Here is a 128,699-nt window from a genome sequence, read left to right as displayed (position 1 = left end):
TGTATCCTTCAACTCTATAGCGGGTATAAGGCTGAGAGAAGCTCCGTATCCTCCGTCTCTATAGCGGGTATAAGGCTGAGAGAAGCTCCGTATCCTCCGTCTCTATAGCGGGTATAAGGCTGAGAGAAGCTCCGTATCCTCCGTCTCTAGAGCGGGTATAAGGCTGAGAGAAGCTCCGTATCCTCCGTCTCTGTAGCGGGTATAAGGCTGAGAGAAGCTCCGTATCCTCCGTCTCTATAGCGGGTATAAGGCTGAGAGAAGCTCCGTATCCTCCGTCTCTGTAGTGGGTATAAGGCTGAGAGAAGCTCGGTATCCTCCGTCTCTATAGCGGGTATAAGGCTGAGAGAAGCTCGGTATCCTCCGTCTCTATAGCGGGTATAAGGCTGAGAGAAGCTCTGTATCCTTCAACTCTATAGCGGGTATAAGGCTGAGAGAAGCTCCGCATCCTCCGTCTCTATAGCAGGTATAAGGCTGAGAGAAGCTCTGTATCCTCCGTCTCTATAGCGGGTATAAGGCTGAGAGAAGCTCGGTATCCTCCGTCTCTATAGCGGGTATAAGGCTGAGAGAAGCTCGGTATCCTCCGTCTCTATAGCGGGTATAAGGCTGAGAGAAGCTCCGTATCCTCCGTCTCTATAGCGGGTATAAGGCTGAGAGAAGCTCTGTATCCTCCGTCTCTATAGCGGGTATAAGGCTGAGAGAAGCTCGGTATCCTCCGTCTCTATAGCGGGTATAAGGCTGAGAGAAGCTCTGTATCCTTCAACTCTATAGCGGGTATAAGGCTGAAAGGAGCTCCGTATCCTCGGTCTCTGTAGCGGGTATAAAGCTGAGAGAAGCTCCGTATCCGTCGTCTCTGTAGCGGGTATAAAGCGGAGAGAAGCTCTGTATCCGTCTTCTCTGTAGCGGGTATAAAGCGGAGAGAAGCTCCGTATCCATCGTCTCTGTAGCGGGTATAAAGCTGAGAGAAGCTCCGTAATCTCCAACTCTGTAGCGGGTATAAAGCTGAGAGAAGCTCCTTATCCTCCAACTCTGTAGCATGTATAAGGCCTCCTTCACACGGGCGACAACACATCGCTGCAATCGCATCGCTGCACCGTGCGATATCGCTGCGATATTCTCGCAGCAATACCGCGATTTTGTAGCGCTACAAAGTCGCATGTGATGCGACAAAATCGCGCGACTTTGTAGCATCACGTGCGAGGACTTTCGGGGGGGCTTGAAATATAAGCTCTACCCCGAAAATAAGCTGTAACTAAAGGAGAAAAAAAAGTATACATCACCTATTCCGCGCTGTCCGGGGCGCAGCCGCAGCTTCTCCCCAGGTGCGGGCACTGACCTTCTTCATTCTCTGGCCAGGAATTGAAAAATCCCGGCTGCTGGAAGCGCTGGCTGTGATTGGCTGACACTTAGCCTATCACAGCCAGTGCTCGAAGAATGGCTGTGATTGGTTCAATCACTGCCATTCATCGAGCACTTGCTGTGATTGGCTAAGTGTCAGCCAATCACAGCCAGCGCTTCCAGGAGGCGGGGATTTTTGAATTCCCAGCCAGAAGAGAAGAAGAAGATCAGTGCCGGGATCTGGGGAGAAGCTGCGGCTGGACTGACAGCTCGTCTAAGGTGATGTATGTGTGTTTTTCTTTTTTGCAGCAGTTAGGGCTTAGATTATTGCTTTGACAGTAGCATTTGCTACTGTCAAAGTTGCATCACATCGCATGCAAACCGCGTTTTCGTGCGATGCGATGCAACAGAGAGCAAGGCTCCATAGGCTAACATGGGCTACAAAACCTCGCGTGTCGCGGGCATATCGCCGGACCTGCGAGGTTTGTGTGTCGTTTTGTAGCATGCTACAAAACATCTCGTGTGAAGGAGCCCATAGGAAAGCATGGGCTTCTAATATATGCGATTTGTAGCATTGTAGCAACGCTACAAAATCGCGTGACTTTGTCGCTCGTGTGAAGGAGGCCTAAAGCTGAGAAAAGCTCTGTATCCACCGTCTCTCTAGTGGGTATAAAGCTGAGAGAAGCTCCGTCTGTGTAGCAGGTATGAAGCTGAGAGAAGCTTGGTATTCTCCGTCTCTGTAGCGGGTATAAAGCTGAAATGAGCTCCATATCCTCGGTCTCTGTAGCGGGTATAAAGCTGAAAGGAGCTCCGTATCCTCGGTCTCTGTAGCGGGTATAAAGCTGAGAGAAGCTCCGTATCCTCGGTCTCTGTAGCGGGTATAAAGCTGAGAGAAGCTCGGTTTCCTCCATCTCTGTAGCGGGTATAAAGCAGAGAGAAGCTCGTTATTAGAGATGAGCGAGCACCAAAATGCTCGGTTGCTCGTTACTCGGGACGAAAATTTCGCAATGCTCGTGGGTTCGTTTCGAATAATGAACCCCATTGAAGTCAATGGGCGACCCGAGCATTTTTGTATATCGCCGATGCTCGCTAAGGTTTCAATTTGTGAAAATCTGGGCAATTCAAGAAAGTGATGGGAACGACACAGCAACGGATAGGGCAGGCGAGGGGCTACATGTTGGGCTGCATGTCAAGTTCCCAGGTCCCACTATTAAGCCACAATAGCGGCAAGAGTGGGCCCCCCCCCTCCCAACAATTTTTACTTCTGAAAAGCCCTCATTAGCAAGGCATACCTTAGCTAAGCACCACACTACCTCCAACAAAGCACAATCACTGCCTGCATGACACTCCGCTGCCACTTCTCCTGGGTTACATGCTGCCCAACCCCCTCCCCCCCCGCACGACCCAGTGTCCACAGCACACACCAAAGTGTCCCTGCGTAGCCTTCAGCTGCCCTCATACCACGCCACCCTCATGTCTATTTATAAGTGCGTCTGCCATGAGGAGGAACCGCAGGCACACACTGCAGAGGGTTGGCACGGCTAGGCAGCGACCCTCTTTAAAAGGGACAGGACGATAGCCCACAATGCTGTACAGAAGCAATGAGAAATATAATCCTGTGCCACCGCCATCAGGAGCTGCACACGTGGGCATAGCAATGGGGAACCTATGTGCCACACACTATTCATTCTGTCAAGGTGTCTGCATGCCCCAGTCAGACCGGGTTTTTTTATAAATAGTCACAGGCAGGTACAACTCCGCAATGGGAATTCCGTGTGCACCCACAATATGGGTGGCTCCCTGGAACCCACCGGCTGTACATAAATGCATCCCATTGCAGTGCCCTGGACAGCAGAGCTAACGTCAGATTAAATGCAGGTGGGCTTCGGCCCACACTGCATGCCCCAGTCAGACTGGGGTGTTTTATTAGTAGACACAGGCAGGTACAACTCCCTATTGTGAAGTCCGTGTGGACGAACAGCATGGGTGGCTCCCTAGAACCCACCGGCGGTACATAAATATATCCCATTGCATTGCCCATCACAGCTGAGGTAATGTCATGTTTAATGCAGGTGGGCTTGGGCCCACACTGCATGCCCCAGTCAGACTGGGGTTCTTTAGAAGTGGACACATGCAGTTACAACTCCGTGTGGACCGACAGCATGGGTGGGTGCCAGGAAGCCACCGGCGGTACATAAATATATCCCATTGCAGTGCCCAGCACAGCTGATGTAACGTCAGCTTTAATGCAGGTGGGCAAAAAATTAATTGGATTACACTGTAGGCGAGGGCCCAAAAAAATTGGTGTACCAACAGTACTAATGTACCTCAGAAAAATTGCCCATGCCCAACCAAGAGGGCAGGTGAAACCCATTAATCGCTTTGGTTAATGTGGCTTAATTGGTAACTAGGCCTGGAGGCAGCCCAGTTAAAATAAAAATTGGTTCAGGTGCAAGTTTCAACGCTTTAATGAGCATTGAAACGTATAAAAATTGTTTACAAAAATTATATGACTGAGCCTTGTGGGCCTAAGAAAAATTGCCCGTTCGGCATGATTACGTGAGGTTTCAGGAGGAGGAGCAGGAGGAGGAGGATGAATATAATACACAGATTGATGAAGCAAAAAGGTCCCCGTTTTTGATGGTGATAGAGAACGATGCTTCCATCCGCGGGTGCAGCCTACGTATTGCTTAGGTATCGCTGCTGTCCGCTGGTGGAGAAGAGAAGTCTGGGGAAATCCAGGCTTTGTTCATCTTGATGAGTGTAAGCCTGTCGGCACTGTCGGTTGACAGGCGGGTACGCTTATCTGTGATGATTCCCCCAGCCGCACTAAACACCCTCTCTGACAAGACGCTAGCCGCAGGACAAGCAAGCACCTCCAGGGCATACAGCGCGAGTTCAGGCCACGTGTCCAGCTTCGGCACCCAGTAGTTGTAGGGGGCAGAGGCGTCACGGAGGACAGTCGTGCGATCGGCTACGTACTCCCTCACCATCCTTTTACAGTGCTCCCGCCGACTCAGCCTTGACTGGGGAGCGGTGACACAGTCTTGCTGGGGAGCCAGAAAGCTGTCAAAGGCCTTAGAGAGTGTTCCCCTGCCTGTTCTGTACATGCTGCCTGATCTCTGCGCCTCCCCTGCTACCTGGCCCTCGGAACTGTGCCTTCTGCCACTAGCGCTGTCGGATGGGAATTTTACCATCAGCTTGTCCGCCAGGGTCCTGTGGTATAGCATCACTCTCGAACCCCTTTCCTCTTCGGGTATGAGAGTGCAAAGGTTCTCCTTATACGTTGGGTCAAGCAGTGTGTACATCCAGTAATCCGTAGTGGCCAGAATGCGTGTAACGCGAGGGTCACGAGAAAGGCATCCTAACATGAAGTCAGCCATGTGTGCCAGGGTACCTGTACGCAACACATGGCTGTGCTCACTAGGAAGATCACTTTCAGGATCCTCCTCCTCCTCCTCAGGCCATACACGCTGAAAGGATGACAGGCAAGCAGCATGGGTACCCTCAGCAGTGGGCCAAGCTGTCTCTTCCCCCTCCTCCTCATGCTCCTCCACCTCCTCCTCCTCAACGCGCTGAGATATAGACAGGAGGGTGCTCTGACTATCCAGCGACATACTGTCTTCCCCCGCCTCCGTTTCCGAGCGCAAAGCGTCTGCCTTTATTCTTTGCAGGGAACTTCTCAAGAGGCATAGCAGAGGAATGGTGACGCTAATGATTGCAGCATCGCTGCTCACCATCTGGGTAGACTCCTCAAAGTTTCCAAGGACCTGGCAGATGTCTGCCAACCAGGCCCACTCTTCTGTAAAGAATTGAGGAGGCTAACTCCCACTGCGCCGCCCATGTTGGAGTTGGTATTCCACTATAGCTCTACGCTGCTCATAGAGCCTGGCCAAGATATGGAGCGTAGAGTTCCACCGTGTGGGCACGTCGCACAGCAGTCGGTGCACTGGCAGATTAAACCGATGTTGCAGGGTGCGCAGGGTGGCAGCGTCCGTGTGGGACTTGCGGAAATGTGCGCAGAGCCGGCGCACCTTTCCGAGCAGGTCTGACAAGCGTGGGTAGCTTTTCAGAAAGCGCTGAACCACCAAATTAAAGACGTGGGCCAGGCATGGCACGTGCGTGAGGCTGCCGAGCTGCAGAGCCGCCACCAGGTTACGGCCGTTGTCACACACGACCATGCCCGGTTGGAGGCTCAGCGGCGCAAGCCAGCGGTCGGTCTGCTCTGTCAGACCCTGCAGCAGTTCGTGGGCCATGTGCCTCTTCTCTCCTAAGCTGAGTAGTTTCAGCACGGCCTGCTGACGCTTGCCCACCGCTGTGCTGCCACGCCGCGCGACACCGACTGCTGGCGACGTGCTGCTGCTGACACATCTTGATTGCAAGACAGAGGTTGCGTAGGAGGAGGAGGGTGGTTTAGTAGAGGAAGCATACACCGCCGCAGATACCACCACCGAGCTGGGGCCCGCAATTCTGGGGGTGGGTAGGACATGAGCGGTCCCAGGCTCTGACTCTGTCCCAGCCTCCACTAAATTCACCCAATGTGCCGTCAGGGAGATATAGTGGCCCTGCCCGCCTGTGCTTGTCCACGTGTCCGTTGTTAAGTGGACCTTGGCAGTAACCGTGTTGGTGAGGGCGCGTACAATGTTGCGGGAGACGTGGTCGTGCAGGGCTGGGACGGCACATCGGGAAAAGTAGTGGCGACTGGGAACTGAGTAGCGCGGGGCCGCCGCCGCCATCATACCTTTGAAAGCCTCCGTTTCCACAACCCTATACGGCAGCATCTCCAGGCTGATAAATTTGGCTATGTGCACGTTTAACGCTTGAGCGTGCGGGTGCGTGGCGGCGTACTTGCGCTTGCGCTCAAACACTTGTGCTAGCGACGGCTGGACGGTGCGCTGAGAGACATTGGTGGATGGGGCCGAGGACAGCGGAGGTGAGGGTGTGAGTGCAGGCCAGGAGACGGTAGTGCCTGTGTCCTGAGAGGGGGGTTGGATCTCAGTGGCAGGTTGGGGCACAGGGGGAGAGGCAGCGGTGCAAACCGGAGGCGGTGAACGGCCTTCGTCCCACGTGGGAGTGGTGGCTTCCCGGCTGATCTTGGCGCGACAAAGGTTGCACACCACTGTTCGTCGGTCGTCTGCACTCTCAGTGAAAAACTGCCAGACCTTTGAGCACCTCGGCCTCTGCAGGGTGGCATGGCGCAAGGGGGCTCTTTGGGAAACAGTTGGTGGATTATTCGGTTTGGCCCTGCCTCTACCCCTGGCCACCGCACTGCCTCTTCCAACCTGCCCTGCTGCTGCACTTGCCTCCCCCTCTGAAGACCTGTCCTCAGTAGGCGTAGCAAACCAGGTGGGGTCAGTCACCTCATCGTCCTGCTGCTCTTCCTCCGAATCCTCTGTGCGCTCCTCCTTCGGACTTACTCCAATTACTGCTACCTGAGTGATAGACAACTGTGTCTCATCGTCATCATCCTCCTCACCCACTGAAAGCTCTTGAGACAGTTGCGGGAAGTCCCCAGCCTCATCCCCCGGACCCTGGGAACTTTCCAAAGGTTGGGCATCGGTCACAACAAACTCCTCCGGTGGGAGAGGATTCGGAACCATTGCTGCCCATTCTGGGCAGGGGCCATAGAACAGTTCCTGCGAGTCTGCCTGCTCCTCAGAATGTGTCATTGTAATGGAGTGAGGAGGCTGGGAGGAAGGAGGAGCAGCAGCCAGAGGATTCAGAGTTGCAGCAGTGGACGGCGCAGAACTCTGGGTGGTCGATAGATTGCTGGATGCACTTTCTGCCATCCACGACAGGACCTGCTCACACTGCTCATTTTCTAATAAAGGTCTACCGCGTGGACCCATTAATTGTGAGATGAATGTGGGGACGCCAGAAACGTGCCTCTCTCCTAATCCTGCAGCAGTCGGCTGCGATACACCTGGATCAGGAGCTCGGCCTGTGCCCACACCCTGACTTGGGCCTCCGTCTCCTCGCCCGCGTCCACGTCCTCTAGGCCTACCCCTACCCCTCAGCATGGTGTATTACCAGTAGTGCAGAAACAGAACGCTGTAATTAAATGTGCCGCTTATTGGCCTGTGGTTGGAGACTGACTTCGCTTACGGAACGCACAGCAGAGCCAGGAAAGAATTTTGCGCAAGCCTGCTGTAACACTTAGCTGGCTGCGTATTAATTAGAACTACTACCCCCAGCAGAGACGCAGTACACTCAGGACGGTCACAGGCAGCCCAAATAGAATGTTTTTTCCCAAATGTTTTTTGGAAAAGCCCACTGCCTATATACACAGTATATCTCTTTCACTGTCCCTGGCTCACCACTACTGGCCCTGGACTATGTAAAATTACTGCAGACTGTTTCCCTCACGACAGGATGACAGCGGTGATGTGTAACGCACAGCAGAGCCAGGAAAGAATTTTACGCAAGCCTGCTGTAACACTTAGCTGGCTGCGTATAAATTAGGACTACTACCCCCAGCAGAGACGCAGTACACTCAGGACGGTCACAGGCAGCCCAAATAGAATGTTTTTTCCCAAATGTTTTTTGGAAAAGCCCACTGCCTATATACACAGTATATCTCTTTCACTGTCCCTGGCTCACCACTACTGGCCCTGGACTATGTAAAATTACTGCAGACTGTTTCCCTCACGACAGGATGACAGCGGTGATGTGTAACGCACAGCAGAGCCAGGAAAGAATTTTACGCAAGCCTGCTGTAACACTTAGCTGGCTGCGTATAAATTAGGACTACTACCCCCAGCAGAGACGCAGTACACTCAGGACGGTCACAGGCAGCCCAAATAGAATGTTTTTTCCCAAATTTCTTTGGAAAAGCCCACTGCCTATATACACAGTATATCTCTTTCACTGTCCCTGGCTCACCACTACTGGCCCTGGACTATGTAAAATGACTGCAGACTGAGGATGCAATGCTCTGCACGGCCAATATACAAAAAAAAAAAAAAAAAAGTGCAACACTGCAAAAAGCAGCTTCAACAGTACTGCACACAGTCAGATGTGGCCCTAAGAAGCACAGTTGGGGTTCTTGAAGCCTAAAATCACTCCTAACACTCTCCCTATAGCAGCTCCACCATCAGCAGCACTTTCCCTGAGCTATGTCAGAATGCATCTGTGGCGAGCCGCGGGAGGGGCCGATTTATATACTCGGGTGACACCTGATCTCGCCAGCCACTCACTGCAGGGGGGTGGTATAGGGCTTGAACGTCGCAGGGGGAAGTTGTAATGCCTTCCCTGTCTTTCTATTGGCCAGAAAAGCGCGCTAACGTCTCAGAGATGAAAGTGAAAATAACTCGAACATCGCGTGGTGCTCGCCTCTAGTAACGAGCATCTCGAACACGCTAATACTCGAACGAGTATCAAACTCGGACGAGTACGTTCGCTCATCTCTACTCGTTATCCTCTGTCTCTGTAGCGGTTATAAAGCCGAAAGAAGCTCTGTCTCTTTAGCGGGTATAAAGCTGAAAGGAGCTCCGTAGCCTCTCTCTCCATAGCGGGTATGAAGCTTAAAGGGGTTCTGACAGCCATTGTTCCCTGGTCTGCCTAATGGACACAGGGAACCTACGATTTAATGGCTGTTAAAGCATAAAAACATAATACTTACCTTGTTTTCAGTTGTCGTCATCAGGGGGGTCATCTCCCGGCAGGCTCTGTTCTTCCTCTTCCTCCACGAGCCACGCCGCTCCGGGATTGCGCGCATGCGCAGTGGAGAGGTGCCCTCTGACAGGTGTCAGGACGGGCCGCGTCTCCACTGCGCACGCGCAGAATCTCGGAGTTCAGCCAGGACGGACGGGCCGCCCACAGCAAGCATTGCTTGTGACGTGCTTGCTGTGGGCGGCCCGTCCGTTCACCTTGGAAGTGGCTGACGGACGGAGAAGAGCAGGAAGCGGTCATTTTGACCGCTTCTGCTCTGCTTCTACAAGCCACAGAAGATGATGCCGGCTGGAGGGGACATGCCTGGCGATCGGTCCTGGCCAGGCAAGGTGAGTAATTTTTATTTTTTTAAAATGTCAGAACCCCTTTAAAGGAGCTCCATATCCTCCGTCTCTGTAGCAGGTATAAAGATGAAAGAAGCTCTGTGTCATCAGTCTCTGCAATGGGTATAAAGCTGAGAGAAGCTCCGTTTCCTCCATCTCTATAGTGGGTATAAAGCTGAGAGAAACTCGGTGTCCTCCTGTCTTTGGAGCGGTAATAAAGCTTTAAGAAGCTGTATGCCCTCCCATGTCTGCAATGGGTATAAAGCTGAGAGAAGCTCTGTGTTCTCCAATCTCTGTAGCAGGTATAAAGCTGGGAGAAGTTCAGTATCCTCCATCTCTGTTATGGGTAAAAAGCTGAGAGAAGCTTTGTATTCTCTGTCTCTGTAGCGGGCATAAAGCTGAAAGAAGCTCGGTAGCCTCCATCTCTGTTGCGGGTAAAAAGCCAAGAAAAGCTCTGTCTCTGTAGCGGGTATAAAGCTGAAAGGAGCTCCATATCCTCCGTCTCTGTAGCGGGTATAAAGCTGAGAGAAGCTCTGTCTCTGTTTTGGGGGTATAAAGCTGAGAGAAGCTTGGTATTCCTCATCTCTGTTGCCGGTATAAAACTGAGAGAAGCTCCGTTTCCGTAGCGGGCATAAAGCTGAGAGAAGTTCGGTGTCCTCCATCTCTGTTGCGGGTAAAAAGCTGAGAGAAGCTTAGTATTCTCTGTTTCTGTAGCGGGCATAAAGCTGAGAGAAGCTCGGTATCCTCCGTCTCTGTAGCGGGTATAAAGCTGGGAGAAGCTCCATGTCCTCCCATATCTGTAATGGGTATAAAGCTGAGAGAAGCCCCATCTTCTCCGTCTCTGTAGCGGGTATGAAACTGAGAGAAGCTCCGTGCCCTCCAGTCTCTGTACTGGGTATAAAGCTGAAAGAAGCGGTGTCCTCCGTCTCTGCAATGGGTGTAAAACTGAAAGAAGCTCTGTGTCCTCCGTCTCTGCAATGGGTATAAAGCTGAAAGAAGCTGTGTCCTCAGTCTCTGCAATGGGTATAAAGCTGAAAGAAGCTGTGTCCTCAGTCTCTGCAATGGGTATAAAGCTGAAAGAAGCTGTGTCCTCAGTCTCTGCAATGGGTATAAAGCTAAGAGAAACTCTGTGTCCTCCTGTCTTTGTAGCGGTTATAAAGCTCTAAGAAGCTGTATGCCCTCCCATCTCTGCAATGGGTATAAAGCTGAGAGAAGCTCCGTGTCCTCCCTGAGGGGGACGTGGCCTGGACGAGCTGGAAGATGGCGGCATAATCTCTGAGCTCCGTGTCGAAACCACCTTATAGCTACTACACAGCAGCTCCCCGCTTACCTCCAGCGGCTGAAGACATCCTCCGTCCCTCCTCGCTGCAGTGATGTCCCGTCGTCGACCCTCTCGCTCTCAACCGCGGCGCCTAGACGACTTCTTCCTCCAGTGTCTTCCAGTTTCAGCGGGGAGGAACGGAGGGGAAATCTCTCGCTCTCCCTCTCTCCCCCCCGCTGACTGCTGCTACTCACCGCTCCCCCGCCCGGCACCCGAACCTTTTGTCTCGAGCGGGCAGGTACTCGCTAAGGGCAATGCTCGCTCAAGCAATTGCCCTTAGCGAGTATACTCGCTCATCTCTAGTAAAAAGCTAAGAAAAGCTCCATATCCTCCAGTCTCTGTAGGGGGTATAAAGCTGAGAGAAGCTCCGTGCCCTCCCGTCTCTGTAGCGGGTATGAAGCTGAGAGAAGCTCCGTGCCCTCCCGTCTCTGCAATGTGTAAAAAGCTGAGAGAAGCTCCATGTCCTCCCGTCTCTGTAGCGGGTATGAAGCTGAGAGAAGCTCCATGTCCTTTGTCTCTGTAGCGCGTATAAATCTGAGAGAAGCTCCATATCCTCAGTCTGTCTCGGATATAAAACTTAGAAAAGCTCAGTGTCCTCCCATCTCTGTAGCGGGTCTAAAGCTGAGAGGAGCTCTGTCTTCTCCCATCTCTGTAGTGGGTATAAAGCTGACAGAATATCCATGTCCTCCCATCTCTGTAGTGGGTATAAAGCTGAGATAAGCTCTGCATCCTCCTGTCTCTGTAGTGGGTATAAAGTTGAGTGGAGCTCTGTGTCCTACCATATCTGTAATGGGTATAAAGCTGAGAGAAGCCCCATCTTCTCCTTCTCTGTAGCGGGTATGAAACTGAGAGAAGCTCCATGCCCTCGCGTTTCTGCAATGAGTATAAAGCTGAGAGAAACTCTGTGTCCTCCTGTCTTTGTAGAGGTTATAAAGCTCTAAGAAGCTGTATGCCCTCCCATCTCTGCAATGGGTATAAAGCTGAGAGAAGCTCTGTGTCCTCCCTTCTCTGCAATATGTAAAAAGCTGAGAGAAGCTCCTCGTCCTTCAGTCTCTGTAGCAGGTATAAAGCTGAGAGAAGCGCCATGTCCTCCCGTCTGCAATGTGTAAAAAGTTCAGAGAAGCTCCATGCCCTCCCATCTCTGCAATGGGTATAAAGCTGAGAGAAGCTCCGTGCCCTCCCGTCTATGCAATGTGTAAAAAGCTGAGAGAAGCTCTGTGTCCTCCAGTCTCTGCAATGTGTAAAAAGCTTAGAGAAGCTCCATGTCTTCCAGTCTCTGTAGCGGGTTTAAAACTGAGAGAAGTTCCGTCACTGTAGCGGGTTTAAAGCTGAGAGAAGCTCCGTCTCTGTAGCAAGTTTAAAGCTGAGAGAAGCTCCGTCTCTGTAGCCGATTTAAAGCTGATAGAAGCTCCATGTCCTCCCGTCTCTGTAGTGGGCATGAAGCTGAGAGAAGCTCCGTCTCTGTTGCCGGTTTAAAGCTGAGAGAAGCTCCGTCTCTGTAGCGGGTTTAAAGCTGAGAGAAGCTCCGTGTCCTTTGTTTCTGTAGCGCGTATAAATCTGAGCGAAGCTCCGTATCCTCAGTGTCTCTCGTATATAAAACTGAGAAAAGCTCTGTGTCCTCCCATCTCTGCGGCGGGTATAAAGCTGAGAAAAGCTCTGTATCCTCCTGTCTCTGTAGTGGGTATAAAGTTGAGTGGAGCTCTGTGTCCTACCATATTTGCAATGGGTATAAAGCTGAGAGAAGCCCCATCTTCTCTGTCTCTGTAGCAGGTATGAAACTGAGAGAAGCTCCGTGCCCTCCCATTTCTGCAATTGGTATAAAGCTGAGAGAAGCTCTGTGTCCTCTGTCTCTGCAATGGGTATAAAGCTGTGAGAAGCTCCGTTTTCTAGAGAAACTCTGTGTCCTCCTGTCTTTGTAGCGGTTATAAAGCTCTAAGAAGCAGTATGCCCTCCCATCTCTGTAATGGGTATAAAGGTGAGAGAAGCTCCGTGTCCTCCCTTCTCTGCAATATGTAAAAAGCTGAGAGAAGCTCACTGTCCTTCAGTCTCTGTAGCAGGTATAAAGCTCAGAGAAGCGCCATGTCCTCCCGTCTGCAATGTGTAAAAAGCTCAGAGAAGCTCCATGCCCTCCCATGTCTGCAATGGGTATAAAGCTGAGAGAAGCTCCGTGCCCTCCCGTCTATGCAATGTGTAAAAAGCTGAGAGAAGCTCTGTGTCCTCCAGTCTCTGCAATGTGTAAAAAGCTTAGAGAAGCTCCATGTCTTCCAGTCTCTGTAGCGGGTTTAAAACTGAGAGAAGCTCCGTCACTGTAGCGGGTTTAAAGCTGAGAGAAGCTCCGTCTCTGTAGCGAGTTTAAAGCTGAGAGAAGCTCCGTCTCTGTAGCGGGTTTAAAGCTGAGAGAAGCTCCATGTCCTCCCGTCTTTGTAGTGGGCATGAAGCTGAGAGAAGCTCCGTCTCTGTAGCGGGTTTAAAGCTGAGAGAAGCTCAGTGTCCTTTGTTTCTGTAGCGCGTATAAATCTGAGCGAAGCTCCGTATCCTCAGTGTCTCTCGTATATAAAACTGAGAAAAGCTCTGTGTCCTCCCATCTCTGCGGCGGGTATAAAGCTGAGAAAAGCTCTGTATCCTCCTGTCTCTGTAGTGGGTATAAAGTTGAGTGGAGCTCTGTGTCCTACCATATTTGCAATGGGTATAAAGCTGAGAGAAGCCCCATCTTCTCCGTCTCTGTAGCAGGTATGAAACTGAGAGAAGCTCCGTGCCCTCCCGTTTCTGCAATTGGTGTAAAGCTGAGAGAAGCTCTGTGTCCTCTGTCTCTGCAATGGGTATAAAGCTGTGAGAAGCTGTTTTCTGAGAGAAACTCTGTGTCCTCCTGTCTTTGTAGCGGTTATAAAGCTCTAAGAAGCAGTATGCCCTCCCATCTCTGTAATGGGTATAAAGCTGAGAGAAGCTCCGTGTCCTCCCTTCTCTGCAATATGTAAAAAGCTGAGAGAAGCTCCCTGTCCTTCAGTCTCTGTAGCAGGTATAAAGCTCAGAGAAGCGCCATGTCCTCCCGTCTGCAATGTGTAAAAAGCTCAGAGAAGCTCCGTGCCCTCCCATCTCTGCAATGTGTAAAAAGCTCAGAGAAGCTCCGTGTCTTCCAGTCTCTGTAGCGGGTTTAAAACTGAGAGAAGCTCCGTCTCTTTAGCGGCTTTAAAGCTGAGAGAAGCTCCGTCTCTGTTTCGGGTTTAAAGCTGAGAGAAGCTCCATGTCCTCCCGTCTCTGTAGTGGGCATGAAGCTGAGAGAAGCTCCGTCTCTGTAGCGGGTTTAAAGCTGAGAGAAGCTCCGTGTCCTTTGTCTCTGTAGCGCGTATAAATCTGAGAGAAGCTCCGTATCCTCAGTGTCTCTCGTATATAGAACTGAGAAAAACTCTGTATCCTCCTATCTCTGTAGTGGGTATAAAGTTGACTGGAGCTCTGTGTCCTCCCATCTCTGTGGCGAGTATAAAGCTAAGAAATTCTGTGTCCTCCCATCTCTGCAGCTGGTATAATGCTGAGAAAAGCTCTGTGTCTTTGGGATCTGAATATATAGATGGGGTTGTTCTGGGGTCTTATATATTCAGATCCTTTATGCAACGTGTGCCATGGAATAAGACCAGCACAACGCACATGTGAAAGAGGTCTAAAAGAACCTGATTTAGTTACCATAGCAACCAATCACTGTGTTGCTCTTATTTTACCTTAGTAGTATAAGTAATGAAAGCTTTGCAGTGATTGGTTGCTATGGACAACAAAGATTTTCTTTTAGACAGTTTTCATAAGAGTTAGGTGCCTGCTACTTTAACCCCTTAGTGACCAAGCTGGTTTGCGTCTTAATGACCAAGCTAAATTTTGGAAATCTGACATCACTTTAACATAGAATAACTCCGTAAAGGTTCTGCATATTGAAGTGATTGTGACACTGTTTTTTCGCCACATATTGTACTTAATTTACGTGGTAAATAGTCTGAGTTTAATAAATATACATAAACGCGCCAAAAACGTTAAAAAATTGTAGTTTTTTTTCACATTTTCAATTGCAATATCTCAAATATGTGCAAACATACTGTACACATTTTTGATATATATATTTGCATCTGTTTACTTTTAGAGATGAGTGAGCACACTCATCCAAGCTTGATGCTCGTTCGAGTATTAGGGTACTCGAGATGCTCGTTTCGAGACGAACACCACATGGTACTCGAGTCAATTGCATTTCCTTCCCCGCATGTTTAGCGCCATTTTCTAGCCAACAGACATGCGGGGAAGGCATTACCACTTCCTGCTGTGACGTGCCAGCCCTCCCCCCCACAGTAGTGAATGGCTGGGCCGATCAGGTGACCGCCGAGTACTTAAACTGGTCCTGCCCGCGGCTTGCCTCAGATGCATGCTGGCAGTGGTTAGGGAAAGTGCTGATGCTTATACAGGGAAAGTTAGAGTAGGATCCTGTCTTCAAGAACCCCAATGGTCCTTCTTAGGGCTACTCCTTATCGTGTGCATTATAGTTGTGGCTGGCTGGGAGCAGTAGTGCACCAAATTTATTTTTTTTTAAAGCATCTAACCCTCTGCAGAGCATTACAGCTATAGCATTCTCAGTCTGCAGTGCATTAGGCAGAGTTTAGGGACAGAGCTGCTGAGATAAGGAAAGTTTTACAGTCGGGATCCTCTCTACAAGAACCCCAACGGTCCTTCTTAGGGCTACTCCTCACAGTGTGCATTATATATGTAGCTGGCTGGGAGCAGTAGTGCACACTTCTTTTTTTTAACGCATCTAGGCCTGTGCAGACCCTTACAGTTATACCGTTCTCAGTCTGCAGTGCATTAGACCAAGGTCTCACCGCAAAACAGTACTCCTAGGCCGCTACAAACCATTTCAGTTATACCGTTCCCAGTCTGCAGTGCATTACGCAGAGGTCTCACGGTGAAACAGTACTCTAATATTTCCTAGGCCACTGCAAAGTATTTCAGCTCTGCCACTGTGCAGAGCGTCTCACAATACCCTTTCCTTGGGGGAGAGGGGGGGTTGAGATAGCCACAGTTACCTGCACTATCCACTGGCTTTAGAGTCTTCACCCACTCCATACAGCCTCTCTTATCTACAAGTCTCGAGAGGTAAATTACCCCTAGGTATCAGCGCAATACAGCGGGTTAATTTTTTCAAGTTACAACATAGAGCCTCTGCTATCTACAAGTCTCTGTGTGTGGTGAATTAAGCCACAGTTGTCAGCGCTGTCTAGTGGGGTAATTTATTTGGGCCCTGCTCTATCCTTAATCTGCCATGATGAGGAGTAGGGGTAAAGGCCGAGGACACGGACGTCCAATTGAGGGTGTGGGCACAGGCCGAGTTCCTGGGTCGAGTGAATCACAGCTGGCTGCTGAAGGATTAGGGAAGAGGCAAGTTTCTGGACTCCCCAGACTCATATTTGCAAGTCCGCGTGGTAGACCCTTATTACAAACAGAGCAGTGCGAGCAGGTCCGATAGAAGACGATAGAAGACCTGGATGGCAGAAAACGAGTCCAGCAATGTATTGACCACCCAGTCTTATACGCAGTCCACTACTCCTGGCCTAGGGACTGTAACTCTGAATCATCTGGCTGCTCCTTTTTCCTCCCAGCCTCCTCACTCCATGAAAATGACATATTCTGATGAGCAGGCAGACTCCCAGGAAGTGTTCTCGAGTCCCTGCCCTGAGTGGGAAAAAACGGTTCCTCTCTCACCTGAGGAGTCTGTCGTGACTGATGCCAGGGGTAGAGGCAGGGCCAGAGCGAAGAATCCCCCAACTGTTTCCCAAAGCACCCCTCACGACAAGCCTCCATGCAGAGGGCTAGGTGTTCAAAGGTGTGGAAGTTTTTTAGTGAGAGAGCGCGGATGACCGACGAACTGTGATTGCGACACAGGTTGCACCAAGATCAGCCGGGGAGCCACCACTACCAGCCTCACCACCACCAGCATACGCAGGCATATGATGGCCAAGCACGCCACAAGGTGGGACAAAGGCCATTCACTGCCTCCGGGTCACACCACTGCCTCTTCCCCTGTGCCACAACCTGCCACACTGATCCATTCCCCCTCCCAGGACACAGGCACGAGCGCCTCCTGGCCTGCACCCACACCCTCACCTCCACCGTCCTCCACTCCATCCAGCAATGTCTCTCAGCGCAGCGTTCAGCTGTCGCTAACACAAGCGTTGGAGCGAAAGCGCAAATACGGCGCCACCCACCTGCATGCACAAGCTTTAAACATGCACATTGCCAAATTACTCAGCCTGGAGATGCTGCCGTACAGGCTTGTGGAAACGGAGGCTTTCAAAAACAGGATGGTGGCGGTGGGCCCGCACTACTCGGTTCCCAGTCGCCACTATTTTCCCCGGTGTGCCGTCCCCGCCCTACACCAGCACGTCTCCCGCAACATAAACCGTGCCCTCACCAACACGATTACTGGGAAGGTCCACTTAACCACGGACACATGGACAAGTACTGGCGGGCAGGGACACTATCTCTTTGACGGCACTTTGGGTGAACTTGGTGGAGGCTGGAACCGAGTCAGAGCCTGGGACCGCTCACGTCCTACCCACACCTAGAATAGCGGGTCCTATCTTGGTGCTGGTATCTGCGGTGTTTTATGCCACCTCCTCCAAACACCCCCCCTCCTCCTCTGCCACCTCCATCTCTTAATTAAGAAGTGTGAGCACATCGCCAGCAGTCGGTAGCGCACGGCAGCACAGCGGTGGGCAAGCTTCAGCAGGCCGTGCTGAAACTAATCAGCTTAGGTGACAAGAGGCACACGGCCCCCGAGCTGTTGCAGGGTCTGACAGAGCAGACTGACCTCTGGCTTTCGCCGCTGAGCCTCCAACCGGGCATGGTCGTGTGTGACAACGGCCGTAACCTGGTGGCGGCTCTGCAGCTCGGCAGCCTCCCACACGTGCCATGCCTGGCCCAGGTCTTCAATCTGGTGGTTCAGCGGTTTCTGAAAAACTACCCTCACCCGATTATGTCACGTGATAGGGGCGGTGTCATGGGGACATACCACTGCCTGCAAGTCCCAAGATATGCTAAAAACATGATTAGGGGGCGTGTATAGAATATTAATAATAAAAACCCCGAATGGGAGTTGATTAAACATGCTTGATGATATGTAAAATACTAATTTAACAGGGGATCCCACGGAACAAGTTAAAAGACATAATTATAATGAATGAAATGGAATATGGAAAAAAGGTTTTATATAGAAAAAATGAATGAAAAAGACTAGATTATATAATAGCCTAATGTTTAGAAAAACAAATGTTTAAACTAATAAAATTTAATTAATAAAATTTATATAGATTATGAGTAGAGATGAGCGAACGTACTCGTTACGAGTACTTACGCACCCGAGTACCGCCATTTTCGAGTACTTCAGTACTCGCGCGCAAAGATTCGGGGGGCGCCGGGGGCGGGAAGAGGAGTGGCGGTGCGGGGGGTAGCAGCGGGGAACAGGGGGGAGCCCTCTCTCTCTCCCTCTCCCCCCCACTCCCCACTGCTACCCCCCGTGCCGGCACACCGCCCCCCGAATCTTTGCGCGCGAGTACTGAAGTACTCGAAAATGGCGGTACTCGGGTGCGCAAGTACTCGTAACGAGTACGTTCGCTCATCTCTAATTATGAGGTGTTTAAAGATGCCTGGCTTTCTTTGGACTCAAAAGTGTTGGAGGCTTTGAAACATTGTCAAGAACACTTGGTAGATATTGATATATCTCTTATCCCTACGATTACAGATAATACAGGAATTTGGGACATGTGTGGATCGGATGCCGGCACGGAAAACAACATGAGGACTATGAGGAAAAGCATCCAAGAGGTTTCGAGGAACTCTTTAGATTTAATCTTTCTCAAAATATATCAAGGGACCAATTTGGTTCCTAGGGGTCTAAGGGTCAATATCCTCCCTGCATTCCCGCAGGATGAGGATTTCTCAGGGGAATTAATTTTAATGTTGAATACTTTTTCTACCCTTATGTTGGAAAAATTGATTAATAAAAGGATGTTATTATTGTCTAAAAGTATTAGAGAAATGGCTCTGACAGAGGAAAGAAGAGATGTTTTATATATGTTAGATTACATTGACAGTATGGAGAAAGAAATTATTACTGGCAAGGTGAAAAAACTAGCCCTTGATTCTTAGGATTTTAAACGAAAAAACATTTTTCCTAAGGATTATAAAAGGAAGAATTTTCGGGTGGATAGACAAATTGACATACACTCAGATAGAGAGCCTGCAGAACAACTGCAAGAGACTACTCAGGGTCATGCCCCTAAGACTGTTACCTCTCATCAGGAGGACATAGAAAAGGACCAATATAGAGATTATAGGGGAGGACAATTTAGACAATAAACATTGGAACCATTCCTTCTATAATCGTGAACGAAATCATCTATCTTTGAGGGATACTCATGATACCCATAGTCCTAGGCATTATCCTCATAAAAAAAGAGGGACCTATATTAAACCCCAGGAACAAAGAGGTGGGAGAACATGGATAAAAAGGAGACATGTATACCCTCAAATAGCGGAAAGAAGATTCAGACCACATTCAACTATCCTACATTCAACTACCCCTCCTTTGAGAAATAGGGATAGATATGGTCACCATAGGGAAAATAAACAGTATAAAATGAATAGTATGACTCAAACTGATAACCCCTACCATACTGTATATCGGATAGAACAAGGAGAAATGACGGTAGGGATAGACACTCAGTGTATTCTACAACAGCACAATTTCTTGACAATAATACTAGTTCCTTGATCACCATAGACTCTACAATATGTAGTACTGGTTATAATACCCCAGCACGTAATATTGATCAACGTAACCACCATATGGGAATGAATGAAGAACTTCAAAGAAACAGGTTATCTACAACAACCAGTACTGCACGGGAAATAGAAACTCACCTTCTAAGATCTCCTATGGCTAATTCCCCTTCAGGGATTCTGGATTTGAGTACATCCAGAACTGAGAAACAACTAGAAAGTCAAACCATTAGTACACATAAAGGAAAGGAGCAGACTTTTTTAGGAGGAGGGGAGCCACCAAACAACACTATAAACAATCAATATCCCAACAGAGAAAGAGAATCCATCACCCCCCCCCCCCCCCCCCCCGGGTCCGGAAAAAAGAAATCCCATCCCGGTAATCCGGTCAAAGATCTCTCAATTTTACCATCCGGTCCGTATGCTGGAAACAAAGAACAAAGGACAGGTCGTAAAAGGAGGGGCAAGAGGGGTGCGCGACGTTCCGGCAAAAACAAGAATGAGGGTCAACTCTCAGGTGAAGAAAGAATAGATTTTAAACAAGCTAAAACGGTGGGAATATTCAATCTTTCCCAACACCTCTTGAGAAGAAGAGAAATGGAGGTCTTGTCTAAGGGATTATCCTTCAGCCCAGCCACTCCATCCAATCTATTTGATCTATTTGTTGACCTGAATAAATTTGTGAGAAAATGAACACTAAATAGATATTACATTATCCAATCTCTCAAAGGAGCAGACAGCAAGAATATGGATACCTATGAAAGAGAGTTTGACCTTGATGATCCTATCATTACAGACCTTAGGCCTAACAGCAAATTTTCCCCATAGAGGCCAAAGGGAAATACATTGAATTATTCTATCAGAGGGTCCTAAAGGAATTTGGAGACATGTGTGATAAAAAAGACAAAAAACAACTTATGAGTAAAGACAATCTAACTAGAACACAAAGAACCACCCTTAGGAAACTGCTGAAAGAAGAATCAATAGTTATTAGGGGGGTGGTATTGACATCCTAGATTATGTACAGTATCATCAAGAGGCCCTCAGAATACTTGATAATCAGGATTACTATGAACCCCTAAAAAAGGACCCCACTGAAGAAATGAAGAAAGAACTATATAACCTCCTACAACATACAGTTGAGTGTAACAGTTTATCTAAACTGGAATTTAAATATATTAAAGAAACCCCTACTGGCATGGCCTACTTTTACCATATTCCGAAGATCCACAAGGATATAAACAACCCACCTGGACGTCCAATAGTTGCTGGGATGACCTCCATTACTAATCGCCTTTCCGAGTACATAGACCAACAACTACAGAAATACGTTATTAACCTTCCGTCTTATGTCAAAGACTCTGGCCATATACTTAATATTGTGAAAGAAGTTGAATGGAAAGATAGTTATCTCTGGTGTACCCTTGATGTTGAGTCCCTTTACTCAAACATAGAACATACGATTGGAATAAAATCTGTGGGAGAAATTTTACATGAAGATCTCCTTATGCCGATTCATCAAAAAGAATTTATACTCAAAAGTATCTCTTTTATATTGAAGAATAATGTATTTGCATATAATGGTACGTATTATCGGCAACAGGTTGGGACCGCTATGGGCACAACATGTGCCCCTAGCTTTGCGAATCTGGTCATGGGCATCTTTGAGCGACACAGGTTCCAGAATCCCAGGATCATTCTGTATAAAGATACATCGATGACTTATTAATAATTTGGGATGGGAGCCCAGAAGACCTATTAGCATTCATTGCAGATTTAATGCTCAATGAGTATAATTTTGTCTTCACTCACAATATCAGTAATACTAAAATTGTTTATCTTGATCTGGAGCTGGAGGCAGAAGGAAATAGAGTCATTACTCGCACCCATTTTAAACAGGTGGACACTAACAGTTACTTGAACTACAAAAGTTGTCACCTCAAGAAATGGAGAACAAATATACCACATGGACAGTTCCAACGAATCATGAGGAACTGCACGAAGGAATCTGATTTTGTTAAACAGGCTAAAATCGTTAAGAATAGATTCGTTGCTAAGGGCTATACCACAAAGATGACTGAAGCAGCATACCAAAAGACACTACAACGAAAAAATGAAGTTAACCTTAATATTCAAGACCCGGACAACCAGACCCCCAAAACAGCTTTTATTACTAAATATAGCACGCAACATACTATTATCAATAAAATTCTGAGCAAAAATTGGAGTATTCTAAAGGAGGATCCGTTTTTGTCCAAACAGATACCGTTTAAACCACGTTGTATCTTTAGGAGAAATAAAACTTTGAAAAATCTCCTAGCCCCATCCTGCCCTAAGAAGGAGAAGAAAAACCAACAAGATATACGAAAAAAAGCAGATAAGGATGGAGGAGTATATAGGTGTGGAAAAAGTAAATGTAAATGCTGTTTCAACATTGCTAAAGGTAGAAAAGAAATCGATTCACAGAATGGGGAGACCCTGAGCATTAAACAACATCTAACATGTGAGACAAAATCAGTTATATATATGCTTGAATGTCCATGTGGGACGAGGTACGTTGGCCGGACCATCAATACATTGAGGGAAAGAATCAATCATAGAAGCAATATCAAAAAAGGCTATGAAAAACAAAGCGTATCGAGACACTTTTCCCTACACCACAATAAGAGTAGTAAAGGTCTCAAGGTTACCCCATTAGAACACATTTATTCCAGGTCCATGGAAACAACTTAGGGAAAAGGAGATGTATTACATCTTCAGAACTAACACTCTAGTACCCAACGGCCTCAATGAAGTGTTGGAGAAGTTATGAATCTGTCCTTATATATTTTGTCATTTTTCTTACACAGATTTCAGACCCTACGGTCCTCTACTTATGTAAGTAGTTCTGTTATTGTAGGATGTTCGTGTTTATTATGTTTGTTATTATCCTATCTTATACATATCCCAGCACTGATCCCTATGAAGAGTGGCTTCTTTTCCTTTTTTTGTTTATGTTAGGTTTTTACCTATTGTATTCTATTTTTATTGTATTTCATATTTAACATGATAAGCATTGTATTATATAAATTTCATTTTATTTATTATATATCAATTTCCACATAGGAGTATATGTTTGCTTATATGTTTTTATATATATAAAGTTTTTTAGTTTTTATATATTTTATACATACGTGTGTACACATATGTATGCTAAATGTAAATTATATACATATATATATATATATATATATATATATATTATATATATACACACACACATACACAGTGTATTCCCTTTATGGTTTATACAAATGTTTTATATTATTTATTTATATTATTTGTTATATTCCATCCTATATGTATATGCATATTTTTCTACGTATTGGTAGGTACAGTTTACGCTAAGGGGCTATGGCGTATCTGCCCTACCAGTTATACTACCTTTTTTATAAATTTTAAATTATATTTTCCTATATTATATATCTATATATTTATAATGTATATTATCATTCACGTTTTACTAGTACTGAACCCATGTCCTTTCTTAATTGTCATCCTCCTCTTAAATTACCTGCATTTCATAATCTATATAAATTTTATTAATTTAATTTGGTTAGTTTAAACATTTGTTTTTCTAAACGTTAGGCTATTATATAATCTAGTCTTTTTCATTCATTTTTTCTATATAAAACCTTTTTTCCATATTCCATTTCATTCATTATAATTATGTCTTTTAAACTTGTTCCGTGGGATCCCCTGTTAAATTAGTATTTTACATATCATCAAGCATGTTTAATCAACCCACATTCGGGGTTTTTATTATTATTATAATATACACGCCCCCTTATCATGTTTTTAGCATATCTTGGGACTCGCAGGCAGCGGTATGTCCCCATGACACCGCCCCTATCACGTGACATAATCGTCATCACTCTACCACGTGATTCACGACTGTTACGCCCCTTCTAACTGCGTCCCCAGGATAGCTCGGATCTCTTAGGCAACGGCATGACGTCATGACTCTGCTTCTATCACGTGAGATTCTCGTCATCACGTTGACACATGACTTACGTCTGACACACCCCTTTGGCGTGTCCCCGATTCAGTTGGATACATCTGGGTAGCGGCATGTCAGCATGATGCCGCCTCTGTCACGCTGTGTAATCGTCATCACGTTGACCCCCCGTCACGTGACCCACCATTCTGACCTTGCCATGTGACTTTTCCAACATGGCGATTATCACGGGAGGACCTTTGAAACGACATGGGCAGGTACATACAATATTTGTTCATATATATATATATCTATATATCTATATATATATATATATATATATAATGGCTAGTTCTGTTTTTGATTTATCTGCTTGATAAAGTCGAGACCGATGAAACGCATTGCACAAATAAAGGAGTTATCATTTTTTGATTGCATTATATCGGTTTTCTGGAGCCGTCATTTCTGCAAGAAGCGCTGGGATTTTTTCCTTTTTGCACTTAGTGCATATTTTCACTATTTCTTCAGTGGGTCTCACTGGCAGTGAACCCACATCCTCAGCAGCTCTCCGGATCTAGCCCCTCTGGATTATTGGATACGGAGCATCCCGCTCATACATATTTCTAAAGGCTAACTTGGATGTGGAGGTGATAGTGGGGTCTTTCTGGCTCCACTACTCACCGGGTAAGTCCAATTTATCTTTACACCCTTGCACATTGATCGTCATCATCTGGTCCTTCCTAGGAGCGCTATCCTAATATTTATACAGCGCTATGCCAGGCAGTATGGGCATCCACACAATGCCCACAGGACTGAAAAAGATCTATCTTCATCCCTCTACCAAAGAAAGGTGACTAACTATTGAACGATAGCCCTGATTCCACATGCAAGCAAGATCCTTCTCCAAATTATACAGGAAAGACTGAGATCACTAATTGAAGCGGCACTCCCTCATGGGCAGTCAGGATTCCGGTGAGGATGCAGCACCCTTGAACCATATTGCAAACCTGCGTTCGATCGTGGAAAAAGCTAGAGAATACTAAAAGAATATGTATATGTGCTTCATCAACCACATCAAGGCCTTTGACTGCATTGACCATGACAAGCTATGGCAGGCCCTACAAGAGCTGGGCGTATCGGCGCATCTAGTCAAGCTAATAAAATAACTTATACCAATAATACCAATCAAGAAGCCACTGTGAGAACACAGTATGGGGCCACAGATTGGTTTGGGAAAGGCGTCTGACAGGGCTACATTCTCTTACCCTTCTTGTTTAACCTATATGTGGAAGTGATCATGTGGAAAATGGACCTAAACAAATTGGAAATCGGGGTGAAAGTAGGTGGCAAATACATCAACATTCTCCATTAAGGCTCTTACCTATTTGCATTATTTTAACGCTGCGTTTTTTTAACTCGAATATCAATGGGACTTTCTAATGTTAAAAATGCATCACAAGTTTTGAGCAATGCGATTTTAACATTAGAAAGGCCCATTGATATTCACACTAAAAAGAGGCAGCGTTAACACAGCTGTTGCGTCCTTACCGGAAGTGCAATATACAAAAACAAAAGAAAAGGCACAACTGTGCAACATAAATACAAAACTAAGGGAAAACCTTTCCCTGCAAACCCCTAACCCGGGATGGGGCCCTGCCTACTCAGCGGGCCGATCGTTTCCGACAGGTGCGGACCAACAACACGTGCCTGGGCCACTAAATATTCCCTACCAGAGAGCCCTGATACAAAGAAGGGAACAGAACACCATAAACTCAAAGATACTTAAACGTGGAGGAGCTCCAGTGCTGGCTGTACTCCTCAGCAGCAGTCTAGGTAGCAACTGAAAATTGACCAGCACTGAGGTCATTTCTAGCAAGGCTTATATAGGAGCAGAGCTACTCAGAAACAGGTGAGGACTGACATCACTCATCCAACCACCACACCCCTCAGCTCCAGGAAAGGTAGAGATACTGCTAAACCCTGGTCCGACCTAAACGCAAGGTGAAGACTTCAGCACAGCTTCAACAACAGCATTAAAAAAAACACAAGTGGGTAAAAGCCTTATGCGGATTACACAATGCTGCTTGCAGAAACAGAAGCAGGTCTGAGCAGCGGATATGTAAAATTAAAACTGAAAGTGAAACCTCTACCTGAATTTCAAGTAGACTAAAATTATGACAACTGCAAAAAAATGGCCAAATTTAAAAATCGACAATGAGGCCATAGAATGCATGCAAGACTTCATCCTCCTTGGCTCAAAAACTGACCAGGCTGGAGAATCTATGCCAAAGATTAAACATAGAATAGCACTAGGGTGAGCACAATGCTAAACATGGACAAAATCTGGAAAAGTAGCGATATCGGTCTGGCAACTAAATGCAGGATAGTGCAAACCACCGTTTTCCCCAAAGACATGTATGGATGGGAAAGCTGGCTGCGAAAAAAGCTGATAGTAGGAGGATTGATGCGTTGGAGCTGTGGTGCTGGTGAAAGCTGCTGTGTATAGCCTGGACAGCGAGAGTGACAAACAGAGAAGTCCTGAATCGTATAAGACCAGATATTACTGGAGGGCTAGACTCGGACTCACATATTTTGGCCATGTAATGCGAGCAGAGTTGCTAGAAAAACCTAAAATGCTTGGACAGATCAGTGGCAAAAGGGACCTGGCCGCCAAAGAACACGATGGCAGATACTGGCATGGATATCACACAACTGAAAGAAGCAGTGCAAATCCGAAAAACATGGAGGGAGCTCACCTTTAGGGTTTGTGAGGGTCGTGAACGATTTAAAGCCTAGCAACAACAACAACAAACATACTCTATGACAGGTCACTTTAGCTGTCTTTATGTACCCTAAATGCATCATTTGTGTTTGCAACAAACTGTAAAGAGCTTGCCAATTATCAGCTCATCACATCATACAACCGGCGTGTTGGTTTACTCCTGCCCAATTACTCTAATGAAAAGCATTTTTAGTGATTTTTCTTTTCTCATTGAACCCGATTGTCAACATGAAACCTCATTATTGTTTGCAGTGGTGCTCAGTGTGTAAATGTAATGCAAGTTCTCTATAATAGGCCTTTGCATATCCCAAGTAGTTGCCAAGAATGCTGCGAACCAAATGTTCTAAGAGGCTCTTAACCCCTTAGTGACGGCCCCTTTTTTTTTTTTACGTTCTGCCGTTGCAGGACGTGTATGGAGGGAGATAGCGCCGCTATCTCCCTTTATACAGCGCGGACATCAGCTGTTTATTACAGCTGACAGCCATGGGCAATAGCTGCAATCGGTCGCGCGGACGTTCGCGGCTATTAACCCTTTAAATCCCGCTGATGTTCAGGGGTTTCGTACGCCCCCCCCCCCCCCCGCGGTGAGATTGGGGGAGCAGTGCAGATATCATGGCAGCCAGGGGCCTTCTGAAAGGCCCCATGGCTGTCTTGGCAGACAGCCCATCAAGCCGTATCCATGGGGTGGCTTGGTAGGCGGCCTGTCAGAATGCAGTATGATGTAATGCTATGGCATTACATCATACTGCAGGAGCAATCATGGCATTGCTGGTTGTGGTCCTCTAAGAGCAATAAAGTTTTATTAATTATTTAAAAAAAAGTAATAAAAGTTAAAAAAGAAAAAGCTTTTGCCATATTTGCAATAAAAAAAATCAAAATAATAAACCAAAAATACGTATTTGGTATCGCTGCGTCCGTAAAAGTCTGATCTATCAAAGTAATGCATTATTTATCACACACGGTGAACTTGGTCCGAAAAATCCACTTTTTTGGTCACCCTATCTCCGAGAAAAAGTGTAATAAAAAGCGATCAAAAAGTCAATTGTACACAAAATTGTACCAACAGAAACAACGGGACATACTGCACAAAATGAGCCCTCACTCAACTATGTCGACAGAAAAATAAAAAAGTTATTGTGCTCAAAAAATGGACACAGAAAATAATTTAAAAACTTAAATCTCGTAAAAAAAAAAGTAGTACAGCAAAAAAAAAGCTATAGAAGTTTCGTATCATACTGACCCATAGAATTAGGTTAGTAGGTTATTTTTGTTGTCGTTTGTGCGCCGTAGAAACAGGAATTGAACTGAAAGATGGCGGAATGTCCATTTTTTTTCCATTTCTCTCCACTTAGAATTTTTTTAAAGTTTTTCAGTACATTGTATGGTACAATAAATAGTACCATTGAAAAATACAACTCGTCCCACAAAAAACAAGCCCTCATACAGTGACGTCGATGGATAAATAAAGGAGTTACAATTTTTTAAAAAGGAGGAAAAAACGAAAATGGAAAAAAGCAAAAAAGCTCTGTCACTAAGGGGTTAATACATTCAGTGCATGTCTGGCTACTCCATGTGCTAGACTAAAATCTACATCAGCTATGAGCTGGCTTAGATTTCTTTCATGAATTATTGTAAATCTGACTGGCCGCTGAGGTCACGCTCTCTTTTTTCCTAAAGCCTTATCCATTTGTTGAAAAGGGGCAAGTGAGGTGTAAAAAGGCCTGAAGGTTGCAATTTTTTAGCATAACTGGAATGTGTGCAAACATTTTGCACCAGAATCATGGTGTATAGGAATTGTTAAATTTTCCCCATAGTTTCAAGTTTTGGTGGCTTCAAGGTACACATTGCAAGTGGCGGACAGCTGCTGATTAACTGTTGAATAGCTATCACGAAGATAAGTCATCAATAATTTAGTCATGGAAAAGTCCTTTAACCCTATCAAGATGTTGTGACGTGATCTGGAGAAGGTTGTGTATGCAAGGCATCACAGAAGTATTGATTAAAAAATGTTGGTACTGTGTTAGCCAATAGCATAAAGTGTGATTGCTCTCAGTAATAGATACCAAGTAATTTTGTAGATATGATACCTTTTAATGGCTACCAAAATACATGATGTTACAGCAAGCTTTTGGGTTCTTATCGACCCTTCATCAGGCTGAGAAACTAGTTTGGATGGCACACAAATATAACATACAGATGCAGAGAGGGGAAAACACAGAAATGTGATGCTTAAAATAACAATCTGAGCAAAGAGATAAATACTAAATCAGTCCACTGAGCTGAGGAATGTGACAGTTTTATGATGTCTGTTATCTCTACTGCACATAGAAGAAGATGGAAACACTTCCCTTGCAGACCCATCTATTGAATGGCAACATTCTTACAATCAATTTCAGAATTTTTATGAAAAAGTAAAAAAAACACGCACACCCCCCCCCCCAAAAAAAATACAATTATTGGGAAGAGGACACCCATCTTGACCTCCTTCAGACCTTCCATATTCTCCACTTATGTAAGAATCCCAGGTACAGGTTCATTCCATTCTTAAGGGTATGAAACATGGCTATAAACGTATGCTCCCAAATTCTTCTGTGATGCTGTGAATTGAAGTTGCCCTTCAGTATGATAATTCTCATCTGCTCTACGCTATGTCCGTAACCACAAAAATGTTTTGCCAGAGGTAATTCCGATCCTTTCCTCTCCAATTGAGTGGCGATGAGACCTCATTCTGGCACTCAGTTTTTGCCCTGTTTCCCTGATATAAAGTCCCCCAACAGGACATTCACTGCATAGGATCAGGTACACAATATCAGACATAGAACATGTGAATGTCCCAGAGATCTTATACTCTTGTTGTGTGTTGGGGATCTGTATCCTGCCCATGGTCCATACATCTGAGCAGGTCTTGTAACTCCTTACAATACAGGGATACATTCCTTTTCGTGTGTCCAAGGCCAATGCACTCCTGATTATAAAGTTCCTCAAATTAGGAGGTTGCCTGTAACATAGGAGGAGAGGGTCCTGGAATATGGTTTTCAGATGGTCATACTTGTATAGGGTATGTGTTACGGCACTCTGCCCCCCGAGCGCCAGATGGGGTGCCCTGAACTTCCCGCACCCCACTGTCCCTGCCTACTTGCCTCGGCCCTGGCTAACCCCAGGTGGACAACTGGGCGGCGGTCCCTGTATTGGCTAGGGACCTGGCGACTACCACGATGGAACTAACTAACGGGGGACAGAGTGCCGACAGAAGAGGCAGGTGTAACAGACCAACAAAACTTACTAGGTAAATCAAGGCTGGAGGTGGAGCTCACAGACAAATGCAAGGATACTGACAAGCAACTAGGGCAGACTGGAACAGACCTGACTAGAGGCTAGCAGAACCAATAACTGGCAGTGAGCTCAGGTCACTGCCAGCCTTTTAACTTCAAGCCCCCGCCCGGGGGCGGAGAGTGGGAGGAGCCGACTCTCCCACTGTGCATAAGGAAGGTGGGGGAGAGCGGGCGGCACCCTACGGGCGGACACGCCCACGCCGCCGCACGCTGGCTGCCCCACGTTGCCGGGAGAGCCCCGACTGCAGAGCTCCGGGACGCCGGAGCCGACATCGGAGCGGTGCGCGCCGGTCGCCGGACCCAGTGCCGCCCTGCATGGTAACATTACCCCCCCTCTGACGGGGGTCCTCCGGGCCCCCGGAAACTCGACTAGGCTTATCCGGAAAATAACGGTGGAACCGCCGTACCAACACGGGAGCGTGAACATCACGTGTGGCCACCCAGGAGTGATCCTCTGGTCCAAAACCCTTCCACACAAAGCGACCCCTGGTGCAACGCCAGCAACCGCGAAACCGCCAACCCCGCTCTGTCCGGTTCATCAAAGATACCCCCGAGTTCCTGAAAAAACGAGTCCACGGACTGCAGGCAGGAGGAACCCTCGGGGATGGAAAAGGCCCATGTCTTGGCAGAGCCCCGCAGCAGGGACATTATCAGCCCGACCCTCTGAGCCTCTGACCCGGAAGAACGGGGACGCATCCGAAAAAACAGGCGACACGCTTGTCGGAAAACTAAAAACTTGTTCCTCTCCCCAGAAAATACCTCGGGAAGAGGGCACTTGGGTTCTGGGCTGGTTGAGGCGTCCGACCCCTGCGACACTTCCCGCTGCTCCTGGGCCGCCATGCGGGCGGATAAATCCTGGATCACAGGCCCCAGGGCCTGCAGCTGGTTCGTGAGGGACCTGATCGCCTCCATGACAAACAGTTTTAAAGGGCCAGTTATTATGTTACGGCACTCTGCCCCCGAGCGCCAGATGGGGTGCCCTGAACTTCCCGCACCCCACTGTCCCTGCCTACTTACCTCGGCCCTGGCTAACCCCAGGCGGACAACTGGGCGGCGGTCCCTGTACTGGCTAGGGACCTGGCGACTACCACGATGGAACTAACTAACGGGGGACAGAGTGCCGACAGAAGAGGCAGGTGTAACAGACCAACAAAACTTACTAGGTAAATCAAGGCTGGAGGTGGAGCTCACAGACAAACGCAAGGATACTGACAAGCAACTAGGGCAGACTGGAACAGACCTGACTAGAGGCTAGCAGAACCAATAACTGGCAGTGAGCTCAGGTCACTGCCAGCCTTTTAACTTCAAGCCCCCGCCCGGGGGCGGAGAGTGGGAGGAGCCGACTCTCCCACTGTGCATAAGGAAGGTGGGGGAGAGTGGGCGGCACCCTATGGGCGGACACGCCCACGCCGCCGCACGCTGGCTGCCCCACGCTGCCGGGAGAGCCCCGACTGCAGAGCTCCGGGACGCCGGAGCCGACATCGGAGCGGTGCGCGCCGGTCGCAGGACCCAGCGCCGCCCTGCATGGTAACAGTATGATGGAGTTTCTTTCCAGTCCCCCTTAGTATCTCTAGCTGTGAGTTGTGTAAAACGCACAAATCTCGCGTGAATATGACCCTTATTCTTTTAAATAGAGGCATATACACGAGTGATGTTTTACCACATTGTGAAAAAAATTGCTGCATGTCCTATCTTTCCACATTCCTAGTTTCTCGGGCCGATAACTAGATGGACATGTGTTTTCTACTTTACTTCTGTATGCCTTCAATTTTAGGGTTTTTGCCCTTCATCAGTGTACACTGAAACAGCTGTATGTACATGCAGTCTGGCTTTGCTTGTAATTCCCGGTCATTGTAACAAGGCTTGTATAAAAAGTCTGACTTTGACGTGAAGGAATGCTGCCTTTCAATAGGTGGCACTGTGGAGGATTTATTCCGTCTCCCTTATTTGCATATTACCCAGAGGAGCGTGCGTGGCCATTTGAGTCTTCTCACTTAGTTTATAGTATATAGTTGCTCTCCCTGAGGAGAAAAGAGCGTTTCTGATCACTGCAGAAATATCACTGGAATCTGCATCATAGTTCAGCGCAGCACGTCATGCCCTGCACTGCGCTTGCATGCCGGCTCGCCAGCCGAGACACTCACAGTGGATCCGGACAGGCGAGTATGGGTCTCTGGGGGTCACTGCCGGGGCACCGGGTCTGATTCCGTTGCGAGGCTTCACATTTGGAGTCCGACCCAGCCTGAGGCCTTATTGGAGGAGGGGCAGACAGGCAAAACCCAAAAGTTATTCTCGCAGTGTTCTATTTATTTTAACTGTGCAGCACTAATAAAACCTACTATACGAGACATTACAATTACCAAATATGCATCTCATCAATCACATCTATTTAATAAAAACTGTTTTGTTAACTAAAAATGTGTTTATTCTTTTTTTTCTCCACTTGTATTTTGTATGTTCAAAAGAGTGTATTCAAAGTAACACATCAACCGTCTCTTTGTCACCTCACATCCCCATATGATACGTTATGGTGCTTTAGGCAGGTGACTGGTTCCCTTTAATCATTCTAGAGACATTTATGTAGGATTATTACTTTTATTCTATAATGCACTGAAATACTATTTTATTCAATGCATAAATGGTTGCTTGTCAGTAAAACACTGCCATCTATTAAGCCAATGCAAGTACCAGCTTCACAAACAGGGACAGATTTATTAAGACAGACCTTTCAAATACCATTTGAAACGTTGACATACACAGTATTAGACACCACTAAAAATGCATATAGAAAACAAAATAAAAAAGGACTAAAACAACTGATTATTTTACATGCCTTATCTAAACACCACAACAACAAAAAAGCGACGGAACGGGGAGCCAAGTAATTATAAAAAGCACATCTCTGGACTCCTCGGTCTCCATCATACAAGGCCATAAACTTAGTTTATAGTAATCATAGGTGATGATAGGTTCCCTGTAAATAACTATATGTATGCCACAACCCCAGTAGGATGTTCTTTCATGGACAGGTATTCATATTTCACCTGAGTGACCAATACAAAGTCAACTAATAGTGACTCTCAACTGAAAACTTCAAACATGGCAGACTTCTTTTCAGACGATAATAGTCTGTAGGTCGGCTAAAATTACACTGGTCAAACACATTTTTACAAAAATCATGTTACTGAAATAAAATGAGTCATTGCTTATCAATTTGTATGTGTTCAACACGAATATGACGGTCAAAATGCAAAATTGGCTCTTTTTTTTGTAATCTGCAATTATTGTTTACCTCACAAAATGGATGCCTCTGGTTAATACCTGTAAAATAGCAAGTCATAGACTACGTCTTAGATTTCTTTGCCTGTCTCTTGTACAGCTGTTTAAGAGCATCTCTGTGGTGTTTTATTTTAGTAGTGGACCATTTTCCTGGTAGCTTTGTTCCATTGTTGCGATATTGTTAGGTGCACTGTTCAGACGCAATCTTCTGCTTCAGTGTCTGGCAAACATTGGTGTCGTCCCATTCTATCTGTTCCCTGACTTTATATTCACTCTCTTCCAGCACTCCTAAGGTTAAAAGCTTCAGGCCTCCTGTTCAGCTGATGCACCTTTTCCAATCACCGCCCTATGTAGCTGCCCGGGGCATTTCAGACCTTACTGCAATGTTGTTGAGAGTTTGTTCCTATGACTTCTTGTCCAGCCGCTGCTTCAGCAGTTTCCTTGCTACCTTGCTGTCTGCTTATGTTCTGTGTTCTTCGTTCGTGTACTCTGCAGTCTGTTATTCCCATTCTCCGCTTCTCTGTTTATCCTTGTCAGCTTGTTCCTCCTTTGTTTCTGTACTCCTCGGTGTTGTTCTATCTTTGTCCTATAGGTGTTCTGGCCCGCCAGGGTAAGTCAGTGCCTAGAGGAAGACTGTGGGGTCATCCTTATCAGGACGAGAGCTCCGCTTGTAGGCAGGGGTCTCCCTCTCCTGGTTATCAGTTCAGGGCAAGATAGATACCTTCCCTAGTTTCCATTCATATATGGGGCTGTCCATCTAGTATCTTACCTCCCACAGAATACCTTCCTTTCTGAAGAAAGGCTCAAACTAGACTCAATCTTTCACTAGACCAGTGGTTCGCAAGCTTTTTCAGCAATGTAGCCCTTTTTGAAGCAAAAGTTTCTCATGGATCCCCAAGGTGTGGTCAGGGGAGGGATGAGGGGCATGGCTTTTCACAACATATAATTTTTACCTCCATCGTGATAAAAAGGACAGGGATCTTTCAAAAGGGCTGTTTAAAAAAAACCTTTCCCCTATTTTCCGCTTTCTCCAGAGTCTTGTCTAGTTCTGGCCTGAGTAAATCCTCACCCTTGCGATGGGAATGGAGCATAGCTTATTTTTTTGAAACTGTGTATCCTGTCCAGGCTTTATGCCATAGTGCACGCTTTGCAGAGTTTCCTAACTGTGTGTTTTTAGGAGAAAAGCATACAGGCCCTGCTGAGGCATCTGCAAGGAATTCGGTGGCCATTTTAAGCAATGGGACGCTCTTCTGATTCAGATGGTTTTCTAGCTGTGAGAGCATGAGACAGACATGGCTGCTATATTTGTTTCTAGAAGACTGGATGTAGTCTCTCATATTTCATGGGGTCTTTCAGTTGGGAAGAATACTGGAATGGCAAGGAGGTCTTCTTGATTACTTTGGCCACTTACAAAACTCTGGAGTGAAGTGCCCAAAGTTGATTTATATCTTCTGGTGCGAAAAAATAGCCTGTCTTTAAACTTTTGAAAGATAGTGAGTCTGTTCCCTGCGTTCTCCCATTTGCCTGTTTACAAGGTGTTTCAGTGTCTTATTCACTGAGAAGATTCTTTTACAGTGTGACCTTAATCTCCTAAACATTTTGTCCTAGATCGAGCTCCGTTGTTAGCCATTTACCACCACCCCTAGCAATTACCCGATGCTATGGGTGAGAAAAAATAATTTTTTTTTCTTTGGATTTCTTTTAGAGGCAGAAAGAGCTCAGCCTTGAACCTGTGGTTCTAGTACAGGGGTGTCAAACTCATTTTTACCGAGGGCCACATCAGGCTTATGGTGACCTTCAAAGGGACGATTGTAATACAGTCTAGTAAGGGCTTGTTCACCATTTCAATGGGCCCACCTGCGTTCCTTTTTGCGTGCCCAAATATGTAGGCACAAGCGATTTTCGATTGCGCAAATACGCTGCGTATTTGTGCCACCGAAATACGATTATGCCTGTGTGAACAAGCCCTAATAGTGACCCCTATAGTGCTCGCTGTAGTAATAGTGACCCCTATAGTGCTCGCTGTAGTAGTAGTGACCCGTATAGTGCTCGCAGTAGTAATAGTGACCCCTATAGTGCTCGCAGTAGTAATAGTGACCCCTATAGTGCTCGCAGTAGTAATAGTGACCCCTATAGTGCTCGTAGTAGTAATAGTGACCCTTATAGTGGTCACAGTAGTAATAGTGACCCCTATAGTAGTCGCAGTAGTAATAGTAACCCCTATAGTGGTTGCAGTAGTAATAGTGACCCCCAATAGTGCTCGCAGTAGTAATAGTGACCCCTTATAGTGGTCGCAGTAGTAATAGTGACCCCAATAGTGCTTGCAGTAGTAATGAACCCTATAGTGCTCGCAGTAGTAATAGTGAACCCTATAGTGCTCGCAGTAGTACTAGTGACTTTTATACAGCTCACAGTAGTAATAGTGACCCTTATACTGCTCGCAGTAGTAATAGTGACTCCCATAGTGGCCCCAGTAAAAATATTGACCCCACAGTGGGCTAATTAGTAATAGCGACCGCCACAGTAGGCCAATTAGTAATTGCGACCCCCACAGTGGGCCAATTAGTAATAGCAACCCCCCACAGTGGCCCCAGTAGAAATAGCGACCCCCACAGTGACCCCAGTAGAAATAGCGACCCCCACAATGGCCCCAGTAGAAATAGCGACCCCCACAGTGGCCCCAGTAGAAATAGCGACCCCCACAGTGGCCCCAGTAGAAATAGCGACCCCCACAGTGGCCCCAGTAGAAATAGCGACCCCCACAGTGGCCCCAGTAGAAATAGCGACCCCCACAGTGGCCCCAGTAGAAATAGCGACCCCCATAGTGGCCTCAGCAGTAATAGCGACCTACACAGTGGTCCCAGTAGTAATAGCGACCCCCACAGTAATATTAACCCCCTCAGTAGTAATAACCCCTCAGCGATATTAACCCCCTCCCCCAGCAGCGATATTAACCCCCTCCCCCAGCAGCGATATTAACCCCCTCCCCCAGCAGCGATATTAACCCCCTCCCCCAGCAGCGATATTAACCCCCTCCCCCAGCAGCAATATAACCCCTCCGCCTCCTCTGCAGCAATATTAACCCCCACTCCCGCTGCAATATTAACCCCCCCAGCAGAAATATTAACCCCCCCCCACCAGCAGCAATATAAACCCCCAACCCATATACTTACCTCCCCCTGCTGTCAGAGCCACTCCCCCTCCCACACGCCGACTTCAGTGTGTAGCCTGGAGCGCTTCCTTCCTGAGTCCTCTCCTGCAGAACTGAAGAGCAGGGAACTCAGGGGAGGAGGATCCTGGCTGCACACTGACGTCAGTGTGCGCCGGGATCAGCGGTAGCAGCAAGATTACCAGCGGGGAGCTGCGGCACCCGAGCTCGTAATCGCTTCAGTGGTGATCGGCGCCAGGACACCGCGGGCCACATTCGGCCCGCGGGCCTTGTGTTTGACACATGTGCTCTAGTATCTCAGTCAGCAGCTCTGCTGTTTTTTTGTTTTTTTTTAATCAGGGGCTGTTAAATTGGAAAGCTCTCCCTCAGATAACTGCATCTCTGATAATTTGGTTATAGAGGAAATATAGGCATGGTACGGGGCCTATTGCTGGTCTAGAGAGACCTGACTGAGGTTGAGAGACCGCTTTTAATGCCTAAACCTATTCTCTGACCATCTGGCAGAGATTATCCATCACGAATTCAAACTCCGCCCTGATTGTATTAGCCTTTTTATTTTTATCAGGCGTTGGCTTTGACGTCTCAACCCGGACTAACAGGAGAAGCCATTATACCAAACATAGACAGCCTGCCCATGAGTTTTTTGTCCAAGTGGACTACTCCCAGATTTGTAGATTTTTCCTGCCACCTTCCATGCTGTTTACAGCATATTCGAGGTGAACTCTGACGCCGTAATCTTGCAGGAGAGGTTCTCTGGGGTAGTGGAGCCACCACTTTTTTCATTAGGCCTACATTTTTTATTTTAGCGGAGCTGACGCCGTGCAACTAACGTCATCACACACACAACATGGCGCTGCATCATCATCCAGTGCCCCAGCACTGGCCGAAAGTTGGGCCCATACACAAGGATGCCAAAGTGTATACTACACATGTGTACCTGAGGACAAATTTTTGCAAGTATCAAAAATTATATACTGAGGATTTAACGTTAAGTATGAGAATGAATTGTCAAGTTATCAGGGTTTATAACTATTTGACCATTTGCAAAAGGTTTATAATTTTTTGCATAACTTAAAAAAAGCTAATTCAGATTAGATTTCATTAAAAGATGTTGTCCCAAGATTTAAATTTATCCCTTCCCCACCCCAATTCAGAGGATAGGTCATAAGTGTCTGATCAGTAGGAGTCCAACCACCAGGACTTCCAATCACAAGAACGGAGGTCCTGTGTCCTGTGTAAGAATGGAGTGTTGGCCAAGTTTACACAATGCCAATCCATTCATCTCCATGGGATTTCAGATGAGAAACTGACTACAGTGCTCAATAATTTGATGGTCTCATATAATAATTGGAGCAATAACAAATAATTGGGACAATAACATAATGGAGTATATGGGTTGCCTGTTCTAATGATTGGTGGGTATACCAGCGATCAGACCTCCACAAATCAGGTGCTTATTGCCAATCCTGTTGCCAGGAAAAAAGTTTAACATTTTGGAATAACCCCTTTACCATGAAGGGTAGAAGATTAAATAATGTGTAAGGCAGGTAAATCAGCACCAAAATAGAGATTTCTGAACACTTTAGTTTCAAGGAGTAAAACTTTACTTATTAGGGACAAAAAACATCATCCACATCAACATAAAAGGAACCTAACAAAATAAAATGTATTGGTGAATGTGTAATTAAATTCTCCCATGACAAAACCATATTTAAATATTAGTGAAAAAACTATTAATTTTATTAAACAGATCACATATCATATAAAGTTTCCCATCTCCCCCCGAAACAAGCTGTGTATCTATAGTTTTGAGATATTTAGCAATACTGTAGTGTCATAGCAAGTAGTTGCCTAATACATTCTGCTATAATCAGGCAGGCTTGTGGTATTGCTATATGCTTTCTGTAGCTAACAGGAGGGGTTACAATAATGACATTATACTGATGAATTGTACCTGACTTTTCAGAATAAGCTGCAGTGTGTGTACATGGGGAATAATACTATTACTGGCTATTACATGAGTTGTATCCTGCATTTATCACTTTTTTTCTCTCTGCAAATGTATCTGTAATTCTCTACATTTTTTTCTGAGGTGGTGGTAGGAGACTGCTGCTGTCCTTGTGTTCCATACAGGGTGCACAGAGAAGACAGCAGATTCTGCTCTGTAACACACAGGCGGTTTTAACATAATCAGGAAGGACACTAGAGAAGTACAGAGCAGTGTAGATGTGATTAAACAGCAGTAAACAACAACATTAGCTCTTACAGCACATCTGCATGTGTCTCTGCTTCATTCTCCACCCCTACCCCCCTTTTCTATCTATAGACGTCTATAAATGGAAGGAGAGGGGGGGAGAAGGTAGCAGCATAAGACATCCACTTCCTGCACTTGCTGTTTGCTGTCCATTTCTGGTCATGCAGATGTTCACCAAATTGACAGCAGGCAATGGATAACAGAGTAGAAGAGGGACTTTTGTAGCCAGCAATTTATAAGGATTAAGCACAAAAAACATTATTTTAAGTAAACAAAGTGATTTGCAATTTTGCTAGTTATCACATTGGCAATCATATAAGCGCAAGTTGTTTGAAAAGTCAGTGACCATTTAAGCTTTTCCCCAATATGTTATGCAATGTTGTGAATAGTGTTTGTGTACTTATAAATAACATCTTTTGTAAACCCTTTAGAACCTCACACATTTATTTCACAATTCAATATATCAAAAGCAGCAAAAAGAATGAGTACAGTACCATAGCACATTGGAATTGTGTGTTTACAACTGAAAATGTGTGCCTGTGACCATACGATGTATTGGCATTTAATGGTCATGGTTGGCTAGCAGGAAAGTATCTTCTGAATGGAATGTACTATATGAAGATATGGAAACTTCACATGCATTTCAAGCTACAAAAAGTAAATGCAAAGCTGAAAATTCATCTTTAGGGTAGATGCAGATAGCCATCAGTTCTGTTGAACTGAAAGACCACTAGAGGGTTCTGCGGTGATCAAAGATCAGTAGGGTAGAGCTACATGGGGGTTGGACCTTTCGGTGCCAATAAGGACATTAAAATGCCCCGGAAGTATGTCTGACAGAAATGAATCCTTAGACAGATGAGCATTGATACCAACAGCTTTCTCCACTATCCTCATGTAAAACACACACACACTTGGCTGAACTCGGCGTTTATGTGTATGGTGGAGTTGGGAGAAATAGTCAGTTGGGCTACATTGTTAGACCAACAGCTGTCGACACTCGACAGTATCCCAATATTGAAGCTTTTCAGCTTGCTTAGAATTCCATTAAACCGGGCCTGGTTGTGCCAGGTACATTTTTACTCTTTGCTTCCCTGCATTTCAGCAGGCGAAATTTATTTTTTCATTACTATAGATGTAGGAGGCCAGAGGCATAACTTGAAGCTCCTGGGCCCCAATTCAAAATCTGTAACAGGGCCCCCAACTATAATGGTTTATTCATAGTACTGGGCCCCCTATATAGAGAAGAGAGGCCTTATGAGCCCCCTGCATCCTCTCTAGTTACGCCAGTTTAGGAGGCCTTGTTTTACGTTAGAGAAATTGTATTTGTTTGGCATTTTTGTGAGTACATAGCAATTACTTTGTAATTTCTATTTTTTTGTTGTGCACATATAGAAAAGAGCAATTTGTTACTTTTTTTCCCATTACTCACATTTCACATTGAATGACATGTTCAATTAATTCTTCATGTTAGCCATCAGTTTGACTTTGGGTTATTTGTGAAGGCAAGCACCTGGTTTAACCCAGTTTTCATGCTTGACCAGGGGAGCAGAAGTCAAAATGGATCAGAACCAGGACAAACACAACCAGGGGCTTTATCACAATTGGCAGTAAGAGACCATACAGCTTAGGCATCCACCCTAGGGAAGCCTAATATACCAGATGCTGTGAAAGGATTGAAAGATGACAGGTTTAGGGAGCGTGCACTGGCCCTTTAAGAGACTGTGCGGGAGTGTACGCAGGCCTCCAGGCAGAAGTCAGGGAACGGGAAGATGAGAAGGAAATGAGCTGGAGACAGGACCTGACATACGGGAGAGCAAGTGTGACGGCTACAGGAACAGGCGAGTCATGACAAAAGTGAGTTAATGTCTTGTGGATATCCAATGTGTGCATTTTTTTTTTTTATGTAATATAAGCACAATCAACATGTATTTCATACTAAATCTTTTCTTATTTTGAATTACATTTTTTTTTACCTTTTATAATTCCATTTGTATCTAAATTTGAAACTTATAATGCATTTGCATTCTTCTGTATACCAATACATTATGTTCGGTGTCATAGGCTGCTCTTACGGCACATTTTAATATGCCCTGACAGCAGGTTTACGGAGGAGTCAGTTCTGGGGTCCTGTCTAGGTTCCCTGGACTGACTACAGAGGGTCCCCCAAGTCTCTAACTGGGTCACTTGGAAACCATGGGAATCAAAGAGTAAAACTGCCAGCGGCTCCTCAGATATGGGCTGTAGAGCAAGTGGCTACTCTAAAAATAGGAGCTGTAAGCAAGGCCATAGTGGCCACTAGGCACAGAAGGACCAGTGCCTGGGGCGTCTAGCTGCAGGGGGGCAGCCACAGGGGCTGCCAGGAAATTTTTATTTTTCATCTACCTAATTTTTTAACCTCACCTCAGCTCTCTGTCAAGGGTGGGGATCGCGGCACATGGCTCTGCAGGCCGTCTCTAGTGGCTCTACCTGTTGACAGGATGGGAGTCAACTATCCCCAGGAGCCCAGGGGAATATTGTGCTGGCTTCCTTGGGACTCGTGGTAGGTATATTATCGGCAGGGAGAGTATGAATGCACTGATTATATGTCCATGGAGTCCCAGCCCCCAATCAATATACTGCAGCCACGACAGGTCCTGTGCAGAAGCAGTGAGAGACATACCAAACAAGGGGCAGGTTTTTCCAGTGGCACCAGCCTCTCTCCACTTGCGTGCCATTGGGGGTTTAGGTAAGTGTGTGTGTGTGTGTGTGTGTGTGTGTGTGTGTGTGTGTGTGTGTAAAGGATTGCTGCTGTATACAAGTATGTGACTTACATGTTTGTAAGGAAAAAAGGTCCCTGTGTTTATTTAGGAATGTATATAACTGCCTATGTCTGTGTTACTGGTCTCAGTGAAATATGGAATGTGGTTCTTGCCACAGCGAAGGACCCATGGCAAAATCCATGTATCTCAGGCTACATTCATTTGGTGTTTGCCCCTATCACTTCCTGTGTAGGGGTTCCATCTGAAAGAAGCTGCAAGTCAACTATGCTATTGTCTGGCCAAAATAAAGGCAACAAACAGGAACCAGTACCATTCCAGTCGTGCCATTCTGCTTCCGTTCATTGCCATCAGCTTGCAGCTTTGGGTTCAGTTTCAGTAACGGCAGTTGTATTAATGCCATTTTTAGCATGTCAGTTACAGCTTACAGATGGCAAGACTGGACAGGGGCTAAACGGTATGTGAATGTAGACTTGCATGCAGATTTGCCACATATTTCGGTGTAGATTTCAATTCCTCATTTGAAGTGGTGAAACAGTGAAAATCAGTACCATTAATTAACATGTTGTAGACATCAAATTCACACTAAAGGTCAATTTATACTGAAGATCCTTCCCGCAGTGTGTGGATTAGATTTCTTACAATCTTACCCACATTGCTTGCACTGCAACAGGATGCGTATTTTCTACATCTACATAGAAGAAAAAAAAGTAGTGTATTCACTATGTGTGATCGTACCCTAAAGAAACCCCAAAAAACACATGTGCGTAAGATGTGCTCATGTGACTGTGTGTTTGTAAACATTCAGATGGTTGGAGCGTATTTTAAATATCTGTAATTTAGGTGAGATTTATACCATTTTTAAAAAATGTGTCCAGGTACACTGTGCTATAAAGAATGGGATGCAATCGTATGTCAGTTATAGGGAATGTTCACAAGTAGCAGAAATGGTGCCGATTTTCCACAGCGAAAAATCAGCATTAAAGTCCACACCATTGGTGCGATTGAGTGGATTTTGGAGGAGATCTACAGCAGATTTAATCTCTTCTGCTGAAAAGGTGAAATTAGCCGTGGATCCGCACCAGTGGCGTACCGTTCTTTTTTTTTTACATGGAAATGATGCCGATTTTAGTGCAGATTTCCACACCATTTCTACCACGTGTGAACGCACCCATATGCGGTTTTTGATGGATCAGTTTCTTTTTTTACAATGGCAGGGGATGTATTTTCTTCTTGCAGAGGCAAGCATAAAGTTGGTACTTTGTGTATATAGAAAGCTTGGTTCTTTTTTTTTTTTTCTTTCAAAAAAGTTTTTATTCAGACAGCATTTTCTCAAATAATTATGTCTAAACAATTATTGTGGAAGATAGAATTAAGGCTCTCTCACACGGGCGCTTTTTACAGCGGCGTTTTGAACGCCACGGTAATCGCGGGATAACGCTTCCATTGATTTCAATGGGGCCTTGCAGACGTGCTCGATCGCAGTGCTTACTAGCGCTGGGATTTTCGAACGCTGTTTGCTCTAAGCTTGGTTCTTGTACTGTGTGTATGGAATAAGCTTGATTCAGTTATTGTATCTGCATATTACACTTGCAGCTGGTGGCAGTGATACAGGCTCTCTCCTTAGGGCATATGGAGATTGGGTATTGCCCTGAAAATCGGACAGAAATAGCACCCATTCATTTGGATGGGTGAATGCCCATGGCCTTTTTTTTTTTTTTAACTTGGATGGAAAGTCCAAGGGAATAAAAACAAAACACAAAATTGCAGCACGTCCTACTCTTGTCCGATTCACGGACGAAAATAGCTTATGTACATGTGCAGAATCTTGGACGCAACTTTTTTCCCCCATATGTGTGCCTGTAAAACAATGAGAGAAGCTAAAGAATCATCATTGGTTTAGTGGGTGGGATTTAGCATTCATGAGCAGTGTGTGGGAGGAGGATACAGAGTCGCAGCCCCCGGGATTATGGGAGATGTAGTAAAGAAGTACAGGACCACTGTGAAGTGCTGATGGAGACAAAGCACAGCGAATACTGTGGAACGAAGGGGAGAGAAGAAAAATCAGAGGAAAGTTAGTGGATGGATTTACTAGAGCACTGCAGGATAATTTGACTTTGGTCTCAGAATACCCTTTTAAAAGGAGAATAAAGAAATTAAATTAAAAAGTTAGATTTTCACCTTTGCATGCCATTTTGAAGTTTATATTGCTATATAGTTTACGTAACGTATGGTAACTAGAGATGAGCGAGTAGTGCCTTAGCCGAGTATCCTCCCGCTCGTCTCTAAAGCTTTTGGGTCCGGCGGCAGGCAGGGAGCGGCGGGGGAGAGCGGGGAGGAACGGAGGAGAGATCTCTCCCCCCCCCCCCCACTCCCCCCCTGCTCACCGCCGCAACTCACCTGTCACCGGCGCTCCAATCTTTACAGACGAGGGGGAGGATACTCGGCTAAGGCACTACTCGCTCGAGTAGTTAGCCTTAGCAAGTATACTCGCTCATCTCTAATGGTAACTTTGAAGGTTCCTAGTCAGTCCACTCCTGTGATACACCTGTGCAGTGATAAGTAACAGGGAATTCAAACGTGATTGTGTTACAACTGCAAAACGTGTTTCCAAAAAAAATTATTTAAGACTATTAAAAAGCTGAGCACTGAACGTACCAACAAAAATAATGACCATCATTATAATGCAAGCACCTATATAAACACGCTGGTTAAAGAATCCAGGTGCTTTCTGTGACAACAAGAATAATCAATCTAGCCCATCTGTTGTTGCTGGTGTTCTACTGTGATCAGTGTGAAAGGCTGTCAGTATTTAATAGTCTATTCATAAACGAGTCCATTCATAGAACTAGACATACAAATGTTCTCAAAATATACACAAAAAGATATGCGTAAAAACAGTGTCTGTTGTGGACTGGCATCTTGGTCATTGTGTTGTTTAAAGCTGTGCAAGAGTCTTAAGGAATGGTTGTAACCACTTTACTCCCATGCGAGGCATCACTTGGAAAGTTTGCTTATTACTCTGATTAAAGCTCCGTTCTCATCTTTCAGACGCTGATTGTCAGATTTAAGGTCTGTAAGTACCTGAAAGAGAAGTGTAGAAATGATTGAATTACATGTTTGTGGTACCATTAGACCAGATGGCTCTAGTCTTCTCAGCCAAAACTAATATTAAAAAAATTCCATTTTTTAAAAAACTTTTGTTGAAGTTTCGTAAGACTCTTTCAACATAACATAAAATGACTCCTTCACATGAGGTGTCCATCTGTAGCCTATAGCTTCAGCAAGGTGGACAGTCCGCTATGATTTGTCAGATTAGAATAGGAGAATTACCAAATTTTGCAGCTGATACATTTTTCCATACTGAAAATCAGCAGTTTTTACAGAACAAGCCATGTGGATGAGAATTTTAAAAAAATCTCGATCACACCGTGCAAAAAATTAGTGCAAAATACGAAGCGGAACGAACTTGTGCAATATATGTTTTATATCCGTAACGTCAATTTATACTGCGGATTTTCACAGCAGATTTTACTCCTTCTAGTGAGGTGGTAAAATGCAAAGGTGATTTTGGTGCAGATTTTCTGCCCAAAGTGTGAACTTACCCTTATAATGCCACGCTCCACATAAAGTTATAATGAATCATACAAAGTGCAAACTTCAAACAGATACTTTTATTTAGTATGGAATCCCTTTAAATGCACTATTTTATGAGGGGTCTGCTGCCTTCATATTGTGTGGGGCCATCATCTAGCACAACATGGCAGTCTATGCAGCTACGCTGTTACTTCTATATGAGAGGGCGGTCAGGCCTTACTGGGTTTAGGTCACAGTGTGTCCTTGACCCGACTTGAGGATGGCTGAAGCAACACAGCTAATTTAACCAGAGCAGACATTTACTCACTTTCAGGCAAGAGGCATTGTAGTTACAATCTATAATTAAGGGGAAATAACTCAGACTGTTACTGCAGACTAAGGCAATACGCACATGAGCGAGAATCACAGCGAATTTATAATCACAGCATGCTCTATTTTTCTGCGGAATCCACGCAGAAAGCTTCTGTTAAAGTGAATCGAAGCCACCTGACCCACGGCCCATCCACAATTGACACTGCGGATAGGCGGTGGGTACCCGCGTTATTGCTTAGTGATGGCGCGGGAAAAGATACATATTTTAAAGAAAAAAATCTGCACTGCACATGACAGCCGGCGAAAAAGGTATGCAGAGTCACATGCAAGGGTCAGAGCTGGAATCCACTGTGGGGTCCCGCATGCGGAATCTAGTTTGCCCATGTGCAGCCGGCCTTATTCACATGAGCAATTCTTTCCCAGCAGAGCGATGCTTCGGGTTAGTGAAAAAAAAAAAAAAAAATCACATGTCCAATCTTTTGGAGTTTCCTCGGAACGCCTCTATCATTGTTTTCAATGGCACCTTTAAAGACATCGCATGGCACTCCCATGAGAGACATTTGCGATCCTCTAGCCTATGTGAAACAAGCGCTTAAGGATCGTAGTTATAGAGAAGTGATGCAAGGCGATTTTGAATCAAAAATGCCTCGCATTCATGTGAAACATACAATGGCAAGCGTGATATTGGGCAAATTTTCTCATCCCAGTATCAGGCTCACCCCGTGTGAATATAGTCTAACACTTATAATGCTACTGGTAGCAACAGTAACAGTCTGTTATAAAGTCCCTTGTTCACACACCTTTGCGGTTTTACCTTAATGCACAGTCTCTCTCTCACAGGCATGCCAGGTGTAGCATGCTCTATTTTCTGCAGAAAATCGCATGGACGGCTTCCATTGGAAGCCTTCCGATCTGTGGCGATTCCAAAATGTCAATTTTGAAATCACCACAGATTCACCTAATCGCCGTCGCGATGGCAGTGTCATGCCCCGCACGGCGCATGCACGCCAGACGAGACACTCGCCACGGATCCGGACAGGCGAGTACGTATAGGGTCTCCAGTCGGCACCAGGTCTGATTCAGCTGCAAGATTTCGCAGTCGGAATCCGACCCGGCCGTTGGCATGAGGCCAATGACTTCAGTTTGTTTTCCAATGGAGTTGTGCAGATAATGGGACACATGGAAGGGGCAAATAAATGTGAAATAATTCATCTTTGTTGGATTTTTTAACATGACAAAAGCAGGGCATTTTAACGGCCGTGTAGACTTTTATACGCACGGTCCCTTCACATTGAAGAGTTCCTACCTTTAGGTCACCTTCCATTTCGGACATCCTGCGCTCCAAAACTCTTTTTTCCTGCAATAATAAATGGTGATAAAGGTTTACATGACTTATATTCAACCAGTAAATGGTGTGCGCCAAGAAACAATAAGAAGCACTTACTCTCTTTTCAGCCTCCAATTGCCCAACCTGACTCGAGTTATCTTGTTTCTAAAGAAGACGTGCATAAAGTAATTAGTAAAAACAATTATATTTATTAACTATGGAGAACCTCACTAGAAGTAGTTCACTAGAAGAAGAAAACATTTTGGAAAGTCCGCTAATGCAAAAAAGTCCTTTACAATGTGAGTCACATTTAAGTTTAAATGGTGGTCTAGAACCACATTTTATTAAGCCGTTCCTGACATCTGACATACATGAATGTCGTAACATTGGAAGGGATGTATGGAGAGGGCTCAGTAGCTGAATCTGTTCTATACGCGGCGGTTGCCTGTTGTATTATACCACTGGCACCCACTACAGCCCAGGGGGTGGAGATATATGACCCCGGTGTTAAACCCCTTAGATACTGTGGCGAGACAGAAAATGGAGCTCCCTTTGTCACTTGTTTAGCCCCTATGCAGGTCCTGAATGAGCAGCCGAAGGCCTATTAAAGGACTCCAGGCCTGTCAAAATAGTGTACCTAATAGGATGTCAGCACGAGCACAATATGCAGCAGTGCAGAAGTACTGCTGTGTACTGTACAAATAATGCATGTTCAAATCTCAGTAATGCACTGAAAAAAATATGTAAAAAATTAAATTTACATTTTTTTTCTTTTTATAAAAAAAAATATAAGAAAGAAAAACAACAAAACACTTTCTGTCAGACATTGACAGAAGTCACGCAAGAATATCGGCCTTGTGAATACGCCCTAAGGCTACTATTACACCATAGTCGTTCTGTGCCACTAAACGCAGACAGAACCCCGTTGGCTACAGCCGGCATAAGCACTGCGAGTACTTGTCATGTTTGAATTAATGATGCAGGTACCGGCTGCAATCAGCAGAGCTCTACCTGAATTTTGCAGGGCAGAAACAATGCAAGTTACAGCAGTCTTAAGAGTTTGGGATACGTCTATAAAATAGAACATTAACACTGACAATATTAAACAGTGTACAGCCATAAAATGAGGTCTCCTATGGTGAGCAACATAGTTGGGGGTTGCCAGCCACTGACTAGGGACTACTGCACTGATTTAAAATTCCAAGTTTGCGCAAACAGAATAGTGGATGTGTAGTGGCCCAGAATAACGGGGCTCCCCTATAGTGTATGAGTAGAGTGCAGAGTGTAGAGTGCACTTGTCTTGTGCTTCCTGTGATAGATAGATTATATATATAACTAGCTGATATACCCGGCTTCGCCCGAGTTAATTTGGTACTGGTGTTTATTTTGCTTAAAGGCGTTTTTGCCCATAGCACTTTTGTAGAGCTCTTGAACGACCAAAACCAAAGAGAACCCCCACAAGTGACCCCATTTTGAAAACTACACCCCTTAACGAATTTATCTAGGGGTGTACTGCCCATTTTGACCCCACAGTTTTTGAATGAATTCAAGCAAAGCAAAAGGAAAAAAATGTGATTTTCGTTTTTTTGGCAATTCTGTCGTTTTAAAAACTGCTTTTTTGGTACAGCACACATATGAATGAAGACTTGCACCCCAAAATGGATACCCCTGTTTCTCCCGTGTTCAGAGACATACCCATTGTGGCCCTAATCTTTTGTCTGGATGCACAACGGGGCCCAAAATGAAAGAAGTAGTCGGTGGCTTTCAGAACAGAAATTTAGCATGAAAGTGATTTAGGCCCCATTGCCCACTTGTAGAGCCCTTGAGCGGCCAAAACGACAGAGAACCCCCACAAATGACCCCATTTTGAAAACTAGACCCCTTAATGAATTCATCTAGGGGTGTACTGTGTATTTTTACCCTACAATTTTTGAATAAATCTAAGCAAAGCAGTAGGAAAAAAATTACAATTTTCATTTTTTTGGCAGCTGTGTCAGTTTAAAAACAGTTTTTTTGTACAGGAATGAAGACTTTCACCCCAAAATGGATACCCCTGTTTGTCCTGTGTTCAGATACATACCCATTGTGGCCCTAATCTACTTAAAGGACACATGGCTAGGCCTATAATGGAAGGAGCACCCGTTTGATTTCAGGGTACAACGGAATAAATTCCAGGCCCCATTGCCCATTTGTAGAGCCATTGAGCATCCAAAACGACAGAGAACCCCCACAAATGACCCCATTTTAAAAACTAGACCTCTTAACAAATTCATCTAGGGCTGTGCTGCGTATTTTGACCCCACAGTATTTGAATAAATCTAAGCATAGCAGAAGGAAAAAAATTACGATTTTCATTTTTTTGGCAATTTTGTCAATTTAAAAACTGTTTTTTTTTGTACAGTGTACATAGGAATGAAGACTTTCACCCCAAAATGGATCCCCCCGTTTGTTCCGTGTTCAAAAACATACCCATTGTGGCCCTAATCTACTTATAGGACACATGGTTAGGCCTATAATGGAGGGAACACCCGTTGGATTGCAGGGCACAACTGAATAAATACCAGGCCCCATTGTTCATTTGTACCGAATAAAAATTGACTCCCTAAAAATATCCCCTCCCCCACACACTCCGCGCCATTTTCGGCGTTCCCCAAATCTTAGATAAAAGTAATAATGTGAACTGTGTGGTATTTCCGAAGACAGGGGTAATTACGGAGGCTGGTTGGTATGGGTACATGGGGCAATAAAACCGGGTCTCTCCTCCCCTCTCCTCATGCTTTTTTGGGGGTATTTCGTGACCTCAGTGGTGGGTATGGGGTGTAAAAAGCGGCGCTCTGTGAGGCTCCGTTATCTTGATGAGGTGCGGCGCTCTCGCACAGAAGACGCTCAACAAGGTGCTCCTGGAACTGCATGAAGGTGAGCGTTCCCGAGGCTTCTTGTAAATTGCGTATTACAGGTAGCGGTCTGAATAACGCTGGGCTCACGAAGCTGTAGGTGGAATCCGCTTGCGGAGGCCCGCAGCGGATCCCATCTGTGAGCCCGTCTGTGACCTTTTTTTTACTTTTACGTGATCGCCATTATCCATTGAATAACGGCGAATACGTGACGAGGAACCGCTCACCGTGGCCCCCCGTGAAATCTCCAAGCTCTCTGCTAAGTTTTGTAGCCAGGAGCAGGGAGATTTTAAATTATCCTGGCAATCCACGGCTTTTGCGCATGCGTCCGCCATTTCGGCGACGGGCGCGTGCGCAGAAGCTGGGGTAAGGTCCGCAGATAAATCCGCGGGCCTTAGGTACGTCATTTCATCCCACCTCACGGATATGATCCGTGGGGGGAGATGAAACGCAAGCTTTTTTAACTTTTTAAAAACTTTTTAAACTTTTTTTTTACTTTTACACTTTTTTTTTTACTTTACATGATCACTGTCATCCATTGGATAACAGTGATCATGTCCCCGGTATAATCTCTCTGGTCCGGGCTACACATGGCAGCCAAGAGCAGAGGGATTTTAAATTTCCTGGGGCTCGAGCCCATCTGAGCACGAGCCCGATGTCAATCATCGGGCGCGCATGCTCAGACGGGGATTCGAGTCCCGGGACATCGGGGAGGACTTAGGTGAGTATTTTCACGGATCCATGAGGGGAGGTGAAACTGACTTTTTTTTAAACTTTTTTTTTACTTTTTCTCGATCGCCGCTATCCAATGGATAGCGGCGATCGCGTGCCCGGGGACCGCTCACAGCGTGCCCGGGGACCGCTCACAGCGGTCCCTGGTATCACCTCCTGGTTCCCGGCTACCTTCAGGAGCCGGGAGCCAGGAGATTTCAAATTTGCCAGGGGCTCCCAGGCTTCTGCACATGCGCCTGACGTCATCGTCTGGCGTGCATGCGCAGAAAACCGCCGGCGGGGGACACCGGGGACAAGCCGCGTGAGTATTTTCAGCTTCCCTGATGCATGCGATCCATTAGGGCAGCTGAATCTTTACTTTTTTTACACATTTTTGTTTACTTTTTTGAGATCGGCGCTATCCATTGGATAGCGCCGATCACAATGCCGGGGGGGACTGCCCGCATCCTGGGATGACAGCTCCATACTGTCGGCTACCTGCGGGCACCGACAGCATGGAGCTGTCACGTCCTCAGGCAGGTTGGCATCAATCCAAAGAGGATGCACAAAACTACGCCCTCTAGGATTAAAGCCCACTTTCTGAGGACATAGTTTCCCGATGGGGCAGTCGTTAAGGGGTATATATATTAATAAAGACCATGGAAAAACGTGTGTTTTTCTGTGATCACCAGCGGGTACTTCGTTTACCACCGCAGTACTCCTTCAGCTTAAATCCGCTCCGTCCGTGGGCATGAGCCCTTAGGCAACTGCCCTGAGGGCTGAGGGGGGAGTGAAAGATATCAAAGTTTGGATTACTGCATAGTGAGGAGATGAGAGCAATAAAGTAGGCTTTGTTTGCCATGGTGTGTGGAATAGTAGCAAGTTCTGAGCATGAACTTGTAGTGGAGAAAATCTGTAGAGGATTGCGATTTTCTCCAAGGCATTCAGCACCCCTAGATCACCTCTGAAACATGTTTGAGGCATGTGCCAAGGCTGCTTCGAGGGATTCGGAGTGTGGAGGGGTTCAGCTTCATCCAGAGTTTTATTATAGTGTTGAGCAGTCAGATCAAGACAAGAGAAGGAAGAGATTGTAAGGAGTCTAAAAAATGCTAGGATTATGATAGGTAGGAGAGTCTGCAGAGACACAAGAATACTTGATAGTAAAGCAAAGGAAGTTGTGGTCAGAGTGCGGTAGATAGAAGTTTGAAGAGTCAGAGAAAGAAGATCATTGCCGTCTCAGAGCATGAGAGAAGTAGTTAAAGGCCTAGGGAAGACTTTAGTGACAGAACCTGAGAGGTAGACGTGGAGAACAGGTTGTCAATGGGGATGTTAAAGTCACCCAAAATGAGAGTTGGAATTTTACAGGAAAAGAAGTGGCCGTGAAGGGGGACAATAGATGACTGCCACCCACATTGACAGTGGATAGAGGAGCTTAAAAGGTGTGGACCTTATAGGAGGGGGATGTGAGTGAGGGGACAGGGGTGATGACCTGAAAAGTGCATTGTAGAGAAAGAAAAATGACTGCTCCTCCATAAATTCTATTTTCAAGTCTGGGAGTAACACCACATATATGGGTGAAAACTGATCAGTGACTGTCTAATCGCTGAGAGCCCCAGTGATCCTAAGAAATAGGGAACCTGTATCTCCCCAATTTCACAGTTGGATCCCTTCTCTCATAGCAGCTCATTCGCAACTCGATTAATCTCAGTAGTGCAGACAGATAGCCTATGCTGTCTCAGCTATCGGTATGCCCCACTGAAATGAATGAAGCCGCATCTGTGCATGTGCAACCAGCTGCCCATTCACAACTACATGACAGAAATGGGAGACAGGATCCTGCACTGTGAAATGGGGAGGACAAAGGTTCCCCATTCTTGGGATCAGTGGGGGTCTCAGCAGTCAGACCCCCACGATCTCTCAGTTTTCAATCATCCAGTTTCGACAGTTTACCCGATAAAGCCCTTTAAGTACACTGAAAATAGCAGTATCTAAAATATGCTTTTGAAATAGGAGATCTCTATGAAATAGGAGACCTTTTTAAGGTTGGGATCAGCAAATTTGGCTATACAGAACAGGCTACTTGCTGTACTTTACATTGAAAAATGCTTCTTACAAACCTTCTAATGTACTCTTACTCCACTTCCTTATTTATTCTGCATTCTCTTTTGTAATAAGTGTTTTTTTCTCTAGATAAGCTACAAATAGGCAGTTTGTATGGATTTACCTTCACCGCTCTCTCCAGCTTAGCTTTAATATCCGCAAGTTCCGACTGGGCCTGTCGCAGGTTTGTTTTGAGCTTTTCATTTTCATTAAAGGCACTTTCATACAGCTTGCAGGGAAGCAGACAGATTGGCGTATATAGAAAAAAATAAATTGTAAATATCTGCATTGTCAATAATTGTATTATCCTTCCACAGCAGTTTATTGCATGTGCATACAAATTACAGTTCTAAAAGTCCAGCTACTTTTCTGTACCTCCCAGATGGCGCAGCAGTACCAACCTCTTCCCGCCCACACCACCTAGAGTGACATTTCTCTACCTATACTCCCTAGTTCTCTCAATCTATTGACCCAGTATCAACCTATTGAGATATCACCATCATCAGGATAGGTCATAAATAGAGATGAGCGAACGTACTCGTCCGAGCTTGATATCCGTGCGAATATTAGGGTGTTCGGGATGCTCGTTACTCGTAACGAGCACCACGCGGTGTTCCGGTTACTTTCAGTTTCCTCTCTGAGACGTTAGCGCGCTTTTATGGCCAATTGAAAGACAGGGAAGGCATTACAACTTCCCCCTGTGACGTTCAAACCCTATACCACCCCCCTGCAGTGAGTGGCTGGGAAGATCAGATGTCACCCGAGCATAAAAGTCGGCCCCTCCCGCGGCTCGCCACACATGCCTTGTGAGTTAGCTGAGGGAAAGTACTATCGTGCTGGTGCTGCTGTAGGGAGAGCGTTAGGAGTCAGTGTAGGCTTCAAGAACCCTAAAGGTCCTTCTTAGGGCCACATCTACCTGTGTGCAGGCTGCTGCTAGCAGTGTTTTTTTTTTCCTCAAAATCGGCAGTGCAGAGCATTGCACCCGGCATTAGGGACAGAAGTGGTGCATAGGCAGGTAGAGTGTTAGGAGTGAGTGTAGCCTTCAAGAACCTCAATGGTCCTTTCTAGGGCCAAATTTAAGCGTGTGCAGTACTGTGCTTGCTGCTGTTAGCAGTGTTGCATATTTTTTTTCTTCTAAAAATCGTCTGTGCAGAGCATTGCACCCTCCATTGATACTACAGGGACAGAATTGTGTAGGCAGGGCCACAACACAGTAGTTATTCATTGAATATACGCAGTGGGTGCTTCCCTTTGCAAAAAATGAAAAGAAATTATATTTGGCCTGCCTGTGTCAGTCCTGAGGTCTCCGTGTACGTGTGTGCTGCGTGGACAACGTACAAAAATCAGACGCAACCAGCTACGGTTTACTGCAGGCTTGCGCCATTGTCTTTCCTGACTGGCAAATACCTGCTCTGCTAGAGTTAATAACTCTGCTACACTAAAGTTGTGTGTCACTTTTTCAGGGCCACACTACAGTTCTAAAAGTTATTGTTCATTGAATATACGCAGTGGGTCCTTCCCTTTGCAAAAAAGGAAAAGAAATTATATTTGGCCTGCCTGTGTCAGTCCTGAGGTCTCCGTGTACGTGTGTGCTGCGTGGACAACGTACAAAAATCAGACGCAACCAGCTACGGTTTACTGCAGGCTTGCGCCATTGTCTTTCCTGACTGGCAAATACCTGCTCTGCCAGAGTTAATAACTCTGCTACACTAAAGTTGTGTGACACTTTTTCAGGGCCACACCACAGTTATTAAACGTATTGTTCATTGAATATATGCAGTGGGGCCTTCCCTTTGCAAAAAAGCGAAAAAATTATATTTGACCTGCAGGCTTGCGCCAATTTATTTCCTGCCTGGGAAATCAAATCACTGGTAATACAGCATGCTGAGGGGTAGGGGTAGGCCTAGAGGACGTGGACGCGGCCGAGGACGCGGAGGGCCAAGTGAGGGTGTGGGCACAGGCCGAGCCAGTGCGGTGGCCAGGGGTAGAGGCAGGGCCAGACCGAATAATCCACCAACTGTTTCCCAAAGCGTCCCCTCGCACCATGCCACCCTGCACAGGTCAAGGTGCTCTACGGTGTGGCAGTTTTTCACAGAGACGCCTGACGACCGACGAACAGTGGTGTGCAACCTTTGTCGCGCCAAGATCAGCTGGGGAGGCACCACCAACAGCATGCGCAGGCATATGATGGTCAAGCACCCCACAAGGTGGGACGATGCCCGTTCACCGCCTCCGGTTTGCACCACTGCCTCTCCCCCTGTGCCCCAACCTGCCACTGAGATCCAACCCCCCTCTGAGGACACAGGCACTACCGTCTCCTGGCCTGCACCCACACCCTCACCTCCGCTGTCCTTGGCCCCATCCAGCAATGTCTCTCAGCGCAGCATCCAGACGTCGCTAGTGCCACAGTTTGAGTGCAAGCGCAAGTACGACGCCACGCACCCGCACGCTCAAGCGTTAAACGTGCACATTGCAAAATTGATCAGCCTAGAGATGCTGCCGTATAGGCTTGTGGAAACGGAGGCTTTCAAAAGCATGATGGCGGCGGCTGCCCCGCGCTACTCGGTTCCCAGTCGCCACTACTTTTCCCGATGTGCCGTCCCAGCCCTGCACGACCACGTCTCCCGCAACATTGTACGCGCCCTCACCAACGCGGTTACTCCCAAGGTCCACTTAACAACGGACACGTGGACAAGCACAGGCGGGCAGGGCCACTATATCTCCCTGACGGCACATTGGGTGAATTTAGTGGAGGCTGGGACAGAGTCAGAGCCTGGGACCGCTCACGTCCTACCCACCCCCAGAATTGCGGGCCACAGCTCGGTGGTGGTATCTGCGGCGGTGTATGCTTCCTCCACTAAAGCACCTTCCTCCTCCTCCTCCTCCAACGCAACCTCTGTCTCGCAATCAAGATGTGTCAGCAGCACGTCGCCAGCAGTCGGTGTCACGCGGCGTGGCAGCACAGCGGTGGGCAAGCGTCAGCAGGCCGTGCTGAAACTACTCAGCTTAGGAGAGAAGAGGCACACAGCCCACGAACTGCTGCAGGGTCTGACAGAGCAGACCGACCACTGGCTTGCGCCGCTGAGCCTCCAACCGGGCATGGTCGTGTGTGACAACGGCCGTAAGCTGGTGGCGGCTCTGCAGCTCGGCAGCCTCACGCACGTGCCATGCCTGGCCCATGTGTTTAATTTGGTGGTTCAGCGCTTTCTGAAAAGCTACCCCCACTTGTCATACCTGCTCGGAAAGGTGCGCCAGCTCTGCGCACATTTCCGCAAATCCCACACGCACGCTGCCACCCTGCGGACACTGCAACATAGGTTTAATCTGCCAGTGCACCGACTGCTGTGTGACGTGCCCACACAGTGGAACTCCACGCTCCACATGTTGGTCAGACTCTATGAGCAGCGTAGAGCTATAGTGGAATACCAACTCCAACTTGCGCGGCGCAGTGGGAGTCAGCCTCCTCAATTATTTACAGAAGAGTGGCCCTGGTTGGCAGCCATCTGCCAGGTCCTTGGAAAATTTGAGGAGTCTACCCAGGTGGTGAGCGGCGATGCTGCAATCATTAGCGTCACCATTCCTCTGCTATGCATCTTGAGAAGTTCCCTGCAAAGCATAAAGGCAGACGCTTTGCGCTCGGAAACAGAGCCGGGGGAAGACAGTATGTCGCTGGATAGTCAGAGCACCCGCCTGTCTATATCTCAGCGCGTTGAGGAGGAGGAGGAGGAGGAGCATGAGGAGGATGAGGAGGAGGGGGAAGAGACAGCTTGGCCCACTGGTGAGGGTACACATGCTGCTGGGCTGTCATCCTTTCAGCATGTATGGCCTGAGGAGGAGGAAGAGGAGGAGGAGGAGAATCCTGAAAGTGATCTTCCTAGTGAGGACAGCCATGTGTTGCGTACAGGTACCCTGGCACACATGGCTGACTTCATGTTAGGATGCCTTTCTCGTGACCCTCGCGTTACACGCATTCTGGCCACTACGGATTACTGGGTGTACACACTGCTCGATCCACGGTATAAGGAGAGCCTTTGCACTCTCATTCCCGAAGAGGAAAGGGGTTCGAGAATGATGCTATACCACAGGGCGCTGGTGGACAAACTGATGGTAAACTTCCCATCCGACAGCGCTAGTGGCAGAAGGCGCAGTTCCGAGGGCCAGGTAGCAGGGGAGGCGCAGAGATCAGGCAGCATGTACAGCGCAGGCAGGGGAACATTCTCCAAGGCCTTTGCCAGCTTTATGGCTCCCCAGCAAGACTGTGTCACCACTCCCCAGTCAAGGCTGAGTCGGCGGGAGCACTGTAAAAGGATGGTGAGGGAGTACGTAGCCGATCGCACGACCGTCCTCCGTGACGCCTCTGCCCCCTACAACTACTGGGTGTCGAAGCTGGACACGTGGCCTGAACTCGCGCTGTATACCCTGGAGGTGCTTGCTTGTCCTGCGGCTAGCGTCTTGTCAGAGAGTGTGTTTAGTGTGGCTGGGGGAATCATCACGGATAAGCGTACACGCCTGTCAACCGACAGTGCCGACAGGCTTACACTCATCAAGATGAACAAAGCCTGGATTTCCCCAGACTTCTCTTCTCCACCAGCGGACAGCAGCGATACGTAAGCAATACGTAGGCTGCACCCGCGGATGGAAGCTACGTTCTCTCTCACCATCCAAAACGGGGACATTTCTGCTTCATCGATCTGTGTCTAATATTCCTCCTCCTCCTCCTGAAACCTCACGTAATCACGCTGAACGGGCAATTTTTCTTAGGGCCACAAGGCTCACTCATATAATTTTTCTAAACAATTTTTATACGTTTCAATGCTCTTAAAAGCGTTGAAACTTTAACTTGAACCAATTTTTCGTTAAACTGGGCTGCCTCCAGGCCTAGTTACCACTTAAGCCACATTAACCAAAGCGATTAATGGGTTTCACCTGCCCTCTTGGTTGGCCATGGCCAATTTTTTGGATGTACATTAGTACTGTTGATACAGCAATTTTTGTGGGCCCTCGCCTACAGTGTAATCAAATGAATTTTTAGCCCACCTGCATTACAGCTGACGTTACATCCGCTGTGTTGGGCAATGCAATGGGATATTTTTGTGTATCGCCGGTGGGTTCCAGGGCGCCACCCATGCTGTAGGTGCACACGGAGTTTAACCTACATCTGTCCACTTGTAAAGAACCCCAGTCTGACTGGGGCATGCAGTGTGGGCCGAAGCCCACCTGCATTAAGCACGACATTACTACCTCAGCTGTGTTGGGCAATGCAATGGGATATTTCTATGTACCGCCGGTGGCTTCCTGGCACCCACCCCTGCTGTGGGTCCACAGGGAATTATAAATGCATCTGTTTCCACTTGTAAAGAACCCCAGTCAGACTGGGGCATGCAGTGTGGGCCGAAACCCACCTGCATTAAGCACGACATTACTACCTCAGCTGTGTTGGGCAATGCAATGGGATATTTCTATGTACCGCCGGTGGCTTCCTGGCACCCACCCATGCTGTGGGTCCACAGGGAATTATAAATGCATCTGTGTCCACTTGTAAAGAACCCCAGTCTGACTGGGGCATGCAGTGTGGGCCGAAGCCCACCTGCATTAAGCACGACATTACTACCTCAGCTGTGTTGGGCAATGCAATGGGATATTTCTATGTACCGCCGGTGGGTTCCAGGAAGCCACCCATGCTGTCGGTCGACAGGGACTTCACAATAGGGAGTTGTACCTGCCTGTGTCTATGAATTAAAAAGCCCGGTCTGACTGGGGCATGCAGAGACACCTTGACAGAATGAATAGTGTGTGACACATAAGTTCCCCATTGCTATGCCCACGTGTGCAGCTCCTGATGGCGGTGGCACAGGATTCTATTTCTCATTGCTTCTGTACAGCATTGTGGGCTATCGCCCCGCCCCTTTTAAAGAGGGTCGCTGCCTAGCCGTGCCAACCTCTGCAGTGTGTGCCTGCGGTTCCTCCTCATGGCAGACGCACTTCTAAATAGACATGAGGGTGGTGAGGCATTAGGGCAGCTGAAGGCTGCGCAGGGACACTTTGGTGTGCGCTGTGGGGGGGAGGGGGGGCGGTTGGGCAGCATGTAACACAGGAGAAGTGGCAGTGGAGTGTCATGCAGGCAGTGATTGTGCTTTGTTGGAGGTAGTGTGGTGCTTAGCTAAGGTATGCCATGCTAATGAGGGCTTTTCAGAAGTAAAAGTTTTTGGGAGGGGGGGGGCCCACTCTTGCCGCTATTGTGGCTTAATAGTGGGACCTGTGAACTTGAGATGCAGCCCAACATGTAGCCCCTCGCCTGCCCTATCCGTTGCTGTGTCGTTCCCATCACTTTCTTGAATTGCCCAGATTTTCACACAAGGAAACCTTAGCGAGCATCGGCGAAATACAAAAATGCTCGGGTCGCCCATTGACTTCAATGGGGTTCGTTACTCGAAACGAACCCTCGAGCATCGCGAAAAGTTTGTCCCGAATAACGAGCACCGGAGCATTTTGGTGCTCGCTCATCTCTAGTCATAAATAGTTGATCGGCTGGGGTCCATCGCTCGGGACGTCAACTAATTAGCAGATTGTGCGCCCGTTGACAGCGCCACACTTACACAGGAGTCTGAGTGGACAATTCTACTCCAACCCCCATCTAGTGGCCGGAGCTTGTAACTGCAAGCACAGCTCTCATTCAAATCAATGGGAGTCGTACCTGCATTTACAAACGCACAATCAGCTGATCGGTCAGGGTTCCGAGCGACATATCCCAGCCGATCAACTATTGAGGACCTATCCCAAGGACAGGACACATCAAGAGTATTTTCCCCTTTAACCCCTTAAGGACGCAGGTCTTGCCCCCGCTACCCCCATTTTTATCCCCCCCCCCTTTTTTTTAAAAAAAATCACAACTTTTTTATTTATCCATATACGTAGATGTCTGAGGGCTTCTTGTTTTTTGTAGGACAAGATGTATTTTTCAATTGTATTATTTAATGTACTGAAAAACTTTAAAAAAAATTGTAAGTGGAGTGAAATGGAAAAAACCCGAAATTTGATATGTTTAGGTGCGTATTGTTTCTATGGTATGCAGACTGCAACAAAAATGACATGGGAACATTATTCTGTGGGTCAGTACGATTACTACAATACCAAATTTATATATATATATATATTTTTTTTTGCTGTACTGCTTTTATTTTTTTTTCAAAGATATATATATATATTTTTTAAATTTTCCCTCGCCATCTTCTGACAGCCATAACTTTTTTAGTTTGTTTGTGTGAGGGCTCATTTTCTTCTTACATTTTTTCGTGGAGGCAGGAAGACCAAAAAACATTCTGGTGTTTTTATTTTTTCTTAAGACTTTTCACAGTGCAGAGTAAACAATACGTTATTTTGATAGATCGGACTTTTATGGACGCAGCAATACCAAATATGTATTTTTGTTTTATTATTTAGATTCTTTTATTATAAATATGGTAACGGGGCTTTTTTTTTTTTTTTTAACGTATTACTTTTAAAAAAAATAATTAGTAAAACTTTTTTAAAACTTACTTTCGGTTTTTCTTTTTTTTAGTCCCCGGAGGGGACAATAACTATTGCTGCTTTGATTGCTCCTGCAGTATGATGTAATGCCATAGCATTGCATCATACCACTATCAGACAGGCAATCTATTAAGCCACGCCACAGCCCTGGGGCAACCACACGGGAACCCGCGATGTCATTGTGTGTGTGTGTGTGTGGGGGGGGGGGGTGCGAACATCAGTTGGGGGATTTAAATGCCACTATCAGAATTGATGGCAGCATTTAAAAAAGTTTAACAGCTCTGAGGAGCAGTGCAGCTTATCAAAGCTGTTGGGGCCGGTTGCCAGCTGTAAGAAACAACTGGCACCAGCGTTGTATGGAGCGCGATCGCCCCGCGTTCCCCCTTCTTACATACCCCAAACCTGCAGGACGTAACTGTACATCCTGTTGCGTTAAGGGGTTAAGCTGCACCACCAGAATAACTATAGTTTAATGCTCCAGAAGTTATATCCCCTAAACATGGACACAAGTCTCGTTTTAAAACTATTCATACCCTTTTGAAATCTTTCTGTGGTTCCTCCGTCTTATTTCCCCCTGATGGCAATCGATTGCTCTGTCGTGCATTGAGACTCGCCCGGGTAGATGCACGGTCACTGTCTGCTGGCGTCAAACTGGAGCCCCCGGAGTCTAAACTATAATAAAAGAAGGTAAATTGTATTAAACCTCTTGCATTTATATGTTCACTCTGCAAATTATGTTACTAAATTATTGCATTTAGTTATTAAGAGAATTCTAAACACAAAGATGCATTTTCACATCTAAGTGACATTATGGTTTCAATATTTTAAGTGTGACATGGTAAATTTGACAAAAGACTTTGCAATAGACAAAGCCTGAGAATACAGTTACTAAAGTAGGGGGAAGTCTATAACAATATACTCAGTTCTATCACTCCCCCCACCCCATGGGTGTCACCATCACTTGTGAGATGGCAGGTGACTGCTGCAGCCTATGAGGCTAGTGATTGACTGCTGCGGTCACTACCCAGAAGTGAAGAAAAACTGGACTTCAGCAGAGCATCGAGAGGAGCATAGCTTTTTATTATATAATGAAAGGCAGCATAATTACTGATGCGGCATATGTGGACACATTATTGTTGATGAGGGACATGACGTGGCATTATTACTATGTTGGAGCAGAAAAAGGGGCATTATTGATGGGCCATAAGGGGGCAGAGTAAATTCATAGAGGCATAATAGGGGCCATTATTATTGTGTCAGGGCATAAAAGGGAGCGCTTTTACTTTGTGGAAGACACTAAATGTGGAACTTCCTTTGTGGGGCCTTATTACTATCTGGGGCACTATGAGTAGGGAGATTGTGTAGCCATGTGGAAAACATAGGGAGAGTGATGGAAAAATAAGAGATGTCAAATTCTACAGTGGCAAGTTGTGGGCAGGAAAAGTCATCATGGTGACTTGGGTTGGATGGAAAACAAAGGGGAAAATGAACAAGTCGAGTCAGAGAGGGGACATCACCTGTGATCACTGGATACAACAGTACTGTTATCACTTATACGTTCTGTATTACACCTGTGTAGATTCGGTATGAACAACTACATGGTCACTGTATTGAGATAATATTTGGCTTTGTATAGCATATGGGATAGTAGTACAACATGTCTTTGTGGTCAGGCGGTATTGTTTAGCCCTTATATAGTATTATTAGTAATGTTGGTCTTGGTATAGTGAGTTTTGTTCAGTGACAGTATGAATGTAATATGAATCGTGATATTTGTACCTTGTATATATGGTATACAATATAATTTAAGGGTCTGGGGAAACATTTCAGTGATAAGCGGTTTTGTTACATTTTTCCTAAACCAGTAAGGATGCACTTAGTTTTTATGGTTCAATCTCCTTTATTCGTAGTACCAGAGATTAACAACATCATAACAGCATTACATAAGGGTAAACAAAGCTGGCCAGCACTTACTAGAACCCCAAGGGGGCTTAAATATTACAGTAACTTTTAATAAACAAAGACAATAAGAAGGAGGAAGGTAAGAGGAATAGCTGGGTAAAAAGAAGGAGGCTAGCAGAATAGTTAGAGAGGAAAGGAGAAAGAGGGGATGCAGCAGTGCCTATGTGATGTACTATATATTCAGACCAATAAGTCAAATTGTAGTGTACCAGAACATCATTCTGGACCCCTCCATAATTGTCATACATGTCCATCTTATGTGGATGCACTATGCAAAATTGTCATGTCTATTTTCTGTGTGTGTTCTACAGCTGAAGCATCTAAAGGGTTAACTCTGTTAAAATTATTGCCTGTGAGCTTTGCTGCATGCTGAATGTATCTATCTTACGGTGTTATGTGACGTGGTGTGGATGAATCTATAAGTATGAGGGATTGGGTTTCAGAGAAGAGATCCATCTTGCCTGCTGAGGAGCACCCATCATCCATCTGAGGGTTTGCTACCACAGAGCCGCACGTTGCTGAAGATGGAGGAGAAAGAAAGACCGCCTATCCGTATGTGAAGCGCATAGGAGTGAGTGAGCCTAAATGTTTTCCCCTAAAAGTCCTATTACAAAAGAGCCATGGTAAGTAACCACCGCTTCTAGTGACTATATGTTTTCCTGCAACAAGATATGTGCAGAAGTCTACTAAACCTTTGGAAATAATACTAAAGGCCTATTTACACGGAGCGATGATCACTCAAAGATCGCTCAAACGACAGTTTCAGTGACAGCTTTGAGCGATCATTTGGATAAACTATTAATTAGCTACTCAGCTACTTAAAAGCAATTAAGTGTGCAAATGAAGCCTTAGCTGAAAGCAGTTAATCTGCTTTCAGTTCCTTTGTTCTCCAGGGGGGAACAATACTATCAGCACTTCCCGTGGAGAACTGCTGATAAGGCTGAAGGATGATTTTTAGGTTGGACTGAATTTAACGATCAGCTAGCCGTGCATGAAAAGTGCACGATGGCCACGCGTTTAGACGCAATGATTATCGCTCAAACGATCGCTTTTAGCTATTTTTGAGCGTTCATTGCTCTGTATAAATGGATAGTTACTGCCATTCTGTGGCCATTGACTTTCATGTCTAGTTGTCTGAATAATACTAATTTTCCTGCACTGTAAAGTCTGCCTGCTGAAGTTTGTTGTACCGTGTTTTTAAGTCTCTAGTAAAGCTTTACCGTTCTGGAGGACCCGAGGTGCTATACACTTGTCCAGTGTTATTAATCCGCCGTGTATGGATGCCGGTGTGTGGAACGGTGGCGTCACGAGCTGACAACTACTACCCCCCTCATCCTGAAGACTACTGGCCTTATCCTATACTGCGGTAACTCCCTTCGGGACTAGGAGTTGGTAGGTGCCACAGTGACAGGTCCATGCCTTACACCCTCCCAACTCCAGCCGTACGTTTGGATAGCGAGCCATATCCTTTCCTCCGGTGACTCCCTCCAGGCACAGGAGTTAGTCTGTTACAAAATGGTCCCCTAAAAGCCGCAAGGGAAAGGCCATCAGTCCCTCATAATAAGATCCAAGGAGTCCATGATTTAGGAAGGCAGTCAGTCTTTTTTTTTTTGACCAAGCAGAAAGGTAAATACTTACATGAAGTTTTATGCTTGGGACCCATTTGTTACAGACTTCCACAACAAAATATACAGTTTGATAAATATGAATGGGGATTTCTAAAATCTGTATCTTTACCACTGAGTCACACAAAGTAGTAAAAAAATATATATCTTACCTTGGTAGTCGGTCATGCTGTAAGAAAGATAAAAAAAAGATTTTTAGGATTCTTCAATACAAGAAGTGTGAAAATTCCAAGATAATAGAAATACAAAACCTAGCCATAGCCAGAAAGCATTCACGGCACGGGTTTTAAATAAGGACTGTTGAGAATACATTATTTATCAGTTATAACCAATATGCTTTGGAAGCTTCACATGTACCGTAATCTAAAAGAAACCGTAAGTGAAGTAACAGGTAGAGAAACCAATTGTTTGACAGCTGACTTCAAGCACCTGATGGAAGCCTCAAATCGAGGAGAGAAGCAAGCCTGGTCCAAATGTTTTATGGGGCAGAGTGATGGGGCTGCAATGGCTGTATGACTACAAGTTCGAATAGATTTGCTGCATCGTCGCAGTTCTGATCTCTTCGTACGTTCCACTTGAGAATAAAATGTTACTAGATATTGAAGAAAAACAGCTAAGCATGAGAAGCTCAGGGTACACCAACCGGCTGCCCCACGTCAGAGGACTACAGCAATATCCTGAATATTGGGGCAGACCACCATACAAGAAGCATCGCCACTTGATTTCTTGGTGATACTATATGGGCTCATTCACCCGGGTGTATTGTCACCGCGTATTACACAGTGTATTTTCTGTGCATAACACAGGGTGAATGGAGGCAATGAAGGTCTATGGACTTACCATTCTTTCAGTTACACCTGCATTTGAAAAGCGAGGGGACATCCATATATAGCACAGAGGCGAAACGAATCGCAGCACACTCTATTTCTCTGCATTTCATACAAAGCCCGTGAAGGGCTGTGTATTGAACCGCTGCCCATTCGCAATGCCTGAGAATGGACAGCACTTAATAGGGAGCCTTGCTCTGCATGTCCGTGACACGATAATCCTGGGCATGCACATACATTATCGTAGCCCTACGCGATCTCTGCCGGCAGAGCGTAGGGGCTGTGACGAGTATAACACTACGCGACTTGTAGTGTTGCACTCATACGCCCATGTGAACGAGCTCTTAGTTTGGTGATTTGATATCACTGTTCTTTTTAACATACTTTGGGATCTTCTTTCCCATATTGTCCACCATTAGCAAAGGCTAACCCTAAAGAACTACTATTGCTCGTTGGTAACCCTTCCCGCAAAAATCATGGCCTTCATCTTATCCACCAGTAACATCTCCAAACAACCCATACAGTTATCTTTACTGCATTGAATTCTGAGGTCTAGCTTCCCATCATACCAAGGCTTTATTCAGATTTCCGTATCCTGGTCTGTATTTTGCATCAGTATTTATAAGCTAAACAGAAATAAAAGGTGCCAATATTTCCACTATACATTTTTCTTTTTGTGTCCCACGCTGGCTTTTGGTTCACAAATACTGAGCAAAATACGCCAAAGCTTTCAGACAGCCCAAAACACAGAAGTCTTTTATGGCCTACATGTTGCTTACAACAACCAGCCATGATACATCTAAAGTGCACTTCGATCATCGTAGAATCCTGCTGACCCAAGTCCAGTTCAGTAGAACTACAGGATGTCTATAATACTGGCACTATTTAGAAAACAGACCAAACTAGGACCTGCAGCCACTCATTTCATATGGACCATTGGGCCGTGTTAGAAATAAAGAAATAACGTGCAAATAGCTTAAATGGTTATCATACATCTATATATTGTCCATGGAACACACTTATGCCCATGTGAATAAAGTCTAAGGCTACTTGGAGATTTTGTTACAGAATTGAAAATGGCTTAAAACCGTAGTTAGACCTGCAGATTGTGGTGTGGAATTCCGCAGCTGTTCATATTTACAGATGTGCTGTGTACAGTAAACGGTGGTTACCTAATTCAGCTAATATGCCCATGAGATTCTGTGAATTAGTATGAATTTCACCTAACAAGGTTTTATAATTAGTGATAATTAACGACTGGTCCTCAATTTTGACAGTTGACACCTATTTGGTTCAAACTTCAAGGTGAAGGAGAAACTGTTGAGCAGAACTGTAACAAAAAAACTATGCCGAACACATAAGAGGGTAGATACATCCTATGGCATTAAAGGGTTAAGAACTACACATGGAGCAGTGCTGTAAGTTTCCTGGCTGCGGGGTACTTAATGCAACGGACTTGTGGATGGCACGTAGAGATGAGCGAGCGTACTCGCTAAGGCAAACTACTCGAGCGAGTAGTGCCTTATGCGAGTACCTGCCAGCTCGTCTCTAAAGATTCGGGTGCCGGTGGGAAGCGGGAAGGGGGGGGGGGGGGGAGAGATCACTCTGCTCACTCCCGCAACTCACCACTCTTCCCCTCTGGCACCCGAATCTTTAGAGACGAGCGGGCAGGTACTCGCATAAGTCACTACTCGTTCGAGTAGTTTGCCTTAGCGAGTACGCTCGCTCATCTCTAATGGCACGGGCTCAGAAGTGAGTCCACACCATCCTGCAGCATGAGCCGACTGTGACCGACAGCTGGCCTCCCGCTGAAACAACAGAAATCCATGAGAATGTTCATCCCTACTATTAACCCTATATGGAGGTATGCAAAAGGGTTTACAGAGGGAGCATGCTCCCTCTGTGACAACATCAGCCCTCCGCTATATAATCGCTGAGGCCCGATGGACTGCATGCAAACGGACACTTAGACAATGGCCTCTTGGTCTGCCATGACATGTGATTGCTATTGTAAGCGGTAATGCATTGCAGTACAGAAATACCGCAATGCATTATCATAGCATCACAGGTTCAAGTCCCCTAGGGGGCATTAAAAAAAAAAAAAAGTTAAATGGCAGAATTGTTTTTTTTTCTCCCAACCTTCCAAAAAAAATGAAAAACGTTTTACAATACATTATATGTAACCAAAAAATGGTACCAATAAAAACTCCAGTTCACCATACAAAAAACAAGCCCTCATACGGCCCTGTCATCAGATAAATGAAAAAAAGTTTGGCTTTTTAAAAAGTAAAGATGAAAATCCCCCCAAAAATCATCACGTCGTTATGGCTAAAATAGGCCGAGTCACTAAAAGGGTTAATATTAATTCAAGCTCCAAGGAAGCAGAAATGCTATATCAGGTTGTTAGTGATGACTGCAAATTTCTGCTCTTCTCCCATTTGGCTTTCACCCCGGCATCAAGACCATAAATATATCTTTGCTTTCACATCCTGACTATTATGATGGAACCCAAAAATGGGAATCAGAGCTGTCCTCAAAATGAGGAACACCAGAGGTGCCTGGCAGCCATAGAAATAACAGCCTTGTGGGGCCCAGCGGAACAAGACTCAGCAGGGGGGCTGGGGAAGCCATTCACTATTTTAATGTGTATGGTAAGGTAGTTTGGGTTGTGAGAGCTTTAAAGCACCAGAGTGCAGTATATTGGGGTGCATTTTAGCTGAACTATTAAAGGGGTTGTCCCGTGCCGAAACGTTTTTTTTTTTTTTAACCCCCCCCCCGTTCGGCGCGAGACAACCCCGATGCAGGGGTTAAAAAAACAAACCGGAGAGTGCTTACCTGAATCCCGGCGGTCCGGCGTCTTCATACTCACCTGCTGAAGATGGCCGCCGGGGTCTGCTCCCTCCGTGGACCGCAGCTCTTCTGTGCGGTCCATTGCCGATTCCAACCTCCTGATTGGCTGGAATCGGCACGTGACGGGGCGGAGCTACACGGAGTCGGCATTCTGCACGAGCGGCCCCATTGAAGACAGCAGAAGACCCGGACTGCGCAAGCGCGGCTAATTTGGCCATCGGAGGCCGAAAATTAGTCGGCACCATGGAGACGAGGACGCCAGCAACGGAGCAGGTAAGTATAAAACTTTTGATAACTTCTGTATGGCTCATAATTAATGCACAATGTACATTACAAAGTGCATTAATATGGCCATACAGAAGTGTATAGACCCACTTGCTGCCGCGGGACAACCCCTTTAAGTCAGAGTGACTGGAGCTGAAAGGAACAAAATGGCTGGCACAAGCCCTACCAACTATAAGGTAGAGCTTTAGTGGTGGCCACAGCAATAAATTTGGGGCATTTTAAGATTAATTTTTGCACTGGTTAACTATTATAGCCCTTTTACACGGGCCGACAGTCGGGTGAATGACTGCGGGAGTGCTGACGTCACCACTAACATTGTCCGTGCTCATACAGAGTGTTTACAATGATGGACTTCACTGCTGGATCACAGGATTCTCGCTCAGCGTTTCACCTTCTATGTGTGTGTGGGTGTGGGTGGGTACATTTTCACGTAATGAGAAGCCTGCAATCCAGCTATGGTTTTTATTCTGACAGTCAGCAGTAACGAATATTGAACAAATAGCGACTTTGTTTTGCATTTACACTGCACAATTATCGCTCAAGTTCGTTCATTTGAAGAAATTTTGAGCAATAATTGTCCTATGTAAATGACCCATTAGTCAGTATTAGCAAGGGTCTGCCCCAAGTCGGAGAAACGCCTTACTCAAGCAAATCAGAAATCAGACGACCCATCAGCTCTCACGTTGGGTTCAATCATTCTGCAGCTCTTTCTTGGAACGGTTTGTGCCATTACTTTATTACTTCTTGGAATATACATTGACAACTAGAGGTTACTGTTCCACGGTCAGTAGGTTGTGCACCTACCTAGCCAGCTACTCACTGGACGACAAGATAATAGTGAGACCCAACTGGTAATGTAACCCTACCGCCAGGAGGAGCAATGATGGAATTCTATAAAGTTCTACAAGGCTTCAGAATCGCTATTTCATGGGAAATACAAGGCTGTAGTAAGATGAAGGTCAGGCGAGGCGGCGGGGGCAGATGTGAAGAGAGGCGGCGGAAGATGTTAAAAAAGGCTCCAACACACAATAGGGAAGATTTATGAAACTAACGCCCCTTTTACACGAGCCGATTCTTGTTTGAATGTGCGAGTAATGTCACCGCTAATTTGTTCGCACTTGTTGGCGTTTGTGCAGAATGTTTAGACAGCAGATCAACGCTGAAAATCATTCACTTCTCGCTCAGCGCTCACATTGTGTGTATACATGGAGCGTTTAGACGCAACGAGGGGCGAGCGAACCAATGATGATTTTTATGCCGAATGAAACTGAATGACAAACGAAAAGCGTATGATGGCTTCGTGTTTAGACGTAACTATTATCACGCACTTCTGGTCATTATGATTTATCAACAATAATCGTTACATCTAAATGGGCCTTAGCACAAAATCTGTCTGTTGTCCACAGCAACCAATCACCATGCAGCGTTCATTCCTCCTAGTGCTCTGGCTCTGTGATTGGTTGCTATGGGCAACAAAGACAAGTTTTGTTTTAGACAGTTTTCATAAATCTGCTCCAATGTATTTACAATAGTCCTCCTCATCCTAACCCTGCTTCCCACCCCTCCACAGCTGGAACTGATGAAGTATCGGTATTGTACGCTTGTGCTTGGGGATGCATCTGTGGCCACCAACGAACACTCGGTATGTCTCTCCAGCCGGCCCAGAATGTATTTGTAAATACATTTGTATTCAGAAGGCAGTTAAACTTCATAGCCAGCAGGGGGCAGCAGCATTCTATTGATTTGCTAAGGAAGGCTATGAATAGGATGCTATAGTGGATTCAGAGATTGAACAGTGGAAGGGATTAGCCACAGACATAACCACAGCTGGAGTGACGGACAGTGTGGGGACGCCTCTTCAATCCATGTTAAGTACTAGAAAGAATGTGGCAGATGTACTGAATCTTAAAACACATCTCTTCCTGCTACTACTACACTGAAACAGAACAGCAGCTGTGGAATACGTTAGTCTCGTGACACTGGTCGTAACGGATACGACTAGATTAACTATTTGTTATGCATCTTCATCCACCACGGACTAAAAGAACCCTTCATACGAGAATTCTAGGTAATTAATTCGAGAAGGGGGGGACAAGATGAACTCCACAGTACTGTTCGACCCGTTTGTGGTTCCCAACGTGTGAAGAGAGTGTATTTTTGTGAAAATTCCCACACCGGTATCAGCAAATAACAAGGCAGAACATTTTAATGATTTTCAGAACGTAATGAGGAAACATTAAACATTTGCCTTGACACTTAGAGGGTGTGGACAAAAATATGGAAACAAAAAGGTATGCTACGATATTAACAGTAGAGCAAAATGTGATGGTTCCCAGCAAGAGAAACCAAGTCATCTTGTAGATATGATACCTTTAATGGCTAACAAAAATACACAAGGTTATTGTGAGCTTCCGCACCAAGGACAGGTTCTGAAGCAGAACCTGTATTTTTGTTAGCCATTAAAAGGTATCATATCTACAAGATTACTTGGTTTCTCTTGCTGGGAACAATGACAAAAATATGGAAACACCAAAGCTGTAGTCTGCTTTTTCATCACAACTCTACCCCATGATCGTCTGTCTCGGTCACTAAGCACACATTTCCGTCCACACTGATGTTTCTCGGATGTGGTTTTTCCAAGCTTATTGTATGCAGTCATAATTTTGGATACATTTGACAGTGTTGGAATTCCGTCAGCTCTGCCATGATTCCCTTACAACTGCACAGAACGCTGTCTCAAAGACAAATGAAGCTTACCACCTGTTGGCGCTGCTATGCAGATCAATGCATCATGCAACAACTACCGCACCGCCTACTGACTTCGCTGAAGTACACACATATGGATCCAGGACCATTAGGAGGGATCCGCATGGAATTATAATCATTAGCACTGAGCTGGCCTTTGCATATAGGTAAACTTTACGGGTAGTATTGTGAAATGCTGTGTAATTTAAGGCATGCATTTCACATGGTGTTTCTATATTTTTGTCCACCCGCTGTAAATTGTGCTAACTCCTCATCAAACTAGAACATTTATAGTACTTGGGTTACTGGAGTAGTCTGCGATCTAAATGTTTAGATTGTTGCTATGGAAAGTGCCGGCCCCTGTCCACGAGTGGAGAATCATTGCGATTCTCCGCTCGCAGACGGCAATTCGCAGCATGCGTGGAGATCCGTCAGCTGGCTCCTGCTCCCGGGCAGTTGGACCGCCTGCAATTAATAATTTATCATCTATCCTGTAAATAAGGGGTTAAAGAGATTATCCCACAAAAAACACTTAACGACTGCTCATAAGTCTTTTGACAGCGCTGCATTGGAAGCCTTGCGTGGATCTCCTGTGCTGGGGAGAGCTGGTGTTCAGCTGTCGGATGACAGCCGGGTACTTGCTCCAGGTACTATTGTATCTTGTCACCACCGGAAGCGTGGGTGGTGACAGGATACAGGCTGCTTGACAGTCTGTTCACGCCCCCAGGAGCTGATTGGCTGGGATGTCAGCTACAGCCGGCCAGGAGGTGGATTGCCCCGCTGGCACAACTGCCACCTGTACGATCCCCCGGGGGGCACACAGCGGCTATGGGGCCAGGCTGACCCCCGGAAACCCAGCAGATAGCGGGCCTGCAGAGTCAGCGGTGGGGGACGGAGCGGTTATCAGCCATAGCGCGGTGGGGACGGCAGGGGAAGCCTTCTCTCACTGCAACGTCGGGGTCACGAGCACCGGAGTTGGCAGCCGAAATTACAGCAGCGGGCTCAGGAGGCGGGAGACGCCGCTGGATAGCAGCGTACGGGGAAGTATGAGCAGCAGAGCCAGGACGTGAGGCACAACTGATGTGAGGGAGCCGCGGAAAGTGACACGCCGGGGGAAGTGTGAGCATCGGAGCCGGGAAGCAAGGCACACCTGCGGCATGTGGGGAAGCAAGGAACCCAATCTACAGTCCACAGCCAATCGGGAGCTAGGGGCGTGACAGGGGCATTTCACCATGTAAGCCCTGTCAATTCCCTAGCTTCTGGGTAGTGACAAGGTACAATAGTACCCTTGCTCTAACACCAGGGACTGGTGTTTAACCCTTTATACAGCACAGTTGAAAAAAAAGACAAACAAACAAAAAAACACTGTATAAACTTGGTATAGCCATACTAATCTATTTATCTAAAGACGAAAGCCCTCACTGACTCACTCATTCACTGACTGACTCGCCACTAATTCTCCAACTTCCCGATGTCGTAGAAACATGAAATTTGGTAAAAGCATAGATTATGTCAAAAATACTAAAGGAAAGAGATCCCAACTCGATTATTTAATTCTAGCGCAAAAGAATTAGCGTCGACATTTTACGTACATAATCTAAATCTCTCACTTCCCAATGTCATAGAAACTTAAAATTTGGCACGAGCATTGAATATGTCATAAATAGGAAAAGTTAATGGGTCCCAACTCGATTATTCAATTCTAGTGCAAAAGAACTAGCGTCCAAATTTTACGTACGGAATCTAATTTTCTCACTTCTTGCTGTAATAGAAAGTTGAAATTTTGGCACAGGCATTGATTGTGTCATAAATAGGAAAAGCTATTGGGTCCCAACTTGATAATTCAATTCTAAGTGCAAAAGAATTAGCGTCTAAATTTTACGTACGGAATCTAATTCTCCAACTTCCCAATGTCATAGAAATTAGAAATTTTGCACGAGCATTGATTATGTCATAAATAGGAAAAAAGTTAATGGTTCCCAACTCGATTGTTCAATTCTAAGCGCAAAAGAATTCTCTCACTTCCCGGTGTCATAGAAACTGTAAATTTGGCACGCGCATTGATTGTGTCATATATAGAAAAAGTTAATGTGTCCCAACTCGATTATTTAATTCTAGCGCAAAACAACTAGCGTCCAAATTTTACGTACGGAATCTAATTCTCTCACTTCTTGGTATAATAGAAAGCTGAAATTTGCCACGAGCATTGATTGTGTCATAAATAGGAAAAGTTAATGGGTCCCAACTCGATTATTCAATTCTAAGCACAAAAGAATTAGCGTCTAAATTTTACGTACGGAATGTAATTCTCTCACTTTCCGGTGTCATAGAAAAGTGAAATTTGGAACAAGCATTGATTATGTCATAAAGAGGAAAAGCTAATGGGTCCCAACTCGATTGTTCAATTCTAAGCGCAAAAGAATTAGCGTCCAAATTTTACAAACGGAATCTAATTCTCTCACTTCCCGATGTCATTTTATATAAAGGAAACGTCGCATGGTTACCTCCACATGGTGTTTCCTGGGTAACGCAAAGAACCATGCAAAATGGTGAACATATTTTTTTCCCGGTATCTCAAAAGTAACCACGACTTCATAAGATTTTCTGTGTGAACACCAGATAAACACCAGTACCAAATTAACTCGGGCGAAGCCGGGTATATCAGCTAGTCTAATACACATACACACACATATACATATACATATATATATATATATAAAGACGAAAGCCCTCACTGACTCACTCACTGATTCACTGACTGACTCGTCACTAATTCTCCAACTTCTCGATGTCGTAGATACATGAAATTTGGCACAAGCATTGATTATGTCCAAAATAGGAAAAGTAAAGGGGTCCCAACTAGATTATTCAATTCTAGCGCAAAAGAATTGGCATCCAAATTTTACGTACGGAATCCAATTCTCTCACTTCCCAGTGTCATAGAAACTCGAAATTTGGCACGAGCATGGATTGTGTCATAAATAGGAAAAGTTAATGGGTCCCAACTCAATTATTCAATTCTGAGCAAAAAGAATTAGCGTCCAAATTTTACATATACGTAATTTAATTCTCTCACTTTCCGATGTCATAAAAATTTGAAATTTGGCACAGGCATTGATTATGTCATAAATAGGAAGTTAATGGGTCTTAACTGGATTATTCAATTCTAAGCGCAAAAGAATTAGCGTTCAAATTTAACGTACGTAATCTAATTCTCTCACTTCCCGATGTCATAGAAATTTGAAATTTGGCACAAGCATTGATTATGTCATTAATAGGAAAAGCTAATGGGTGCCAACTTATTTATTTAATTCTAGCGCAAAAGAATTAGCGTCCAAATTTTATGTACGGAATATAATTCTCTCACTTCCTGATGTCATAGAAACATGAAATTTGGCACGAGCGTTGATTATGTCATAAATAGGAAACGTTAATGGGTCCCAACTCGATTATTCAATTCTAGCGCAAAAGAAATAGCGTTCAAATTTTACGTACGGAATCTAATGCTCTCACTTCCCGATGTCGTAGAAACATGAAGTTTGGCACAAGCTTTGATTATGTCATAAATAGGAAAAGTTAATGGGTCTCAACTCGATTATTCAATTCTAAGTGCAAAAGAATTAGCGTCCAAATTTTACGTACGGAATCTAATTCTCTCACTTCCTGATGTCATTTCATATAAAGAAAAACATCGCATGGTTACCTCGACGTGGTGTTTTCTGGGTGACGCAAAGAACCATGCAAAATGGTGAACTTTTTTTTCCCCTCGGTATCTCTAAAGTAACCACGACTTCATAAGACTTTCCGTATGAACACCAGATAAACACCAGTACCAAATTAACTCGGGCAAGGCCGGGTATATCAGCTAGCATTTTTATAAATGCAAAAGTAACTCTGCCTGTCTGTTACCTTTTCATGGCTAAATTGCTGAAGCGATTTGATGAAATTTGGCAGGGAGATAGCTTGCATCTTGAAGACCTGGGCTACGTTTTATTCTTAGGGAGTGCAACAGGACGGATTTATTTGGTGATGCACAGGCGCACCTCAGATCCACTGTTGGCGCCATGCGGCGGGGCGGGGCGGAGGGAAAAGAGGTGCACATCATAAACTATGCCTACACAAGCAGGCAGAGACGGAAGGGCAGATGTTGTTGCCGTATATATGAGATTATTAAACTAGCAGGGATACCCGGTGTTGCCTGGGATTAAAATTTGAATGAAAGACAGACTAATAAAAAATTGAGATTTTAAAGATAATCTGTGCTGCCCATACCAACCAATCACAGCGCAGCTTTTACTTCACCTCAAATTCCATGCGGACAAAGTCGTGGGTAGCAAACTAGTTAAATTAATAAAAGTTCTACAATACATGTACCCAGAATGAGGTCATTAAAAAATACAACTTGTCCCACAAAAAAAACAAGCCTTCATACAGCTATGTCGACGGGAAAAATGTAAAAAGTTATGGCTCCTGGAATGCGACGATGAAAAAAACTAAAAAATTTGCTGGTCATTAGGCCAATATTACACGGACGAGCGCGATATGGGGTGGTGAATCCCGTCCCTATATCCCACTCCGAACCATATGAATTCCCCAGTTTCTCCCATTGTTTTTAATAGACCTCGCATCGCGTACGCCTAGCACGTGGTGCGCTGCTGCTGTCAGCCCCGTTGAAAACCATGTGCGCTGCGATACAAGAGCACACACAAAGATAGAACATGCCGCTATTTGTTTCCTGTATCACTTTGCGGTGCCCTGCAGTAAAACATTGCTCCTGTGTATAGGCCCATTCAGAAGAATGGGGTTCATATTTGTGCGTCTCGCAACGCACACATCTCACGCGATTTTCTTGTCTGTGTGAAGGCGGCCTAAAGGCACAAACAGGCTTTGTCACTAAGGGGTTAAAAGGTCTAGGTCTGGTCATTTATGGTTGCTAAACAAATAACATTTGCAGGGTCCGGAGCTACACATCACCACAACACTCAGTGCAAAGAAAAAGTTGATTGGTTATTTTAACTCATCAACGACCGCCAATACGCCTTTTGACGGCCTGTATCGGCGGCATATGTATGAAGAAAGATCACAGCATGACCTCTCTTCATGCAGCGTGGGCGTCAGCTGTTTATTACAGCTGACACCCGCGGACAATAGCTGCAATCAACCGCGCAGCGATCACTGCTATTAACCCTTTAAATCCCCCGAATATCGTTCGGGGGTCCCGTGCGGCCTCCCCGCGTGAGATTGCATGGAGCCATGCAGGTGTCATGGCAGCTGTGGTCCTTCTGAAAGGCCCCAGGTCTGCCTTAGCAGAATGCCTATCAAGCCGTCCCTGTGGGGTGGCCTGATAGACTGCCTGTCAGATTGCAGTATGATATAATGCTATGGAATTACATTAAACTGCAGGGGCGATAAAAGCATCGCATGTTGTGGTCCCCCAGGGAGGCTAAAAAAAAAGTAAAAATAGGATCTATAACGTTTTATTGATTGTTAAAAAAAAAAAAAAAAGTAATGAGTTTAAATCACCCCCCTTTTGCCATATCTATAATAAAAAAATCTAAACCATAAAACAAAAAAATACATATTTGGTATCGCCGTGTCCGTAAAAGTCCAATCTATCAAAGCAGCGCATTATTTACCCCGCACGATGAACGTCGTCCAGAAAAAAAAAAAAAAAGAAGAATACCAGAAATGCACTTTCACTCACCCTCTCTCCTAGAAAAAAATGCAATAAAAAAGCGATCAAAAAGTCGTATGGATTCCGAAATGGTACCAACCTAAACTACAGGACATCTCACAAAAAAATGAGCCTTTGTAGAACTAGGTCGACGGAAAAATAAAAAAGTTATTGCGCGTAGAAGATGGCGGCAGAAAATAAAGAAAAAAATTAAATGCCTTTGAAAATAAATAAGAGTAGTACAGAAAAAGAAAAAAAAAAAACACTACACAAGTTTATCGTAGCAATCGTACTGACCCATAGAATAAAGTTATCATGTCCTTTTTGTTGCAGTCTGTGCGCCGTAGAAATAAGACGCACGCAAAGATGGCGGAATGTCTTTTTTTTTTTTCATTTTATTCCACTTAGAATTTTTAAAAAGTTTTTCAATACATTATATGGTACATTAAATAGCACCATTACAATATACAACTCGTCCCGCAAAATACAAGCCCTCGTACAGCGACATCGATGGATAAATAAAGGAGTTATGATTTTTTAAAAGGGGGGGGGGGGGGGGGGGGAACGAAAATGGAAAAAAAAAAGGGCCGCGTCATTAAGGGGTTACATCACAGTTGTCGGCACTGAAGTCCCAGCCCGACGCTTGCAGCGCCCTCCCTCACTGTGCTGCTTCCACTACATGCGCTGTGCCAGTAAGTGATGTAATAGTTCGGCTGTCAGTGGAGGGCGGGCGGTCAGCGCTTGTCATCTCATTAGCATAATCTAAGTGCTCTTCTTCTGCGATGATAAAACGTGTTAGCCCCCCCCCCCCCCACACCTGGCACGGTCACTAGGGGGCGCAGAGGCCCCGACACGGGAACATTTCCAAACCCTGTAAGAGAATAGACTGACCCAGACGGACTTGTGCTCTTTTCCAGCTTTCTGGGCATGGTCACACATGACAGATTTACTGCCGCAGCAAATAGTGCAGATTCATCATGGCTGTCACACCTTCAATTGAAATGTGTGGCTAATCCATCCCAAAATCTGCAAATTGCTGCAGATTAGCTACGGATTTAGCTACTTCAGAAAATATGAAGCAAATATGTCTTGTGTGAACTGACCCTACAAGTGGGGAACACAAGTTGTACTTCTAGAGGCATTGTTGTGGAGCGCGGCTCACATCTACTGGAGAGCGGTCGCAGAACATTCCCTATCCTAAGGCCGTATGGACATGGGTGGGTCGGATTCTGCATGTGGAATCCAGACCCGGCAGCAGCAGCGTCTGCACATACCTGCTTTCCCGAATCTTCATCTGTACTGTGGATGGTCCGCCCGACTCACTGTCAGACATGCGCAGTACAGATTTTTTCTTTTTTAACACTGTTTTTCCTGCGGAATCCGTAGCCCATCTGCAATGTCACTTGTAGAAGAGCTGCGGATCGGACGGCTTCCATTTGTAGTGTACAGAGGTTGATGTGCATACGTTTCTGAATGATCTATGTAGTCTAGTGCTTATGTGTATTTCCACTGTCTTCTATGTGTATGGATATCATGTGTATTGCACCTTTGCAGCACTGAATGGGTTACTGTCTGGGAGGCATATTTTTATATTCCACAACACTTGTGCTCGACCCAACCCAAACAACCAATCACTGTGAATCAGCCAACCCAAACAACCAATCAGGTTGCGAATCGAGCAGGTGTTGTGGAATATAGATATGTGTCTGGGAGATGTATGGAAAAGTATCTATTTGTCTGTCATGTGACCTTTTTGTACAGTGTTTAGCGCTGCTTTTTCAGCCCAGCACTAAACGCTGTACAAGGCTGCCATTCATTTTAATGGGGCGGCTCACACAAGGCTGAAAACGCAGCATCGTCAACGCTGCGCCTTGACAGCATCACATGCTCTATTTTGGGCCGTTTTCAGCCCTATGCTGCCCATTGAAATGAATGGGCAGCGGTTTCAGCACTGCCAAAAACGCGGCACAACTTAGTACTGCGCTTTTGGCAGGGCTAAACACCCTTGCTACACTGGCTCAAAAACAAAAGTAATACTCACTTTACAGGTGATGTCGCTGTCCCTGGCGGCGCTCTCGGGACTTGTCAGCTGGCAGGGGAACTTTCGCTGGTAACTGAGATTCTAAATCCCCACCTCCAGCGAGAGATTGTTCTGATTGGCTGAGCGCCGCTGAGTGACAGCCCACTCAGCCAATCACAGCCAGAGCTAGATGCGTCCAATCACAGCAATTCATTCTTTGAATGGCTATGACTGAATGCATCCAGTGCTGGCTCTGATTGGCTTAGCCGGCTGTCACTCAGTGGCACTTAGCCAATCAGAACAATCTCTCACTGGAGGTGGGGATTTAGAATCTCAGTTACCAGCGAAAGTTCCCCTGCCAGCTGACAAGTCTCGAGAGCGCCGCCAGGGACAGCGACATCACCTGTAAAGTGAGGATTTTTTTTTGAGGCAGTGTAGCTAGGGCGGTGCTGAAAACGCTGGCATAACGTATGCCAGTGCTGCTGAAACTGGGCGGATTCTGCAGTAAACGCAGCGTTGAAAAACGCTGCGTTTCTGCAAATGCCTGTGTAAGGGAGGCCTTAGGACTACAGTGGGCTTGTACTGAGACACCTTCAGTCTGGGTACAAGAAGAGATGGAAGAGGCTGAACGGATAGACTGCTAATGTCGTGAACCCTTCTTCTTTCCCCGTGTGGGATGGAGTATGTGAAGAGTGCCCAAGAGGTGCGATTTCCCATTGTGCAGTGTGAAGCGCAATTCCATAGAATCCCGTGAGAGTGGAACGGTAGAGTGCTGGTGGAGTTGTTCAAGAGACGGTGTCCGGGACCAGAGAACCACAGATTACTAGGCCTGTGTAAGTCACTGTGTCCTCCCGTGTTTTCCTCCCTGTTGCATCATATGCTCCTCTGTACTACTGTACTGCCAGTGGATGTAAAGTGGACTGTCATGGTTCGAACTGTTACAAGTCGATTTACAGTAAACGGCTTCTCCAACTGTTCCCGGTTTGGCCATAAACTTTGCCCTGTGCGTGCATACTCTTATTTGTTTCTGCGAAAGATCACAGCGCAGGGAGGAATGGTGGCGTCACCCGTGACAAAAGGACTAAGGTAATCTACCAGTGGGTTTTACAACTTAAAATAGTCTGCCCTCGCCCCTTGGCCGTGCCCCAGTTTACCCTCCGGTAGAGCCACCATGACAAGTGAACTACTTTACCCCCGCTGTCTCCTAAGCCGTGGCCCGCTCCTCGGACACTGCACATTGACCACAATGGAAGATGCTGCAATTTTTCATCTGAGAGCGGAAACTGCAATTGCTTTCCGCTCATTTGCGTAAAGAGTCACTTTTCTATAGCATGCTATGGACGGTATTTGCTGCGGAACCCAGAGGCGGACACCTACTCCGGATTCCGCAATGCAAATCCGCCAGTGTGCATGAGGCCTAAGTGTGCAGCTGTGCCTCCTCGCTGGTTCCGTGCGCTGCACAAGATCTGTCCTGACCAAAACAAAGATCTCTGAAAAGTTAAACACTCCGACAACTGCTTCCCAAATCACTGCCAATTCGCCTGGTACAGCTAGTGTGCGGCGCGGGCGAGCTGCGGAAACCTTTTAAAGTCATTCCCGGACGTGCATTCATCTTGTGGCTACGGATCCGGAGTACAGCACAGACAGAGGAGCTAATTATTCCCAAACCCCAGCAGCTGTATCATGTAAGAGGGCCGGACGAGCCCTCTGCAGCGGCTGCACCTCTACCACTGCTGGTAAGTCCATATTAGGACAAGACAGCGAGGGAACAAAAATAGTAGGAAGGCAGAGACGAGTAGAGACTGTCCGGGACCAGAAAATGGGAAATCTGCCTCTACAACACTGGCTCATATCAGGTGTACACGGGGTGCAGTCCATAGAAGCGCACATTCAGCAGTAATGGCTCGTGATGGCGCTAGCCCTGAACACATGTGACATGTAGAGAGTTCCAACAGATATATATATATGATACTATACAACTGCTTGGTAATGCTGCCAGCTCTGCATGTGACAATCCAGCGGGGTGATGCTACCAGCCCCCATACATGCTACCGGTCTGTGATGGCAGCGGTCCTCTTCAGCTTCTGTATCACATGTGTATATGGTAGTTACCGCTGCCCGCCTACCGTACGCACAGTCACATGCATGATACAGGGCTGTTACCAGCACTCACATGTAAGCACGTGACTGGCAGCATTACTGAGCTATTGGATCACAGGTGCGGGCACCATGACTGGCACTCGGGGTTGGTGCTGCCACTCAGCTATAGAACAGGATCTCCTGGCATCGAGCTGTCCTATCACTAACACACAGGACTGGCGCTGCCACTGAGGTTTCATATCTACGGGCGTTTCTTCACCATGTACGGCACGGCTGGGGTAAATGGAGTCAATGAAAGTCAATGGACTTCACTGACCCCGGCGTACGGGCGCAGCGTGTAGATACGTACGAGAAATCGCAGCACTCTACTTCTCGGGGTAACGTGCGGCATGAGCTCCATACATTGGTATAGGCTGCGTATGATACTCTGTCCATACGTAACACATTGCATACGGGCGGCCATTCATATGCATCCCCTCTATTAAAGAGCAGAGAATTAAAAAAAACAGGAGTCGCACTGCACATGACGGCGTGAGATACGCGGGCGTGCGCAATACACTCGCTGTTGTACGCAGTCTCTGCGTTTACAAACACCAGTAAAATGCAGCGGTAAGACAGCCAGACGCCTGCGGGTGCAGCTAATGTACACGGTCGCCCTTTGCTCCGCAGTCTTCTTCCTCGTGTGAACGTATATATGCGCGCAAAAACAATGCAAGAAATCGTACTGATATAGTGTGGAATACGCCGCGCAGACGGAGGCTCCCTGTATAGCCACACACGACTTCAATGGATGCCACAGTGTGTAAGTCGCACCAACATCACATGTAATGAACCCCAAACCGCATGCTGCCAGCTGCCCCGCTACAACCCCCATGCCCAGGTGACAGCAGCCAGGTGTGCTACAAGTGTCCAGGTGACAGCAGCCAGGTGTGCCAGCAGTGCCCGTGTGTGCTGGTGCCCAGGTGTGCCAGCAGTGACCAGGTGTGCTACAAGTGTCCAGGTGACAGCAGCCAGGTCTGCCAGCAGTGCCCAGGTATGCTACAAGTGTCCGGGTGACAGCAGCCTGGTGTGCCAGCAGTGCCCAGGTGTGCTACAAGTGTCCGGGTGACAGCAGCCTGGTGTGCCAGCAGTGCCCAGGTGTGCTACAAGTGTCCGGGTGACAGCAGCCTGGTGTGCCAGCAGTGCCCCCCCGCAGTCCCACACAAGCCCCGTACGTGCGGGCACAGCCGGTAGCTGAGGTGAGCGGCCGCCACACACCACATACGCGGAGGGTCTTGGCCGTCGGTGACGGGGAGGAAGGCGGAGAGTCCGACTGGGAGATCTTCGTCCTCGACCGGCCGTACATGGCGCCTTCTGGAGCCTCGGAGCCGCGACTATCCGACGGGGAGGACGGGCAGCATTGTGGCGGGAAGCCGGGGAGACACTGGACAGAGGGCGGGGGACTCCCGGTATGGATACGGAGGGGCGGGGGACTCCCGGTATGGGCACCGGGGGCGGGGGACTCCCGGTATGGGCACGGAGCGGCGGGGGGCTCCAGCTGTGACAGTACCCGGTGCGCCCAGCACACAGAGCTCCTGACTAGGGGGTCATTCACACACACTAGTAAATCCGCAGCGTGCACCGACACTCTTCTCCACACAGTGCGCCGGGCGGCTCTGGTTACATATTACATATATATCTCAGTGAAATCAACAGATGTGCAGAAATAGACGTGCCGCTGCAGAAACAGGCAGGGAACAACATAACAGGCGGTGACTGTGCCATGTATTCACGGACCTCAGCACGCATACGCCCGGGCGACATCGCTCTCACAGGGGGTTTGTTGCAGCGTGTAGCTGGCGTTTCTTACGCCTCCCTTCATTTCACGTTGTGTTGTATGTTCTGTTTGTGCGTTCAGAGCGTTTCTGACACTCTACGGCCGGCTGCACACAAGCGGGTCAGGCGGGATCCCGCACCAGAATCTGACCCTGTGCCCGGCCGGCGTCCGTGCGTACCTGCCTTTATCTTCTGCACTGCGGATGGTCTGCACGGATCACGTCAGACATGCGCAGCACAGATTTTCCCACACCGTCGCTAGAGGATAACACCGGACCCGCAATCTTTTCGCAATGTTGATTGGAGACAGACCGCGGGTCGGACGGCTTCCATTGACCTCAATGGAAGCCATCTGTGTGGAGCCCGCACAAAAATAAATTTACGCTCCTGTGCAGGAAAAAGCGCTTTTTTATAGCAGGTTATGGACGGTATTTGCTGCGGAACTCAGAGTTGAACTCCTACTCCTGATTCCGCAATTCAAATCCGGCCGTGTGCAGCCGGCTTACATCACCCATTGTGATGATGGGCTGCGTTTTTACCCGCGCCTGTGTGGGAGCCGCCTTATGGTTTCCCGCGTCTCTTTCATCTTTGGGACAGAAAAGTTGAAGTTTAAATTGAGGTTTTGCACGACCGTCCCCCCCCATTTAAATGAAAAATCTGAAATCCGTTCAACTTTTTCAACAGAACCAGTAGCGCTGCGGACTGCGGTTTTTTTATTTATTTTTTTTAACACGACCAAAAAAAAACGGAAATCGAACGGAAAGTTTTCCTTTTTTATCCATCATTGATTTCAGTGGGAAAAAAACGGATGCGTCTAAATGCAGTTTGACTTCAGTTTCTCTGTACTAAAAGCTGAACAAAGAAACAGAAAACCCCAACGAAGCCCAAACACAGCGGTGACCGAGGCCCAAGCCGCGCAATATCCATATCACACAGGCTTTGGGCATGATCATGCGAGTGTGTGGTAAAACGCTGTATATGTATAAGGCCGGCTGCACACAAACAGATTTGCATTGTGGAGTCCGCAGTTGGCATCCGCACCACAGATCCGCGGCGAATACCGTTTGTAAGATGCTATGTAAAAGCGCTTCTTCCTGCACAGCCGTGGAGCGCTTCTTCCTGCACAGCCGTGGAGCGCTTCTTCCTGCACAGCCGTGGAGCGCTTCTTCCTGCACAGCCGTGGAGCGCTTCTTCCTGCACAGCCGTGGAGCGCTTCTTCCTGCACAGCCGTGGAGCGCTTCTTCCTGCACAGCCGTGGAGCGCTTCTTCCTGCACACCCGTGGCAACCAATTGTGATTTTCATGAGCAGAGGGGGAAAAAAAACACATTGCACCATGCTCTGTTTTAGTGTGGATTTCACACAGATGGCATTGAAGTTAATGGAAGCTGTCCAACATTGCGGATAGGTTGTAGGTACCCACGTCATTGCCTAGCGACGGTACCGAGAAAAAAAAAAAAAAAAAGTACGGCGCATGACTGACAGTGAGCTGTCCAGACCATCCGCAATAGAGATAAAGAAGAAAAGTGACAGGTACTGCGGTGTGGACCCGCGCACGTCAGTGATTTTTGCCTGTGCATAACAGCGTCTCTCACACACAGGATCCCTGGTTTCATATTTTTTTACATTTCCCGCTTAGCGACGTTGCATTATATATGTGCGGCGTTCATATGCAAGTGCATAGTTACAGTATTTCGAACTCACCCATAGAGAACAATAGGCTCCATCGCACGTAATACGCGGTAAAATAGAACATGCTGCGTTCTTTTATAGTTGTGTATTATACAAAATGAAAAACCGCTCGTGTGAGTGTAACAGTAAAAAATCGATGTATTTGAATTGCCAACATGTACCGCGTAACATGTGCATAAGAAACGCTATCTTTTCTCCTTAGGGAGAGCAACTATAAACTAAGTGAGGAGACTCAAATGGCCATGCACGCTCCTCTGGGTAATATGTAAATAAGGGAGATGGAATAAATCCTCCACAGTGCCACCTATTGAAAGGCAGCATTCCTTCAAGCCAAAGTCAGACTTTTTATACAAGCCTTGTTACAATGACCGGGAATTACAAGCAAGATAGCGTTTCTGACCCCGTCCCAGGCCTCTCACTAGCAAAGCCAGACTTCTACTGTACACTGATGTAGGGCAAAAACCCTGAAACAGCTGTATGTACATGGAGTCTGGCTTTACATGTAATTCCCGGTGATTGTCACAAGGCTTGTATAAAGTCTGACTTTGACTTGAAGGAATGCTGCCTTTCAATAGGTGGCACTGTGGAGGATTTATTCCATCTCTCTTATTTACATGTGCGTAACACACAATTCAAATCCGCTCATGGGAGCCTGGCCTTATTGCAAGGGGAATAGATAATACCTAACTACATGGGAAGATGGCGGAATTCTCTATGCGCTTTCTAACCCCCCAAGTCCGCTCTCACACGGCCGTGAAACTCGCACAAGATTTGGGTGTTGCAGGACACACAGATGTCACACGATTATGAACCTGATTCTTTTGAATAGAGTCATATACACCAGCAATGTTTTCCTGCACTGCATCATGGGGTGGGGGAAAAGAAAAAAAAAAATAGCACATATCCTATCTGCGCGGTGTCCTCGCAGTGTGAGCTTTAATGCATCGCGTGGCTGTCCAATGCCGTGTAATGTGCCTGCAACTGCAATGCTTTCCATTGAAATGAACACTTGCGGTCCTCTGATCCGGCTGTTACCGATGGCTGACCTCCCGCTGCAACAACAGGGGTGCACAAGGACAGCGATCCTCTATGTAGATCGCGGCATGTAAAGGGTTCACAGAGAGAGCACACTACCTCTGAGGTCAACGGACACCTATGATGCAATTGCAGAAGAACTATGGGTTGCCATGGCAACAGTACTCCAGATACTGGCATCTTGGGTTGCCATTGTAAGCAATAAAGCATTGCAGTACAGAAGTGAAAAAACCAAAAACCCTTATACGGCAGGGTCAACGGAAATATAAAAGCTTATGCCTTTTGAAAAGTGGAGGTGGGAAATGTGTCCTCATGGCCAAAATAGGACACATCCTAAAGTGGTTAATTTTATTAGGTGTGCAAAAAAAAAAACTTTAATTTTTTAAAACTACATAACGTGTGTACCCCGATGACATCATATCAGACCTCAAGGGGACATTCACAGTGTTGTCGGAGTCACACTTAGGGCTCCTTCACACTGGTGAGAAAACTGTGCAAGATTTGTGTGTTGTGAGACACAATGCTCGCACATTCTTTTAAATGGGTTCATTCACATTTGCAATGTTTTCCTGCACTGCGAAGCAGAAAACAAATCGCAGCATGTTCTTTTAGCGATATCGCCAATTGTATTTAATGGGGTCGGCGGCAGCAGCACCAGCCCCATTGAAATCAATGGGAGAAGATCGCGAAATAGCCTGCGCGACTGAAGGAATCCCCCCATAGCGAGCAGAGAGCGGAGCTACAGGGGATCTCCTAGAGATCTCATATTTGGAGTGATATAGGGCGTGGCTAGAGTGAGCCACACTCTAGCCCTGCCCCCTCTCTTGGCTAGAGAGGAATCACTATGAGAAGCTCCTCTAGCCACACCCCAGCTCTGGGGGAGCCCTCTACCCCCATCCTCTATCTCTCCAAATATGGGGAGAACCCCTCTTGCTCCACCTCCCTCTCTCTCTCCTCGCTATGTGAGAGTCCTTCAGCCCCACAGTCCTTTAGCAGAATGGGTGAAAACAAACTGCATGCCCACAACTTGGTATTGGCTGGGCACCAGAATGGGTGGAGGCAAAGTGCACGCCGCCAACGTCTGATTTGCTGGCCCATAGCACCCACAACCCTTACTGCTGCAAACATACAGGGGATGGGGGAGGAAGCACTGCCGAATGGTTGCCAGTGGCAGCGTCTCGAGTGGTGGAACAACAGCAGCTGTTGTCAGTCCTGGACAGAGGTGCCCAGCCCAGTGCCACAGCAAGGGTCCAAGAACAGCTGGCACTCTGGTCCTTAGCTGAGCCACCAACAGCGCCGGAGCGAAAAACAGCCGAGAGTCTGGTCCTTGGCATAGCCAGCCGGCAGAAGCGCCAGAGCGGCTTGCAGCTGCCTGTCAGTATGGTCCTCCAGTCGGGTCCTTTGCACAGTCGGCCAGCACAAGCGAGCCCTGGATCGCCTTAAAGCTTGACATAATGTGTGCGGGGAGCAGCCAATGCACTGCTGGGGGTATCACCTGCCCATTCCTTGTCACTAAGCTTGGCCAACCCATTTCTCCACCCATAGTTCCGGTGGAGACAAGATGCACCAGTACTGCTGTTTCCACGTGAAATCACCTTGCATCCAAGAGTTTTCAGAAGGATTGCAAGGGCGATATCGGGCCTTAAATCATAGCCAACTATTGCTCTCTCTAGTGTGCAGGAGCCCTTACAGGTGAAAGCATTCCCATAGGGTACAGAGCTATTGGCAGGGCTGGGCTTGCCATGCTGAAGGACCTCACGGGAACAATGGAGGAAATGGCGCAGCCACATCCTCTATTCACTATGAAGCACTTATAAGCCACCTCCGTCTTCTTGGTCAGCTAATGCTCTCCTGCTACATTGCAGGAGGAGGAGCTCCAGCAACATAAATTTAAAATGCCACAGGTTTAACCCTTTAAGGACATTGCCCATTTTGATTGTCATCTCAATTTTTCAAAAGCCATAATTTTTTTTTCATTTTTCCGTTGATACGGCCGTATAAGGGCTTGTTTTTTTACATTGTGAACTGTAGTTTTTATTGGTGCCATTTTTAGGTACATAATACTATGTTGTAAAACTTTTATTATTTTTTTTATGATAGCAGGGAGAGAGAATACATCAATTCTGCAATTGTTTTTTAGGTTTTTCAACTTTTCCGCAATAAAAACCTTTTTTTGGATTTTTTTTTTTTTTTTAATCGGTGCATTCAAAGTCCTATAACTTTTTTATTTTTCCATGAACGGAGCTCTGTGAGGGCTTGCTTTTTGCGAGACGAGCTGTAGTTTTTATTGCTACCATTTTCGAGGTACATACGGCTTCTTTGATCACTTTTATTGCATTTTGTGGGAGGCAAAATAAGCATTTTGATTCCGTTTTTTAGGGGGGTTTTTTAACGCTTTTTGCCGTGCAGGATAAAAAGCTCCCTCTGTGAACCCTTTACATGCCACGATCTACATAGATCGCGGCAGGGAAGGGGTTAACCGCAGGGGTCACTGTGCTGAAGCTTTCCCCCGCTGTTTCAGAGGAAGGCCGGCTATCAGTGACAGCTGGCTCCCGCTGCCGGATAGCGCGGGATCTCTTATGAATGATCTCTTGCTATCCCCAGGGTGTAACTGTATGTCCTCTTGCACTAAATACCCCTCCGCCAGGACGCAAGGCCAACACCTTACATGTGTGACACTTGGTTGTAATTGGGTTAACAGCCACAGAAGCAGCTATAACATTTGCCCTTATAAATACCTCAGATACGCTATAAAAAAAACATACCCACACTTACTTGAGGCACTGGCCAGAACTAAACATCTGTAGCCAAGGTGTCCAGACCAGTAAGTCACGCATTAATGGGCTTTAAATCTGTACATAGATCTTTAAGGCAGTGGCTTAGCTGATTACTGACAGCAAGGCTCCTGCTCTAACATCCAGGACTGGAGAAATCTCAGGCAATTTAACCCCTTACATGCCACAATAAATAGTAACTGCAGCATGTAAGATGAAAGGGATAGGGGGCTTCTTCTGTCATTGATCAGAACCCCACATTGCGATTACACAGTAACAATGGGTTTCCATGGCAGCTGGAAGCCTGACAAAGGTCTCTGCGATCACATGATTTGTATACTGAGGAGAATCTACCTCAACGCTATGTGTATACTTAAAGGCTGTAAAGTACATAAGGAAGCCGCCATGGACGGCAGGGATGGAGCATGGACTGCAGGGATGGAGCATGCCTTTAAGGCTAAGAAGGGTCTGCAACCTCCAGTCTGGGGTTAAATTTGAATAAAAAGGGGCGTTACCTTTAAGGGTAAAAAGTGAGGAGAGTGGGAGGGGTGGCACATTCTGCAGAGGAACATCGGTACATGCAGTCTGAGTAGAATCTAACGCTTCTCTTTGTGTACATATTTTATTCCTCGGCTCCTGTGAAGTAACCATGACTTCCATACGAACAACAGGTAAACACCTGTACCAAATTAACTTGGGCGAAGCTGGGTATATCAGATAGTAGTGGATAAAATACAAAACATTTTTTTTTTTTTTTACAAGCAGCACGTAATAATCACCACGTTCGTAACACTCCAAAACAATGTAAATATTTTGTTAGTCATCTCGCTCGGTGATACCATAAAAACACTTATGAAACCTTAACACTACAGTACATACAGTTACGTCCTGCAGCCTCGGGGTATGTATGGAGGGAGATTGCACCGTAGAAACAAGATGCACTCAACTCATCCCGCAAAAAACAACAAGCCCTCAGACAGCGGCAGCAATGAATAAATAAAAGAGTTAGGATTTTTTTTAAAAGGGGGAAGGAAAAAAAAAAGAAAATCAAAAAAGGGGGCCATGTCCTTAGGTTTGTTTGACATGGGTGAAGGCGATATCGGGGCATGAATCACGGCCCAATATCGCACTTTCCACCTTGTGAAAGCCCAGTGGATGTGATGCGTTTTCATGTGAAAACAAATCGACAATATCGCAAAAAAAATAGAACATGCGGCAATTTTTTTTCTTGCAACATTGCATGAGTTAAAACATCACAAATGTAAGGAAAACCGTTGAAAATCATTGGTTGCATAATTCTGTGCTTTCACTCACTCGTACATTGCGTGAAGATCACGCGATTTTCTTGCCCATGTGAAACCGGGCTTAAGGGGTTAAGAATAACACTAAAATTGCTGTTTTTCTTTTGTTCACCTACCAAAAGAATGCAACTGTGGTGTCCGAGCGTATGGCCGGCCGTTGCGGAGGAGACTATGGGGTTCTCAAGATGGTTGTCCGGGGTGGCTCTGCGATCTCTCCCCGACAGAAGTGTAACGTGGCCCAGCTCGGTCACGCGCAGTCCAAAAAGAACAGGCAAATGTACACGGCGGTACTTAGTCCTAACAGTGTTGTGACGTGACACCAGTACCTCTTTCAAGCAAACGGTTGTTCGTAGGTGAATAAAAGAGTCCACAGACAAAGAAATAGTTTTCAAACCGGAATATCTTTCTCTCTCTCTCTCTTGTCTAAGTTATCTGATAGACGATCCCCGGGGGTACACTCCTGACATGGTGGGTCAACACACAACTCTCCTTTTTCCTTACTTGCTAGTTCCTTCTGCCGACTTGTCATAGCAGGAACCATTACATGGTGCTCCAGTCCCTGAGAGAATATATCCCATGGCAAATGAGATAGGCCTGCGGCTCCGCACAAGTAGAAGCAAAAATGAACTTCAGCCTCCCACTGTCACATCCTCCTCCACCGACTACATCTCTGCACTCTTTCTACTCTCAACTTTGCTTCCCCACTACTCTTAAACTACCACAATGCCACACACGTTAGGTGCGTGTTAGCACCAACATAGAGCACACAAATGATAAATACTCATAAAACAGACACATAGCAACAAAAGACACTCCAACTCTGGGCCACTGCACAATAAAAAGCATTCCAAAAGGTCACATGTCCCTCTAACTGGTACAAAAAAAGGCAACTCTACCCACAAAACAAGCCCTCACAGAGCTCAGTTGCTGGAAAAATAAAAAAAATGCTATGGATCTTATAGTGTGGCGATGCTGCGTTTTTATTTAAAAATGTGTTTTTTTCTGCTGAAGTAGTAAAAAATAAAAGTCCGTATAAACTCGGTATTGCAGTAATCCTGCTGCTGTAGATAAGACAATCATCATGTTAGTTTTACTCAATGGTCAACACCGTCAAAGCAAAACCTAAAATACAGTATCGGAATTTCTCTCTCTCCCCCTTCCTCATCTCCCCCAAAAATGCAAGAGTTATACAACACATTATATGTACTCCAGAATCGTGCCGTTTAAAAAAAAAAAAAAATCTAACTCCTCCCACACAAAAAAATGTCAAGCCATCATACGGCAATGTCACAGCGAGTTATGGCTCTTGCAATGAGACTATGCAAATCTCTGGTCTTTAAAGAGTGCCTGCACTTTGCCCTTCGGAGGGCTCCTGCTCTGTCGGCTACTTCCAGCAGCTAAAGACAGCCCCATATTGCGCTATATGGTGCTACATGGGGCCATCTTCAGCTGTCGGTAGGACCCGAAAACAGCCGACGGAGGAGGAGCACTCAGAAGAGCAAAGTGCAGGCACTCTAAGGCACAAAATAGGCCAATCACTAAGGGGTTAAGGATGTAGCAGCTTTACAGGAGAGGTAAGTATGTGAGATACCTCTATATATTATACACACACACACGTGCATTGTGTGTATACACTGACTTACCAAAAGTCATGAGACAGGAACTAATGTAGGAACCCTTTAGCCCAGCGAAGGGCAGCAGCTCATAGACTCTACTCAAGTGGCATCAATTCTACAAATGGATGGAAGAAGTCTGAAGGAATGTTGACCCATGCCATTTAGTTAGTCACCCACAGCTCCGTGGTATTTGTAGGTGCAAGATCTTGGGCGTGAATGGACCTCTCCACCACATCCCATAAATACTTCATTAGGCCCCCTTCACACGGGCGATTTTGTCTCGTTGCGACAATGCTACAAATCGCATGTATGTGAAGCCCATGCTTTCCTATGGGTTAATTCACACCTGCGATGTTTTGTAGCATGCGACATCCCGACTCAAAAACGTTGTGGGTCCAGTGATATGCCCGCGACTTGTGAGGTTTTGTAGCCCACGTTTCCCTATGGAGCCTTTCATGCAATGCAGTTTTCGTGCGGTGCGATGCAATTATGACAGTAGGAAATCCTATTGTCAAAGCTATAATCTAAGCCCTAACTGCAGGAAGAAAAAAAAAACCACAGTATAAATCACAGCATCTTCTCCCTGGTCCCCGGAACCGTTTCTCTTCATCTCTTCTGGCTGGGGGATTGAAAAATCCTCGTCTCTGGAAGCGTTGCCTCTGATTGCCTGAGGTTTACCCATTCATCGAGCGCTGGCTCTGACTGGCTAAGTGTCAACCAATCACAGGCAGTGCTTCCAGGAGGCGGGGAGATTTCAATCCCCAGCCAGAAGAGATGAAGAAGAGTGCCGGGGACCGAGAAGAAGCTGTGTCGGAACCCCGGACAGCGCTTCTACGTGATTTATATATATTTTTCCTCTAGCTAGGGCATATTTTTGGGATAGGGCTTATATTTCAATTTGTTGGCATTCTACAGAATGCTCCTTGAACAAATTCTAGACTGCTTAGACTCAATGGCAAAGTGCATTATCCTGCTGGAATATCCCATCATTGTGGGGCTACAGGAAGTGGTGCAAATGGTCACCAAGCAGTGAATCATAGCGAGCATCGGTCAATGATGTGTTTGTGGGAACTCAACCCGTGCCATGAGAACACACCCCACACCAGTATGGAAGCATTGCCAGCCTGAACAGTGCCTTGTTGACAACTGGGGTCCATAGCTTCATGGCCATACCTGAACCCTACCATCAGCCCAAAACAATTGGCATTATGACTTATCGGACCATATCACATGTTACCAGTGCTTTAGGACCAGTTAACAACCTCATGAGCCCAGGTGAGGTGCTGCAACCAGTTTTGTTATGTTAAAGGGATTCTGTCACCAGGTTCATGAAGTTTAATGCTGAGTCACGGAGGCAGACCGCACTAGCTTCTCCCCACCCACATTATACAGATTGACAGCTCTCTCCCCTTTTGTAAATAGGGAAAGGGCTATCAATCTGCATACTGCGGGCGGTGAGAGGCTGGCTCAGCTCAGAGTCAAACTTTGTGCACCTGGTGACAGAATCCCGTTAACAGAGGCTCTCTAGTGGGTCTTCTGCTCAACTATCCCATGGAAGCTAAGGATAGCCGCACTGGCCTGCAGAATACGTGTGAGGATTTCTGCATTGAATGCAATTTCTGCCATAGTTGCTTGTCAGGCCGCATGACAATTCTAGCCAAACGCCAGTGGTCACAATCATTAGGTACCCATGGGCGGCCACTGTGCTTCTATCACGTATTCCCGGTACACATGTACCACTGTGGATCAAGGAATGTTCTATGCCTGCACAACTTCAGAAATGGAACTTCCCATCCGTCTGGCACCCACTATCAGACCTCATTTGAACTCCGATAATTCATGTTGTCCTTCCATGAGCACCCTGGCCAGTACTCACCCTCACTCACAAGATAACATCTCGCAGCCTATACAGGTGTGGGTATTCCTAAGCCGCCCCCTAAGGTAACGCCACTTCATATTCAATTTACATACTGCTATCCCAGGACTTTTGCCATGTCAGTGTATATGTGCGCAGTTTAGCACTACTATAAATATGAGTATTGTACAGTGGTACTGTGCTGTATACTTGCACTATGTACGTGTGGTATAGTAGTAGTACCATTTAGATTTGTGTTATAGGAAATGGGAATGCTGCTCAAAAAAAAAAAAATTAAGAGAACCCTTAAAACATACCGAAAGATTTAAGCTGAAAATCTTATGACCGGGCAGATTCCAATTGCATAAAACATGGGCATTGAAAAGCATGTATTTACACTTTTTCGCTCACACTCACGTATACGAATTAAGTATTCCGCAAGCAGAAAAAAAAAGTCGCAGCATGCTCGATTTTGCTGTGGATACCGCACGGACGGCCTCCACTTAAGTCTGACCTGCAGCCCATATGCAATTATAAATTGCGTATCACCTAGCGATGACGCGGGAAATAAAAAAACAAAAAAACTGGACTGCACATGACCAATGGCGAGATGCCCACGTCATCTGCAATACAGAAAAAAAGGTATGCTGGGTCGCCGTACGGGCTCATAGTCCTTAAAGAGTTTGATGCTAATGTCTTTGTCCCGGATACCACAGGACACCTTCAGTGGTCTTCTGCAGTCTATGCCATGACTGGTGAGAGCCTTTTTGTAGCACTAAGGCAGGGGCATCAAACTCATTTTCACCAAGGCCACATCAGCCTTATAGTTGCCTTCAAAGGGCCAATTGCAATTGTGAGGTTGTATAGGAATAGAGTCGCCCATAATAGTCCCAGTAGTTCTAGTGGCACCTACATTGGTGGCCCCAGTAGTAATAGCAAATCTATTGTCCTCTGACTGACCAACATCCCTACAGGCATTCCTTTCACTCAGCCTGCATCTGCGGTCCAGCGGCAGCTGATGCTGAGTCTGACCACTCTCCTCAGCTTCTGCGCTGCGTACAGGACGGCTCACGCAGACAACCACCAGGTGGGGGGAGGGAGAGCTCAGTGGTCACAGACTGCACTGCTGTAGCCGGACCGTGCTGAAGGCTGCGTGCGTAGAATGCCTGATAGCTTGCTGCACGGCTGGCAGGCCACATAAAATGGGTCAGTGGGTCGGATTGGGCCCACCGGCCCTGTGTTTGACCTGTGCACTAGGGAGAACTACAAATTATTAGGTAGGTAGCTTAAATGATAAGGCCAATCAGTGTACATCCTCTCTGGCAAAACCGTTGATGGCCTGAACAAGAGGCCGCGTATGACACTCCTCATCTGCCTGCACAGATCACAACAGGCTTCCTTTTGCATATTCCTTACATAAATGAAACCTTGAAGTAAAACCTTTTAAACCGGCTTCTCAGTTTCAGACTTGTGCCCAGATATTGCACACAGAGCTTCGTTTTGGGATCACTTGAAAACGTTAATTAGGGTTGTCAGAGTAAAAAAAAAAATAAACAGCTGGCCCTACTTCAAAATAACATAAGCAACTGTACCCATCTCTCTTCTCCCCCGACAAGTCAGGTGATTGCTGCAGCCAATCAGAGGCCACAACATCCCTGTTCCTAACTCCTGGCATCATAGCAGCAAAGGTATAGCTTGTGATTGACCGCACTAGTCACCTGACTTCGTCAGAGATGGGAATCGTTGCAGGAGCCACCACACTTTTCCCAGGGAAGAATAAAGGGGAGTGCAGTTTTGCTTTTTTGGATGCATTGCCAGCTGTTAGCAAAAAAAAAAAGTGTAAGAAGTTTAGTTAACCCTTCAACATGCTAATATGTTTTCAGGTTAAACACAATACCAAGCCATAAGTTATAGTCCTTCTATTCATGACATATATGTCCAGGGCAGTTAAAGGGAGCTTTCAATTTCCATCCTTTTCTGGAGATTCGGCGTCCGAGGAGCGGGCCCACAGCCGAGGAAACAGCGAGGTAGAGAAAGTCCTTGTCTCTGGGCTCTACCATCTCCTCCCCTGGGAATTGCTCAGGACCCAACCAAGGTGCCGCTGGGGGAGATCACAGGGGTTGTAATTGGGGTTGTTAACCTTAAGTCCATTTGTCACTTGTGATGCCGCCGTTCCGTCTTCTGCGGTGGATCTTCCTGATTAAATAAAGTAGTCCACACACAGGGCAACTTTCTCAACAAGAACTGCTAACGGTAGGTTCTGTCCCTTTATTGTGAACTTCTCAAAATAATTCCAAACAAAAAATTTTAGTACAAGTGCAACAAACCAGAGTGGTGCAACAGGGAGGATTCTCGCTGTAATCGGATAATCCACAGTCCTAGTTATCTGTGTGATCCCGCTGCTGGTGACTCTTTCTCTATTGGTCAACACTTACTCACGTTGTCCCCTCCTTGTTGTATAGCAGATTGTTCTGCTCCCGATGCTTAGCAGCAGCACCAGGGTCTCATGGATAGAATGGGCCAAGGCCGAGCATAAGAAAGTCGCTCAGCTTCCTCCATTCCCTTCACACAGATCGATGTCCGGTGTCTGTGTGGTTCGCTCTCTTGACTCCCTCACTGTCAGACCTCACTCTTCTCTCCTGACTGACAGGCTCCACACTACTACTCATTGCATCCTTACAAACACATATCTCAGGCACAATCATATGACCACAGATGATACATTTTCCAGACATTAACCTATTCAGTCCTGCAAACGTGTAATACACATAAATCTGATGCATGCCACAAGTAAGACGCTGACAAGACATTGACACGAGACAGACCTATAACAATTTATGGAGGGGCCCCATTAACTCTTGGCCACTACAAAGACATACAAAATTAAAAACATTATAAATATAGTTTTCAAAACGGCAATTTACAAGCTCAGCCCATCGCTTCATCTTCCTCTGATTCCCCAGGTAGTGATGTCACATCCATTAAGACATCGCATGACTATAACAGCCAACCATGAAACAGCCCTTTGGGCGCAATGTTCAGTGGCAAGGTCATGTAAACTGACATCTCAATGCCAGGCAGGTGTTGTCAGGGGTGTTGTGCAGAATGCATAATAGTAATTACACTGAGTAGAAGCAGTGAAGGTCACTATACTGGTAGCCTTATAAACCTAAGCTACCATTCCTCCTCCATCCTGTAATACTTGTATGTTACACTGCACGCCATGGTATTACAGGACCTACAGACAGCCAGGCTCTCTATAGTTACATATAGACATCAATAGGAGGCTACTGTTACATGCAGCTTTCTTGATATTTCTGCACATTTCGCCTGTATTGACCATCTATAGCAATGCTACACTAATTATATCTTATTTCAGACATTTGTCTTCCCAACATTTTTACTGTGGAAATCGCCAGTAAAAAAAAAAAAATGTATTTCAATCTAAGTGAACTTCTACTATCAGGACACTGCTGGTCGGTGAGCTCAAATGATTTACCGTTCCTGTATATGTGATACATTACTCAAGGTTCATACATCACAAAGCTATTCTGCGTGTTGTAATGGGCACCCTCCATAGTTATAGTGAGAAGTACTGATGCCTTTATTTGTAACTGCATTGGTAAAGCTTTCCAATGTATTGCCAAGACAAACAAGAACAGCAGCCCAATGAGACACAAAATACCAATGTTGTCACCCTAGCACAGTGTTCCCCAACTCCAGTCCTCAGGGACCCCCAACAGGTTATGTGTTCAGGATTTCCTCAGTGTTGCACAGGTGATGTAATTATTGTCGGTGCCTCAGACATTGCCACAGGCGTTCTTACCATAGGAGATCCTGAAAACATGACCTGTTGGTGGTCCCTGAGGACTGGAGTTGGGGACCCCTGCCCTAGCACACAGATATCTCCCACTCTCAGAACTGGCCATGCCTCTACCGTTGTTGGAGGGTTTTACTTTTTTAGCAGATTTTACATTCAATCTTCAGCACTCAACATGTTTCAACAGTTGTATCCTCATGAAACAGTCAGCCGCTCTGTCCCTATAACAGTGCATCCAACATTGTCCCCAGAACAGAGCCAGCACCAGTGTTCCCTCAACAGTCCATGCATTCGGCACCAAAATCAGCAATGCTAACTGCGGAATTGCTGGCAGTGCTGTTGCTAGGCGATGACGCGGGACCTGCAGCCTGTTTGCAATGTCAATTGTGGATGGGCCACGGGTTGGACGGCTTCCATTGACTTGGTCTGTGTGGAGTCCACACAAAAATAGAACATACTGCGATTTTATTTATGCTCGCGGAAATCGCTATCTGCTCATATGAGCGGATATGCGAATGTTCTATTTTTTTAATGTGTGCAGAATACTGCAGATCGTCCGTGCGGGTGACAATCGCAGATTCCTCAATTCAAATCCGGTCGTATGAGACCGGCCTTAATGTCACCAAAGGAGAAAAAAAGGTAGCCAAAATGATTTTGATAGCTGAAGAAATAGAAAGATTAGGGCCATAAACCTACCATATGGGTAAATATCACTGAAAGTGTTCGGTCCTCTAGGACAGAAACACCCTGATCCTTATAATTAAAGCATAACCAACATGATCTACTGTTACTGGAGGGGGTGGGTGCCCCCGAGGCTTCCTACGAGCAGTCACAGCCACCTCTATGGCAGGGTGTACGGTTTATTCCTCATCACAGATCCCACAGAAGGCGAGTACAGAGATGAGACAGGTCCCACAGCGGAAGACAGATAGATACAAGTTGACACAATGTGTATCTGCGCATTGTACTTGCCCAGCTGCTCCGCAGGCCTTCAGTGTAGCGAGAGGGCTTCTCCCGAACGTGCGAGCCAAACCTGTCATAAGCGTGAACACTCGTCAACCAGCGGTGTTCTGTCATATCTGACCGCCGGCTTCCCTCTGTATCTGCAGGCTGTCAGCTGGAAGGTCATGTAGGGTGGATATAGTATTTGTGAGGAGTTCTCGGAGTGCTTTCTGTGGCAGGTGTGTCTACCTGCTTTACCTCCTCCACCCAGAAATGCAACAGGTTAAGTAGCACTTGTCACTGGATTATATCTGCAATGTGCTGGAAGAGTCAGTAATGTAGGGCAGGTTTCACAATTGATAGCAGGAGTGTAACTACATGTAGATGTTAATAATGGTATCAAGATTGCAGGAAGAAGTAATAAAGCAAATTCACATGAGGTGTATTATATATTGCCCTATGGCAGTGGCTTGACACGCTGCAGTCTGATGTGTGTTAGGCCTCATTCACACAAGCGTTTTTACGTAGCTATTTAGCAGCAATAAAGCATCGGCCGAAAATGGTGACCATGTGAGGCATTGGAATCCAATGCATTTATTCACATAAGAGATTTTCTATCACGTGAAAAAAATTACACCATCGAAACAAGAAATCGGCAGCTGTTTTCAATTGTTGAGTTTTCTCTCTGTGTCAAAAGATAAGTCTCCCTATGGAGGCTCCCATAGACTCCTATGGGAGCTGGAAAAAAAGGGGAGGAAGAGGGAGTTTACCTGCGTCTGGCACTCGGAAAAGAAGACAGCTTCTTCTAAGGATTTCTGCCGACTAAATAATTTCCGTGCTGCTGCGTATTTTTCCCAGGATATGCCCATGTAAATAGATGAGAAAACACCAATTAAGCTTGGGACTAGAAAGCGGCTATTCTTTGATTTTCAGCCGCATTGCAGCCAGCGTGAATATATATATATATGCGCTCGTGTGAATGAAGTCTTAGTGGACACATCGGTAAAGGCACTTTTAGATTGAGCAATTTAGGATTCTGATTCTCACTGGATCACAGGAATCAGAAAGATATAATCAGTGTAAATGCCGGCATAATCTGAATGACAAACAGTAATTCATTAATCGTTCAGATCATGCAGGCATGAAAATCAAACATGATCGTCCTGAGTAAAAAGACCAGCAGCCTGATTACTGTGAACAGAGGAGGCGGCGGCTGGATTGATCCCCGGCTGCTCCACCTCCATTCACTGAGCAATGATCGTACCTGTGTAAAAGCCCAGGAGTGATTACTGCTGGGATGGCTGTCAGGCGCTTCTGCATCCGACAGTCACCCTGTGTAGTAAGGTCATACCACTGTTTTCACACTCTGGGGGGGAAATTTATTAAGACCAGCACTTTAAGGGTGGGTTCACACGGGGCGGATTCCCGTCGGAAATCTCGCGGTTTGGCCGCAGCAAAAACCGCGAGATTTCCGCCGGAAGAACCTCCACGGTTCAAGCCGCGGCGGCTTTGAAGCGGCTCGGCCGCATGCTTTTCCGTTGCAGCCGGCGCTCCCATAGAGGAGAGCGCGGCCGTGACGTAAATAAACAAAAAAGGAAAGGTAAACAGACATGCTCAATCTTTGGAAACCGCGGCGGCCGCAGCCGCGGTTTCAGCCAGATTTACCGCAGCGGATTAGCCGTCCCGTGTGGACGAGATTTCTGAGAAATCTCATCCACATGGCTGGCTAATCCCGAGATTAGCGGCCGCGGGCGGATCTGCTGCGGCAAAACCGCGGCAAATCCGCCCTGTGTAAACCCAGCCTAAAAAAACAGTTTTAGACCTCATGCATAGGGGCAGATTTTTGCTGAAGAATCTGGGTGTGGCATTTGCTTCTGGGTTCTGCAGCAATAACCCTCTATAGCATGCTATGGAAAAGTGATTCTTCATGTACACGAGCGGAAACCAATTCCAGTTTCCGCTTGTGGATGAAAAATCGCAGCATGCTCCATTTTCCTGCGGTGTCCGCACAGACGGATTCCATTGAAGTCAATGAAAGCCACCCGACCTGCGGCCAGAATCCGGACCTGCTGTGTGCCTGAGACAAGGGGCGTAACTAAAGTTAAGCTCAGGCCCCTCCCACCTGTAGCTGTACTATACCTAAACCTTGCTGCCGACATCTTCAAAATGAATTTATATACATGAGCTAGCCCCTTGGCATAAGGTTTCCACACATATTTCCTGGATTACATAAAAATGTGTTTATAGCCCCTTAGGCTAATTTCCCATGGATGAGTTCGATAGGGGGCCGTGAATCACTGCCCGATATCGTGCTATTGCAAGAGCACGCACAAAGATAGGGCTGCAGAGACTTCATATCTCCTGTATATAATTAGATATGTACAGTTGGTATATCATCTGAAGTTATACATCTCCTGTATATGTTCCAGCAGGATAATGCTCAGCAGCACTCACAAGGAGGTCACAGGAGCCCACACAACACTGTCACACTTCCATGGCTGTCCGGTCATCAGATTTATCACCAATAGAACATCTATGGGTCCATCTGGGACACCAACTCTGACAGCATACGAGTTTACACTATCTAGAGGCTCAGTAATGGCAAATGTGGAGCAATATGCTGCAGGACACCAAACCGAACCCGTGTGCCTCCATGTCCGCCCGTATCACATCTTGTATCCAAGTTAGAGGCGACCCAACAGGGTACTGGAGCCTCCATGCCTGCCTGTATCACACCTTGTATGCAAGCTTGAGGCGGCCCAAGAGGGTACTAAAGCCTCCATACCTACCTGTATCACATCTTGTGTCCAACTAGAGGCAGTACAACAGGGTACTAGGGCTTCCATGCTCACCCGTATCACATTTTATATCCTAGCTAGAGGTGGTGCAACAGGGTACTAGATCTTTCATGCCCACCAGTAGTAATAGTGACCCCTATATTGTCCCCAGTAGTAATAGTGACCCTCTATTGTGGCCCCAGTAGTAATAGTGACCCCTATATTGTCCCCAGTAGTAATAGTGACCCCTATAGTGACCCCCACAGTGGCATCAGTATTAATAGAAACCACCACCGTGGCCTCAGTAGTAATAGTGATCTCCACAGTGGCCTCAGTAACAATAGTGACCCTTACAGTGGCCCTCAGAGGTAATGGTGACCCCACAGTTGCCCTAGTAATAATAATAACCCCCTCAGTAGCAATATTAACCCAACACTAGCCGCAGTAGTAATATTAATCCCCTCAGTAGCCCCAGTAGTAATATTAACCCTCTCAGTAGCTATATTAATCCTCTCAGTATCCCCAGTAGTAACATTAACACCGCAGTAGCCTCAGTAGTAATATTACCCCCCTCAGTAGCCCCAGTAGTAATGTAGTAGGGGGAAGCTGAGGGGGTTAATATTAATACTACAGCTACTGAAGAGGTTAATATTACTACTGGGGCTACTGAAGGGGTAATATTACTACTGGGGATACTGAGAGGGCTAATATAGCTACATAGAGGGTTAATATTACTACTGGGGCTATAGTCACCATTGTACCCCCTGAGTTATTTATAGGAACTCTTGTGGCTAGAAAATCTGCCTGGTGCAGTCGAGCAACAGGGTTACTTCAAACAGCTGACTGACAGGGTTCAGCAAGTAGCTGATAATCATTTGTCACAGTGTATCTACCATCCCCTTCTGAGTTCCAGGTAGCATAGGACCCGTCCATATCGCCACAGTGGGAGGTCACGGAAATGAAAGGGGATGGTAAACGGGCAAAGTTACATGAAAGTCTTTAGTTGTCATGGGTGATGCCACCATTCCTTTCCTTTGATGCAACTCCTCCTTGTAATAAATAGAGCCCACACAAAGTAGTACTTTTCTGGACACACTGGGAACGGTCAATGATGTCCGCTTTACTGAACGTAGCAAATCCAACATAAAATACAATCCGATGGTAGAATAGGCAAAGCAGCAGTGGAGATACACAGGGCATACATACAGAGTCCACAGTCCCAGTTATCTGTGTCTTACTTTCTCTCCCAGAATCATTGCTCTCAAGACTGGCTTGCACACAGTAACTCACTGACCACTTGCATATGAACTGTTCCTTCTCTCTCAGTACCCAACATCATCCATGGAGGCAGAGCATCCGGCAATCTCTTGGCCTCCTCTATCTTCTCTACACACAGACTGATAATGTCTGTGTGCAGGCAGACTCTCTCTTTTCCCCTCACAAAACTAACCTCCACCAACTAACTCCCATACACCTTGCAACCACATATATATATAGTACGATCATGTGACTAACAAATAATACACACAAACTGCTACATTTCCCAGACATACCCAGACACTTAACCCTTGAGGTGATACAGACATACAATACATATAACGCTGAATCATGCTACAAGCAAAACAAGGACATTACAAAGGCACAAGACAGACATAGATCATTCAAACACACTCTGGAAACTTCCATTCACTTCATGCCACTACATTACTACTTGGGCTACTGAGTAAGATAATATTACTTCCGGGGCTATTGAGGGGGTTAATATTACTACTGGGGCTGCTGAGACGGTCAATATAGCTACTGAGGGGGTTAATATTACTACTGGAGCTACTGAAAGTGTGAATATAGCTACTGAGGAGGTTAATATTACTACTGCAGCTACTGAGAGGGTTAATATAGCTACTGAGTGGGTTAATATTACTACTGCGGCTACTGTTGGGTTAATATTGCTACTGAGGAGGTTATTAATATTACTGGGGCTACTGTAAGGCTATCATTACTGAGACCCCTGTAGGGTCACTATTACTACTGAGCGTCACTGTGGGGGTCACTATTGTTACTGAGGCCACTGTGGGGGTCACTATGACTACTAAGGCCACTGTGGGGGTCACTATTATTACTGGGACCACAATAGGGGTCATTATTACTGCGGGGGACAATCTAGGGGTCACTATTACTACTGGCTTGGATACAAAATGTGATACAGATGGGCATGGAGGCTCTAGTACCCAGTTGGGCTGCTTCTAGCTTGAATACAAGATGTGATATGGGCGAGCATGGAGGCTCTAGTACCCTGTTGTACTGCCTCTCGCTTGGAAACAAGATGTGATTCGGGTAGGTATGGAGGCTCTAGTACCCTGTTGGGCCGTCTCTAGCTTAGATACAAGATGTGATATGGGGGGCATGGAGGCTCTAGTACCCTGTTGGTCCGTCTCTAGCTTAGATACAAGATGTGATACACGCGGGCACATAGTCACACAGGTTCGGTATGGTGTCCTGCGGCATATTACTCCACATTTGCCGGTACTGTGCCTCTAGATAGTGTAAACTCCTATGCTGTCAGAGTTGGTGTCCCAGATGGTCCCATACATCTTCTATTGATGATAAATTTGACGACCGGGCAGCCATGGAAGTGTGACAGTGTTGTGTGGGCTCCTGTGACCTCCTTGTGTGTGCATTTCTGAACATTATCCTGCTGGAACATATACAGGAGATGTATATCTTATACCAGCTGTACATATCTAATTATATACAGGAGATATGAGGTGTCATTAGCCACTGCAATTGCATCAGAAATGGAGGCAAATTAGAAACAGGCAATAGTTCAAGAGTGCCAGATCAGGTGACTAAAGAGTATGATCCATCAACTCGAAGCCCAAATTAGCTAGTTTGCTCCAGCTCATGGTCAAAGCATTGTTGTGTAAGAACACAATACCTTGAATCAACTTCCAACATCTTTTAGAATTCAGTGCCTCCTTCAGTTTATTAAGAAGTGCTTTGTAATACACGGCCACAACAGTAGACCCCTTTGGAAGGTAGTCCATGAGCAGTATTCCAGAACAGATAAGTCACCTTGGATGACAACTTCTGCACTCTGAACTTCTTTGGAATTGGGGAACCATATATAAGACTCTACATCTCATCCATCGTCACCTGTTAAGACAGGAAAAGCATCAGCATCCAGCCAAAAAGGTTGCAGAATTCCCTGGGAGGATTGCACAGAGAAACGCATTTGGTCTGCTGGCAAACATTTTGGGACCCACTTGACAGAAACCTTCCTCATGTTCAGATGATTGAATTATGGACCCAACTTTGCGAAGTCCTACATCTGGGCAAGAAAAATAAACAAAGCACATACAGAATGGGGGGAATTGAGCTAAGCAGCACATGTGAAAAAGACTTAGGTATACTAATAGATCATAAACTGTGCAGCGATCGAGAACCAGGCCTTCAACCAGAGAGACAGCAGGACACAAGATGGCAAGGTTCACGGTGGCTCTACCGTCTTTTTTCCCAAGAGGCTGAAGTATAACCCAGCTCAGCCACTAGTTGGGGAGATAAGATGTAGTTGGCTTGGTTCCCACTGAATAGTCCTAGGTTGTCGTTGTGATGCCAGTGTCCCTAGACAAGTGATAAGTCACTTGTGATGAATAAATGAATCCACAAACAGCATGGTTTTCCAAACCGGGGACACGTGGTTTCCTTTTAATCACGGTTCAACTTTGATTTTCCAATACAGGCAAAATTACATGTACTTTTCAACACAGGAACAGATGCTTCTACACCGATTCGAGCTTTGCATTTCCTAAGACACTTGAAAAACAAAAAGTTATTTTCCCCAAGGCACACATATCTTCAGTTGCTGTTATCTGATGGACACTCTTGAGACAACCACTCTTCCCTTACACATCCTCCCACACGCTCTTACAACTAAGGCTAGCTGTAGAGGTTTCTTAACGTTCTTAATCTGTGTAAATGGTATGTTCCACTGCTTCATATTAACTGAATTGACTCTATTTGTTACTACAGCTAATTTTTCCCCATCACCTGCTCCAATAGCATTTTCCCTCTCCTCTGTCTAATTTTAATGTTGCTAGGCACATTTTGTTTATTTAAAGAGGACAATAAACCTCTCCCCCCCATCTTGTTCATTAGCCATGCAAAGATGGGGGCAGCTGGTTGACTTGTGAACTGTACCTAGCCACTCCTAGCTGTAGACTTGCAACCAGAACTTTAAAACTAATGATAGTCTCATTGCCACGCAAGTGGATGGCACGCATGAGTGGCTGGTACTAAGTGTCTGGGAGCAAGTGTCTTATGCAGTCAAATGATGCAGTTATACAGCGCAGTTCAACAGAGCAGGAGACAGGTAAAATCCACAATCACCTATAGGAGTGATAGGAAACCTTTTGAGCTTGGCATGTCAAAATTCGCCAAAAAACCGAGCATAACTCGGGTGGTGTGTCACTTCGAGAAAAAAACATAAATTTGCGATGTTTATAGTTTAAATAACAAAAATGTATAATTGTAATATATAACTATATTTAATAAACCCAGAACACCCATAGCACAGGCCCTCGCCTCTCCCAGCCTCCCCCTCACTTATCTCAGTAATGATGAGCCCCCAGCAGTGACAGTGCCCACTAGCAGTGACAATGGCCCCCAGCAATGACAGCGGCCCAGAGCAGTGACAGTGGTCCTCCATAGCGGCCCCCAGCAGTGACAGCAGCCCCCCACAGCGGTCCCCAGCAGTGACAGTAGCCCTCATCAGCAGCCCCCAGCAGTGACAGCACCCCCCACAGCGGCCACCAGCAGTGACAGCACCTCCTACAGCGGCCACCAGCAGTGACAGCGGCCTCCAGCAGTGACAGTGGCCCACCACAGCGGACCCCAGCAGTGATAGCGCCCCCCACAGCGGCCCCCAGCAGTGACAGCGCCCCCCACAGCGGCCACCAGCAGTGACAGCAGCCCCCAGCAGTGACAGTGCCCCCTACAGCGGCCCCTAGCAGTGACAGTGCCCCCCGAGACCCATATACTTACCCTCTCTACCTCGTGGAAGCTCCGCTCCTCCTCTGCCCTCCGCACCGCTAGCAGCAATGATCTCCGGCGCACACTGTAACGTATTCAACACTAACGGAGTGAACGGCCGACAGCGGCCACGTGTCAGCGACTATGGCTTGCGTGTCAGTGCTGACTAGCGTGTCATAGGTTCGCTATCACGGACCTATAGTCTGGTGAAAAATACTCTCCTCTTTGCACTAACCTCCACCACTATTCTCGTTTCAAGCCTTAACACTTTCTTTCTACGCCCAGCCCCAACACAGTCCATCCACATCAGCCCCTCCCTCCTCTCCTCACCCATGCACCGCTCCCATGCACTTTTCACCTCCAACCCCCCATACCACCAAAAAAACACCTCAGCCACCCACACAAATCCCCTAAACACGTGCTTACCCTCCCTACTTTGCTACTCCTAGCCACAGGAGACATATCACCCAACTCTGGCCCACTGCTCTCTACCAAAATGCCTGCCCTGCCCCATTGAAATGCGTCCTATCGAAATCCCAATCCACGTGCAACAAACTCCCAACTATCCATGACCTCTTCACCACAAAACACTTCAACCTGCTCGCCCTCACCTAAACCTGGATACAGCAGTCCAATTCTACTTCCCCCACTGCATTCTCCTATGATGGCCTGCAGTTCTCCCTCACCCCCAGATTGGACGACAGGCACTGCGGCGGAGTAGGTGTCCTCCTCTCGTCAAACTGCACCTTCTAGGTCATTACCTTGGCTCCCTTGCTCAACTTCCAGACATCCGAAGTCCACACTCTACGGCTCTACCACCCACTGTCCCTGCGTGTCGCAGTTATTTACTAGCCCCCAGGTCCAACCCACCTGTTCCTAGACCACTTCCTATCCTGTGAAATCCCAACTCTCATCCTTGGCTATTTAAACATCCCTACTAATGACCCCAGCTCCTTGTCTGCCTCCCAGTTTTAAACGCTTACCTCCTTCCACCTTCCATTGAAGGAGAGCTTACCACCTCCTGTGGCAACCTGTTCCACTCACTGATTCCCCCCTCACTGTCTAATATCTAATCTGTGTCTTCTCCCTTTCAGTGTCATCCCATTGCTTCTAGTCTTTCCTTGTGCAGATGAGAATAGGGCTGATCCCTCTGTACTGTGACAGCCCTTCAGATATTTGTAGACAGCTATTAAGTCTCCTCTCACCCTTTTTTTTGCAAGCTAAACATTCCCAGATCCTTTATCCATTCCTCATAGGACATGATTTGCAGACCGCTCACCATCTTGGTAGCTCTTCTCTGGACTTGCTCCAGTTTGTCTGTCTTTTTTAAAGTGGGACACAGTATTCCAGATGAGGTCTAACCAAGGAATAGTGATTACACTGCAGTTACCTCCAGTGACCACAGATGGCGTATTCTTCGGTTGGCATCGTTCACGCTCATTTTTCTTTCTTTCCTAGCCCAAACTGCCATTAAGCATTCCAGCCACGACTCGTTTTTGCTGCTGCCTCCAAAGACTCTCTCACTGCCCCCTACACTATAATAGTACCCCATTTGTGCCCCCTACAAGAGTAGAGGTTCAGAGTACTACCACAGTGCCCCAAAAGTTTGGAGTGCCCCTGTAAGTTTAATCCTTTCATGACCAAGGGTCAATGGTGCTCCTGTGTCCAGGTAACATTCTGCTGTTCTGATATTCCCACTTTGAAAAAATCATAACTTTTTTTATTTTTCTGGTGACATATGTACATGCGAGTTTGTTTTTTGTGGGATTTGTATTTTTCAATGGTAACATTTAACTTACCATATCATGTATAGGAAGACTTTTAAAAATTTCTAGTTGGGGAAAATGGAGAAAAAAACCACAATTTCAGCATTTTAGGGCTGATTTTATTTATATAGCGTTCATGGTGCAGTAAAAATGTCTTTATTCTGTGGGTCAGTATGAGTACAGCGAAACCAAGTTTATATAAGTTTTTTTTTATATAGTAATACTGAAAAAAACTTTTTTTTAAAAATTGCTTTCTGTCACTATATTTTGACCCCCATGACTTCACTTTTCTCCTATTGGCACTGTAGTTTGTATTGGTACCATTTTTGAGAACATGTGACTTCTTGATCGCTTTTTATTTACTTTTTTTCTTGCAGACCTTTTCTCATGGCCTAATGCACCGTAGGTGCCACAGTACATAACTAAATTTCAGGAGCTTTGTGTCTCTGCGGCCTCACACGCACCTTATGTGTGAATCAACATCTACATGACAGCGTTACTGTTTCACGTGACCTCACACGCCTTTGTCATTATTTGTTGGCAATTAATTTCAGCAGGGCAAGCAGGGCTTAACCACTGCCCTACAACTGAGCTATTAACAATTTGCATGGCGACCAGCTAATTCTCATTGATTGCAAGCAGATTCAGCCCTGATAGGCTTTCAAGCTGTGAGGTGAAAGGAGCGTGGAAGCCTGTGATTGGAGCGCCCGTTGCCTGGTTACAGCAGAGCAGCGCATGGGAGGAATGAAAAGGAAAGTGTGCATACAATGTGAGGGGACAGTTGGTCCAGGCAGAGGCTTCAGTAAGTGGCTCATAGAAGACAGGAGGGAGAGGTTAGTTCAGTCAGGGGAGAGTAGAGGCAGAGAAGAGTCAGGTCAGTCGGACCCGTGAAAAAACAGAAGTTAGTATTATTCAGTCAGTGAGTTACTGCTAGACAGAGAGAAGTATAGCCAATATACTAGATAGTAGTCTATGTCGTGTGTAGGAGCCGAAGAATAGCAAGCAGCAGATAGCAGATAGTGTTATAGATCAGTAAAGGCTGGTTTAGACGCAACAATTATCGCTCAAAAAAATCTTTTGAACAATAATCATTGTGTTCTTTTTACAGCGCAAGGTGATTGCTCAAACGATGAGCGATCACCTTGCGCTCCGAGCGGAGGATGCAGAAGACAAGCAGGGTGTAGTTATAAATAGTTATAAACGAGACGCCAGAAAATATATTTGAAATTGCTGACCCTCCAGGCTATTCATCCCTTTGAAGGGTCTCCAATTTAATTCTAGCAGACCTTGTATTCCATAGAAATTCCTAGATATTGTATGGAGTCTAAAAATGATCATGATGGAATCCAAGCCGGAAAGTTGTGAAGTATACAAGGGAGGTGTGGCATCAGGAACATTTTGCTAAGATTTTCCCTGCCAATTAATGGGACTTTATCCTCCACGTTTTGTATCAATGGAAGCAAATTGGCAGAAATATACTTTTGAGGTTTAGAAGATCCCACAACTCCCAAATATTTGAATTTATTCGCTATTGGAAGTGCGTATCTTCCAATGAAAAGTCCACCAGCAAGAGCTCTAAGGGAAAAATCACAGATTTAGCCTTTTTTTACAAGAGCGCATATCGACCGGCGTTTTCACATGGGCGTATTTGTGAGACGTAAAAACGCGCAGACAAGCCAATATAGCCAAAGTTCTGGAACTATGTTTTGGCCTGAATACGTCCAGCCGCTGCACAGGCTCCTATGGGAGCCCATGGCAGCAGCTCCCCCACCCGTGCAGGCTCACCTCACTTCCTCCCCTCTTGTTGTGTGCAATGGGAGGTGGCGGGATGGAGGTGGAGCTAAGTGCCCACCCTTTCCCCGCCCCTTATCCATAGGGATCAATGGGACGAGGTGGGGCGGATCGGCGCTTGACTCCACCCCCTCCCATTGCACATAACGAGAGAGGAGGAAGATAGGTGAGCCTGCAATGAGGAGGGAGGGGAAATTGGAGCAGGCCTGGTGAGGTCGGCACATTTGCACCAGCCTCACCAGTCCATATGAACGGGCGCACAAATGTTTTATTTGTGCACCCGTTCATCAGATTTTTTTATAACAATGTAGCGTATATCGGCCAACTGTGAAAACGGCCGGCCGATATGCGCTCATGTGAAGGAAGCCTTACACCTGTTAGTAGTGAGACCCGACATCTTACCAAATATATCAAAAATGGACATAACAGGACTCATTGATCTACCCACATCCCTCATATACAACAACAGATCATCTGCACTTTGTGAGATACGTTCCACAATTTCTCCACACTTCAGTCTAACTATATTGGGTGATTTCCTTATCAAACGAGCCAGGGGCTTGATGTCCAGGGCAAAGAGAAGAAGGGATAGGGTTGTGTGGAAATAGGCAATAGAAAGCAAGCAAGTAAGGCCTCTCTGGGTTTTTTTTAAAAAAGCGTTTAGGGGGTGTTTTTAATGCCCGCTAAAACGCTGCACTAAGCCTCCATTCGTTTTAATGGGGCTTCTCAGATGATCGTTTTAGCGCAGGGTTTATAACGCGCGCTAAAATGAATTGCTGTATGTTCCATTTTTGGCCGTTCAGCGTATTTTGAAATGAATAGGGTGCGGTAAAAACGCTGCATACAGCATTTTTGAACACAGCTTACTATGCCTCCGGGAGGGGGAAAAAATGGGGACGTCATCATCTTGCTTTGCCTGCGGCGTTACTGCATGCAGTAAAAACGCAGGCAAACGCTCACAGACTCACTGTTAAACTCTGCGTGGCTTGTGTGAGAGTGGACGAATATCAAAGAGTACTTGTACAATTCCTGACTATATTATGAATCATAGGAAAAAAATCTGGATTAGCCGCGCCATCTGCGGACAAAGCGCCAGCATGTTATGTGGCAAGTTTAGCTATGAACAGTAGCAGTAGAATGTGATGCCTCATAGCCGACTGCTTCTAAGGCAGAACTGTTGTTAGCAAAACATCTGGGCACAATAAAGACTTTGTGTAGAAGAAGGCAGAGGCTGGAGACGAGGTGGTGATGCCACCCTGCCAGCCTTGGGGTTGTCAGGCTTTATGCTGTGAATGCCCTGGTAATGGCTGAGCGCTCGGTCTGAACATACCTTACCATATATGGGTTCTTGGCAATGACAGATTTCTATCTCCCAGACTCTTACCTAAAAGAGGAAATCTCTGCTGCTCCCTGCAGATCCAGGGATATGGAATAATAGACTTGCTGCAAGTAGTGACAACGTATTTGCTAGACGTGGGATGGAAATTGTTCTGCAGCGATGCAGAAATAATCCTGTTTCTTCTTCCTCAGATTTGTCATCTCTTAATTACAGTTTAGTCATCAGCATTGAGTTCCCATATACAGTCCCTGCAAAGTTATTTGTGTGCTTTGTATGATGGTATTTGGATACACAATAAGGATAATTATCATCATAGTGAACACATTAACCCCTTTGTGGATATAGGAATGTAACCGGGCAATTCTTTACAAGAAAACAGTCTGGACTAGCTTCTGTATATAACACCCACTCCTGTTATATTATGTCATAGAGGTCAGTTTGTAAAACCCAGTGGAACAAGACCATTATTAGCAATAGAAATTTACCACATATATAGCGGTATAATGCTGTGGCTACATCTATGCATGCCCCCCAACCCCATGTATGTCTGGAAGTCTGTGGTGACACTTGGTGTTGTACTTCTTGAACACCAGACTAGGCATCTTTATTTTGAATGGGGTAATACACATGAGCATTCCCCCCCCCCCCCCCCACATTGCATCGCGGTATGGGAAAAAATGTTCATGTCCTATCTTTGGGCGTTCCCTCAGAACACCTAGGATCGCCTATTGTCTTTAATGGGGCATGGCGTTCGAGGTGCAAGCAAGTACAATGCTAGGTTTACCCACTGAAAACAATGGAAAACATTTGGCGATCCTCCGCTGCGGCTTAAAGCTGCTGGTAGAGGATTACTACTTTTCTGGAGTCATGCAAGGTGGTTTTAACCAAATAGTGACTACCCATACAAGTTTTCACATCCTGGGTGTCTGGGCTTTAGGTTACAGGACCGTAAGGACACTCCGGCCCTGTAGACTAAAGCCCAGGGGTCTGTGCATGTGACTGCTCCTGGCTGCCGGAGGTAGCCGAGAGCCTGAAGCTGTCATGAGGGGGGCCGCGGTGTGTTATCCCTGGTTACACAATCGTCATTATCCAATGGATAATGGCGATTGCATAAAAGTAAAAAAAAAAGTTTAAAAAGTAATGTTTTATCTCCCCTCATAGATCCGATGCATGAGGGGAGGTGGAACTTCTCACCTCTGGCCTCCGCGTTGTCCGCGACAATCTGGTCCTGCATGCGCACCACCGGCTAGATGTCAGATGCATGCGCAGAATCCTGGAGATCCTGGGAAATATAAAACCTCCCTGCTCTCAGATAGGTAGTCGAGAGCAAGAAGTTACCTAAGACCCCTGGATACCTCCCCCCCTCCCCGATAGAATCTTTATCTACAGACCTTTCCCCGACTTCTGAGCATATGCCCGTTGGCAAAATGGTGGACACATACACAGAAGCTAGGGATTGCCTGGGAAATGTAAAATCTTCTTGCTCCTGGTACCAAAGGTGGCAAAGAGCCTGGAGGTGTCACCGGGGGCCATGGTGTGCGGTCCCAGTTCACACAATCGCCGTTAACCGATGGATAATGGCGATCATGTAAAAGTAAAAAAAGTTTAGAAAAGTAAGTTTTATTTCCCCTCATGGATCCGATCCATGAGGGGAGATGAAACTCCTTACTTAAGGCCTCCGAAGATGTCCTACGATGGGATCTTTGTTCACAAACCTTTCCCCGGCTTCTGCGCATTTGCCCGTTGACAAAATAGTGGACGCAAGTGTAGAAGCTGGGGACGGCTTGGGAAATTTAATACCTCCTTGCTACCAAAGGCATCTGAGAGCCTGGAGCAATCCCCGGTCACGTGATCACTGTTATCCACTGGATAAGAAAAGTCACATAAAATTTTTTTAAAAGCTAGTTTTCCTCTCCCCTCAGCGATGTACATCTGCTCATGCGTCCCTCAATTTTCCTTGTTTCTTGTTCCCAGCGGTATTAGTGTATCTTGACGCCACCAGGAACTCTTAGTGGAGTCAAGATTGATGGGGGGGGGGGGGGGGGTGACGTCCCTTGAAGGTGATTGGCTGCACAGCAGGCTGGAAAAATAGGTCCTGAAAGGGCACTAAAAGCAGGGGAGAAAAAAATTTCAGCTGGCCGTGGTGCAAACGGAGAAACAATAATACCTAAGTCTCCCTGTCGCCGGCCCTGTCAGCTCAGTGGCTTCCCCTTCCCCACTGACATTTGTCAGCCGCTGATGGGACTGTGAGCTCCGTACCCGGCGCTTGGCCACTGACATTTACCGCCCTCACTGGCGCAGGGACTGTGAGATGTGTGGCTCCCGCTCCACCGCTGACAGCTGCCGGCCTGAGCGTTTCTGCTTTGCCCCAGGGAAAGCCGCACCGGGTGGTGTGGTGGGAAGCATACCACTATTTCTCCCCCCGGGCCTGATGGCCTGTTTAGCTGTAGCATCCGACGGTATGTTACAGCTAAATCTGCGGGGGGTCGGGGTGGGTATTGTGGAGCGGCGAATGGAACGGATACGGGTGGGGGTGGCTATTGTCGAGCGCTGACGGTGGCCCTGTTAAATCCGCAACAGGATATTTTGCCCTCAGTGCTAGCACCATTAGCCGCGTAGTGTGTTGTGCGTCGCTGGGCAAGGTTTTCCGTTTGCACAACAGCCAGCTGCATATTTTTAGCGCCTGCTTTCAGTGCCTCTCCAGGACCTAGTTTTCCAGCCTGCTGTGCATCAGGCGGCGTCACCTCCCTGTCAATCTTGACTCCACCAGGAGTTCCTGGTGGCGCCAAGATACACTAATACTGTTCCCAGCAGTGATCAGGGGCCTCTTTATGCAGTTCCTGGTCACGTGATCGCCATTACCCAATGATGTGTAAAAAGGTAGCGATTTAGAAGTGTAGGAGGTTGGTAAAAGGAGGTACAAAGCGTAAGAGATTAAAGGTTATCAGCAGAACAGGACTCTGCAATGCCCAGGTCGAGGCTAGGTGCCCCCCTGGGCATGGGCAGTAAAACTAGGAGAGCAGATGAAAGACAATGTAGCAACATGCAATGTCAATCAAGATACTGTTGAAAGGCATGGAATCACAGGACGGGACATAATATTACAGTGCCGCCTCTCTTAGAAAGTGCAGTTCAATTCCGATTAACAGTTCATAAAAAAAGATGCTCTGAAGTTGGCACAAAGAAATAACCAACTAAGGTGAAGTTCACAACAGCGTTGTGTTTTCCATTTTCCTGTTCTGTACTAAGAGCAGAAAACAGATGCAGTAAAATCCCCAGTGATTTCAATTGGACTTATCTTGTTTCAGATTGCTTCCATTCTTCGTTGTGTCTGGTTTCAGTTTTCTGTCCAAAAAAATAAACCGGATGGAATGGAGCTTTACGTTTTTTTTCACATTGTACTCAGTGGGCGATAGACACAAACAGAAACTGTTCTCCTTGTATCCGTTTGGTCTTCTGTATAATGGATTCATGATGATAAAATCCATGCATATATACAGAGCTCTTGTTTGAATGTTCATCCACTGTGATCACAACAAAGTTCTAGCCTAATGAAATCCCCTTTCTTTGCAGGGTTGGAATTTAGCTGATTTGGGCCAGTTCTCCTGATCTGCAAAGCAAGTTATTGGCCAAATCTTGATCCGTTGTTCTATTGTACAGTTGTCAATTACGGACAGCACTATAGTATTGCTCCAGCGTGCTCCCATGCTCACAGCCATTCCGCCGCCGTTCTCTAGCAGCAGCAGAGGACGCAGGTGCCTGCTGCACACAGCACTGGCAGCCTGATGGCGGTCTCCTGCGTTAGATGTCAGCTACCCGCAGAGCCAATCAAACATACCAGTCGCTCCTCTGCAGAACTCCTGTGCACCAGCATCTCTCCCTGGTGAGCTGTTTAGGCCTCCTGTCCACGGGCGAATTTTCACTGCATTCCCCGCGGCAATAATCCGTCCGAGGGGAACACAGCGAACACTTTCCATAGACTTACTATGGAAAGTGCAGCCCCGCTGTCCACGAGCGGAGAATTATAGCGATTCTCCGCTCGCGGGATTTAAATCACAGCATGCTGTGAATTGTCAGCACGGAGAACTGTCACCTCTCCCCTGCTCCCCGGCGGCGGCTCTCGTGGCAGAGATCTGCTGTGGGATATCGCTACGCCCGTGGATAGGAGCCCTTAGCCTGCTGGACAGCTTCCCTGCCTAACCATGACCAGTTCTTGCTCCTGCAACCCCGCTCCTGATTAGCTCCACCCCCACTGATTAGCCACACTATATAAACCTGGCCTTGTCCCTCCCTCAGTGCATCATTATCGAGCTCCCAGCTTGTAATCAAGCTCCTCTTCCTGTTCCTCAGTCTACAAATAGCTGCTCTGTGTACCGACGTCTGAGTTCCCCTAACTCTGCTACCCGCCTGCTCTTCTTGTACTGTGAAATGATACTACGCATGTACTGACATCTGGCTTTTCCCGACCATCCCACCAATCTGCATTGGTTACAACAAAGAGACTCCAACCCTGAACCGGATCATTACAGCGATGCTGCATAATACACCTGTCCCCTCCTGTGTACCGTAGTCCACATCCTGGCCCTTTTTCCTCATAATGGCAGATGACAGGATAGGCAGTTTGAGCGACCGCCCGAAGCCCAAATGGCTGCCTAAACAGCCTACCAGCTTTAAGCACTGCCTCATGTATGCATAGCTGCGTGGATGCCAGGATTGCAGCAGACCACACTGACACTGGAAACTACAAACTGGGGGAGAAGGAGGCATCCTCAGCGGTGGTGGCAAGCGCAAGTAATAAGCAGCCACCTTCTCTTAGTCTGGGCTCAGCGCTCCACTGGTGGAATGGTACATATGTACTGTATGTGTGTGTGTCTAAAAGAATGCATGTTCGTATGTAAAATGTCTGTGAGCTAGGGCTATATGTAAAAGTGCACCTACATGTGTATTTATAAAACTATGCCTATGTACTTTGAATGTGCAAAGCGGATCAAATGTGGAAAATTGACAGCAGAAAAGCTGCAGCAAATTGGCAGTATTTTCACCTCGTGTTCTGGTACTATAACTATGGTGTCATTTGGGTTCTGTTACTGCATTTATAAAGCAAGCATCCAGTCATTTTAAAACTTAAAAATGCCGGGAGAGCCAACATTCTTCATACAGCTCGGGCCCCTGGCAGCATCCTATGCCCTCAGGTACGTAATATTCACCTATGTAGAACATGTGACGTATATATGAAAGAGTGTATCACACATGTGCGATCTAGCATTTTTGTGTTCAAGTCTATGTGGGTAGTACAACCCCAATTCCAAAAATGTTTGGACACCATGTAAAATGTAAATAAATGTGAAGAAAACACATATTTTATCTCCCAAAGAACATAGTCCTGCGGATTCAAGAGCGGGGGGACTATCCGGCTTGTTATGGATCTGACCTGGTCATGTGGTGATTACAAACGTGTACAGCCATACTGTGGACAATTCACTTTGCATAAATTAATAATGCATTGTGGTTGACAGAAGTTAAATGACAAATAGCTACATTTTAAAATTGACAATTTTACAATTTATCTTATCACAAATGAGGAAGAAAAAGTTTATGGATGATCAATTTGTTCGAAGTGGAATCCTTTGTACGTGCTCAGAACCTCTTGGGTCTTAGCAATAATTGCTATGTCAGTGTTAAAGCATGTCGCTGCTGCTCACCTGGACTTGGGGTTGCAGTCGGACACCACCATCGATCACACGACCTTGGCTCTGTTCCTGGACTCTACTACTGCCTGCTTGTGAGTGATTACACCATCTCTCCTGCCTCCGATTCCTGGGTCTCTGTTTGAAACAAGCTATGGACATTGTTCACATTGGGTGATCATTAAGACTGTATTTATTGAAAAACGTTTGATAAAGTATTGAGGTATGTGAAGACTACATGCCATTTGCACTTTATTACATGTTGTCTCATGAGTGACCACTTGAGGGCAATAGACGGTCGTGTTTTAACCATGAACCAGAAGTTAAATCCAGGGTAATCTTTGGGGATGCAGAAAGTATTAAGGGTCTTTACTACTATCCTAAAATCCTTCTAGCCACAAAAATATTATTTCCTTATGCATTTTGGGGAGTGGAATCCAAATCGGGGCTCTCACTTCCTCCAGCACCCATTGTTTTGGAGAAATAACATTTTTCAGTTATATAAAAAATACTGTAAACTTTGCTTCCATGCAAGATAAAAAAAAAAGTGCTTCTTTCAATATATTTTGGTGAAAATTGAAAGGAAATATTAAGGCGGTTCTTACTTTATGACTGTGATTTTTTTTTTATTATAGTCATCATATTTTCAAAAGTTACTAAATGTAAAGTCTCCATATTTCGGTAAAAAATGAAGTTTTGAACCATAACATATCTTAACATAAAATTTCCTCTTTTCTATAAGATATTGTAATAGAACAGGTATTAAAGGGGTTCTGACATGACAAAAAAAAAAATACTTACCTTGCCTGGCCAGGACCGATCGCCAGGCATGTCCCCTCCATCCGGCATCTTCTTCTTTTGCTTCTTGAACCAGAGCTGGAGCGGTCCAAATGACTGCTTCTTGCTCTGCTTTGTCCGTCAGATACTTCCAAGGTGAACGGACAGGCGCCACGTAACAAGCAGTGCTTGCTGTTGGCAGCCCATCCGTCCTGGCCAAACTCCGAGTTCTGCGCGTGCGCAGTGGAGAGGTGGACTGTCCTGACTCCTGTTAGAGGGCACCTGTCTTCTGCGCTTGCGTGCAATCCCGCAGGGGGGCAGCCCTTCCTGGCTCGTTGGAGTAGGAAAAAAGCCTGCTGGGAGATGACCCCCGCAGCACAGCAACAACAGGAAAAAAGGTAAGTATTAGGTTTTTATGCTTTAACACACCTAAAATCGTGGGTTCCCTGTGTCCATTAGGCAAACCAGGGAACAATGGCTGCTAAAGCATAAAAACATTTTTCGTGTCAGAACCCCTTTACGCTTTAATTTGGTGTATTGGAAGTTAAGAACCAAAGCAAAAAAAAGTAAAATGCACACCTTTATAATCAAAGCGTTTTAACCAGCCGCTCTCTATTAGGTCCACGTTGTTGAAGAATTATAGGTAGCCACATTCAGCATATAAGCAAGACATTGAGGATGCAATATTCACACGGCCTCATCTATCAAAATCATCTAATATTTAAATCTGGTGAATTTAAAAGTGGTCAATAGAATGAAAAGACGCTCACAGACTGTTGTTGGACCCTTAAGGAAGAAAGGAAGTTACTATGTGAGTTGTTCAGTGACACTAAAATTATGTCGTATAAAAACTATTTCTGAAAGTGTGCAATTAATAATGTAAATAGCAAATGAATTGATGTAAATTGGATTTCTTGGTTTGGATTATTGTGTTTTAAAAGAAGCCAAGGTGATGTAGTGGCCCAGAGTCTGTAGGGCCACTCCATAATGTTCTATGTCTGTCTCATGCCAATGTCTTGTCAGTGTCTTATTTGTGGCATGCATCAGATTTGTGTGTATTGCATGGCTGCAGGATTGAAAGTGTTAATGTCTGGAATGTGCTGTTCTGCCTGAGAAACGTATTGTTTTGTATGTGTCAATTGTGGTCATGTGATGTTGTTTCATATATGTTGCTGCTCAATGCAAAATGGGGGAGTTGTTTGAGAGTCTGGAGGCAGGAGTGAGCCAGAGAGGAGCAAGTTAGCAAGTCATTCTGTGTGTGGGATATGTAGAAGGTCGAGCGACTTCCCCGTGCTCAGCCTGGCTCTGTTCAACCCTGGAGGCCTCAGCGCTTCTGCTGAACACTGAAAGAAGGGCCAAATGCTAGACAGCGAGAAGAAGAGAGAGTGAGTGTTTGCCAGTAGAGAAAGAGTATATGCTGGGAAAGGGTGTTCGCAGATAACTTGGACTGTAAATGATCCGAATACCCGACAATCTTCCCTGCTACACCATTACCATTTATTGCTGTTTAATTGGCTCTGAGTTCAGAAGTGTTCAGTAAACGAACAGAATCGACTGTTCCCGGTTCTTGTTCAGAATGTTGCCATGTGTGTGGACTACTTTATTACATCTAGAGATCCGCCGCAGAGGACGGAACAGTGGCGTCACAAGTGACAATTGGTCTTAAGGTACCACCGGGTACAACTCCCTTGATCTCTCCCAGCAGTAACGTGGTTGGGTCCCGAGCTACCCCCAGGGGAGGAGATGGTAGAGCCTCGTGACAAGGCCTTTCTCTACCCCGCTGTCTCCTCGGCTGTGGGCCTACTCCTCGGGTGATAGAACAATTCTGCTCCCAGATTCAGCACCCTCAAATCTATGGAGTTAAGGCATTATTTTAAGAGAGAGCAAGAAAAATTTGCAGCCCAGTGCAAATGTCCTAATAGTCAGCTGACAAAAAAGCAACTTGTTTGTATGGTGATCTCCTCTTTTAGCTGACACTGAAAAAACATTGTTTGTTGGCAGTACATTCACTTTTGAATTGTATGATTTTACATATCAGGACATTAAAAAAAACATCTGGTCTTCAGAATGTCTTACAATTAGGTAAATGCAACTTCAGGTGAACAACAGATGACAACTTACACGTATCATTTTTTGTTTAATAAAAACTAGGCCAAAATGCAGAACAGTATGTGAAAAGTTAAGTACATTCTTACTGCTTGCATAGGAACTAAAAAGGTAAGGCCGGTTGCACATGCCTGGGTCAGATTCCGCATGCAGGAGCCCCTAGCGGAATTCAGCCCTGACTGCGGCCAACATCCGCGCGTACCTGTCTTCTTTATCTGTATTGCGGATTGTCGCGGCAAGCCGCCATCGGACGTGCACAGTACAGATTTTTTAAAAAGGTTTCTTTTTCCCACACTGTCGCTAGGTGATGACGCAGGTAACCGCAACCTATCCACAATGTCATTTGCGGATGGGTCGTGGGTCGGACAGCATCCATTGACTTCAATGGAAGCTGCCTGTGCGGAATCCGCGCTAAAATAGAACGTGCTGTGATTTTTTTTTCTCCGCTCACGGAAATCTCAATTATTTTCTGCAATTGTGCAGGAAAAAGCGCTTTTGCATTGCATATTCCAAATGGTATTTGCTGCGAATCCACGGTGTGGATGCCGACTGCGGATTCTGTAAAGCAAATCCGTTTGTGTGCAGCTGGCCTAAGTAGCATCCAGGTGCTGCTATTCAAATACCCTTAAGTAATTGATTATCTGCAAGTGTTACCACCTCTATAAAAGCGGAAGTTGTGGCAGTTTACTGGGCTGGAGCATTCAGGAATGTGTAAACACAACGACGAGGAAGAAAAGTCACAAACGTTTAGTACAAGCGGGTCTTGCGCAAACATTTTTGACTTTTCTATGCCAGTATTCTGGCATAGAAAACATTAAATTTCCCCCTAGATGTTTTCTGTTGATGCTCTGATACACAAAACTATAGAATTCAAAGAGGGTGTCCTTAGTTTTTCTCATGGCTGTATATCACTATGGGGATGTGCAGTAAAGAATAATGGAAGTATCATACCAACGATCATTCAGGCACGTACAGTACTGCTCAGTGCTCCACAGAAATAGTGCAGAAGAAGCTCCGATTAGCTTCCACTGATGACAATTGGCAATAATCCTGCCAATGTAGAGAATGCCAGGCTCTGGCAGAAGCTCTCACCCCTCCTGAATGTTTCATGGAAAGAAACGTTAGAGGGTCTGGAAGAGGGGCATTTGTGGGGGTCTCTATGGCAGCTTGTGACCTGGAACATCTATGGATGCATTCAATATGTTATCTGTCCCTGCATAAGAAAATAGAGCATGCTGCATATTTTTTTGCATAACCAAAGTGCACACAACAAATATTTGCATGTGAACGAACCCATTGAAATCAATGAGTTCTATTTTCTGCGTATGCAAATTCTTTGGGTGCAAATATGCTTGTGTGAATCAGGTCTTAAAGCAGGGAGCTACAATGTACTCCTTGCCGAGCTCCTTCCCTGGTGGGCTGCCCACGTGTTGTGTGTCTGCTGACAGCTCTCACTGCTCCATAATGGAGAAGAGAGAGGATGTTAATAAACCCCGGGGTGATTCGCTTCACACCGTTCGTTCTTCATGAGATGTTCTAGTACTTCTGCTAGAACCCGTTTTCAAGATAATTTGCCTGTTGGTGAAAACTTCATTGTTGTATGAGAGTTTTAATGGAGTATGGTAGCACCTGACCAATAATGTATAGTACTGTTCATACATCTGCTCTCAGTTCCGCTTTCAGGGAGCAGGAAAGGAGAATTCTGGCATCCAAAAGGCTCTGTCTCAGGATGGAACCGAACAGCACTGGACAGACCCCAGTGACTAATGGAATCCATTTGGTTTCTGCCCATTTTGGACAGAAGAAAAAGGGCTGCTCGCAGTGCTTTTCTTTCTGGTATTTTGAAATGGAGGTTCCAACGTTAATGTGAAACCAGCCTCAAGAATCTGTAACAAAATTATTGCCTTGCAGATTATACTGAAGTTTTTCATTTCTGACTAGCCATATAACTCTGGGAAGAAATAAAGATGTCCGTCACTGAAAAACCTCCATAGTATGTTCCATATAAGAAACCTGGCAAACCCTGTCAGATGGATATCCAACAAAACCATCAACTTAGCAGACAGGAGAAGAAGGGCGAAGACAGTTGGGGTCAAGGATGAAGTAGGGAGGCTGAACACATTAGGGATATGCATAAAAACCTTTATGTCAGAAACTGGTGTTAAAAAGTTGAAATATTTTTGTAGGGGGCTGTGCAAAAATTAAGATATTTCAACTTTTTGCGCCACCTAGACACTTTAGTAAAAAAAGGGCATTGTTTTGGAGAGGGGAGTGGCCACTGTGTATAATTTACACTAGAACCTGGTACAAATTTTAGCTGAAATATGCGCCAAGATGTATATTTCAATATAAATGCACGAAGATGCCAAGATGTGCCTAATATATGAAGTGCTGTGTGCCGAGAGAAATCCCTTTAAGACCAGTATTTAAAATGGCAGCCTTTATAAGTTTGCTCCATTGTTCCAGATAGCAGCCACAAAAAATAAGGAGGCATACAGGAATAAACAGTGTGAAGCTGGAGGAAGAAAATAGGAAAGGACACACGAGACCGCTGTTCACGGAAGAAGGAATAGGAAGGAGAAGAGCCGTACCCAGAGCGAGCTGTGCCTTGAAGAAAAACACTACTAATTTTCAAAGGCATTAAAAAGAACACAAAAAAATGTACTGTTTGTGGTGCGTTTCATTATTTCCTACTGCCTTACAATAAACATCTAGTAGCAGACATTTTTGCCAAGGAAGCTGCAAAAATACCAGGAAAAATGCCACCAAAAGCGCATAGTTTTTCCTTAAAACGCCATGTATTAAAGAACAAATTCCAGGGCACAATGTGCTTGGTGCTCCGTATCTGGATTGGTTCTTCCTGTAAGCTGATCCTAAAATTTGGCAAGTATGGTGTATATGACTCAATATATAGAATAAAAAATAAAATATCAAAATGTAAGGACTTCCAAGGGCGGCGCGTCCAGGACAGCTGCAGCCCAACCACACATAAATACACTGGCACTGAAGCAGTTCTTTCAGAGCCAAGCATTGTTCGAACCATCGTCTGGTCAGTAGAACACCTTGAAGCAATAGCCAACTGCTTTACAATCCGCAGTAAGGTCCGACACCCGGCGCCGATGCACTAGCCACACCAGCAGCACTCTGTCTTCAACACAGCCAGCCAGCAAAGAGGCATAAAAGTGGAGACTCTGGGGCGCTAATGAAAGGAGGCCCAGGGCTGAAGCTAAAACTTTAATGGCAACGCATTTCTATGCCAAACTGGTGTCTTCATCTGACCCTTCCTATACAACATTTGATAAGCACACTATTTAAAAGACCACAAGCAGCAAGGCGATGACATCACACATCAGTGGCAATTCCGCCCCATATGAACCAGCCTTAACCCTACAGAGTTGTGGCTTCTGCACTCCTGACCTCTTCTTAGATTTCATTCTTTGCTCTTTGACAACATTACATTGCTTAGATTGGCAAACCCAATCTGTGCCACTGGGATTTAAAATGCTACTTGCCTTTCAACCTTTGCTATGCCAAGGGTAACATTGAGAAAGTCCCTCATGCATATTAGCACAACCTCTGTAAAGATGCCATATGCACATATTTAGTTGTTGTACTACAACCCCAAATCCAAAAAAGTTGGGACGCTGTGTAATGTGTAGAGAAAAAGAACACAATGATCTGGAGATGGTCATCTAACCATATTGTGTCCGCATAGAACATATGAGAAGAAGATTTCTAAACCTAAAGCTACATAAGGGTAGAGATAATCGAACAGATCCAGGGAAGGGTCTAAATATGTGGGCAGGGGCAAGTGAAGAGTGCCGAGGGCCCCTGTGCAAAGAATGTGTCTTAGGCGCCATCCCACCCACTGAGGATGGCGGCCTATTTAGTTCTTAAAGGGGTTGTTCAACTTATAGCTTATGGGGTAAAATGCCTATCTCATGCATTAAAATAATTCCACGCCGCTGCTTCGGGTCTCCCCTCTGATGTCACGTTTATAAGTTGCCCCAGCTTGTTTATAGGACGTCACAGATGCTGCAGCCAATAACAGCTCAGGGATCAATAGCAGAGCTCTGCTATTGGCTGCAGCACCTATGACTTCCCGTAAACCATGCAGGACTGCAGCCAAACACCAGGTGGAGGACCGAGAGGCTCCGTGAGACACTTGCAGGAGTGGGAAGAGGTGAGTTTATACTTATTGATTATTTAAGTGCATGATTTGTTACCCATAAGCCTTAACTTGGATAACCCCTTCAAGGACTGCAGGAATCCTTCAATTTTTTGCATCTTCGCATTCTGTGAGCTGTAACTGTTTTATTTTTTTTTCTACATAGCTGTATGAAGGCTTGTTTTTTTTCAGGACGAGTTGTATTTTTTAGCCTTACTTTTTTGGATACATATAACATATTGATCAACTTTTATTAACTCTTAGGCCTCATGTCCATGGGCATGCACGGATTCTGAGTGCAGAATCCCGCAGTGGTTTCCACCCGGCCCACAGCCATGAGGCCAAAAATTACATTTTACTCACCTGTCCAGACCCTGCCGGGATCTCCTCCATCGCGGGCAGATCTACTTTCTCCTGCCTGGGAGATGCACTCGGCAAGCCGCACATGTGCTGTGCTCACTTTTTTTTTTTTAATCTCCTGCTCACCCGTGGATCAATGGAAGCCATCCCTGCAGGATCCGCAGAAAAATGGAGCATACTGCAATTTCTTCCTGTGCATGTGATCCGCATGCCGGGAAAAAAAAATCATATCCACATACATTAAATTGCCCTGCGGATGCTAATGCATCCCTATGGGCTTCTAGAGCTGCAGATCCCCCACGCGGATTTTATAATTAAAGGTTGTAAGGTTTAAGCTATAGGTTATAGGTGCAAGTTTGGAAATCAGGAGTGCTCGCTCACCACATGGTTAGAACAGGCGAACTCTTGTTATTCCGCTCACTTCCTGTAATGCATACAGCCATATTGAAATGCAAATGAAGCAGCGACTTTTACTATTTTTTTTTTTTTGTCTCTCTTGTCACAATGTGTGCGATCGCATGGTAAGTTTTGCTACTATTTTGTCTGATTGGTTTCATTAACCACATTTTTTTCTTCCACCTGTTTAATGTACAAACTTCGTCCCATGTAAAGGTACCTTTAGACCAGACAAAGATGCACCAGATTTATCATCCAGCATGGGTCGCTGTGACATACCTGGCATATGTTACGACTCTCTGTCTAAGGGTGGCTACCCACTAGCGATATTTTTTCTTGTGCTGCGAGAGTGAGTGCCTCACAGCGCATTGAAAACAGGGAATACATTGCGGACTTCTGCCACAGCTGTGATAGCTATAGCAGAGGATTCTTTCATCCCCGCTGGTGTCATTGGCACAGCTGCCATTTAATGGCTAAGCGCTGCCTGTGATTGGCTGAGTGCTCAGCCAATGAGACCAGTGCTTTCTGGGGGCGGGGATTTTTCAATCCTGGGCCTCCAGAAGACAGAAGAAGACTGCCATGCCCGAGAGAGGAGCCGGACGGCTCTTCTAGGTGAGTATATTTTATTTTATTTTTTTTTACAGGTAGGGATGATTTTCAGGGAAGGACTTATATTTCAAGCCCTTCCCTGAAAATTATCGCTGCGGAGGTTGCCCACGGTGATGAAGGAATCCTCTGCCATAGCTGTGGCAGAAGTCTGTGGTGCTATCCCATTGCTTTCAATGGTGTTAGTGTTGCTATGTATATAATGGTTGCAATGCATATACTGTATAGTAGCATCAGATGCAGTGAATATATAATGGCAACAGCCATAAGCATACAATATGTAAGGGTATTCCGCATACTGCAAACACCATAGGATAGAAAGCTGGGTGGTGTAGATGTAACCAGCAAGTGTGGCTGTATAATATGCAGTAATATTTATACACAAATCCATACAGTAGATGTGCTGGTATGAACTCATGTTAAGGGTGGCTTCAAACGGGTGTATGAGTAATTGCACACGACTGAGCATAACGTATTTGACTTTTTTGTGCGCATATTGGCATGTTTTACTGTACGTTTTGCGCCCACTGTGCAGGATTTTTTCTGCACAGGATACAAGCACACCCCGAATTAAATGGCTTTTTACCCATATGACTTCCAGATTCCCCACGGAATTCTGAAGCAAATTGCAAATCCCGCTGTGTATTGTGTGTATTTGTGCACCCTGCATGCAAAAGTAGCTGCTTTTCTTGTAAGTGCGCAAAAAATAAATAAAATGAGTATGAACTCGCTGAAATCAATGGGTTCTAATCTCTGTTTTGCACTTGCAAAAATGCATACAAATTCACCCGTGTGGATTCGCCCTAATAGATTTTGCTTAAGGTTCAGTGTTAGCAAATCTGGCTTTTGTCAAAGCAAGTGTGGCAGAAAACCGTCTTAGTCCAGATTCACACAGACGTATTTGCGTGCGCAATATGCAAGGAATGGAACTCATTGATTTCAATGGGTTCGTTAAAATGTGCATATTTTTCCTGCATATTTTTGTCGTGCAAAAGAAAATGTAGTGTGCTCTCATTTCCCTGTGCATTTGTGCACCAAAGGTTGCCTTAGAAGTCAACGAAGCGTGCGCAAATGTGCGCGCAATACTCTGAGAGATGCGTGATACGATACGTAAATTCCACTGGAAAAAGAACATATCTGGAATGCATTAAACGAATTAGCCATTTAAATCGGTGTGTTTTTGTTTGCCGCAGGCTAATGTGCGTGCAAAAAAGCAGTAATTGTTTTGCGCGCAAATATGCGTAAGGGTTTATTCACACATCCGTATATCGTCTGGGTTTTCATGCCCGGCCGATATACGGTGTTCCTTTCTGCAGGGGGAGGAGGCGGACCAGGCTGGGAACAATGCATTGAGCTCCTGCCCCCTCTCTGCCCCTCACCACTGTTTACAATGGGAGGGGCAGCATGGGGCAGAGCTAAGTTCTGCCCTGTCCCTCCTGTTGCAAATACTGGCGAAGGGCGGGACGGGAGCTCAGTGCACTGTTCCCAGCCCGCCTTCTCCCCCTGCAGAGAGAGACCCCGTATACCGGCCGGGCGTGAAAACTCAGCTTATATACAGACGTGTGAATAAGCCCTAAGTCTGAGTGAATCTGGCTTTAATTGCATTGACCTGTTATCTTCTAATGTCTGAAGAGAGGTTCAGCACAAGTGGATTTCGTCTTGATAACCAGGCAGTCGAGTAGCCGACGGTCATAAAAACGGTCGTGACTTTTTTCTTGCACACAGAAGAACTCTTTATTTTATGAGTTGATCATCTTGCAATTATGTATGGCAAGAAACTGGTGTAAATCATAGCTGGAACCTACGCCGGCTCATAGCCCATGTAGATTTCAGATTGTGGCGCATGCACGGCCACTGTCCACTGGGAATAAATAACATTGACGTAGATAATTGACAATGTATAGCAGTGAACAGAGGGAATCATGAAGGGATCTCAGCTGGCTTCTTTTACAAGGATATTTATACCATTAATTTCTAAAAATCTAGTTTCTAATCAAAGTGAGCACTCATAAAAGTCCTTGTTTGAGAAACTGTGTCCCCGACTCTCAGGTAGGACCTTGAGAAGCTGTTAAAATTAACCATCAGCTGTTGGTAATCTCAGCCAAAAAGTTTTAAGTAATGTAGAAGCACGGAGTGGCAAGTGAGTCAGGAGCACAACAGTTGTGTCCTTCAGGTGCTCATAATAGACGCTGAAAGACACATCCTGCCAAGGACGGAAAGATGTAAGGATGGGAAAAAGGATGGAAGGAAGGACGGAAAAAAGCACGGAAAGATATAAGGACGGGAAAAAGGACGGAAGGAAAGACGGGAAAAAGATAGCAAGAACGGAAAAAAGGGCGGAAAGATGAAAGAAAAAATGGAAGGACGGGAAAAAGGACCGAAGGATGGGAAAAAGGAAGCTGATAATGCTGATAACTCACAAAAAAACGCCCCAAAACAGTCACATGACCACACAGGGGTCATTTTAGAGAGCTTATTTCAGTGCTAGCTTTGGTCTTGCAACAAGGATGGAAGAACAGAAAAAAACACAAAAGGACGGGAAAAAGGACGGATTGTAAGACAGAAAAAAGGATGGATGGATGGAAAAAAGGACGGAAAGTCTAAAGGACGAAAAGACTGAAAGGCGGAAAAAGAGACAGAAGGATGGAAAAAAGAACAGAAAGACAGAGAAAAAACAGGACGGAGAAAGGGACAGAAAGACCGAAAAAAGAACAGAAAGACAAAAGGACGGAAAGATGGAAGGAAGAACCGAATGATGGATTGGAGGACAGAAATAAGGACAAACGGAAAGACGGAAGGACAGGAAAAAGGAGTTTTTTTCAGACTTGGTGGTATAGCAACTTGAGCAGGGGGATTGAAAGAGGAATGGATGGTTCGAAAGAGGGATGGATGGATGCAAAGAGGGATGGATGGATGAATCCAAAGAGGAATGGATGCAAGAAAGAATGCATGGATGGATTAAAAGATGGAAGGATGGAAGAAAGGAAGGAAGGATGAAAAAAAGGACAGATGGAAAGACAGAAGGAGAGAAAAAAGGACGGAAAGAAAGCTAATAATGCTGATAGCTCACAAAAAAAAACGCCCCAAAACAGTCACATGACCACACAGGGGCCATTTTAGAGAGCTCATTTTAGTGTTAGCTTTGGTCTCGCAAAAAGGATGGAAGGACGAAAAAAAGGATGGAAAGACAGGAAAAAGGACAGAAAGTAGGAAGGACAGGAAAAAGGAAGGAAGGAAAAAAGGACAGAAGGACAGAAAAAGGACGAAAAATTGGAAGGATGGAAAAAAAGAATGTAAAGACGGGAAAAAAAAGGAAGGAGGGATGGAAAAAAGGATGAAAGACGGAAGGCGGGAAAAAAGGTGGAAGGACAGAAAAATGGAAAAAAAGGACAGAACGATGAAAAAAAGGATGGAAAAAAGGACGAAAAGGCGGAAAAAAGGACAGAAAGACAGAAAAAAGGACAGAAAGACAAAAGGACGGAAAGAAGGACAGAACGATGGATGGAAAGACAGAAAAAAGGAAGGACGGAAAGACGGAAGGACAGAAAAAAGGACTTTTTTCAGACTTGGTGGCATAGAAACTTGAGCAGTGGGATTGAAAGAGGGAGGGATGGATGCATGCAAAGAGGGATATAAAGAGAGATGAATGGATGCAAAGAGGGATGGATGAATGGATGCAAAGAGGGATTGATGAATGGATAGACCCAAAGAGGTATGGATGTATAGATGCAAAGACGAATGGATGGATAGATTGAAAGATGGAAGGACGGGAAAAAGGATGGAAAAATGAAAAACAGGACAGAAGAACGGAAAAAAGGACAGAAAGATGGAAGGATGGGAGAAAAGACAGAAGGACCGAAAGACGGAAGGACGGAAAAAATGACGGAAAGCGTAGCAATGCATTTTTGATGCACAGCTGTAAACACAGCCAAGAAAGCTGATAACTCACAAAATGCCCCAAAACAGTCACATGACCACACAGGGGCCATTTTAAAGAGCTCATTTCAGTGCTAGCTTTGGTCTTGCAAAAAGGACAGAAGGACGGAAAAAAGGACTGAAAGATGTAAGGACGGAAAAAAGGACAGAAGGATGGGAGAAAGGAAGCTGATAATGCTGATAACTCACAAGAAACGCCCCAAAACAGTCACATGACCACACAAGGGCTATTTTAGAGAGCTCATTTCTGTGCTAGATTTGGTCTTGCAAAAAGGACAGAAGCACGGAAAAAAGGACAGAAAGATGTAAGGACGGGGAAAAGGATGGAAAGACAGAAGGTCAGGAAAAAGGACGGAATGGAGGATGGTAGGATGGAAAGACAGAAAAAAGGACAGAAGGATGGAAGGGCGGAAAAACGGATGGAAAGAAGTAAGGAAGGGAATAAGGACGAAAAGACAGAAGGATGGGAAAAAGGATGGAAGGACGGAAAATAGGACGGAAAAAAAGGATGGAAGAATGGAAGAACGCAAAAAAGGACGAAAAGCATTTTGATGTGTTTTCAGTACAGCTGAAAACGCAGCCTAAGGCCTCGGTCACATGGGCGTTTTTTCCCGCGATTGCGCATGTGCATGCGATCCGCGTAGATATAGACCCAATGCATCGCAATGGGATCGGTCACATGTCCGCTTTTTATGCGGATGTGCGATAAATTATAGGACAAAACGATTCGCAGAACGTGCCTATCTGCGTTCCGCGATTCGTTGTGTTCTACATATGCGCTCAATGGGGCCGGTGGCAGCAGCGCCAACCCCGTTGAGAACATATACTAGAGATCCTTCTCCTCTGCCACAGCTGAGAGCTGCCTCTAATTGGTCCCGGTGCTCAGCCAATCAGAGGCAGCACTCACTCAACCATTCATGAATTCATGAAAGGGTGAGTGAGAGCTACCTCTGATTGGTGAGGGCTGTGACCAATCAGAGGCAGCCCATTCAGCAGGCGGGGATTTTCAATCCCCGCCTGCTGAATACTACACAGAGCAGTTCAGGAGAACTGCCGGCCGGACGCGGCTGCAGGAAAAAGGTGAGTAAACTTTTTTTTTATTTTTACCCATTTTAGGATGGTTTTCAGGGAAGGGCTTATATTTTTAAGCCCTTCCCGAAAATTCATCCCGCGCTCGCCGGCAGCACTGGGCCGTTTCGCTAGCTGCAGATTTTTCGGCGAATCGTCGGCCCCGGTCATGCGATTTGCGGATACGCATCCATCATGCGATCCGCAAATCGCGCGAAAAAACGCCTGTGTGACCGAGGCCTAAGGAGGCTGATAATGCTGATAACTCACAAGAAACACCCCAAAACAGTCGTATGACCACACAGGGGCCATTTTAGAGAGCCAATTTCACTACTAGCTTTGGTCTTGCAAAATGAACGGAAGGACGGAAAAAAAGACGGAAAGATGTAAGGACAGGAAAAAGCATGGCAGGACAGGAAAAAAAACCGGAAAAAAATATGGAAAAAATAACAGAAAGGCGGAAAGACAGGCGGAAAAAGGACGG

The 128,699-nt window shown here is 45.9% G+C and overlaps 1 protein-coding gene across 4 annotated transcripts; it reads right to left on the bottom strand.

The window, feature by feature from the left end:
* Positions 1-37,577: 37,577 nt before the first annotated feature.
* On the bottom strand, positions 37,578-96,668 carry PPP1R12B (protein phosphatase 1 regulatory subunit 12B). 4 transcript variants are annotated; one of them, XR_010792577.1, is made up of 8 exons: positions 96,441-96,663; positions 63,214-63,230; positions 60,008-60,146; positions 52,072-52,176; positions 46,360-46,407; positions 46,222-46,272; positions 43,483-44,090; positions 37,578-43,264 (listed from the first exon to the last, which is right to left on the bottom strand). XR_010792577.1 is itself a non-coding variant. In XM_066600233.1 (7 exons), exons 1-7 carry the CDS (start codon positions 96,543-96,545, stop codon positions 44,004-44,006), a joined length of 552 nt encoding a protein of 183 aa, XP_066456330.1. In that variant the 5' UTR covers positions 96,546-96,663; the 3' UTR covers positions 37,578-44,003. The 4 variants fall into 4 exon arrangements, 3 of the variants coding, with proteins under 3 accessions (XP_066456330.1, XP_066456331.1, XP_066456333.1); XM_066600233.1 differs by having other exon boundaries at positions 37,578-44,090; XM_066600234.1 differs by lacking the exon at positions 96,441-96,663 and adding an exon at positions 80,827-80,972 and having other exon boundaries at positions 37,578-44,090.
* Positions 96,669-128,699: the final 32,031 nt, after the last annotated feature.

This window comes from Eleutherodactylus coqui, chromosome 4 (assembly GCF_035609145.1).
Source record: "Eleutherodactylus coqui strain aEleCoq1 chromosome 4, aEleCoq1.hap1, whole genome shotgun sequence".
Classification (NCBI taxonomy): Eukaryota; Metazoa; Chordata; class Amphibia; order Anura; family Eleutherodactylidae; genus Eleutherodactylus; species Eleutherodactylus coqui.
This window is presented reverse-complemented; position numbering and strand designations above follow the sequence as displayed.

Bases quoted from the DNA above. Each gene is read 5' to 3' on its own strand.
- PPP1R12B (XM_066600233.1), bottom strand. From the start codon at position 96,545: ATGACAGAACACCGCTGGTTGACGAGTGTTCACGCTTATGACAGGTTT. The intron at 46,273-46,359 runs GTAAGTGCTTCT...TTATTATTGCAG, and splicing joins AATTGGAGGCTGAAAAGAGA to GAAAAAAGAGTTTTGGAGCG. The intron at 44,091-46,221 runs GTAGGAACTCTT...CTTCTCTTTCAG, and splicing joins AAATGGAAGGTGACCTAAAG to GTACTTACAGACCTTAAATC.